Source organism: Diplotaxodon limnothrissa, linkage group LG19 (genome assembly GCF_057381915.1).
Source record: "Diplotaxodon limnothrissa isolate DT_005_m linkage group LG19, D_limnothrissa_male_GT1.1, whole genome shotgun sequence".
NCBI classification, from domain to species: domain Eukaryota; kingdom Metazoa; phylum Chordata; class Actinopteri; order Cichliformes; family Cichlidae; genus Diplotaxodon; species Diplotaxodon limnothrissa.
Window position 1 is genome coordinate 13,779,662 of NC_140614.1, and position 104,887 is coordinate 13,884,548.

The 104,887-nt window shown below is 41.5% G+C and overlaps 2 protein-coding genes across 2 annotated transcripts; one reads left to right on the forward strand and one right to left on the reverse strand.

Annotated features, from left to right (window-relative positions):
- The first annotated feature begins 257 nt into the window (after window positions 1-257).
- LOC146611893 (uncharacterized) lies at window positions 258-5,996 on the forward strand. The gene is made up of 6 exons (XM_085343715.1): window positions 258-276; window positions 643-1,787; window positions 3,224-3,315; window positions 3,444-3,544; window positions 5,457-5,556; window positions 5,864-5,996. Exons 1-6 carry the CDS (start codon window positions 258-260, stop codon window positions 5,994-5,996), a joined length of 1,590 nt encoding a protein of 529 aa, XP_085199841.1.
- Window positions 5,997-14,546: 8,550 nt separating this feature from the next.
- Window positions 14,547-62,115, reverse strand: fndc5a (fibronectin type III domain containing 5a). Its single transcript, XM_085342651.1, has 6 exons — window positions 61,995-62,115; window positions 38,438-38,553; window positions 35,294-35,492; window positions 15,358-15,447; window positions 15,058-15,191; window positions 14,547-14,606 (listed from the first exon to the last, which is right to left on the reverse strand). The coding sequence occupies exons 1-6, from the start codon at window positions 62,050-62,052 to the stop codon at window positions 14,547-14,549; spliced, it is 657 nt and encodes a 218-aa protein (XP_085198777.1). The 5' UTR covers window positions 62,053-62,115.
- Between the last annotated feature and the right edge of the window lie 42,772 nt (window positions 62,116-104,887).

Genomic DNA, 104,887 nt, shown 5'->3' on the forward strand with positions numbered 1-104,887 from the left:
AGGTGGTCGTCAGAGCAGGTAACTCTGCAGGTTTGATCTGCAGCTTTTTACGCCAGAACTCGGGGGGCACAAGCCTGGTGCCTTGTCCTGGGATCAGACCAGGTATCCTGTTAGGTGAATGTGTAAACCATTACACTATGGAGCCACTGGTAAAAACTTTGCATAATAACCTTTAAGAAAAGTTTGAAGATGACACTGTGCTTTGTGTTTGGCTTTGACAGCAACAATAGGTAGCCAAAAGGACAAAGCAGGTGGAGATGGCTCATAAAGTCCTGGGTGAGTAAGTGCAAAATTGATTTTAAAACTCACAGCTTATGGGTTGTGTGGACTGCATGATCTCATAACAACACAACAAGACAAGTGACCTTTGTGTTATTTAAGTTTTACTGTGGGATACGACAGTGTATTGGTTAGTTTGAGCAACTAGGAGGACATTCATGGAGGTTGTGATTAATATTTGTGTTGGTGTTGTGCTGGCTAAATGTTTAAAGTTGGAAAACTTTTGTTATATTGGAGGTTTTTGTTTTCTAAACAAAAATGGGGGAACAAATAAATGGCATAAGGTTTGAGTGGTCAGCCCAGAAATCGCGTGTGCTGGGAAGAAAATAACTGATAATGTTGAATTTTCTTCACCCTCAACAGGTATGGATAAAAAAGCAAGAAATAACGTGATGGTCTGCTGTCTGAAACCACCCATATGCGAAAGTTTGAAACCTCTTTCCATGTATTCAAGGATGACCTGTAACAGAAAGGCTGATCTGCAGCAATCGAGAAGGTTTTCTACATTTAATCATTTAGAAATTGAGGTCCGTAATAACTGGATAAATAAAAGGAAACCGTACTATTCCAGTCCTGATGAAGGGTATGTTAGTCCGTTAAAAAAGCCCCTTAGTCCACAGGCTTTGTCCCCTGATCTCGAGTGTTTTACGGACTATTACAGCCCTTTTGTGAGACAGCAATCAACATTGTCTTATCCTGAACCTTTACCTAAAAAGCAAAATGTTGGGAGTGCAGTAAAACAGCCTGTGAACTCTTGGCTACACTCGGAGCACATCAAGCAGTGTGGATCCTCCACAGATCCAGGAGGTGAAGAGGAGATCGTACAAAAACATATTACATCTGAGAATATCCTTTTAAAATTTTCCCCTGTGTTTGACTATGATGTAAATACAATATGTTACCTCAATCCCATTAATACCTGCACTGCAGCAGGTAATTTGGATCCTGCAGAAAGCTGCACAGCTCCACATTGCAACACGTTTCCAGAGAAACAATTTCCTGCTGTTCCTGCTGTTCAACACTTAGAAGAGATGGAAAGAAGAGTTGGACGAGAGAGTTTGGGAGTCAGTGATGATAGAGGCTATGTATCTCTCTCCTCCATAAATGACCATAAAGGAGATGGGTTATTGAACTCTAAACAGCTCACTGGTAACTCAAATCCCCATCTCAGGGTGGTTGAGAATGGCTGTCATCCTCAAAGATCACCCAAGCCACAATATAATAAACAAACTGTGACCTCTGGAGGCTTTACTGTTGCAGTGGACGACTTGAGTCCTGCTGTCAGTGGGCCTTTCATGGAGCTGATGACCTCCGTTGTGGAGAGTTTAGAAGGTGAGACTGAGGGGGTGTGGGATATCGGTCCTCCCACGCTTGAATCCTCTCCGTATGGCAAAGTCAGGCCAAACACTGCTAGTGACAGACGTCTGGCATCAGAGTCATCTGGACACAGTACAGAAGACACCAATCTGGAGGACGCCTGGGAAAATACCTTACCTCTTCAAGTACAGGTACACTTTGCTCCTGTTCTTTACAGCAGTGCTCTGTATATGTTTTCTTTTTTTTTTCTTTTTTTTTTTTTGCAAGAACACACAAGAACATCCAAATAAATCAGACAAAGTTTTGTCCTGACCCAGATAGCAATGAATGTTTGGCCTAATTTTGGCTCCTATCTCAGCCACGGGTCCACCTCACATTGCCCAGTGCCATAACTGAGCCGTAAGAGCCAAAATAGTGCAGAGAATTGGCCCCAATTGTCCCAAATCTCTCTATCAGGAAGCAAATTACTTCAGTGAGTTCGTGATGCTTTTGAACTCCATTCTAATGCAGCATGCTTTACTAGGGACGTGTGCAGTGGTGCATCTCAGACAATTTGGAAGATGTGTGTTAATTGAAATCTTAACAAACAATCAAGTTGGTATCGTAGCCTAAACAGACTTAACCCCATGTAACCTCTTTGTCTGAAAAGCCAGTATTGAATTATAAAATATTGATGCGTCTTCTGGATATGAAAGATGAAGCTTACACAGAAGTGCCTTAAACCTGCCGTCAAGGGGGCGATAGCTGCGACTGTGAAAAAAAGACTGTAAATCAGTCCTCAGCTGTGAACTCTGTTAACACTTTGCTGATCGTTTTATGTCATGTTGAGTAAAACATTAAGTACATTTTATACATTTTGATCATTTTGAGAGGCATAAAAGGCGGGTTATCGAGGGTATGCTCATCAACTGTGGTTTCACTGAGAATCCACCCTTCACTCATCACAACGTGATTCATAATATAAAGTTACCCAAGATGAAAATAATGGTGACGTCATAGCACCTAGGCCCATTTTTGCGGTTTAAAAACAAGGGAAAACGTATATTTTAAGACAAAAGTAACGTCTGTCATTTGTAACACTTGGAAATCATGACCCTCGCTAATCCAGGGGTATGTTAGCTGAACTGAGCAGATTGTGGTGCACTTGGAGGAATATCTCTGCATAAATCCATGTGTTTGCCATGATTGAGCTCTTTACACAGCATATTGTTACCAATCAGTTTGATCACAGTCGTGTTCGAGGGCATTTCTGGAGAGGTAAATGTTGAGCTATAGTGGATCGACACAGATATTTTCTAAGCTGATTGACATTGGCGAGCTCTCCTTTGTCTCACTGAGGGTCTCTCCCTGGTTTGGTGTCAGGGTTTGTTACCCACCTTCCTCTGGTTGTGAGGATAACATTGCAAGGCAGAATACTCCCTTAGGTCAGCATGATTCCTGTGGCCCGTGTAGCCCATCAGCTCTACCTGAATTTTTATTAACTAAAATATATTTGTTTGTGTTTTGTGTCATATTAAGAGTTCAAAGAAAATGCTCTAAAAGTTTTTCTCAAATTAATGATATTTGTAAAGCTAAAAAAACTGTGATAACCCAGCAATCATACACAAATATTCTGTGCTTCCTCAAGGTGAAATCAAAAGTTGTTGTTCCATGCCAGCAAACCACAAAACCAGAGGAAGAGTCGCGTGCTCGGACTGCCAAGTGCTCCGGGACTCAAAGGTACTGTTACCTCTAGGGGGAGCAGTGGGACCACACTAGCCTCGCTCTGGTTTTTAGAGGCGCTCGGCCTGTTCTCTAGAAGCCTCATATTTACAGATTTGTGGGGCCATGTGCTTGTATCTTTTCAGGCCTGTGATCTTCAGCAGGAGGTCAGACTGGGAGAAGAAAAAGAGACTCTATGTCCATTCAGTAATGAGACACATGCAAGAGAAACAAGGAGCACATAATGGTAAGAACCTGTTGTTCTTTTCTCCCATATTTCTTTTCTTCTTCTCCTATTTTAAATATTTATTTTGATGTTTTACCTCAGAGGAAACTGACAGTTAATGTTTTTTACTATGATATTTATGGAAACATGCGTGAAATGGTGGCAGACATCATGGCAATGCCTCCCTGAAATGATTTTTCAGTAGTCCTCTGAGCCTGATTGTAGCTGATGCTTTACGTGTGCTGTGCTGTGAGTATGTGCTCATGAATTCAAGGATAAGGTACAAATTGAAAACATTGTTTCGCTTTCTGACAAAGTAACCTTTAACCTGGATCGGACTTGGCCTGGGCCCCGAATTACGAATCTCCGTCTACATACTCGACATGAATGTCACATCTTTGGTGTTTCACAGATCATGACTTATTCTACAAAAAAACGATCCCTGCGAGTGCCACCTACTCCAGAAATGTTATCAGATGGTTGTTAAAAATCTACGAAGGCTTCAAAAGTAAAAAGTAAAAGGCAACATTCTTGTAAAAAGCACCGGAGATGAATGCTGCAGTACATCGTTAATATGGTGATGTGATGCACAGAGCAGGAAATGATCTTTTTTTTTTTTTTTAATTCTAGTTAATTATTTTATTATTGAGTGCGCTCTCAGTGCTGTTGTTTTCCTCAGCTGATGGCTGTACATTAGAACTGAAACTTTAAGCTGGATCCATTTAAACATTAAATGCTACTCTCATGAAATCGTTTCAGTTTGCCACATAGCGAAGTGAAAGGAATTTGATTGATAGGCCAAGAATATGTGTGCAGGGTTCTGGTAATTGCAGGATGTTGCACTGATGGCTAGTAATGAAAATGCAACAAAGACGTATGTCAGGCAAGCTGATTGGTCAGCCCTTACGAGCCAGAGATGAAGTTTCTACCATTACTGAGTCACATGTGAAGAAAACTAGCTGAAGTAAGGATTATGTTTTCACAGTAAAGGACGCATTTAACATTTACCTCGAGTTTGCGACTAAAATGTAGACGTATGTTGGCTGTAAAAAGTGATTCTGAGATTCAGCCTGAGCAGCTTCACTTTTAGCCGACATGAAAGTTGATGACGCAGCAGCAGCGAGGATGGCGCTGTAGTTGTTTATGGCGGAGCCTCTCTGACTCCACACACAGCGCGCCGAAGAGAAAGAAAACATTTTTCTACAGTTGACAGCAGCCACGGTTGTTTCTGTAATCTATCCAAACCTTTGCAGGTAAAATGCCAGTAAGAGTGCTTTATCAGATCACACGATAAACAAACTTAAAGGTGAAGGAAAGTGATTCTGTTCGCCTCCACACAGAAATAAAAAAACTGTCTTGACCTTTAAGCTTGGTGGCGTTTTTTTTTTTTTTTTTTTTTTGTGTGTGTAAACTTTGCTGCAGGTCGATTGTCAGCTACTGCATGCAGGGGTCTGTCTTAAATCCAACCAGCATGTAGTGTTACCGGTATGATTTATTTCAAAGCTTTAGTTAGAATAAATAAATCTGTGAAATTATTACTAAGTACTGGGCCACCTACACGTTACACCTACAGGAGCTGCTCGGCCATGGAAACCGATGCCATGGAGCTCGCGGTGCACAGTTTTAGTGCTGATGTTAATGGCAATGGAGTTTTAGAGCTCCACGGCTACTGAGTCCAGAGAGCTTTGGTGACTTTTAATTGATTAAATAAGCAGTTAGTGGTACAGAAAGTAATAACTAAGTAATACAGTTACTTTTACTGTAAGTAATGACAGTAAAAGTAATTATTTTATAGATGTAAGTTAACGTGTAAACGTCTCTCACTTGGAAGCTTGTGTTGTGGGGTTTTATTTCCCCCCTCTGTGTCATGACTCTTCCCTTCAGTCACGTATGACCTTCAGTTTTGATGTTCTAACATCTGTGCCTCCTTCAGGTGTCATGTCTGAGCTGCTGAGTGTGCTGAACCGTGTTGCTGGTGAGAAAGCGGGCAAGGATGGGAAACGGTGGCAGCATCCCTCCGACTTCACCCGCCGGTACGCCACCTTTTTTGATTTTTTTTTTTTTTTTTGTGGATTCAGAATAAACGAGTCTGAGTTTTATTTGTCTTTTTGTAAAAAATCAAGTTTAGTTTTAGTTGTCTGGCTTTGTTCAGTCGTCTCAGACTATCTTAGTGAAGTTCATCAAATGCTTCCTGACTGTTTTGTCAGATTTGTCAAAGATTAAATGAAAATATCCTCTAAATTTAGTTTTACCAGCACATAATGTCATGTTTTATATCTAGTTTTAGTTTAGCTTTATTTAAAGTTGTAATAATCTCCATCTGAATCTGCTTAATTTCAGAAATTACCAGAGTCGCTTTGGTACAAAGCCAGAGATGACGCTCCGAGAATGGCAACGCAAGAACTATGGCTCACACGAACGCTTTTCAAAAGTTCCTAAACTGTTTGAAAGATACCACTGTCCTCGACTCTAAAATGTCTGAGCAAGAAACACTGTGTGAAAAAACCCTTTACTGTTATGGTGTAATACGGCCCTTTTCAGACATGCATAACCTCGCTGCTGGCAACATTCAGACGTCATGGAGAGAGGCACAGCACGCACAAGCGCTGTAGTGAAGTGTAGCCACGCTTTAAATATTTAGCTCTCTCCACTGATGTCGATAAGAAGGTGCAGAGTGCTGCTGAGAGAGCTGTACTCCGCCCCTCACACACAAAGAGACCCCTCCTCTCGATAAAAATGTTTTAATAACTGAAAAGAAAATATGTACGTGTTATTGGTAATTACTGTATTCATACAAGTGCAGGGCCTCTGGTACAGTGCAGCTGTGTGGATCGGGCAGTGGGGTTACTGAGGAGGAAGGTGTGTGTCTGGAAGGGGCTCGTTTTTCCTTGTGTCAAATATTTGCACTTTTTCTGTTTCTTGGGTGAATTTGTATTTGGTTGCCTGGTTTGTCTGTTTTGTTGTTGCACTTTTGCTTTTTCTTTCTTTCTTTAGATTCTACGTTTGTCTTTTATTTAAAAATTGGTGCATGTTTCAATGTGGTGTGTGCCGATCCAGTACTTGCATCCTTCCAAGTGACATCGGGCCCATCTGTCCTGCTAAATTCTTCACTATCCTACGAGCTGTCACATAATATCCTGCTTGATACGCTAACAAGTTCTTTTTTTCTAGATTGTTGGTTATTTTTAATTAAGTGTTGATTTGTTTTGACGTCTGAAAAGCGTGGCTAATGGCAATTCCACAGTCATCTACAATTTTGAAAACGATGTTCAAGCCTCATCGTCACAGTGAGAAATGCTGATGGCTAACAGATACTCCCAGCCAAGGTATCTATCTGACTGAGAAAGTTGGATCAGTACATCACAGGTTATCAGGGATTTGTCATATTTTGATATGGGGAAGAAGCAGGAAAACTTTTCAGGCACGTGAAATGTCTTTTTAAATGGTTGAAAACTCTGTAATGTGTTGAAACATGTGCTCGCTATCATCAGGATTTGCAAGCAGCTGTTTGCGGCACACTTACTGACGCACTTTTGAGTTTGATATGGAGGCAGGCTGTTATGTCATACCTGCCAGGTCAGTTCACCCACATACCAGCTGTTTCATCTTCGTCCAACATTACCGGTGGTGTAAATGTGTCTGATTGTGTCCTGAATTATAATACTCTCTCTGGGAATAAAACAGTTCTCAGTGCATTTTCTTTTTTCATAATCGTGCCTGTTTATTAGGATTGTGGCCTAAACAAATGTCCTTTGTGCTTTCTTTTAAAGGCATCAGCTGAAAGTGATGTTTGGGGTTTCTCAGTGTTTGGGTTTTTTTTCCTGCACTGTGACACAAGCTCAGGATATCCAGCATATCTCTTCCATGTCTGACTTCACTTACTTAAACATCAGCAATCAGGGTGAGCTTTTCAGCTCAACCTGGGGTTTGTTAATCCAACTCCAAGCATATTCACCTAAAAGTGCGTTAGCAGGAAGACTGGAAAAGTACGTCTGAATTGATAAAGTTGTAATTTTATTAAGTTTGAAGCTGTGGAGAAAAGCCTGCAGTGTGTAAGGTAACGGACCTCGCAGTATCGCAGCATGTCGGAGTCGGGTTTCATTAAATTAGTGTTTAGATGTGCGTAAGACAGTTTTAATTTTCAATCCTTCAGCTGGAGCACCGGCTGTTCAACAGTGTGAGAGTAAGAAAATAATGTAAAAATAGAATTCAAACGTAAGCTTGGTCTACTGTGCAAATTTGATATAAAGGCAAAAAGGACAAAAATGTCTCATTGACTGTTTAGGATCAGATGCACTATTGTGCAAAAGTCTTGAGCCACCCCTCATTTAAAAACAAAACAAAATTTGTGTATTTCTATTTTTATATTTGCTATGAAAATGGGAAAGAGGTACAGCAATGTATTGACAGATGAGCAAACATAGAAATGCAGCATGCAAAGCAGGTCTGTACAACTCTAACAAGCTTGAAAGTCACTATTTGGTATCACCACCTTTTTATTCAACACAGTCTGAACTCTTCTCGGCAGCTTTCTTATAATTTCATTGAGTAGTCTTCAGGAATGGTTCTCCAGGCTTCTCTGAGGACATTCAGAGCTCTCCTTTGGATGTTGGCTGTGTTTCGAGGATCCCACACTGCTTCAGTGATGTTGAGGTCCAGGCTCTGGGCAGGCCAGTTGTTGACTGGTAGTGTTTCATTGTGTATTTTTCTGTCCAGGTCTGCTTTTACTGGACTGGAAGTGTTTGGGATCGTTATCATGTTGGAAACATGAAGCTTTGCCAATCAAATGCTTTCCAGATGGTATTGTGGTGGGAACAAATGACAAGTTTCTGCAACAGACTGCTACTACCAAGGTGCCTAAAGATACAATTAAAAATAGTCTCTTACGTTACCCTTCTTTTTTCCCCCTTGAGTGAGTCATAGTTTAGTTTTAAGCAGCTTAACAAACAAACAAATAATCATTTGAAAATGCTCAGGTACAGGGTCTGGACTGAAAATGGTTGAAAAAGCAGCCAGTGTCCAAAGAAACACTTTGAAAGACCTGCAGAAAGCTGGAGAACTATTCCTCAAAGCCACCTTAAAAAAAAACTCTTAGGAAGTCTGACTGCTTGGAATCAAAACAAAGAAGTGATGGTGGCTCAAGACTTTTGTGCAGTACTGTATTAATTCATATAGAGCAGCGTTTACCTCTCCTGAGGTTTGAGGGATCTTCCTGATGGTGGAGATTTCATACCTTTTCTTTTGAACTGCTAATCAAATTACCTCTTTGGCCACACACTACAACTTGGGGTTAAACAGGAAGGTGTTTAAATTATAGATATTCGTTTAAATTGTTGTTGTTTTTATTGTAAAGCAGCAGCGACCTCTTTGTACTCTTTGCTGCTCGGTGGATTCAATGCACTGTGCTCTCATTAAACCTTGCATGAAAAGTGTAAGTGCCACCGGCTCTTAGCAGAGAACCCACTCCCTAGAGTCAGAGAGTCATCATAATAATGCTCAGCTCCCAGTACAGTTGTCTTCCCGTGTTAATGTTTGGTGAATAATGCTGCATTTTGTCAGTTTTATTCTGACAGCCCAGGTGAACACAGGCGGCCCAGAAGCACGGAGCAGGGGTCTTTTCCACGAATAATGCATGCGGTTAAAGTAATCCCGTCTGTGCAGATAGTAGGGCAGCCTGTCCCCGCCCGGCCAGCCAGAAGGTATGTAGTTGTGTGTCAGCATAGGCCTCGTGAAACTGCAGACTGCAGGGCACTTGGCGCGCTGATCCACACCTTCCAGCTGTGTTTTATTTTGTGTTATACTTTCCCTCCCCTCCTCTTTCCTTCGGAGGCAGTAACACAGCTTTGTGTTTACCTGACGTGCCTCACAGTTTTCCTGCAGCTGTGTTGGGAATTGTCAAAACAGACTACAAATAACGAGTCAGCTATAAAATCCCACCGCCTCGTTTCGCCTGCTCAGCCAAACAGTCGAGCCGGCGGTCGCTCTCGTATTGATACATGCGAAAGCAAATGCAGTCTAATGTTGGACTCGAGTAGGCTTCGAGTGATTTGTCGTTTCGCTGCTAAAGCCTCATTGATTTCTGAGCCATTACGAATTCATGCACGTTTTCTTAGCTGCTGACTGGACGGCAAATGCATTCGCCCAAAACCACGTTGACGGCTGCATTTTTCAGCAGGACACATCTCTTTGTCAAACTTTGATTCCTCCACAGTGTTACACCCCGGCCTAGGCAACCGGCGTGCAACGTATGAAAATAAAAATAAGAAAAAAAAAAACACACGAGAAAAAAACTACAGCTCTCCACCAAAATCCCAAAACTAAAGTATCGACAAATCTATTTACAACCATGACCAACTGACACACAGGGCTTAAATACATAGAAGGAGCAATCAGGGAATGGACCACAGGAGGGAAACACAGCTGGGGCAAATTAGACCTGACGAGACAAGGAAACGTAATCTGAACACACTAAGATAACAACAGACCTTCAAAGTAAAACAGGAAACACATGACAGTCACGCAAAAACAAAACACTGACAACACCGAAACGTAACACACAGCAACCGTGAAACTAAACTGTATTTTTATTTAAACGTAGGAGAAGCCTGTCAGTTGTAGTCTGCTGAATTTAAGCTTTTTTCTTGCTGAAATATATATTATTTTTCTTTTCTTAAAGCTTAGAACTCACCAGTCGCATCTGTTCTCTGGTGCATTACCAGCTGTCCTCATGGTTTTTAACAAGGAGCAAACACACACCTCTATTTTGAAAATATTAGATATTTTATTTAAGCATACACAAGTAAGCATACACCATATTCTTCATAATTGAAGTTGTGTAACCTTGTGCATAATAGTTAAACCATGCTAGCCCTCTTTAAGCAATGACTGCTGTACACTCCATACAATGAATATAAACATGATAGCACTAGTAAAGCAGTTAATTTTTACTAAACCATGCTTCTTCGTCATCCTCATTCCTAAATTTCAAGAATCCCATAATGAAACGGTCAAACTTCATGTATTTCCAGGCATGTTTCTACTCTAAAACAAAACACATGATGTGTTGTTAAAATCCAGCGATTGTTGCGAAACGGTCCGTCACTGCAACAGAGCATCGTCTCCCCCCCCTCCCTCTCTTTTTTTCTCAGGCATTGATTTAGCACAAACGGTAGCAGGCGAAAAGGTTTCGGGCCTTTTTTAATGAGTGGTTTGACGCCACAGGGCTCACGTGGAATGTTGAGTTCGTGCTGTCGTCACCGGTTGTCGAGTGCGATTAAGGAAAGATTTTTCATCTGGCCACCGTTTGCTTAACCTGTTCCAGTCAGAGTGGTAGCAGCTGGGTGTTGCCTTCAGCCAACTTAAATCCCAGTAATCAGTTTTTCAGTAGCAGCAGCGATGGGCTAAGCGAACTGTACTGTCCACTGTCTGTAATGAGTGGACTCTAATTAGATACCCAGATGCCTTCCACTTAATTAGACATGTTATGCCACTGTGTAGCTGTTAAACATGGTCAAACACTTGTGTGTAAAACCAGATAAATAATTTTCATGTATTAAGTTGGAGAGCTCACCTAGTGCTCAGCTGCTGAAGCTGCAACCCTTAAGGGAAAGGGTTGGCACTTTCAGACATCCACTTGATGGCTTTCTCAGCCATTAGTTAGATGAAGAGACTGACTGCGCTTCCGCGTTTGTACTGTTGCTCGAGCCAGCAACCCATTCTCATTCCCAGGGGGCAAATACTGCTGTTTTGTTAAAACTGCTGGTTTCTCACAGATGCACACAGTTGTTCTTTGGGACTTATGAGGTTAGTGAGACGGAAATTAATTGTAATCATGAAATTTGGACACTAGCATAGGACCTCTTGGTTTTGCATTCACTTTGGGACAGCTGCGGATCAAACATTAGACAGGAAAGTGAAGTGGAGTGACCCAGTGCGAACTCTAACCCAAGAAGCTCCAGCTTTCATTACACAGCTGAAGAGCGACTGAAGAGTTAAACAGAAAGCTCCCAACGGGAACAGCAGACGACCCAAACTTCCAACTTCCTAATGTTCACTTTGCGGGTCTTTAAAACTGGACTGTTGTGTTGTGGTGGCTGTGGCTGGTGCATTAAGGTAACAGCACCATAGGGCATCTTGTAGCATCTGACAAAACAGGATTATTTTCTACCCCAGGATAGCAACGTGCTGGCATTCGATGCCTTACTTTGAGAATGTGTTGGCTGTAATTTAACCAGCTGCTAAGAGAAGTGTCGATCTTCTCGTGTAACTGCAAATTCCCAAAATGTCAAACTATTTATTGGTAAAGTTTGACAACCTGCCACGATAGCCCTACATTTAAATCTTTAATAAGGAATACAGTATTTACAGTGTCAACACGCGTACCATCATCACAACTTTTAAAATGAACTTCATACGTTGCTAGCTGACTCGATACCAAAGAGGAGCAAAGGACTTTCACTGTTTCGGGGAATGCAGGGGATAAATATGTTGTTGGATGTTCAAAGAAATCATTGGAGACGATTCTCGTCATTATCCTTCACTGTGTGGACGGATGCCTATTGATCGGAGAGTGTGCCACCGGGGAAAATGTTCCGGGGGGATAAAACGGATTCAGCCTTCAGCTGAGTGAAGTGTTTTAAGTAAAGTGGTGATCACTTCACAGAAAATTTCCCAAAGTTTGTCCTGGCTAGACAGAAGTGTTAGTCAGGAGAGACCTTTACATTAGACAGACTCACATTTTAAACCTTCATGTGACAGTTGCGATGAAGAGGAAGAAATTGTGAAAGGAGACCGGGGAAATGGTGTGCAGCAAATAGCAGGGCTCGCTGCTCGTGAGTGATAGAAACCTGCCATTGCATTAGTTATCAGTCTACTCATTCTGTTCATTGCTTTTTCTCTTAACTGCCTCCCTTTTCCACTGCATTCAAGGCTGAGGAGCCGGGACCTGTTGCGTTCGCAGTAAAAGACGAGTCGGTGCATCACAGAATGAGAAGCTGCCCGTCGATACGGATTCCCAGCAGCTTGAATGGCCCTCGAACACCACGCCTGGGTGATTATGTGAAATATCCAGGGCTGTGTCCCTCATCGAAAACACTCTTCTTTTTAATGCACATAAACAGCATAATGACATAATAGAAGCACATAACGGTAGAGGAGTGCCATGAAAAACGCATTCAATAACAGGACTTTAACAGCCGTGTCTAAACAAAAAAAATTCACTAGCAGTAGCGGTACCCTCTTACAATACGAGACTATATATCTTCCATTTAGTCTTGTCATATTTCATTAAAAGCTCTTCAGACTGATGCTACCAAACAAGAGTGGAATTTTAAATGTATTTACACATTAAAGGCCAGCCACCTCTTCCAGCTTTTCAGACAACACATCGACCTGTAATGTTTCCCTTTTTCTTTGCACACACATTTAAATACTGGGTGGAAGATAAATATCACGGTGTGAGATACAGGGGCTTCCATCTTATTAGATAAATCATATGGTGTGATTTATTTTTAAGGCAGTACTACTGAGTTTGAATCAGCCCTCGAATGCGTCATTTTGCTCCCAGATGTGCCATATACCATTGTTTCAGCACAGATGTTGACTTTAAACTGGTGAAAAAGTCTGAATAGAAGCCCTTCTGTCTGGTGACAAAGAAATCGTAGGGTTGCAAGTTGGGCCCCATTTAACAAAAAAAAAGATTTTTTTTTTTTAGTTTATTTTTTTTAGTTTATTTTTAAAATCCCATGCTAACCACTGGAAACCAAAGTTTTTACAACAGCGCTTAAGGACGTTTGGGGCTCGGAGTTAATTCCCTCCAAACTGGACGTGCAGTTCATTTGTCTGCCTGAACATTACAACATGCTGAGAGGTCGGGATTTTATTCAAAGAGGCTGCGGCGTTTGAGTCCTCGATTCTACACTTCCTCTGAGGGCTGTTATTGCTGATATAAGAGATCTCCTGTGTGTCTCTGAAGAGGAAAGACCACTTCTTCCGAGAGTCCAGCCCCTTTTAGAGTTCGTTAATTAGATGAATGCACTCCATTATGGCAGTTCTGCTCCTCTCCAGAATGCTTTGAGATTCATCCCCCTCAGAGAGAAAGACACGAGGGAATACTAAAGGGCTCATTCTGGACATGGAATGTAACATTTCAGAATAAAAGCATGAGGGACAAGAAGTAGGATGAAACCTGGCTTCTCATGAACTCTATTGTGAATATTTGTTCAGATCAGAGGTTCCTTTTAAGTGTTTTTATCTTGTTGATCGAGTCCTGGTGATTCAGCTTTGGTAGCAGCCCTCTCAAAAGCTGCTCTGACGTTGTCACAACACATTTTAGAAACATCTCATAAATTAGCCAGGTGGTAGAGTCTGGATTCCCTGAGGGGGCGGAAAAAAAAACAAGTGAATCCACAAGATTGCAAAGAGCTTCTGCCCGAGAGAGGATCAATGAAACAAAAATACCAGAACAACAAAACTGTACTGGTGGCACCTTGTAAAAATTTAAACAACTACACCCTAACAGCCCATTTAAGAGTACAGAATGCAACATGTAATGATGAAGTTATGCGTGGATATAAAAGATTAAAGCAGAGGAGACGATTTCAACCCAGAAAAGGGAAATGCCCAGGTTTTGCGGTCACTGATAACACACCGCAAGACGCTGAGAAGAAGGTGACAGAGAGAATGAAAAGGTCTCTGGCTCTGTTTATCAGCTTTGGTCCCTGGGGCCTGTTTATCTGCAGTCTCTCCAACACCAGAGCCATTCGGCTCTAATCGCTGCCGCCCCACAGTGCAGTAGTCACTGAGCACGGAGCAGCCGCTGCTTTTCACACCGGCGCAGGCGGAGGGAGCATGCTCGACACCCAGAGTCCTGCGGCCTCGCTCTGGCGCCAGGCCCAAAGGAGAGAAGGCGCTGCCGAGGGGCCCAGAGTCCCAGCGTCATCCTGACAAGCAGATGGGCTTAAAAGGGGCCTGCTTGTTTGTGAGAACACAAAGTCTTTTAGGTAAAGAGAAGACGTCCTGGCAGTCACACCTCAATGATGTTGACAGATGGCATCCTATTGTTGTTGTTGTTGTTCTTGGGGAACTGTGGGAGGAGAGAAGAAGACGACAGGTATGAGACGACCGCAGGACTCAGGAGTTGCACAATAAAATTCAATGAGTATGAGGATGCCTCTGCTGCTACTTGGATGCTTTATTGATGTTTGCAGGAGAGTGAAAGGAATAAAGATTAGTTCTGGACTTGTGCTGTCAGCACACGATACATGGTTATGAAATGGGCTCTGTGCATTGATCAATTAGAACTTATTGGAAGCCATGACTCGAGGGCTGCTGCGAGCTGATGCTGCGTAGTCATGCACGTAATGGCGCCATGTTGGAGCAATGTTCAGCTTTAGCCTGACGCTCAGATGACACCATGGGAGCGTATGAAGTGTCAGTGGAAAAAAGTCTAGAAGTGGCCGGGACCATTCACCTGCCCGGCGCCGCTGAGGGGGAGACACCCGGGGAGAGGAGGAGGGGAGGGGGGTGGGTTATACCTTACTGCGCAACAGCCCCCCCGTCGGATGCTCGGGAGTGCTGCACTCTGAGGAGTTTTTGGCTTTGTCCTTGTTGTTGTTCGGCTCGTTGTCTTTGATTATGTCATACTGGCGACAGAAGAGGGCGATCACACCTGGGGGAGAGATGGTTCGCATTCATGATCGGACAAATCTGGGTATTGTTATCGTCTAAACATTAAAAGCTGGATTTTGTGTTGTATTTACAGAAAATTGGGAAAATCGAGTGTAATCCACACAAAGGCCGTCTGATCCTGGTTTACTGAACAGGTTTGTCCTCACCTGCCCACATGATGAGTACCACCACGATGATGATGAGCTCCCCAGCCCGCAGCTGGGTCGTCTGTCCCACTTCCTCCATTGTTACTTCGTCTAAAAAAGATTTTAGAGGAAACAGGAAATTAGCCTATATTAAAAAACTAACATTATAGAGAATATATATTACAGTGGTATCTCATTTATCCGCAATAGATAAAATCTGCGAAGTAGCCAACTTTATTTTTTATTATATTATAGATGTTTTAAGGCTTTAAAACCCCTCACTACACACTTTTTACACTTTTCTCAGACAGGCATGAACATTTTCACACTGTTCTCTCTTGTTTAAACACTCAAAGTTCAAACCTTTGTAGAAAATAAGTCCAGTATTATAGAATGAAACCAAAGACACCTGCAGGTGTTTTTTTGACATTTCTGTGTTTGTTGGGGAGTAAACGTACAAACATACAGTACAGCACTTCAGAGTCACACTGCTAGCGATCGAAGATTTATGTAAATTTGAAAAGCTGAATGAATTCTGTACAGGAGTGAACTACGTTATAGCGAGGGACCATGCCCTTCATGCATAGTGGTCACAACATAGGACAGCTATTGCAAAGTATTTCTGTCAGTGTTGATGGTATACTTGCACATAAACCACAACATTAGACACACTGATGTGTCACTCCATACCCTGGTGATGTCTACCTAAGTGCACATGTAATTTAAAAAAAAAAACACAAATGAGAAAAAAAAGTTCAAGAATCTTTTATTCATGATGAATAAAGATACTAATATATAAAGATACTAGTATCTATAATAAAGATACTAATATCTAAGATACTAGTTAGTTAGCTATAATAAAGTAATATCTTACTAGTATCTTAGATATTGGTAGATATTGGTAAGATATTGGTATCTTTATCTCTATCCTCTATTGGTAAGTTTATCCTCTGTGTAAAACAGGCCATTTTAGTTCCTTTTCCCATCTCTTTTAGCCAACTTTCTAAAGCCAAGATCAGAGGAAAACTGTCTGAAACAGTGTTTGGTGAGAGCAGGGTCAAGTCTGACCTCAATTGTACATATTCATTATATGTAGCTGCAACTGCAGCAGCTATCCGAAAGCAGCTGGATAGCGTAGCGGTAAAGCTACATGTCTTTGGAACAGGAGTCACAAGTTCGATTCTTGCTTGGGTGCGTCTGTATCCAGTAAGCAGTGAGGATTCCATTCCTATGCAATCGTCCACAACACACATGCTACGGCAAGGGGGAGCCGGGATGCTAAGACAGGGGGTATAGCGTCCTCCCTGAGGTCGGCAACGTCAGGAAGAAGCAACATGAGTGTTTTAGCTAAGAATGTGAGGTTTAGTTGAGAGAGAGAGAGAGATCAAGAATACTGAGAGCACAATGAGAGTTCTAAGAGTACTGAACTGGTGGTGTGGAGCAGGGAAATTATTTTACTGCTATTGTTAAATAATCATCATTACCATTGCATTAATAATATAATCTGGAGTTTATATTGCATTCAGGGGTTGAACAGTGTGTCTTTCAGAAAGGCTAAAAGTCACAGGCTGACAGGAAACAGGCTTGCAGAGAGTTTGCAGAAGCAGGAAGTTATTTTGAGCAGCAGGCTAAGACGAGGCTTTAACAATGTAACAGATAGCTTTAAGATGGCCTTAAGATGTTATGCATACAGTTATTATGTTGACCTTGTATTTCAGGTGCAGTTATGACTATTTTATACACAATGCATATCTGTGCTTATTAAAGAGTTGGAGCTCGGTCAATTAATTGGGGGTTGGAAGCTTTGTTCGGCGCGATGTCCGGACAATCTATTGTGCAAGTGACTTGGAGCCATAGAAGGAATTGCAATACATGCTTACAAAACACTTATATATCAGGTCATTTCATATTAAGGTTTAAGTAGAGGTTCTTGGTTAAAACATTTATTTAGTAGAAGACATACATATAGTCTCAGTGAGCCTCTGGTCTGGTAAAAGGTCAGAAGTGCAACAGGTGAATTGAGAAAGAGCATTTGAGGACGAGACACAGACAGTTAGTAGGTGAAGAGGTGACACAAAGAGCATGTGGGGTCAACACACACACACACGAGTTAGATTTATTTAGAGGAGAGATTAGTCATGTCTCGGCAAGAAAGAGGAACAATTCACTTTAAGACAAGAACGGAAAGTACCAGCCATGAAAATAGAAGATGATCTTCTGGGTTAAAAGTCATTGTGGTGTTGATCTGATCTATGTATAAAATGTATCTGTGACGCATGAAGGGGCGTCAGTAAATCAAACCCTGATGTTATAAAATAATTGTTTGTGCTTTAGTAAGTCGAAGATCAATTGCTGTCGGCGTACAGAGTTGTCTTCCCACACGTGTGTATTCATTAAAAATCATTGTTTGACCAAGAGCTTCTGGACCATGGGTGGTTTGTACTCTCCTTCCTCTTTGGTCCTTCTTTTAAGTTCAGTTAAAAGCTAAATGAATTTTAGGCCTTATGCCTGGAATCAATACTGTCATGTGTGTTTCTGTGTAATATCTGTCTGTGTAAGCCTACATTATAACCACTACTTCTAGAAATCAAAAGAAATCAAACCTGTTCTCCTCCTTCAACCCTCACTAATTTTCCCCTAAGGATATCTTTTTGTCAACGTGTCCCACAATTTCCCTCTAAGATTTGTGCACAGCTTTGAAAAACCGGCATTGTATCTTCTAAACAGGATTCAGTTCTTTAATCCTTTAACCTTAACATAAAAATAACAGTTTCAGTTTTACCATATCCAAATGATCAAAAACCCCAAAAGTCCTAAAATGATCCTAAATTATTAAACAATTAAATTAATACACCCTAAACCCCCCTTTATTTTGACACATGAAATGTGTCAAAATACTATACAAAACTAAAAATGCTCAGTTTTCCCCACTCATGTTCCAATCTATATCATAAAAATAAACTTAAAACAGAACAATTATCAGTCATGTGTTTCTACAATTAATGGTAACTGAGTTATATCAGAAAATGCCTCCCCCGTAACATTTGGCCTTCTCCCAACAATATACTATAATCCCATAATCTAACCCCAGTCAACAAAACAAAACAGAAATTTTCTCTGGTAAAAACAAATTGTTTGTCCACATGTATTCATCCACACCTTCATCCAGTCACACATTCATTCACATGCAGTCACACCATATATTGCTAATAATGGAGCAAGTGATCAGATTCTCCACCCTCAGCAAAATGAGCTCAGTCATTTTTTATTTTCCATAGGAAAATATTTCTTTATGCTTTTGGACTGGATTGACTCGCATAAAATCCTTTTTACAGGGACTTACAGGTAGCTTTCTCCTCAGCCAATTGTAATCTGGAAAGCCCCCTTATATTTGCTCTTCCCGAGAATTTTCAGCGCCGTTATTCACTGTTGCAGGCCTGCTTAAAACAGAAATGAAAAAATAGAGCTGATTGTTAGCTCACAAAACACAAAACAAAATCACCTGACAGGTTTTCTTTAAGTGCACTGTTACAAAATAATGGGCCCAATTTTAGACATGTCCATGTTTCCTAAAACTCCCTCTATTAAAAACAAAAACAACAACAACCCGAACCTAACCGACAGAATCAACCCATCACCACAACAACCTCAACAACCTTAAACACACAAAAGTTTTGCCACCACATAATTTCACCTCCTCAATACACCGAAAGTCTCATTAAAACCACACAATTTGCACACAAAAATCACCCCCTTATGCTCTGTAACATACTTACATTCAGCATAAGACCCCCTTACAACAACATATCACTAAACTATAAATTTCCTACCCAAATCTGCACTTCTCTTGTCTGCCATGCTTCCTCTTCTGAAAGTCACTTCCTCAGTCACACACACACACACACAGGAAGTTCCTTCGTCACCACTCACTCCAACTAATTTGCATACTGAGTCATCTCTCAATGAGTTGCTGTAACAACAGAAACATATGATTAAACATTACCAACTCATTAAATCATTTTATTTCTTTCTACAGTGATCACTACTTGATCACTCAGTACGAGAGAGCACTCCTAAGTCACTCTTTTAAAACTACTTTAATCACTTTTATTTTCATAACTCCCTTTGTCATATAGCTTCTTTGAGTTATTCCTCAGCTTCAAACTCAAGTGTATTTCATTAACCATTCACACCATTCTACCACTCATACAAGTAGCAAACTGATCTTCATTGCGTATCTTTGTGTTCTAAGCCAGGTTTAATCAGTATCTATACAAATAATCATCATGAGCTTGTCTTGTCTTTATAAGGTTAATGCATTTTCTGTTTGTGTGTGTGAATTTGCATATGTTGCTTTTGCAGTGTGTCAGACTCCTTCATAATTTTGCCTTTAAACAGTCAATTTACTCCTTCCCAAATTTACTAACCCAAATTCTGATTTCCTACCTTAAATAGCAGCATTCCTTGTCCTCAGCCAGAAGGTAGGGCTCCACTTGCCACTTACCCCCTCCGCCTTAGCCCAGCGGCTTTACCCTTAAGGTCCCGTCTTCTTCCCTTCATCTCACCCGTGAGTCTGAGCTCACCGGGACTGAGTGAGGCCGAGTAATCGTGACTGTGCCTGCCTTAGGTTGTCCCAGGGTTTCGAGGTGGGATCTTACCCGTCATGGGCTATCCAGCCTTCCATACTCGCCTGATACGGGGACCAAGTGGGCACGGGTGCTATGAGGGGAGGGGAGACACTGGCTTCTGGAAATTAAAGGAGTTTAAGCTGCTTCCTTCATTGCCTCTTATATTAAACTATCTCACTTCTGATTCTTTCCTAGAATAATTTCACATATGGCACTTTGTGTATGTGTGTTTTCTATTCATTAATGTAATTGTCAGTTATTTTCTCTCTTCATTTTACCTTCTTTTGTTTGTTTGTGACGTTCTACTTTAGTTCTACTAAACCTTGATGTAAAAACAATACTCCCTTATTTCACGCACACACTTCTCTCTTAGACTTCCTTTTATGGGCATGTAACTTCCTGTCACACACACAGCACGCAGCTTATCAGAAGCAAATGAAATAAAAAGGCTATACCAAAAACAGGTTATAACATAGGAAATGTGAGGTTTTAAAATGAAGTTAGTGTTAACACACAGGAGTTGTTTCAAGGCAGCATTTAGCTATGATGAAATGTATACAGGAGTAATTGCTTATATGCTTAAACTTAATTGATTAAAGTGGTTGTTTTTCTTTTGGAGCTTTTAGTAGAATAGGCTGGTTCTAATGATTTTTTGTTAAAAAGGTGGACAGTTTGTGTACAGGAGGTCGATGATCAGATAGGAAAATAGAGCGAGCAACCGGACGTGAAAGCAGGGCTTAAAGAGTTTTAAAGGGATGAGGAACGTTGAAGAATATATATAAATATAAGTCAATAAGTTAAGAAGATAATTAGGATCATGCTTTTGATTAAAGAGTCCCAGATAGGATAAGTTAGGGAGATGCAGGAAAAGGTGTTTTGTTTCCTTTGCAGAAGATCGATCTCGGCGACCACAGGAGGGGCGAGGATCCTGGAGATCTCGAGGCCTGCTGAACCACCAGAGAGGGACTGAGAAAACCAAAGCTTACACATGGAGTGTTCTCGAATGGGAGCTGGTGTTTATTACTGGACCAAGTAGATGACAGGAGGTTGTCTGATTTGCTGAGCGAGGACACAATGTATTGCGACCTCTGGTGTTCCAGAGGTCGAGAGAGGGAGTGTGGAGCAGGGAAATTATTTTACTGCTATTGTTAAATAATCATCATTACCATTGCATTAATAATATAATCTGGAGTTTATATTGCATTCAGGGGTTGAACAGTGTGTCTTTCAGAAAGGCTAAAAGTCACAGGCTGACAGGAAACAGGCTTGCAGAGAGTTTGCAGAAGCAGGAAGTTATTTTGAGCAGCAGGCTAAGACGAGGCTTTAACAATGTAACAGATAGCTTTAAGATGGCCTTAAGATGTTATGCATACAGTTATTATGTTGACCTTGTATTTCAGGTGCAGTTATGACTATTTTATACACAATGCATATCTGTGCTTATTAAAGAGTTGGAGCTCGGTCAATTAATTGGGGGTTGGAAGCTTTGTTCGGCGCGATGTCCGGACAATCTATTGTGCAAGTGACTTGGAGCCATAGAAGGAATTGCAATACATGCTTACAAAACACTCATATATCAGGTCATTTCATATTAAGGTTTAAGTAGAGGTTCTTGGTTAAAACATTTATTTAGTAGAAGACATACATATAGTCTCAGTGAGCCTCTGGTCTGGTAAAAGGTCAGAAGTGCAACAGGTGAATTGAGAAAGAGCATTTGAGGACGAGACACAGACAGTTAGTAGGTGAAGAGGTGACACAAAGAGCATGTGGGGTCAACACACACACACACACATGAGTTAGATTTATTTAGAGGAGAGATTAGTCATGTCTCGGCAAGAAAGAGGAACAATTCACTTTAAGACAAGAACGGAAAGTACCAGCCATGAAAATAGAAGATGATCTTCTGGGTTAAAAGTCATTGTGGTGTTGATCTGATCTATGTATAAAATGTATCTGTGACGCATGAAGGGGCGTCAGTAAATCAAACCCTGATGTTATAAAATAATTGTTTGTGCTTTAGTAAGTCGAAGATCAATTGCTGTCGGCGTACAGAGTTGTCTTCCCACACGTGTGTGTTCATTAAAAATCATTGTTTGACCAAGAGCTTCTGGACCAAGGGTGGTTTGTACTCTCCTTCCTCAATTTTGAACCTTAACATTGGCCATAATTCTCAAAGGCTACGTGGTGTTAGGAGAACTATTACTCAAGATGCTCAACAGCAGGCTAAGATAATCAAATTACCTGTGTAACTGGATTACTTTTTTGAGACACGACAGAGTAAAAAATAGGTTCTTGATTCTAAATAAATACTTTTTTTTCTACTTCCATGTGTTAACATCCTACACAGGTAATTTGATTATCTTAGCCTGCTGTTGCTTTTGAGTAATGTCTCCTAACACCACATAGCCTTTGAAGGATGCCACCAGTTCAGTACTCTTGGACTCTCATTGTGCTCTCAATATTCTTGATCTCTCTCTCAACAAACCAACATTCTAAGCTGAAAAGACTCATGTTGCTTCTTCCTGACGTTGCCAACCTCGGGGAGGACGATATCCCCCCTGTCTTGGCGTCCTGACTCCTCCTTGCCGTAGCACATGTGTTGTACCTCATCACCATGAGAGATAAGCACTGGACTTGAAGAGGACTTGAACTTGTGACTCCCACCCCAAAGGCTTAGAGTCTTACCACTACACTATCCAGCTGATATCAACATGAACATCAATATATATATATCACATCTTGTATTAATGTTGCCATGTAACCTTTTTCACACCTTGGCTCAGGGTCCATGTCCCTTTTCTCCACCAGTAGCTCTTAGAACTGAAAAAGATTCTCAAATTAAATTTTTATATATTATAAATTTATATATTTATATATTTGTATTTTTTTATAATACTTACTTTATATGTGTATAAGTAAGTATTATCATTCTTCATCATTCATTTGTATCTTTATTCATCATGAATGAATAAACTAGTAAGATACTTAGATATAAAGATACTAATATCTAAGATACTAAGATACTTTATTCTTTAAATAAAGATACTAAATAGTATCTTTATTTTACTAAATACTATTTAGTATCTTTACTAAATAAAGATAAAATAAATAAATATATATACAGTGGGGCAAAAAAGTATTTAGTCAGCCACTGATTGTGCAAGTTCCCCCACTTAAAATGATGACAGAGGTCAGTAATTTGCACCAGAGGTACACTTCAACTGTGAGAGACAGAATGTGAAAAAAAAATCCATGAATTCACATGGTAGGATTTGTAAAGAATTTATTCGTAAATTAGGGTGGAAAATAAGTATTTGGTCACCTCAAACATGGAAAATCTCTGGCTCTCACAGACCTGTAACGTCTTCTGTAAGAAGCTTTTCTGTCCCCCACTCGTTACCTGTATGAATGGCACCTGTTTGAACTCATCATCTGTATAAAAGACACCTGTCCACAGCCTCAAACAGTCAGACTCCAAACTCCGCCATGGCCAAGACCAAAGAGCTTTCGAAGGACACCAGGAAAAGTATTGTAGACCTGCACCAGACTGGGAAGAGTGAATCTACAATAGGCATGCAGCTTGGTGTGAAAAAATCAACTGTGGGAGCAATCATCAGAAAATGGAAGACATACAAGACCACTGATAATCTCCCTCGATCTGGGGCTCCACGCAAGATCTCATCCCGTGGGGTCAAAATGATCATGAGAACGGTGAGCAAAGATCCCAGAACCACACGGGGGGACCTGGTGAATGACCTGCAGAGAGCTGGGACCAAAGTAACAAAGGTCACCGTCAGTAACACACTACAACGGCAGGGAATCAAATCCCGCAGTGCCAGACGTGTTCCTCTGCTGAAGCCAGTGCATGTCCAGGCCCGTCTGAAGTTTGCCAGAGAGCACATGGATGATACAGCAGAGGATTGGGAGAATGTCATGTGGTCAGATGAAAGCAAAGTAGAACTTTTTGGTATAAGCTCAACTCGTCGTGTTTGGAGGAAGAAGAATACTGAGTTGCATCCCAAGAACACCATACCTACTGTGAAGCATGGGGGTGGAAACATCATGCTATGGGGCTGTTTTTCTGCCAAGGGGACAGGACGACTGATCCGTGTTAAGGACAGAATGAATGGGGCCATGTATCGTGAGATTTTGAGCCAAAACCTCCTTCCATCAGTGAGAACTTTGAAGATTAAACGAGGCTGGGTCTTCCAACATGACAATGATCCAAAACACACCGCCCGGGCAACAAAGGAGTGGCTCCGTAAGAAGCATTTGAAAGTCCTGGAGTGGCCTAGCCAGTCTCCAGACCTCAACCCCATAGAAAATCTGTGGCGGGAGTTGAAAGTCCGTGTTGCTCGGCGACAGCCCCAAAACATCACTGCTCTCGAGAAGATCTGCATGGAGGAATGGGCCAAAATACCAGCTACTGTGTGTGCAAACCTGGTAAAGACCTATAGTAAACGTTTGACCTCTGTTATTGCCAACAAAGGTTATGTTACAAAGTATTGAGTTGTATTTTTGTTATTGACCAAATACTTATTTTCCACCCTGATTTACGAATAAATTCTTTACAAATCCTACCATGTGGATTCATGGATTTATTTTTCACATTCTGTCTCTCACAGTTGAAGTGTACCTCTGGTGCAAATTACTGACCTCTGTCATCATTTTAGGTGGGGGAACTTGCACAATCGGTGGCTGACTAAATACTTTTTTGCCCCACTGTACACTAAAATTATTCTATTTAGTATCTAAATAAAGATACTAGTACTCTTAGATATAATATCTAAGAGTACTAGTATCTACTAATATCTACTAGTATCTTTATATCTAAGACTAGTATCTTATTAGTATTCATGATGAATAAAGATACAAATGAATACTTATACTTACTTATACACATATAAAGTAAGTATTATAAAAATATACAGCTGGTCTCTCTCCTAGCTTGGGAGTCAGCACAGCCTCCCCCTGACCTGGCGTCCTGGCTCCCCCTTGCCGTAGCATGTGTGTTGTGGAAGATTGCACAGGAATGGAATGTAACCCTCACTGCTCACTGGATACAGACTCACCCAAGCAGGAATCAAACTTGTGACTCCTGCGCCAAAGGTGTGTAGTCTTACCGCTACGCTATCCAGCTGCTTCCGGATAGCTGCTGCAGTTGCAGCTACATATAATGAATATGTACAATTGAGGTCAGACTTGACCCTGCTCTCACCAAACACTGTTTCAGACAGTTTTCCTCTGATCTTGGCTTTAGAAAGTTGGCTAAAAGAGATGGGAAAAGGAACTAAAATGGCCTGTTTTACAGAGGATAAACTAAGAGGCTCAACATAGTCCCACTGGACTGTGAAACATTAAAGGCTACTCTAATCCAAGAATAGAAATATGGAGCTGGAAATGAACACAATAGGTCTTCTTTAATTACACCAGCCTTAATGAAATTCCATCTTTGAAGTCATGACCATCAACAGAAAAGTCTGCCTGTGGGTGCCTGCAGACATCCACTGAGCAAAACAACAGCACAAACAACTCTTCCTCAATGCTGAGTGCTGGGGAAGTCACAGGCTTGATATAAAGTTCACTGCAGCGTGGAGAGCACTCTTATTAGATGCAGTGTGTGACATTTGGAGGGCCCGGTGTGGCAGGAACCCCACGCTCCAGTAGCTTTTAGCATCAAGCATTTCTGCTGATCGATCGGCCTCTGTTGCCTTGTATTAAATAATCAAAGTCCAGCAGCCCTGGGCACCTGACACTGTTGCAAGCTGGCCTCACTGGGGCTCACTGCATTGCTCTAAAACACCTCTGATGCTTTCTGACCAAGATCCAGACACCAGGCGGGTTTTATCTGTTACAGCCATCAATAAGTTCCACTTAGTTTTAATATTTTAGCCTTGTTGGCCTTTTAAAAGTCGTCTCCCGTGGAAAGAGCATTTTGGAAACTAATGAATAGCATTCATTTAAAAGGAGACTGATTTATTTTTTATTTTATTGAGGTCTAAATGTCCATCCTCATGTCTCTAACCCAGAAATCGGTCTCATTACGCTGTGATGAAGGATCTCTCGGTTTTTTAAATGCATCTGGAGGACAGATGAGAGGGGAGTCTGTAGGAGGAGATGTAATTGAGGACACACAGGTGCATCCTTTGCAGAAGTGTTTTTACCTTCAGTGCATAAAAGAGGTGCAGTGCACAGCTGGGACAGATCAATCATGGTTTTAAAAAAATGAAAACTTTTTCTGTCTTAGTTATTTAAGATGATCAGACTTTCTCCTTTTCACTGTCTCTGTGTGATTAAAAACATTATATCCTGTCACATCTTGGCATGCCGTGAATTTAATTAAAAGCGGCATGAAGTATAAACACTCTTCCACCTGAGCTCATAAAATCCAGCTGTAACAAAACTATTTATGATGCAGACACGTCAAACATTTTATTCACATCACTAAAGTAACAGCTCTGAGGCCAGCACGTCTCATTCTGATCAGTGCCTGTTGCATCGACTGTTCTCCACTCACATCTCTGTCAGGTGAGAGGGACTAACGAGTAGAAGAACCAAGGATGGGTGCTTTATGTCTACTGAGGCTTGTTGACATAGGCAGAAAGCAGGACGACCACGCTATAGGACAGCGAGCTCCGTGGTAAAAAAAAATCAGTGGTTACCTGGCAATAGTACTGAATTTGTCCAGCAACTGATTATAGAAGTTGTTTGGGCTAATTATTTTTAATTGCAAGATAGTTGCCAGTTTTCGTTCTCGTGGGAGGCAACTTGCCTCCAAACAGTTGCAGTCTGACTCAGACTGAGTGCAGTCTCGGAAAGATTATCAAAGTTTTCCAAATAATTGTTGCCAAATTTTGAAATGCAGAGAGATTGTCATAAGATTACACTTGGGACTCGACTCAGCTTCTTACCAGTTGATTGCATTGTTGTTATGTTCCCATATCAAAGCAAAGTTGCCAAGACGCTGTGTAATTTTGCAGTTAAATTGCCATCATGCAACAACTGCATCATTATTTGTGGAGCAATTCCTTAATTTCTGTTCCACATCTTCGAGGTTCTGGCTGGACTCTGAAGCTAAAAAGTTTATGTGAGTTTGTGTTTATGCTGATCAAAACATGTTTGCAAATTTCCCTGACTTATACTTGATTGTTATGTTAGCACAAGCAGATTACATGTAAGTGCCAACTCGACCCTATTTAAAGACTAATAGCAGAATGACTTGTTTTATTGCCATTGTAACACACTGTGATGGCTGCAGTTACAGCCACACTGTGGTAATATCCACCTAATATTACCAACAACAACAAGGACACTGCATTCACATTTTCTTTCTTTAGATATAAGATTTAATTTAAAGGATAATAAATAACTGGTTCTGGTTTAGAATTAATTTGCATAACACTGTTCTAAAATAATTGTGCACATTTTAGTTTACACTGTTATTTATGATTGAATCTCTTTGTTTTCTGAGTTACCTTAGTTGCAGCTGCTCCAGTCTCTTCATTGAGGAGCCAAGAGGTGGAAAAGGGGCGGAGCAAGCCTAGATGGAAAACTGCAAATTGGCTCATTCCATAACTTGAGATCATGGGGGGGAATTGGAGTTCGTTATGTTAGTCTCAGTTAGGTTTTGTGTGTTTTACCCCTGTTTTGTGTTTTTGTGGGCTGATCAGCTCACAAATATTTAAGTTTCCCCTTTGCCTCCTTAGGTAAGTAAGTTTGAGTTATCAGTATTGTTTGTTGTTAACTTTGAGTAGAGTTCTGTTATTTTGACCTCTTTTATGGGCCAAGAGTTTGATTTTTTATTTTTTATTTTTGTATGATTTAACCAACTATGTTTTGGGATTAAATAAAAAAAAACTTTTTTTTGGACTTGAACCTGTGCCTGAGTTTCCTTCGCTGCTCGGTCCATCCCACACACCAAAGTTAAGTCCCAGTGGTTGCAAACCTGGCTCCCGTCTTCAAAGCAACCAAAGACTGCAGATTCATTAAACACGCTTGCTATAATTTTGTTTGTGCCAGCGTCTCCAACAACTCTTTTGCCTTGTGTGACTGCAGCTTAAGCTACATTTTTAACATGTGGCTTTAATAAATAATAAAATGTGGTTAGCCTAAAGGATGTAATTACTTCCTCCACCATCCAGTCTTATTTTGTCAAACAATGATTAATTATTTGTTGATATGTCCGGACTGCTGCTGCTCTTTTTTGGCACAACTTAGGAAACATGCAGCCTTTGATTATCAATTCACATTATGTAACTAAATAACATCTCACACTCAATCTTCCCTCTAATTTCTCACGTGTCTGAGCAAACTCCCTGAGCGTCCCTTGGACCACTGTGAGCAACAGCAGACGTGTGCAGTATGGTCACGCCAGCATCGAATCCATCCAAGTCACATGGTTTATTAAAATAATCAAATTACAGCATTTACATTTATGTTAGACTACTTTTAATTAACTGCTTTAGCCCACTTACAATGAAAAGAAAAAAAAAATCTTGTTCATGATCTGTGTAGCATGTTAACACTATTGGAAGTAAAAATAACTTGAACTCCAATTTTGAAAACACAACTTTCTTTTCTTTTTTTAATAAAGCTCTGACTTGTATTATGAGTCTGTGGTCTGGGAGAGAGTCTGTAACTCTCTGTCTGCAAAATACAGTATATAATGACCAATGCTGGGCAATTGATTAGAGATGGCACGATACCACTTTTTTATGTCCGATACCGATATCATAAATTTGGATATCTGCCGATACCGATATGAATCCGATATAGTGTTTTTTAATCAACAAAACTGTTTTTTAAATATCTTGCTGCATTTTGTATAAGTTCATACTCAAGTTTAAAACAACAACTACACTAAAGCTATTCTGTTATACCTGTATGCAAAAAAAAATATTTCATAGTTCAGCAATACTGATCAATCTAATAAACTTAAACCTACACCATCCTCCCTATTCTGGTATTTTAAAGAGTACTTAGCATAAATATTAAGCAACCTAACTAATAGGGTTCCAACTCCCAGCAACAACAAAAATAAATAAATAAAAAATAGGGAACCACCCCTCACGCTCCACCTCATGATGCTTAATCGACGTAATCAACCTTAATTTGATGCAGTGTGAAAAAAAATGCACAGAAATCAATTATTTTTCAAGAAATATTAAATAGATTCAACATCTTTCTTCAACAAAATTGCAGACTGCACAGATGGTACCTTCCCAAAGGAAAAACTACTATAGCTTACTAGGGTGTATATATTAGACTTAATAGTTACTATATACAATAATTGACTTCTATTCATTTTACATCAAATTAAAACTTTGGGTGTCAGATAATTATTTATTAAAAGCTAGACATTTTAAATGAGAATAAGAAAGAAAAGTATGTCTTTGTGCCCCCTTTTCCCAGTTAATGCCCTATCGGCCCCCCTGGCTAAACTTTGCTAGATCCGCCCCTGCACAGTTACCAGCGTCAGCTACATAGAAAAAGATCCTGGAGTAGAAAGTAATAATAAATAAATTCTAACAACAGCTGATCAAGCTTAAACGTGCTGCTGTTGTTCAGCCGCTGGTTTCCTCTTTCTGGTGCAAAGTGGGCCAAAAGCAAACTAGAGACACGGACTTGCGACAGAAAAGCCGATCAGCTGATCGTTAAGCAGTTTCATGATTGAAGTAGCAGCAAGAGGAGGCAGTCGCTCCATATATCGCTTGTTAAGCTTAACGCAGGAATGCTTTACAAACATTCAGAGATGGACTTACACACTTGCTTTACTTCTCTCGGGGATAACTTTGTCGGAGATGAAATGCCGGGTTGCTAGCGAAGCTCCACATGCTATCCAGACCACAGGTCCCGCATGCCACAGCCGCTCTATCACGTGATGCATACTGCTCCGACGTGCTAACGTTCTGAGGTGAGTTACGGCGTGTTGCAAGTTTTGTGAGGTGCTTTCGTGATATTTAATGGATCGGATTACATTTTTTATTTTTCCCCGATATCCGATCCAGTAATTTAGGTCAGTATCGGACCGATACCGATACGTAATATCGGATCGGTCCATCTCTACAATTGATTATATAGTTACTTCTTCAAAAAAGTAATTGAGTTTTGCAAACAACAAAGTTTTTTGCAGCTGTTTACCTACAAATGCAGCCAAGGCGTTTTTTTAAACAAACATTTCAAACTATTCACAGAACAATCAGCTGTTTTGCATCAAATCTGATGCCACACAAATGATTTGTGCCACTCCAAAAAATAATTTCTGTCCACTATGAGATAAAGGAGAACAGCCTGATACCCGCAGGCCTGACAACAGATGTATCACCGCTGTAACACCTGTAACATTCAGCAGTCGCCTCATTGTTCTGACACACACAACAAAACTACACTACACACTAACTACACAAGATTTGTGCTAAACGTCTCAAATCTCTCACATCTCAAAACACCGCCATCACTCCTAAAACTTCCCCCCCTTCCTAAACAACTAAATGCCGTGTTGCCATATCATTTTTCGACCAATAGGGAAGCGTGGGTTTTTGTTTTTTTTTGTCTTTGCTCACAGGCTTTTGAGCATTTTGCTTATAAAACGCTGTTTTTTCTTCTCACAGTAAATATAAACAATGATAGTATTCAGGAAAAAAATTGCATATATTTTTATCATAACTCTGGTTTTACGTGTCCTCTCAACACAATTTAAAAACTGGTATAAAGTCCACAGTTTTTCCCTCAATTGTTCCGTCTGTCCTGCTCACATCTCCAATGGTTGTACACATTGTCATTGACGTGGCTTCACTCCACAGCAGCCACGCCGTTTTGCTAGCTAAAACACCGGTGTCGGCACATAAGGACGCTGTCATAGCCTGTCAACCACGTTGATTAGCTGCGTATATACGAATGTGAATCGCATCATTGGCTGGACTATGGGATAAGGTGGCATCGTTCTAATCCCATATGGGAGCAGTCAGTCACTTACTGACTAACACTGCAAAACAGAATAGTTTACCTATTTACTTTCATTTCAATTCAGGTTAGATTTTTTTTGTGTGCAATGCAGATTTTCTGTGCGCAGAGACCGTGCCAGCAGTGCGCAATTGCGCACGCCTGCAGCTTAGAGGGAACATTGTTCACACCTGCTGATGAAAGATAAGTTGTTCCTTAAAGGCTGTGTTCATGAGCAGCTTTTTTATATTTACTTTCACCTCCTGCTCACCTGTTTGCCTTTCTTCACTCTTCACTTCCAAACAGGGAAAACAAACAAAACAGAAAATGGGAAAAGTGGTCTTTTAAAAATTAATTTAATTAAAAGAATTGCTTGTCTCATTTTGTCTCTGATTGATGTCATTTTGATGAAGAACGAGTCAGATTTCTCAGCTTTGGCTTAAAAGAAAAAAATCATTTCCCCCCCTTTCTGGTTTCCAGGTCCAGGGTTGTGCTGATTACACGATACTCTCAGTTTCTCTGTCAGGTTCCCGCTGTGCAGTATCCAAACACGAGATGGAGATAAAGAAAATGTTTCACTCAAGATGGATCCTCATAAAAGAACAAGCCAGACTTTTAGGACAGATGAGAGAGAAGTTTCTACCTTTATTAGATCTGAGGAGACGATGAACCTTTTCACCAGAACTTTTTATTCTCCATGTTTGCGAGTCTGTAAATTTCCTTGAGAGGTTACACAGGTACATCTGTGCCCCCCCCACACACACATTCTCATTTTGATGTCTTAGTGAGGACATCTAATTGACATAATGCTTACCCTAGGCCCATACCCTAACCCTCAAAAATGCCTTCAAACTCGTGGGGACAGGCTCTTTTGTCCTCACAAGTGACTGCTGGTCCCCACAAGTATAGTAACATTTTAATTTTTGGTCCTCACAAAGATATGTAAACAAGCCTACACACACGCACACACACACAGTGTGTTTCTGACAGCAGAATTAAATTTTCAGGATTTCTCTCTCCTGTATTGCCGTGGCTGCTTCTGTCAGCCACTCTCTGTTTCCCCTCCTCTCTTCCTGCTGTTTTGTGCACAGGTTGTTCAGTTCCCCCCCTCTCCCTTCATCTCTCTCTTACTTCCTTTGATCTCCCGAAGCTTAAACCCATTGTGAAAGAGGAAACGAGAAGAAATGCGGAATAATCCAGCATTTCAGGCTCATCCTTTGCTCTTTCCACTGAGATCAACGTGATACTGCAGAACAGAAGGGCTGAGCAGCTGAGCGAGGATGGTGAAAGCCTCTCTCTGTTTCTCGGGACATTCGCCTGTCATACAGAGACAAAGGACTAAGAGAAGCACTGAGACGCTCTCCCTCCACACTCTGTACCCTGTGCACTTATCTGCAGTGAAAGACAAACTCCTTCTCTCTCTCCATGGCACATTTTGTCCGTCAGTCATTCTCAATAAGCGAACAGCTCTCGTCCCACTGTCTGGACTCACAGCTTAGCCATTTTTTCTGAAGGGAAATTGGCAGGATTATGAGCGAAAAATGATGTAGTGGTAAATGACGACCATTTGTCTTGTTAGAGAAAGACAAAGTGTTTAATCATAAAAGCCAAACATATCTGGGTGGATTTAAGAAGATCTCTCTAAACTAAAATTACCCTTCATACTAGATACTAGATCCCAAATCCTATCCACGCGATTTTCTAATAAATTACAAAATGTTGACTGAAGAACACCTTCTCATCTGCCATCAAAGCTTTTATTGTTTCAACACAGCTACGCTAATTAAACAGACATCCTTGAGCAAGCAGCGCAAATGAGACAGAGACGGATGTGTGTCGTCGCGCTAAACCGTGAAGCTGTTGTTGAGTAGAAGTGAAGGATGATGAATCACAGACGTGCTCTCTGTGGATATTTGCTTTGTGATAGTTTCAAATGTGTGAAGCAACATTTTTCAGCAAATTAGGGGCTCTGTGTGTGTGTTTGTGCAAAACCTGCAGATTTTTGGATGAGGCAGACTTCCTGCACCCGACTCATTTAAGAAAGCGGGGGGTCGCCCTCTGAAACACAGACATGACCCGTGCTTCTTGACCTTTTGGGAAATAATTTGCTCTCTTACTGAAAGTCACACGAGAACACTACTAATATTCTCTTGTCTGTACGGCGAATACAAAGATTCATCTATCTGTGTTCTGTGTAAAAATCTAACCACATCCACCTATTTCCAAAGCTTACTAATTACATCACGCCTGATTAGTCTGAGCAACAACAAAAGTTAATGTGAAGGAAATACCAGGAGAAAGTTAACTCGGCTTAAAGACAGGAGCTCTTTCTCTATCCTGAGGTTAAGTTGGGTCACTTTTTGTCCTCATTTAAAATTAAAATGCTTTTTGCAAGCTTTTCAGCTGCATGTAGGAAAACAATTGTAAAGCAAGTCCACTTGTTATCACCCGTTTTCAAGTTAGATGTCACTGATTCATCCAGATCAGGAGGTTGGACTGACCTCCTGTTGCCTTTGGAACTGCCTTAATTCTTCATGGCACAGATTCAAAAGGTGGGGAAAACGTTCCTCACAGACAGCCTCAAATACTTGTTGGAGATTTGTCAGCTGCACCATGATGCAAATCTCACATTCTAGCACATCACAAAGGTCTGCTGTTGGACTGAGATCTGGTGACTGTGGAGGCCATATGTAACTTACCAGTTTGCTGGCTGGATACACTGTGATTGGAATTAACATGGTCAGCAACAACACTCTGATAGGGTGTGGTGTTTTAGACAATGCTCGGTTGGTACTCAGAGGGCCAAAGTGTGCCAGAAGCCTAAACTGTTGCTACAAGGCAAGATGAATCCATGCTTTCATGTTGTTTATGCTAACCTTTGATCCGGAAATGACATATCAAACCAGGCAACATTCCCAGTTTTCTGTTGTCCACAGAACTGCTGTTCTCTAGATATTTTACCTTGGGATGTTTCTCTGTAAACCCTAGAGATGGTTGTCTGGGAAAATCCCAGCACAGCAGCAGTTTCTGAAACACTCAGACCCGCCTGTCGGACACCAACCACCACGTTACGTTAAGGGTCGCCCAAATCAAGTTTCTTCCCTATTCTAAATAATTTAGATCATTAAGCTTGTATAAACAAATCAAAATGACCTAAATTATATATACTGGATTGATACTGGTGATTCAAGTTCTTTAATAGCTTTTGTGGTTTATGGATTAAAAGCAGCTGTGTCAACAAAAGCTATGGACTGACAGAATTTGACGAGCTTTATTTTTAGTTATAATTTAATACATTTTGTTTTTATTTTGTTTTATTTTGCGAGTTGGTTATTAGACGCTGCTCCAGCCGGTCAGAGAATCCCCCGCCGCCCCGCCCTCTCCAGCAGGCGCACCTCACAAACGGAGGGCGCCCTTACTCCCAGCAAATGGGCGATAGAAAACCGATCAGTGCCTGTGCCATTCCCAATATGCGCTGGCTGATGTCGGGGCAGCATGAGTACGAGCAATTAATTTTTTTTTGCCGATGTCCGTGATGCCGCCCTCACCACGATGCCGCCCCGGGCGACACGGGCGGTCGCCCGTATCAAAAACCGCTACTGTGTCCTGAAACCTCAAAGAAACGAGCACGTGCACGGACAGAAAGAGAACAGGCTGCTATGAAAGCGCACACGTTTATCTGTGCTGTTATTGATTTCTGTAAATTCTTCTCAGCTACACAAATAACACACAGACAACACATCCCGTGCTAATTAGGCCTCGGCGGTGGCGAGAGCATCGCCTCACCGCTCTGCAATGATTGTTTTTGTGTTCTACATGCCTCTGCCAGCCCGCTCAACACCAGAACAGAAGTTCAGACTCTTTCTGGCTCAACATTTTGCGAAGTATCGGAGTGAAGCTGCAGCTCACATGAGACATGAGTGTAAATGAGAGGAAGAATAGTTGGAGAAGCGCCTCAGCCAAAAGCGCATCGATTCCCCACCCCTCACAGCTCCCACTGCTTCCTCCCTGCGTCTGATAAATGCCTTTCCTCATTTTGGTTTACAGTGCAGTTGTGCAGAGCGTGTGCTGGGTGAGGCCACGAAGGCAAGTCGATACACAGTGAAGTATGCATCCCTCTCAGCTCTTCTACTCCCGAGTTGTGGTTAGAGGGGGCAAGCTTCAAGCACTTTCTTGTGAAATTTCATTTCATGGTTTGTGTTTCTATTGATTTTTATTGGTCTTTGGACAAAATCAGTCACAATGCTGCCAAAAGGCCAAGTCCCCGCTGCAGTCATGTCTGGAAAACCGACAGATTCAGGGTTTTTTTTCTTTTAAGTGTGGACGTGTTGGGTGAAGGAGTGTATTTGTGTGGATGCGTATGCATGCGTGGCGCTGTCACGCTTCACCTTCACTCTTAGAGGCCTGAGTCTCGGCCTCCTTCGGCGTCCGGAAGCGCAGCGGTTCGCTCAGTGGGCTCGTCCCAGACATGGAGATGGACTGGACATGCACAATGTAGTCTGTCTCTTCCTCCAAGTCCCATAATGCACAGGATCGCGTGGTGGTGTTGACTTCCTGGATGAATCGCAGCATGCGCACGTCTTTCTTCTGTTGGAGGGTGACAGAGAGACACATGCAACCGGCGTTCACACTCACACTTTATTTCACTAAAATTAAACTTAATGACCGTGGCTCTGGGTTTGCCTGTTCATTTTTTATTTCCGTGTACAGTTTTATAATTCCTGGTCACCTCCTTTGACCTCCCGACTTTGTTACTTTTCCATCCTCTGTATCAGTCTTTCCTGTCTTGTTGGTAATTATAATTACAAAAAACTTACTCTTAAAGCACTTTTCTCAAAATTACAAAGTTTTTCACACAAATTAAACATATGCACATCAATCCCCCCCCCTCCCGAGAATACTTAAAAAAAAACAAAACAATCAAGACGTGGCTACTCTGATCTCAGTGGTCCCGCCGCTCGGGAGCTCTTTGATTACTAGCCAAGATGCTGGAATAACCATTCACCAATTTAATGGCACATAAGTAGTAAATAAATCTTTAATGTACTCTGGAGCAAGGCCATTTAGTGCTTTAAAAGTGATTAGTAAGATTTTAAAATCAATTTGGCATTTAACAGGCAGCCAGTGTAAATTTGCCAGAACTGGAGTGATGTGTTCATGGTGCCAGTTAAAATTCACGCAGCAGAGTTCTGGATCAGCTTGAGCCGGTGATGTGAGCTCTGACTGATGCTGTTATAAAAGGTATTATCTCCTTTTATCACAATCAGGATCAGTATCAGACAACTTTATTAATCCCAAAGGAAATGCTTTAGTTATGATGACTGGTATGACTCCGGAGCGGATCGTCTACTAATCTCGAGGTTGGTGGTGCAATCCCCGGCTACTGTAGTCTGCTTCTGAGCATCTGTAAATCCAAATGCATCCATGAGAGTACGTGTGAAAGCTAGGCACAAAATAACACACTTGAACGAGGCTTGTTGTAAGAAAGCGCATTCGGTGCTCAAATAAAAGCCAAGTAAAGTATCTGTCCATTTATCCTCAATCAAGGCGGGTGAAATAAATGCAACTCAGCAGCTGACAAGAATGATCTAATTCTGGAAATTGTTCTTGTTGCGCTAAACCAGGGGGGCTGAAACAGAGATCGGTTTCAAAAACAGCTCCCAGGTTGGTAGCAGACTGAATGAAAAAAGCTTATTTTGGGCCAAGGTGGTAAATTTTAAGATTTATCTTTGGTGAGTTTAGTTTTCACCGTTAAGTGGGTAAGTAGATTACCAACGCTGCTGGTGTTGTTGGATAGTAGAGTGTTGGCAAAACAGTCGCTGAGAGGAAGTGTGCTTATAAAACAAGAGGGCCAAGGAGAGAGCCTTGAGGGACACCACAATTCAAATTTGACAGGGGATCATTCATTACCTGTGGACACAGACAAAATAAATTTAAATACATTTCTAAGTTGTTAAATTGTGTTTTTTCTCAGATCTGTCTTCAGCCTGAAGTGATATCCTTACTCATTATGTTTGACCTCCGGATTTAAACATCTGTGTTTTGGACATTTATTGTTAAACGCTGATTTAAGATGGGATGCAAACTGTTTTGGTTTCTGGTTAAGAGATGCCTGGAACAGTTTTAAAATCACAGTCACAACAACCACAGCTAGCACAGTTAGCATTGGAAAAACCACACAAAACTGTGTGGAGGGAGACGTTGGAGAACCATAAGGACTTTTGGGAGCACTTGAGTTGTGCTTGACTTCTGAATTGAAGTTTTAATTGTCAGGTGCATTTCATGTTAGTGTTATAGAAAATAAAGAGTGAATATGCTTTTACCTTTCTTGCCAAGACTTGGAGGATGAGTTTGCTATATGATAGAGGATGAAGTTGTACAGTACTGATTAAAACCACCGCCACCCTTTTTGAATGCTTCAAACTTGTCATACTTTAAAATAACACCGCATCTGATATTGTATACATCTCTGTGACTGCAGCAGCTTTGACAAAACGGCGGGATTTGATGACCAGTGAATGAGAACAGCCTGAACAATAACAACTGCAAAGCAGCTGAATGTCCTCTGCTATTGTTTCTTATTATTAACTTTTATTTATAGCTTTAAACCACACATTTCCCAGCTTCCAGTGCTGCCATCAAACATGTCACTCCAGTCTCCTGTGGACGGGTGCATATGTGTGTTTGTACAACCACGAGATGGCAACTTGTCCCACGTAAATGCGTGGTTGTGCGAGAGATGTGTGTCTAAGCTTGCATGTTGACTTTTCTCCTGTCACACAGCTGTCATAGTCTGTCAGCGAGGGGACAGGCTGTCCGACAGGATGCTGTATCCTCTGATGATTCCCATAATGCATTCTGACTTGGAGTGAGGGAGCAACACAGGAAAGGAGGTGGCAGACAATAACCTGTGACAAGCCACAACTTAATTGAATTAGTTTGGGAGTTTCTTCAAGAAATCTTTTACATGCATTAATGAATGTACCTACATTATAGTACATTTACATGTACACTCAGGGGACACTTTATTAGGTACACCACCAGGAGCCTGAACCATTGATACGAATCAGGATGGAGCCATACTTTTATGTTGTTTTACTCCAAATTCAGGCCCTTTCACCCAAATGTCACAGCAGAAAAGGAGACTCATCAGACCAGGCAACATTTTTGAAATCTTCTATTGTCCAATTTTGGTGATGTGGTGTAAAATGTAGCCTCAGTATCCTGAACTTGGCTGACAGGAGTGGCAGACGGTGTAGTCTTCTGCTGCTGTACTCCATCTGCTGCTCAGTTTGAACTTTAGATTTTTGCATTAATGAGGAGTTGAACAGGCGTATCTAGTAAAGTTGTATCTTTAGCTGTAAAATTGTAATATGAGTTGCAATAAATAAAAGGTTTGGATGATTTTATTCCCTCCAAAACTTGCCTGAATCTGCTAAATGCTTTTCCATATGTATTTTTTACTGCTTATAAGCACAGTAATTAGCATTAATGGTTACAGTGGTATAGAGGGGACAGAGAGTGTTACCGACCTGCTGTGTGATGGCAAAGCCAATGACTGGGTCTCCCTCGGGGATGTCCCATGACACCACAGCAGAGTTTGCTTTTACCTCTCTGATGGTCACATTGACGGGAGGCGACAAGCTATCTGCAGAGATAAAGATAAAGACAGAGAGAGAAGAAAAGGTTATTGTATGTTTTAAAGTACGAAGGAGCAGCTCTGTGAAATGACTAGAATGGCAGAAGTTTATTCAGTGGCGTGAATAAATGGCTCAGTTGAATCCATTATTAGGCCTGAGCACTAAAAGTGCGAATGCCCTATTGTAATCGCTCCCGTTCTTCTTGTTATTATCCAGACAAATGAATTGGCTTTTTGAGGGCTTTAACATGTTTGAAAACTCATGAAGCTTTGCACATGCGTCAAGCCTGGTGAAAATTTACTGGTCTCACTGGTTTGAGACCTGGGCACAGCAAAATGGCTCAGTAGCGCCCCGTACAAAGTGGGGAAAAATGAGCCCCTGCTTGGGCTTTTACGTAAATGTATGAAATTTTGTACATATGTGTAACATCCCAAGATATACCAAACAGTCTATTGGACCCATGTGCCAACTCACCACCACCATTTTGAATTGAACGTAACATTTTGGCATAGATTTTGCCATTTCCAGGCGTTGTACTGTTGCAAACTCCTCCTAGAGATTTTATCGGATCAGCTCCATATTTCGTCAGTCTAGACTACAGATCTGAGCCATATTAAATAGTGGAACTTTAGAGTTTTCACCTAAGGGCGTTTCTGTGGCGCCACAGCGAATTTCAATCATTCGCTTTGAAATTATAATTGGCTCTTATTCCCACATACATTGACCGATCTGTACCAAACTTCTCACACGTGATAAAGCTACACCCCCCGAACACATTTCAACTGCAATATTTGACAGTGGTTACAGCGCCACCTACTGAGAACAGGAAATGTCATGTTTTACACTTTGGGCTACAGTTTCAAGACGCTTGATGCCAGCAACCTCAAATTTGTTCAGGGAAGCCTGAAGGAGTTGGTCTTAGGTCACATTCAAAACAGTGAGTTTTCATAAGAGGGCGTGACCTCGGCAGCTTGGTGAATTTTGATGTTTTGCCATGAAACATGAAACTTGAATACCTCAAAGAAATCTAGTCCAAACTCTCCCAAACTTCACAGACATTCTTCTGACATAAGTGACCTCACCTGCAAAAATCTCCATTACATACACTTTAATGCCAGATGAATTCTACTTAATTAAATTTTCTAACATCAGTAAACCTCACCTGCTAAGACCTTAATCCTCTGACAAGCAGGTCAAAGTTCATTAATGAAAGAGAGAAACTGTGTTTGCTCTGGAGTTCGTTCCGAGTTTGGCTGGTAACACCTCACCTGTGACAGTCCAGGAGGTCGGATGAATGCACCACCTCAGCTGGCTCATTTTCATGTGGAGGAGTAGAGGCTCTTAGCACCTCCTATCTGCCAAAAGATCCTCAACGTCTAAGTCAGCAGTCATAAAGGCTTAAAGGTTTGCAACCATTTGGCTAACTCCAATTGGTGGGCGAGTTGGGTGGCAACTGTTGGCCAACTGGTTGCTGGAGGTTGTTGGCAAGTTGCTTGCATGAAATTGGTCACAATTCTAAGTACATGCTAGTGACCAAAGCAGTTAACATGGAGTTTTTGTATACTGCAGCAGACTCTTTGTGACCAATTACATCTAGCAACACCCGGCAACCTCTAGCAACTACTCGCATACTGACTGGAATTTTTCCACTCACAAACCAGCTGGTCTGCAGGACTGAGGTCTTAAGCTGCATCCACACTGGGAACGACGTTGTGACCAAGACGATACAACGTGAATTACATTCTGCAACAAATTGGGCGTGACCAATGAGAGAAGTGAATACTGATGATGTGACCTGAGGAGATTAGCAATATATGAGAAGGTTAGCTAGGCAGCTGGAACCTCGACTACAAACGCCGTCAGCTTCAAAGCAATGCGCAACAAGCGACTTGTTTTCAGCCCTCATTTCTGCCGCTTGGACTCTCAGTTTCATTCTTTACGGTCACATTCAGTTACCAAAGTTACCGAAGGTGATGGTCATAGTGAGGGTGGGAACGTAGATCTACCTGTAAACTTTTTCACACTGTATTTCTTTAAACAAGCACTTCAAAATTACAGTCAGGTGTTGCTACCAACATGGCTGCTGAGTGGGAAGACTGGGGTCTGGAGGGATTGGTTTATGGCGTCATCTTTTACTTCTGTGTGCTTGTTGGACCCATCAGCAAACTGTGACTGCAGCTAATGTGTCTGTGTGTGTGTGTGTGTGTGTGTGTGTGTGTGTGTGTGTGTGTGTGTATTAGTCTTGTTTTCATCTAAGTGTCATATTTCATGCTCTAAACACACTTCTAGTTTAATTGGGGTCACGGGCTACAAGATTTGAGAATAATAATTTGTCTCGTTATATAATTAAGTGTGAGCTGTACGTGTGTGTGTGCGTGTGTGTGTGCATCCACCGCCTGCTGCTGAATGAGACTGTAATTACTGTACGAGTTCTGAACAAGCACATACCCAGTGGTGGCTGTATTACATGAACGTTTGTGCAGATCAGAAGATCAAGGCGAGAGATTAAATAACATCATCATTCGATTTGTCCTGAAATGGATTTTTCTTCACTTTCTTGTTTTATGATCACGTCTCCTTCTTCTTTCCCCTCAAACAGAGACGCCACACATTCGTACCGTCATAGTTCAACTGTGCCCTAAAGTCACGATCAGTATGCACCACAGATCCATAACTGACTGGAATTCATGTCAGTACAATCAGTTATGACTCTGTGATTTATAATTACACCTGCATCTAGTGCCTGACTGTTATTCTAGTTTGTTGGCTTTATGAACTGGTTTGAACTGCTGAATCTAATATTCCTTGAGATCTTTAGTTGATCTAAAAACAGGCCTTATACAACCAAGTTTTACCATTTACTCTTTATTTTGGTCCACATCAGGACCATAACCTGTCCATAACTGCTTGCGAATTTAATCGCCCAATCACATGGCAGCAAGTGATTTAAGTGACTTTGAACATGCTGTGGTGATACCAGACGGTCTGGTCCGAGTGTTTCAGTAACTGCTGGGATTCCCACAGGCAGAAGAGCTACTTCCTGAAGCACCACAGTACTGTCATCTGAGTACAGGAAACTGAGGCTCATCAAAATTGGACAGTAGAAGATTGGAAAAATGTTCAGTCTCGACTTCTGTGGTGACATTCAGATGGTAGGGTCAATATTCGGCATACACAACATGGTATCATGCATCCCTCCTGCCTTGTATCAACAGTTCAGGCTGCTGCTTGTGGCATACTTTGAGCCTCCGAACAACCGAACATTGTTAAAACATGCCACCATGTCAATCCCTTTATGACCACAGGATACCATCTTCTTATGCATAGCTGGACTGGCCATCGGGCATACCGGGCATTTGCCCGGTGGGCCGCTGGCGATTTTTTGTTTCTATGGGCCGATGGATTTTTTTATTTATTTTTTTAGGAAGGGTATATATAATGAAAGGTGTTGGATTGGCCAATTGGTCATGATCGACTCTGGGCTGGACCAATTACAGCCGAGGAGGCCGGATGAACCCCCCCCCCCTTGTTTAGCAATCACGTGATTTTCGCGCATTGCATGCCGGGAACTCGTGGCAAAACAATCCAAGTACCGCATCAAATGCAAGCATTTGCAGCACCGCAAAACGTTCATTCTCCGGTTCCAATACCTTCTTGTTTTTTCTTTGCCGCACAAAAAAGGAATGTACAAAACAAAAGGAGAACAATGCCGGTCCGTACAAAGACAGACTTGACGAAAAGACAAAGAAAAGATACGAGGAAAAAATCAAAGCAGTGAAAGGGTCAGACCCTTACGAGCACACAGAGAGACAAAGGACGTTAGCATGCTGCCCAACTTTCACCACGCTCAGATTTATAATTACACGGTTCTTGGAGTGAGTGCATACACTCATGAAGTTTAGTAACTTCAGGTCACTGCAACAAGCCCAGGTACAGTTTACTGACGGATGAGTACAGGACCTTGAAATGCACCGTGTAGAACGAAAGACCATCGTACGAACAAAGGTAAGTTTACCAGTCTCACAAATCGTCTTCATAAATACACATTCGTTAACCGTTTATTAATATAACCTTTGAGCTCAACGGTAATTAATTAGTAGTGGAAATAATTTCTGGTACCCGTTACAGAAATGTAGCAGTGACAATAATACTGTATGCTGTAATCGTACTGGACAATTGGTGATACACAAAAAAATCTGTTTTACCCTGTGAATAAAAGTATATATTTTTGTCAATGTACCATAATAACAGAAGCGAAACGCAATATTGTGTCAGGACAATTCACTATTTATGCACAATAAACACAATAAACAAAGGAGCATAGCGCGACAATTTCTGTTCAGCGCCAGACTTGCTTGTAACCTATATCACCAGTTATGTTAAGAAAAATGACGTATTAACTACAACAAAACTCTGACCTTTGTGGGAATGCTTGGAGCAGACTAACCTGTGAGCTGGAGTGTTCTGGGACGTTATATTTGGTATATCCAGACCATCCGTCGGCTCTTACTTCGGAAACATGGCTTAAAAAATTTCTCTTCAACGACGTAATCCGAAAAAAACCGATCTCTTTACCCGTCGGCTTGTATAACTGATTTCAATTGAAAGCCTGCGTGCGCTAGTACCTCTTGCCACAAGTTCCCAGAATCCTTTGCGGTTTTACCCTTGAATGACGTCACATTTTCAATCTTTATCCTGGTGGGCTGGTCTCTAGTCAAAATGCCCGGGCCGATTTTTTGTCCCAGTCCAGCCTTGTTCTTATGGCGGCTTCCAGCGGGATGACGATGTTGAAGAATCCAGCAAATCGGTTACTTGAGCATGGCCTCCATAGTCACCAGATCGCAGTCCAGTAGAGCACATATGGGATGTGGTGGAACAGCAGATGTCATCATGGATGTGCATCCCTCTAATCTGCAGCAACGGTGTGATGCCATCACATCAACACGGACCAAAATCTCTGAGGAATGTTTCCAGCACCTTGAATCTCTGCCAGGAAGAACTTAAACAGAGGTCTAACTCGGTAAAAGCAAGGAGCTTGTACATTTTCCAGTGAGTGTAGATTAAATCACAAATTCTCCAACTAAATGATGCATCATATCTGGTCCAGCTATCTGAAATGGATAAAGTGGAAACTATTAGAAATGTCAGAAACTGAAAACAAGGGCATTTTCGACCGTGCGTCCCATTAGGGAGTATTTTTAAATTTGTGACATGTTTGGGATGTTTACATTCTTGTTTATGCAAATAAGAGAATAAGCTGCTGAATATTAAGGTGAACAACCTAATGCAGTGTGTCACTGTCCCTCTCTGTTCTCCGTTTTTGGTGTTTATTGATATTTGTAACAAGGACCAGTGAATAAGGATGAGGAGAAGTGGTCCCTGTCAGTGAGGCTAATGGGACATAAATCTAATTCAGGTAATAACACAGTCAGCGTGTTATTGAATAGGTTAACGCTCGCTTGCCCTTCGACGGGAAAACCTCACAGGATGATGAGCTGCTGCGGCACTTGTTTACACCCTGACACGCTGCACGTTTAGAAAGAGCGAAGCGGAGCCAAAGCAGGCCTCTAGGTTACTTGCTTCCACTCAGCCTGCAGCCGATGTTTTGATAAATAGCCCGACTAACAGCAGATGACAGGAAGGAGACCCACTGCATCTCTTCATCCGAGTGGGGGGCCTGGATGTTTGAAGTGGATTTGCTTTTGTTTACTGTCTGCTGTTTGCCTAAGGGACAGGCGCCACGGGCTGAGAGGGCTGATGGAACAGAAGAAATCACAAATCAAAGTCATTATCTTTCCGCGTATTCTCCTCCTGCTTGTGAATGAATGTTTAGCTCCTAATGGAGAGAAAAACACCGCTTTTATTCAGTGATGTGCACCATCGCTTTGTTTGCACATGCTCAAAAATATCTAGAATCATATATAAAAAGATAGAACTCGATATTATCCGATTTTATAACGACAATAACCGAGTGGGTTAATTTATGTTACACAGAAACACTTTGAAGGCTCAGTTTGCATTCCTGCACTGCTTCCTTTGTTCTGATGTCGATTAGTTTTGGTTACTTTCATTCAGTTTTTTTTTTTTTGCAAAATGGCACCAAGTCACAAACCGACTCATCTGCAGGTTTCATCTTCGCTTTCGGCTTCAGTAAATATCAGCATCAAAGGCTTCTGCAGCAGTAAATCTGTACTGTACGTCTGTTACTCACGGCTCACTGCAAAATCACAGTTTAGTGATTAAAGTGGAAAAATACAATAAAATCAACGGTTATTAAAACATACATATACTTGAGATGGATGATAAAACATATTACAGTGGCACAGGTGGTACACTTGAAGGATAAACATGTACAAAAAATTTTTTTATGATCACAAACTGTTTTCATGTCTCATTGCTGGTTTAATAAATAAAGAGCCTGATCAATATTTCTGATATGTTATTTAGTGATTTAAATTTGACATCTAATGTATCAACTGAAAGGTTTTTTCTCCAAACATTTGTTATGTGTAGAAACTGTTTTACTCATCTACGCTCTACCACAGCGGTCCCCAACCCCTGGGCCTCGGACCGTGAGTCGTTTGGTACCGGGCCGCGAGAGTTGAGGCTCAGGTATGAAATGTATGGTTTTCAGGGTTTTTATCGGTTTTCAGCGTTATTTTGTTATCGTTTTTATCGCTAACTCTGTTTTCCTGGGTCTTTTCACGTGTGTTATGAATAAATCTTCTTTTTTTCGGTACCGGTACTAGTTTTATTTTGTTGTATTTATCCGCGACACCTTAAAGGCCGGTCCGTGAAAATATTGCTGGGCATAAACCGGTCCGTGGCGCAAAAAAGGTTGGGGACCGCTGCTCTACCTGACTGCTCGGACCAGCTCATCATTTGGGACCTTTGCAGAGTGCCCTCTAGTGGACAAACTATGCAACCCACTCGTCACACGGTTGGAGGGTGTTTCTCCCGTCTCTTCTTAAATTTGTGACTCCCTAAATAAGATGCATTAGTGTTTAAGCAGAAACGCCCCCCACAAAAACAAAAAACAGGTATTACACTGGGTGAATGAATGACCCCAGCAAAACAAAGCCTGTTTTTTTGCTTTTCTTTCACTAATACTGGGATCCCTGGAAGAGCTGGGAATGATGTCACACAGCCCTGCCATCAGAGGCAAAAGGAACTCATTTATCTCTTGTTAATCAATACAGGTGAGGCTGGTTCATCAAGGCAAATGTCTTTAAAAGATCCCTTGAAATGCCTGCAAGGTCACGTGTGCATGCGATAAAACGGGGTTACATGACGCCTCAGGATCAGAACAAGGACATCAGTGAATCACTCTTGGGTGAGGAAAGTATTAAACATGACAGAAACACAGCAGCTGCTCATCACATATGTGCTTAGGACCCCCATCGTCACACTTTAACGTGGGATTTTTCAAAGAGCAGGGTGGAAATTTTCTCTGTTGCTATCGTCGCTGATGGGAAGTTATAAAAATGGAGGAAAAACGTACGTTCTAACATGTGGTTAATAGTGCTGTTTTTTAAAAAAAAAAAAAGGGTCTGTTTGAAGTCATGTTTTTTCTTACACCTAACCAAAGATCAATCGAAAAGACACAAAAGTTGAAAATGGCCGTACACAGGATGCAAACTGTGTTCTGGGTGAAAGTTAATGATTTATATACAGCCACGTCTCAGTTCCTGTTTTCTCAGGGGAAGCCAGTCCTGACAAGTCGTCAGCTGACAGAGACTACTAAAAAGGAAAAACTATAACTGAAAAGAAAGAAAGGAGTGAAATAAACATCATGTAGAGAGAATAGAATTTAATATTGCAGATGTGATAAGAGCATCAGGCTGGTGTGGCTCTGCGTCTCCTCTCAGTGATCACGGACTAAAGTCTGATCTGTAAAGCTATAACTGTACCTGGTGTCTCATGTCTTTTAAACCATATAATTTCGCACAGAGCTTATTAGTTTTTAATAAAACCTCTAAACTTTGGATCTTGGTGAAGCAACTTTCTCCTTGCTCCTTAAAATGAAGCCGTCTGCTGCAAAGCCCTTTGAAATCAGGAATGTCTTTCCTGCTGGATGAGCTTAAATAATGAAACGCACATTTTCATTGATGTCCTTGACTTACTTACTTTGTTTCTTTCTCTTCTATTGGATACACTGATGACTCACTGTTGCTTTGCATTTTTGAATTATTGTGTTTCAAGTCTGGGAAAAAAAGACTGTCTTCTTTGTTCGTGAGTCCCAAAGATTAAAGGGTAAAAACATGTCCTTGTAGTTCTGCTACATGAAGTTCAACTCTCTCTTCGAGTGTCCTCACATCCCACAACTTCTGGTCACTTTGTGCCCGTCTTTGGCTCCACTTTCACATATGACTGCATTACACTTTGGGGACAAAGAGAGGGGATGCTGGCCGTGATTTCAGGTCTTAAATATCCACATGACATTAGAGTCCACTCTAATGAAACACCAGACAGATGTCTTCATAAACTCTCTGCAGCTCACAGTCTGCATCTCCCCAAGAGATGGGGGTGACTTTGAGCAATGACAGATGTGTGTGTGTGTGTGTCATTGTTAGCCTGATGATGATCAGAGTGACAGCTAGTTGTCTACTCCACACTGTGCAGTGTAAAGGGTGACAGCTCCTTAATGCCCCCCTTCATTAGAAAACTCACCAGGACAGAATGTGTGTGCATGTGTGAGCGCACAGTCAAGAGAGGAGGCTAATTTGCTGTTTCACAACACAGACTTGTGTAAACACGCACACACACACACACACAGTCTCCATGCATAAAGTCCATCATTGCTTAATGAACACTCTCGTCTCTCTGTTGACCTTAGAAAGAAAATCCTCCCTCCTCCTGCTCCTGGTAGAGATTATGTAATGTTGCATACTTTAGTTTGCTTCAAAGAAAAAATGCTTTTAATTGAATCTCATCTTTTGCTGATGATGCTGCTGAAGTTTGCGCTGAACAGTTAGTTGAGCTGTTTTGTACTTTGCATTAGGGAGCTGACGGGTTAATGACCGGCTAATATCTCTGAATCGTTTAAAATCTGCTGACTTTAGGATTACAACACATCACAACACAGGCCTATCGTTAGTTTTATACAGCACATCTGTACCATGAGCTGTGAGACCTGCCTGTACTCTACACATGCTTTGAAAATGAAGTCTATGAGTAAAACCCGTCTTTCTGCACTACACCATCAGTGTGATACCTGGGCCGACAGCAGGGGCTTTTTTCGAGTGGGAGATCATAAAGCTGGGTGGTGCTCCAGCTCCCATCCACCCCTGTGGTGTGATATTATTGATTTGTACCACCTTATTACAGCTCTGCAATCCTCAGAAATGCCTCTCTCGGAGTTAGGCCTCTGGGCTGGTTCTGCTCCCTGGGATGCTAATGAGTTAGTCTGCATGCTTTTGAACTAACATGAAAACTGCCTGTTAGCTACATCATATTTCACTGTTATCTCGCACTTAAGAGGCAAGTACAGGCCTCAGGTGCTGCTTACTTCCTGTTCTCCTCTTTGAATCACTTTGTGCTTCGCTGCGCTGCTACTAATTCATATTTAGCAAGTTAAAACACTTAGTTCATTTCCAGCTAATAGTATGTAAACAGTCACTTTGTATGGAAGGTGCAACAAGCAGTAGGAACACTTTGGTGAGGAGAATAATACAGTTTTAAATTAGCACATGTTTATTATCCAGGGGCAAAGCTGACAGCAGTACCGGAGGAGCCGCAGTGGCTTGCTGCATGCTCCTCCATGCTAACGTGTTATTAGGCCTCCGAGCTGCGTGCGCGTCAGGCGTGCTGTGCTCGCAGAGGTCAGCTGGCAGCGATGCCCTCATTCATACTTAATGTGCCATGATAGAGCCATCAGGATTTTGTGCTGATCTTGAATTTGCCCTTGCATGTGTCAGAGGAGACCTTGGCATGTGGCCTTGTCCTTGCAGATGCACACATCTATAGAAGGATAACAGAGCGACTGAGTGTGGAGGGACCTGAACACAAAGTGTTTCTGTGTCTCCTTTAGAAGCTGAAGAAGCTGATAAATAATTTAAAAGTGCTTTATTCTAACGCATGTTTTACACTCTCTCGTTTCATAATTGATTGCCATAATTCCTTTTCCATAACTGACAGCTGCTTCCCAGCTGATCCACCTCTCATCCACAAGTCTGCTTTAAATCTTACGTAAGCCACAAACAGGAGCTCACCCTATGGATTTCCTCTTTTCTGCTGCTTCTTTGTCCCATCGTTTGTTTCAAACAGCTGCCACCGCTGATGGATCTGTATCCACCACCTCCGTGTCAGAGGAAATCCACCACAAACATTTCCTCTATTTCTTCTTTTATTCACTTTTGCTTTCAACACCTATTTTTCTGACAGTAACGGACACTTGGCGCTAAGCCTCCCCCTAACACACACACACCCCCGCATCGGCAATGTGTTTTTGTCTCTTTCTTTTTATCTTTTGTCTGCCTCTCCAACGCTCCTCTCCATATTTCTGTATAGCTACTACATTGGGACTTTTTGGCAGCTCCTCCATAGTCTGCTGTGTACAGCTCTCTGCTACTTACTAACACTTCAGTGGGAATCTGGGTGCAGAGAGGAGATGGTGGGTGAAAAGGGGAGACGGTAACCTTGCTGTGACTCATTCATGCACTGTTCTATTATTGATTAGCCTCACGCTGCTCACACGCTGCCTGCTGATCCGCTGGTTTACTGTGTAGGCAGATGAGCTGCTTATAAATGAAGAGCAGCTTTCAGTGTGAAATATAATCCTCGTATAGTTTTTCCTTCATGGGAAAACGTCCCCGTTTGTAAGATGTAACCCACCGCTTTGTGTGGCTCAAACTGAGCATGTTAGCCGTTACCATCTTGGCTGTTAAGAGCCAAAATTAGGTTATGGAGACAATGCAGGGTGACTTAATACCTGCTAATTAGTGCCAAGACCCCATCACACAGGCCTAGACACCAATTGGTCACCATCTGGTAAACACCTGTTCCTTGGGAATGTGCTCTAGGAGGTTTGCTGGCGTGAAACTGGTTGTAAAGAGGCATAAAGCACTACAAAGAAAAACAACTCGTGATTGCTTTGGTTATTGGTGATTGCTGCAGTCACAGCTTTCACCTCTAGCAACCACTCGCCAATCTGCATTTGCGACCAGGCTTGCTAATCTAAAAAAACTGAAGCAAAGCCATCTTGAATGGCATATTAATATAATTAAAGAGCTTTAAAAATGCTCCAAAACACAACCGTGATGTCTAGTTTTGAACAGCAGTGACAATCTATAGTTTCAGTATTCAGTGCTCCTAAAAATGCACAGATTAGAGCTTTACAAGTTAACTACAGAGACTTAAACCTTTTCAGATCAGGTCATAAACCTGCTGTAAATATGCTTTTTATATGAGAGTCTACGGGGATAGCTTCATGTGATCATTTGAGGGGCTGCTGTGTTTTGGCACTGCTTCATTTTAACCTGAGGGTTTCTGCCTGTTCTGAGCACCGCGATGAGCCTCGTTGTGAGGCTGAGAGCTGTTTTTGCTCTCACCATCTTTCCTTTTTAAAACCAGATGTAACAGGAACAATACACATTACAGGCTACCAACCTGTCAAAGCGTATTCTCCTCTGTTGTCCCACTGGATACTGATGGGTACCACAATTTAGCAAATGAACATCATGTTTTATTTAATAAGACTTTAAACTCTTTTAAAGTCTTATTAAATAAGCTCATAAACTTGTTATTGTTTCCTGAGATCATAGCCGAAGTGGAGTTGAGGGTCGTTTTCCTCTTCCCTGGCAGACTAATTTTTTTTTGCTGGCCGTTAAGACACTTCAGCACTGGCTTCAGACCATGTCCGTCTTTTATATACAGTCAATAAGCGAGGCCGTGTGGGTTTTCTGCACGTGTGCCTCTCCGTTCTCCGTGGTGCAGTCTGCATTTGTACACAGCGGCTCTGTCAAATTATCACACCTAAGGGTCCTTCTGTCCCTTTGCAGAGAAATGAGTTATTTACTCCAAGGAAATGAATTTTCCAACCGAGCGGACCACAAGAACAGGGAGGTGGGGAGGGTGGGCTGTAAAACTGCATCTCTCTCCTTCCTTTAAGTGCGCAAACACGCACATTTCTCTAATTAAATGTCAAAAGGCAGCGTATGAAAATCAATGCAGCATTGTGTTCAGAGAGAAAGCCAGGCAGCTGATTCAAAAAGGCAAAGGAGTGCCGTGAGGCTGATTATTTGACAAGCCCACTGTTAATGAAATCTACTCTCAAATCAGGAGCAAGCCACCCCTCCGGCAGTGAAACAACCGTGCGGTGGGACGGGGCTGACGCTGGGCTCACAGCTTGATGCGACGTTATGAATATGATATTAGCGCTTCATAACATACTTTCCGCTTTTCTCTGTATTTCACTTCACAGTTACTGTAGCTCCCCCTCTCTCCCTGTGGATTTTCTTCCAGCCTTTTAAGCAACTGGGAAAGTAATGGCTACAGTATGTGCCTGCGAGGATTCATATCACAGACAGGTGCAGGGGGCGGGGGGGCGTGGAGACAACGTGAACAATATGCACCTCCGTGTTCCTCTCCCTTTGCCACTGGCGCTCTCCATGTTCCTCTTTGAGTTTCTCTCTCTCGAGCGCCATCTCCCTCTTGCATCCACTCCTTTTCTTTCCTTCCATCCATCACTCTCCGTGTGTGCGTGCTTCTCTCTCTCTCGCAAATATTCCCGTAAGAGTAGCACATGCCCTGAGGCGCCTTATGGAGGATCGAGGCCCCCCTCTGCCTGAACCAGACTCGTTGCTCAAGTTTGAGAAATTTACAGCATCTTAAACTTTGTGGCCACTCTGGCAAAAGAACAAAAATATCCCCTGACTTATTTATGTCAGACACACTGGGGGCAAAACTTTCGGGACAGCAGACAAACGAGCAAAAGTGTGTGGGTAACGGCAGGGCAGGTACCTTCCCGTGGGTTCCACCTGTGCCTCAGATTATTCAAATGTAAAAAATACACCATCTGGCCCATCACACATAAAAACAATCTCCCCACAAAACACAGCAGCAAATAAAAATAGTATTTTTATGCTCTGCTGAGGAGAGCTGGGTGAGAATTAGAAATCAAGTGGCCCACGCGCAGTTTTGTGCTTAAATCATCATTTAAACAGAACCAGGCGGATCGATTTCTGCTGCTCGAGTCCCGCTGTGGTTCTGAATTGGAAATTTGGAACCACAGTACTAAGCGACTGATTACAGACCGTAATGTGCTGTCAGGGATGTAGGCATAAATTATGCATCGCAATCACTGAAGGGATGCATGTCTGTCTTCATTCGGAACAAGGAAATAACTATTTTAAAAATCAACACAATGTGATGACGAAGTTTTAGATTTTGATATGGTTTCAAAATATTAACAAGATAAATGGTTGAACTGTGTAACACAGTGCGCATAGTGTACATGCTAAAAAGGGAATAAGGAATATAAACTTATTTAAACCTATTGATAAAGATATTTAATCATATTCTATTTTATTAACCAAGCACCATTCTACTTATTTAAGATATTTCTTACAGGGAGTGCAGAATTATTAGGCAAATGAGTATTTTGTCCACATCGTCCTCTTCATGCATGTTGTCTTACTCCAAGCTGTATAGGCTCGAAAGCCTACTACCAATTAAGCATATTAGGTGATGTGCATCTCTGTAATGAGAAGGGGTGTGGTCTAATGACATCAACACCCTATATCAGGTGTGCATAATTATTAGGCAACATCCTTTCCTTTGGCAAAATGGGTCAAAAGAAGGACTTGACAGGCCCAGAAAAGTCAAAAATAGTGAGATATCTTGCAGAGGGATGCAGCAGTCTCAAAATTGCAAAGCTTCTGAAGCGTGATCATCAAACAATCAAGCGTTTCATTCAAAATAGTCAACAGGGTCGCAAGAAGCGTGTGGAAAAACCAAGGTGCAAAATAACTGCCCATGAACTGAGAAAAGTCAAGCGTGCAGCTGCCAAGATGCCACTTGCCACCAGTTTGGCCATATTTCAGAGCTGCAACATCACTGGAGTGCCCAAAAGCACAAGGTGTGCAATACTCAGAGACATGGCCAAGGTAAGAAAGGCTGAAAGACGACCACCACTGAACAAAACACACAAGCTGAAACGTCAAGACTGGGCCAAGAAATATCTCAAGACTGGTTTTTCTAAGGTTTTATGGACTGATGAAATGAGAGTGAGTCTTGATGGGCCAGATGGATGGGCCCGTGGCTGGATTGGTAAAGGGCAGAGAGCTCAGACGCCAGCAAGGTGGAGGTGGAGTACTGGTTTGGGCTGGTATCATCAAAGATGAGCTTGTGGGGCCTTTTCGGGTTGAGGATGGAGTCAAGCTCAACTCCCAGTCCTACTGCCAGTTTCTGGAAGACACCTTCTTCAAGCAGTGGTACAGGAAGAAGTCTGCATCCTTCAAGAAAAACATGATTTTCATGCAGGACAATGCTCCATCACACGCGTCCAAGTACTCCACAGCGTGGCTGGCAAGAAAGGGTATAAAAGAAGAAAAACTAATGACATGGCCTCCTTGTTCACCTGATCTGAACCCCATTGAGAACCTGTGGTCCATCATCAAATGTGAGATTTACAAGGAGGGAAAACAGTACACCTCTCTGAACAGTGTCTGGGAGGCTGTGGTTGCTGCTGCACGCAATGTTGATGGTGAACAGATCAAAACACTGACAGAATCCATGGATGGCAGGCTTTTGAGTGTCCTTGCAAAGAAAGGTGGCTATATTGGTCGCTGATTTGTTTTTGTTTTGTTTTGAATGTCAGAAATGTATATTTGTGAATGTGGAGATGTTATACTGGTTTCACTGGTAAAAATAAATAATTGAAATGGGTATATATTTGTTTTTTGTTAAGTTGCCTAATAATTATGCACAGTAATAGTCACCTGCACACACAGATATCCCCCTAAAATAGCTAAAACTAAAAACTACTTCCAAAAACATTCAGCTTTGATATTAATGAGTTTTTTGGGTTCATTGAGAACATGGTTGTTGTTCAATAATAAAATTATTCCTCAAAAATACAACTTGCCTAATAATTCTGCACTCCCTGTACATACTTGTGCATGTTGTAATTTTTAATAGCTCTAAGAAATATTTCCATATTTTGGACAGACAAAGCACATCTTATATTAAATATCTAGGTTGTTGTAATAGAGGTTGTAGGAAAGAACATAGTTCTTAGATTAAAACCATGATTTCTGAAACTGACATTTCTCCTCACTTTTTTCTATTCATTTATTCATTCAGTCACTACAGTGGCTGCAGCAGCAGCATTACAGACCAGAACAATATAAATGTTTGATTTTGGGTGAACTGGCCCTTTAAGTCTTCTGTATTTTCTTCTGCTTTTGAGTCTTAACTTAACTTACAGGGGGTAAAAAACCTACAGCGACCAGCCGGAGAAAGAGCAGAATGGGGTAAGAGATTAAGAAAGCGCAAAGATGACATGGAAGTTTTTACTCTGTTTAGCTTCATGGATACACGTCTGATGAATCTCTTCGTTGCTCACCGAGTGAACATGTTAGTAACACAGCTTTACATTCATGCCACCAACTCCCTCCAGATGGCAGGTTCAGCCCTCCTCCTCCACCTGCGCACATTCAGACGTGATGCTGGGCAGATGACTGACTGCGTCAGAGAGCTATCACTGCCGCGTCAGTTTTTTGGCACGGCTGCTTTGTTCTCCCACGGGCCCAGGGTCCATATGATTGCGCCAATCTGTCCTCTGATGCCCGTTTCATTTCAGTTTTACACTTCAGACCCAGCAGCAGCCACAGCCGGAGGCACTGTCCACCCTATTCTCATGAACAAGAGCTTTCTTCAAAGCCTTCAGATTTGGCACAAGAATGACTTGGGAGACCCGCTCTGATTTTAGTGGGTCAAGGTTTCACATGTGCAGATCTCAATTATCACAGAAACAAACTAAGAAACACTGCAACAACATTTTATGCTCACTATTCAACGCCGTGTTTCAGGAGCAGAAGGATTGTCACCATATTTCTGAATTTGCTCCCGGCCTAAAGTACTAAATGTCCTCGGGAGTCTTCACAATATGTACAAGTCCAGACAGACATGAGTGGACTTGAAAGGCAAGCAAACACAAGCTGGTAATTCAATAAATTAGATCAAAGCGACGGTGCTGAACAAATACAAATGTGCTCTGAGAGAAACCTCCAAGTAAAATGACATTTGTTTTCCAGCTCCTGCCCTTTGGTCTCACTCCAAATGCTGCCACCTCTAAAAGCTTCAGTGTGTATGCTGTTAACTACAAGGCCATCACTCTATTCATCTGCATCTTGCAAAGCTGCAGGCGAGCTCTCAAAGACGAACTCAAACAGGCTTTTTTGAAGGGAAGAAGAGGGTTAAGGAGGTTACACCATGCTGCAGAAAAGAGCAGCAGCATTGTGGAGTCGATACAAACGCTCTGCCGTGCTGCCACTCTGAAACTGGTTTCTCATCACGCGTCCTCTCATTTGCCTTGTCAGATGACAACATGTGACGGGGCGCAGGAAGGATTAAGAAGGATTATCAGGGGACTATTGACAGTTACAAAATGTAACACAACAGGGGAGGATGGACCTTAATAAATAAATAAATATTGTATTATCTATTATCTCACTTCTGTGCTGGAGAGATACACCAGTTCTGTCAAACCAGGCTTATAAATTAGTTCCGTTTTCATCTTTTATATTCTGTTTCACACAAACTCACACTCTAGAAACAAAAGAATGGAAAGTCACCTCAACTATTTGCCAATAAGAAATTATATGAAGTGCTAATATTGCAGCATACATCACACATAAAGATGGTTTCCATGGAAATTGTAAAAAAAATAAAAATAAAGAAGATAATATAAAAAAAAGGGATGTGTATAATTCAAACTAAAGCATGACTTCAGCAGCTGCTGATTTCAGCATGGCTATATCCATCTTTCAGAGGCACTGACGTCTCATTACTCAAGCTTTTAAAGTTGTATTGGTGCAAACTAATATCTGAAAACCTAAGACATGTTTGGGAAAATCAGTCGCCCAAGTATTCCTCTTTAGTCGTGTTTGCACGACAGGAAATATATCTGGTTACATGATGCGATCGCTGAACCCCTGAACTTCTGTCAAGTTGGGTTCATGTTCAGTCAGACTGAGCTGGCATTTCTCACGGGTAATGTTGAGAAAAAACTCATTTATTCCAAAGAGGCTGTGATCACTGGGTTTCCCCATTGAAATACAATGTGGATTTAATTTAGCTGCCACTTTGTGAGATGCAGGGTGTGCCTCCTCCCTACACATGCAGGTTTATGGTGAACAGGGGTGGCTTGGCACTGTGTATTCACGCCACTGTTACATGCACTTGCAGCATAATAAGAGATATCCCTGTCAAGCCCCCAAATCTGATGCAAGATGTTTGTAAGAAGAAAGTGCAGCGACTGTATGGAAAAAACAAAACAAAACAAGAACGCAGCTTTAAGAGAAAATGTTCCAACTGTAAACAAGGCTGCAAACAGCGAATAATTGCCAACAGCTAATCATGCTTGTAAAATGGACTAACGAACAAACAGATAATCACAGACAAAATCCACATCCCCTGTGAATCTCACACACAAACACACACCTGCCATCCTTCCCGAAGCCCCGTAATGAGCCTATTCAGAAGGAACAGTGATGATTCAACCCTCCAATCAGGTTCCTGCTGCCCCAGATACTATGGGACACAGATTTGAGTAAAATTGGGGCACAGGGGTTGAATCCACAGGACTGAAGCTACAGAAAACAGCTTCTGATTTTAATTTCTACAAACGTGTTGTTGAACGCGAGAGCCTGACACCACCTCTCTGTTCACGTACAATCACTCACCTAATTTCATGCATGTGACAAAAAGTGCCGTCTTGAAACAATAACATCGGAGCGCTGCAGGTTGTTTTTTCTTTTTTAAATGAATAATGCAGCCCGGTGTCTGCTGAGCAGCCCTTAAAGCATAAACAAGCATTTGTAATTTGAGAAACTGCTACGTGTGATAAATGGCACAGAGAGGCTCTTCCAAAGTCACATCTGTTTTGATTTTGCAGTATTTATGCATTTTTGTGATGGATCGGAAGTCTCATAAATATTCAGAGCGTGAGTTTGACAGTGTGAGAGAGCGCGGGAGATGGGTGGCTTTTACAAACTTTGGCCTCTCTGTGGATGCTAAATGGCTTAGCACCTGACACATAATCTACTGTACTAACAGAGAATGCATCACCTGGCAGGTGGGTGCCATAATTTTCTTGGATCTTTTTGGTTTACAGCTCAAAAAATAATAATAAATCAAAATCTTGTTATCTCTTGAAAGATTTCCCTTTTTCATTATTATAAACATCCCTCAAAGACAGAAAAGCGCCTGCAGCTTTTCCATCTCTGTTCACTTTCTTGATTGATTCATTGACTTTTCTTTTTGTTCCTCAAACACAGAACCGTTAGGGAGTGAGCAAAATTGCCTGCAAGGATTTATGGCCTCATTTAGATGAATGTGTTAAGAGAGTCAATTTACATTTTAAATGGAAACATTACCTTTCCTTTCACAGGACCAACCGACTGTTTATGAGTCCCTGTAAACACAGACAACCTTAAAGACGTCACCACGGTGTCAGTTTTACTCCTGCCGACCCACCTCTCTGCTTCGGCACTGGTTTGGCCTGCTTTTCCTGCTGCAGGCGTCTAACTATGTCTAAACTAAGTGGGAGACAAAAGCTTGACTCATGCTGGAGAGGGAATCCAAAAGTGTCACCAAGCATTTTGACTCACTGAGGTTTATAATAGTAAGCCAAACAAATATGAAAAAGTAAAAATAGAGTGTGATGATGTCATAATTTTGAATGATCCTGATCTGTTGGATTTTTATTTATTTATTTTTAGATACATTTAGGAGATGAAAGGATTTAAAGGACGCGGAAAGATTCAACAGTGGTCCTCTGGCCTGAGTCCAGGGACCAGAGGCATAAACCGCTGCAGTAAAACAGTGAGTCACAATCATAAAGCTGTAGGTCCTCTTTAATAATCACAATCCATTAACTGTATATAAAAGATGGAAAGAGCCGCCATTGTGAAGATTTGAGCCAAACATTTTCAACAACAGCATCATCTGAGGTGAATCTTCATGAGCCAGCGAGCATGGCCTGATTTATTCTCCTCTTGTAATTACAATAATTTACAAATTTAACTTAATGTTCTTTTTAATAAGACTTTATTTATTTGTTGGGCTTAATCATTACTTTTAATATACAAGTGTTGAGAGAGATCACAGAGTGAGGGAGCTGAGGGTTGACCTCGAATCGACTGACAGTCGTTATGTTGCCCCCTGCTGGCCATAAAAAGAATGTAAGTTTTACACGCTGTCTCGCACATGTGCACAAGCTGGATTTGTACCTCTGTCTTCATTCATGAAAGGATGCAAAAATCCTCATTTTTTTAGCATTTGCATAGAAAATCGGCTTTTGTGCCTCACATTTTGAGACACAGAAATGAAAAGAACTATTTTTGTTGTCAGAGAAGTGTTGAAAAGGAAAAAGGATTTTAAATGAACTCAATTTTATAAGATCAGGGGAGAGGGCGCTGACAGATGTTAAAAACTAGCAGAAATCTACGGGAGGTGGCAAAAACTCAAGTTCCTCCAGTGGCCACTTGAGGCCGGCTGCAAAACGGAGTCAGTCTCCCTGTGTTAAACTACCCAACATCAAAGTGTTCAAATCTTTATTTACAGCCTGAAATTAAACTCAGTGTTGGGCTCAATGGATAGTTTCCCCCTTCATGGTAACTTTGAGCTGGTTGAATTTGTTTACGTCCATCTGCATGCTGGAGACAGGGGCATGGCCACATTGATAGACAGGTGTCCCTGACAGGTGACGGGGAGCTAGAGCCAATCACTGTCTGCTCTCAACTGCGGTGCTGCGTTTGAAATCATTTTAATGGATTATCTGACTAATATCATGGCTTGCTGTGTGGAGCGGCCCATTCAGGTAATTTGTACTTTTGGTGAGTCAAAGTCTGCTCTTTTATTAGTAGCTTCAAAATGTGGCGTCTAAAACCGGTGGGCGATGTTGATCTTGCATAAACCATTAGATTAAATCCAAAGAGGAAGAACCTGCATACGGCCAATCACACCCTGCCTCAGCTGGCCATTTTTAACCACCGCTGAAACGGGACAGTTTATGTATTTTTCATCTCTTTGTCACTCACTATAAAAACTGTGCGTGAAAGATCTGAGGCACGGGTGTCAAACATAAGACCCGTGGGCCAGAATCGGCTCGGCAAAGACTCCAGTCCAGCCCACTGGACCGCTTTGGAAAATTATGAGGAAGGCATGAATTTTGGTCTTATTTGCTTGTATTTCAGTTTTACAGCTTTCCCTGGTGATAAAGAAGTCCTCATACTACACCACAGTAATCAAGTAAGAGATAAACAATTACGTTTTTCTCTAATTTGACACATTTATTTGTTTCATGTTTAAATCATGCTGACACATTTCTCTTATTTTTGACAGCAGCATTTCTTTCTCATGTAGAAAAATTGAAAACACTGTTAAAATGATTTTATTCTTATTTTAAGGCGACTCAGTTAGAAGTGTAGTTAAACTTTGTTACACTGACAGAGATCACAGTGAGCTGTGTGTGGCCCGCCAACATGGCATTTAACATAAATGAGCTTGACATCTCTAGTTTCAGGTATGTGGCAGTTAATGAGAGGAACAAGGCGATGTGTCTCTAGAGCACGTCAAGAACATCCAGCAGAATCTTACTGGCTGAATTCTGAAGGTGATTTCAGCTCTGTTAGCTCGGTGGTGGATGCCTCATCCCAGCGTCAGCTATCCTCCACCTCACTGCATGCCCGGTTGGATAAATGGTGCGTTTAAAATTGCTGATGAAAATCTCAGATCTGCTCTGAACTGCTGTGATGAAGCACCCACAACAGGTGTAAGCATAAACAGACACTTGATAACATTTGGAATTGCATAATTGTCTCTCTTTGAATGAGGTATTTATAGGGTTAATAAAGGCTTTTTAACAGAGTAAGGTTCTGCTGAAGTCCTTCCATCCATTTTCTTTACTGCTCATCCATTGTGAAGTTGTGACAGAGGGACTGGAGCCTATTTCACATGTCACAGGATGAGAGACTACAGAGCCTCAGTCTATTCGAGGACTAACACAGAGAGAAACACACCTATGATCAAATGTCTGTCCAGCACATGTTCGACTAATAATTGTATCCAACAGTCATAGCTGTTTCACAAGAGAAACAACAAACAGGGATGGAGCGATTCTGGCTGATATTTAGATTTTATTTTCCTTTCATCCACTATTTCTGCCAAAGAAACAATAAAAGTCTACATTAAAATAATAATAATATTAATAATAATCACTGAACCGTTTGAAGGGTTTAGGCTCTTTGTCGCATCATCGTTCAGCATCTAGCACAAAACTGATGCAACCCAACAGATCAACACTGGCTGCTGACATCAGTCCAGACTGACTGATATCAGCCAATGCAGACGTTCATCCAATATAAATGCAAAGAAACAAACTCATAAAGCAAAGCAGTTAAAGCTGCAATCAGCATCATTTCTGCACACTGATGGGAAAAAAAGTTCCTTATTGCACCTTTAAAGGTGCTGCTGCTTCCATCTTAAGTGCTGCTGTTATTCTCCATCCTTCTACACCAGTTTTAAACCAATGGTGGCATTTTCTACTTTAATGCAACTATAGAAAAATTCACTTTTTGTTTTTCAAGCATAATATTGTTTACAAGGTATCCATTTATTTATTCATGCATTTTGAAACAGGCATTAAGATAGTGGTTTTATAATAATAATAATAATAATAATAATAATAATGGATTGCATTTATATAGCGCTTTTCGGGGCCCTCAAAGTGCTTTACAATTCCACTATTCATTCACTCTCACATTCACACACTGGTGGAGGCAGCTACAGTTGTAGCCACAGCCACCCTGGGGCAGACTGACAGAAGCGAGGCTGCCATATCGCGCCATCGGCCCCTCTGGCCAACACCAGTAGGCGGTAGGTGAAGTGTCTTGCCCAAGGACACAACAACCGAGACTGTCCGAGCCGGGGCTCGAATCGGCAACCTTCCGGTTACAAGACGAACTGCCAACTCTTGAGCCACGATCTTTGATCCCTGCTTGTCTCACACAGCTTTAACCATCATGCATTCCCCCCTGTGGTCAGTTTAAGCAAGCAAACTAACCTGACATACTTGTCTTTGGACTGCAGGAGGAAACCCACTTGTAAAAGCCCACCAGGCACACGGACACCAAAGACTTGGGAGGGTTTGCAAGCATGAAATGGTTTGTTTTAGTTGCCAAGAAATAAAGAAGAAACTCTACAAATGTGCACATTGTTGACAATACAGAGGTCTAAGAGGCACATTTGTGTAGTCTGTGCCTGCAGGGACCTAAACTGACTTTTACTGTACATCTATTTCTGGAAGTTTAGGAGACAAAAACACACACGACTGAGGGTGTGTGTGTGTGTGTGTGTGTGTGCGCGCGCAGAGACAGGAGCAGGATAGTGATGTATCGTGAGTGGAAAGGCTATGGAGTGGGAGTGTGCTGAGTGAACTAAAGGTGCACTTTGATGGCAGGAGTGTAGTGTGGCACTTCATCACAGAGAGCGGTCAAGTGTGTGTAGTTTGAGATCTAAAAAGCCTGTTTTAGAGATGTGCACACACACAGGGTGAGCTGGATACTTCCACAGCCCTGGCAGTCCAATCATGTATTTATAGTGGCCAGTGGCTGTCGACTACAGCCAGACTTAGAGGGAAGTGTCTGTAATGAGCAGTGGAGTCAACAAACGTCCCTACATATGTCTAATTTTCACACTGGGATAGTTTGCCTGTGTGTGGACATGCAGCAGTTTATAGTACTGACCTGAAATGAGATTCAAAGGTCAGCTTGGATCACATCAATCACACACACACACACACACCCACGTACACACAGACACCGAGACACACACACACACACACACACACACACACACACACACACACACAGTAGCATAGTTTAGCCCCACTGTGTCTGGTGATGTGGATCCCTCACCACCACTAACTGTAGCATGTTTAATTAGACGACCGCACAGAAATGCATGTATTGTCTTACAAACACAGCGTTTCCCCACAAACACACCAGACTACGCAGCGTCTCACAATAGCAACACCACCACCAACAACACTGAATTAAATCTGAAGCCCAGCACCAGCAGCATTTCTCTCACACAGATGCCGATAGAGGAATTATTCCATGGTTCGTTTAGTTGGAAGAAAATAGAGATAAAAGCCACTCTGGAAGGTGCTGCTGCGCTCAAATTCGCGGAACATCTTTGTAATTGCACACAATCGTAAACTTACCCGCTGTGACCAGAGATACGCCGAGACAGCTCAGGACGAGCAGGAAAATTCTCTCCATGTTTCTAACGCCAAGAGGACGCGCGGTCCCATGCACTCTGGCCAGGGGAGCCGTGTTAACCGCCGCGTTGTGCTGCTTGGCATTCACGTCAGTTCGTGCGTGTCATCTCGACTGGAAAGGCGACAAAGGCGCTCTGTCCGCGGGCTTTTCAGCACCTCGGACAGCGCTTCGGCAACACCTCCGCTCACTCGGCACCCTCCAACCTCAGACCAGCAACCTGCAAACAGCAGGTGAGCTTCATCATCGATGCGTCGTCGATCCTCCAACTGTGCTCCCAAATCCTCTCAGATCTGCTTCTGCTGCTGCTGCTGGTGGTGGTGCTCAGCACCGCTCAGCTGCTGCAGACACAGTGAAACGTGCTGGCTTTGTATATGAGCGCCTGGACTGTTCCTGCCCGCCACACTGACTCCAGCGAGAGAGAGCGAGGCTGCAAACCCCCCCAAGGACCCCCCCGGCTGCGACAATAACAGCGAAAAAGTCAAGAAATGTCCAAAAACTACAGTTCAGCTTTGATGTTTTTCTGTAACACTCACTCACCGCTTCTCCTCCTTATGACATTAAAAATAATAAACACCCGCCTTCTTCCACCCCTAGTAACCCACCCTCCACGCCTCAGAGCCCAGCAGCAACACCACGCTTTAAAGACCGACTTCTCCCAGGCCTCCGAGAGCGAGCACAGCTGATCGACTTGTCACCAAAAGCCTCTCCTCTCTCTCATCCACAGCTTCAGTTGCCCACTCCTGTACTGTGAATTACTGCTGCCCACTCATCGATTAAATATGCATCCACTGGCCCACGCAAACAGTTGCAAAGACAAAGTCTCAGCGGAGCCGCTTTGAATCCTTTCCCCACCACTTCAAAAACAAACACGTGCCTCTCGACTTTACCACTGAGTTGACATCCTCACCACCATTACCTCCGCCACCGCCTCCACTCCCTCCCGTATTCGGCTCACGTTGTTTCAAAGCGAGCAGAGAAGTGGAAAAAAGTCTGCATAATTACCTCAGATGTTTTCCCCTGCAGCGCGATGTGGACTTGAAGCTTTCCGGGATGTTAGTTTGCGTGCGTGGAGGGGAGGGGAGTGTCAGTCCCGAGTCAGGAGACCGGCACTGTCCCCTAGCTGTGTCCACAAGAAATGTTTTCTTTACCCCGCTGTGCACCTCGATTCATAGCCCGCTTCCTCTGACGTGCTTCACAGCAACACTGCTGCTGGTGGTGGTGGAGGTGGAGGGGTTATTGTGCTGCTTTTTATGCATGCTTCACTCCTGTAGGCTACTGCTCTCCCCCTCCATCTAATATGTGAGTGAGGGAGAGGAAGAGAGTTTGTAAGGAGACAGGGGAAATATAGGCTCCATCCTCACCAGCATAATGTATCTGCACAGCATGTGGTGGAAGAGGTATTCACATTTCTCAAATACACCGAAAACACTCCAGAGCAAGTAGAAGTACTGCGTTAAACGTGCTACTAAAACTGCTCTTTAATATATGAAAGCTCACAAGTATCAATCAAATCATTCCTCCTGTTTGGCTGTCAGCAGCGACTCTGCTTTTGGTTTTGGTTAACTCTCATCACCTTCAAGCTTTCAGATTTGACCATGCACATCAAGAAATTATCCTCAGGTCAAGACAAAAAAAACAGAAAAGAAAGACAGCCTTACGACAGATGCATCCGTCATGTTTGGAACTGAAGAAAACAATGACACTCTGCTAACAGCATAAGTATTAGAAGTGGTATTAATTGTGCCATGTACAGCTTGGTAGTGGGTCCATGCAGAGCACCACCCCTGACACCCTGATGTTTTTCCTTTTCAGTCTGAATGTGTTGCATTTGCATTGCTTTCATGCAAAAGTGGCGTTTTAAGGAAAAAAAAAAGGTATAAATCTACTTTAACTGCAGACAGATGCAGCTAACAGCTTGTGAACACAGCATGTTCTCATTTAGCGGTTTAGAAGTCAGATTTTTTTCCCCTCAGAAGCTGGTGGAGACTTTCCCTCAGTATTGTTGCTGGTGACAATATTCAGAGTAAAAATATTAATTATGCAGAACTATAGATGGTGTAAAAGACCGATGTAGCTTCTGGGCCTAAAAGTGAAGCCGGCGTTTTAAAGCCGCATTCTTTTTAAAGGACACCTGTGACAGCAAAAAGACTTCTGGTCCTCTAAAAATCTTAGTGAAAATGACCCTCAGCCCTGACCTCTGTAAACACTTTCCTAATGAGTTTATGGTCTTAGTCACTTATTTCTGACCACCTCCTCCTCAGCACCTCCTTCAGCTCTTCTGGGGAGACACTGTGACATCCCTAAACCGCGTCTGACCTGGGACCTCCTCCAACTGGATGAGCCTGAAGCACTTCTGTGGGTCATAATGAATGTTCCCATCTTCTGGCAAAGGTACATCACTGGGAACTAATTGTTTCATGGCTCTCACAATATCACATTTCCATTTATTATCAGGGCTAAAAATAGTAACCTACCCATTATGCATGCATAGAAAAATAATCTTGAACTTTTTCTCTTTGCTTGCGAATTAATTACACTTTATTTTTTCATATATTATGGTTGCCATCAATATCTGGATGCTCCCATACCAATCATTCTGCTAAAGTAAGCAGTAATGAAAGCTGTCATTTCTCCTCTAATGCAGAGATATAAGGTGGCAGCAAACAGAAATGGGCTTCAGCTTTTCACAACCTCCGGAACCAGTTTTGGACATGCTCCAGTCCTCCCATTTGGAGGTCAGAAAATTAACCACTCTGCACTGACAGCTTCTGATCGATCAAAATTAACAGAGCAACATTTTGCTCTAACAGTTTTTCATCAGACTCACTCAGATTAAGACACTGTTGTGGCAAATATGTCACATGACCTGAAATGGTTTATTTGGCAAGCAGCAGCAGAGGGGAAACAAAGCAGGTCAGGTGGTTTTGTGCTTGTTCTTCTCATTTCTAGAAGATAAAATATCACCAAAGTTACATGTGTTCAGTTGTTTTAATTGTGAAAAAGTTGGTAAGATTCAAAAAGGCCACTGGCTGTAAGTTTGGGGTTTACAGAGACATGCTCAGGCCACTGAATTGGGGTCAAACTGAAGCGTGAAAGGATCCCTCAGGGCACAGACATGTCCTGACTGAAAGAGGACTCGGAGAAAGGAAGACACACTATGACCCAGAAGCACAAATTGGATGACAGGTGAATTTTTCCACCTGGACACAGTACTATTTATAAAGTATTATAGCCCAGCAAACATAGCTAAAGCAACAACGTTACCTCCTGCTTTACGAAGGCAAAAACTGAACCACTTATGGATGGATGTACATGTCCATCAAGTCTAACAAGGTCATCCAGGTGATGCCAAAGACAGACTTTTATTTTGAAACAATTTTTCAAACAAACAAAGGTTCAGCTGACTGCTACTTGGTGCTGAAATGTTTTCTGGGATGTTTCTGTGTTAAAGTGATTTCTAACCCAATTTAAGTTGTTTTTTTGCGTGTAGTTGTTTGTTCTTTGTGTTTACTCACCCCATGTCCTTTTTCAGGTCCAGCCCACCGTCTGATTACCTGCTCTGTCCTAATCTGCTCCACCTGTGTCCAATTGCTGGGTGGAGCCTCTCTCTGTTGAGAATCTTGGTTTTTGCCACTACTTGCAAAATTGGCCTGAACTCTGCTTTACCTGAAGTTTGAGTAAAGTTTGCCGGCTTTCACTTGAGGCCTGTCCTGTGAAACAGGATTTTATCTTATCCAGGTAACTCCAGGTTTAATCCCGGGTTTTCAGTACTACAGAGGTGGATCACTTCTTGCTGGGGTAGATGACCGCAAATGTTCCAGGGCCCTGTTTCAGGAAGCCGGTTTAGTGGAAAAACTGAGTAAGTATACCCTGAGTTAACGAAAACTCTGGGTTTTCGGTTTCACAAAGCGAGTTCAGCTGCAGCCTGAGTGAGTCACTATGACGACACACTCCGTGAAGCTAACCTGCCCCCTAGCAGGTTTACTACAACTAACCCTGACTGTCTCCGCCCCTTTGTCGGAAACCTGACAGTAGGAAGTGTCGGACATGGCGTGCCACTTCCTTGAAGAGCCAGTAGATCGTGAAGCCCAAATTCTCCGCAGAGCTCTCCGCCGGGAGAGAGTGATTAGAGCGCGTTTGGACATTTTATCATTTCCTGATGATTTTCTGTGCGAACGTTACCGTTTCTCAGCACAATCTATAATTTATTTGGATAACATCCTCAGGCCATATATTACGCATGTGACACATCGCGGACATCCTCTCAGTTCATTGCATATTATTTGTATTGCACTTCGGTTTCTTGCAAACGGGAGCTTTCTGTATAATATTGGTGACGCTGAGCACGTTTCCAAGGCTACCGTCTGTCGGGCAGTCAGGAATGTTACAGTTGCACTGAAACGTCTCCTGTACTCGTCTGTGGTGTTCCCCGGTCACAGACCCACAAGATTCATCAAAGAGGGATTCCACAAAATTGCAGGTATCAGGATGACCAAAACTTAATGTATGATGTGGTGATACTTGGACTACTACTTAAATTGCACATTTATTTTCAGGGTTCCCAGGCGTGATTGGCTGTACAGATGGCACTCACATTCCAATCATTGCTCCTTCAGTAAATGAAGGAGACTATGTGAACAGGAAGTCTTTCCACAGCATTAATGTACAGGTACATAGTTCCCTGTAGCATGTCAAACTAACAAATTATTTCATTATAGTAATGGATGCTAATTTGTGTTCTCTGCACTGTGAAGATCATATGTGATGCTGCCAACATTATCACAAATGTGGAAGCCAAGTGGCCAGGCTCTGTCCATGACTCACAAATATTCCGTGAATGTACACTGAGCACAAAATTTGGACATGGTGAGTTGAAAATACTTTAAAATATATAAAGACCAATTGCTTCAGGGACATTTGAACTGAAGTGTATCCTTCTGTCTTAGGAGAGTTCACTGGCTACTTGCTTGGTGATAGGGGGTATCCATGTTTACCCTATTTGCTTACCCCTTACCCTGACCCTGAACCGGGCCCACAGCAGCTATATAATCTGGCTAATTGCAGGACAAGAGCCAGAATTGAAATGACTATCGGAATGCTTAAGGCCCGGTTCCAGTGCCTGCAAAGACTCAGGGTCACCCCAGAAAGGGCATGTGACATTATTGTGGCATGTGTGATTCTTCACAACATTGCCACAATTAGAGGAGAACACTGTCCTTCTGAACCAAACATCAGCAGTGATCCAAACCATGAACATCCTGGCCCTCCCACGGACATACAAGATGGAAGCGCAGTCAGAGACACCATATGTCACAATCATTTCCTTTGACCCATCACCTCAACATGTTGAAAGAAGAATAAACAGATTTTTTGTTCAACTGGCTTTATTGGTCGCCTGTATTTCCTGTACACAAAGTATTAAAAGATGTAAACCTCATAAAGTGTCTCTGTTGCTTCCTCCTCTGTAACAGCTGTCAATGTTTCTTCATTATTTTCCTGTAGTAAAGAAATAGACAACATTGCTGTTCTACTGTAAACTCATATAATCTGTGGAGTATTACTCACAACTGCATGTTGGTCTGGCTCAACAGGAGGCTGCACCAGATGCAGTACACCACCACCATCAACTGATAGAATATGAGGTTTATACAGGTCACTTATAACTTACAAGGGACCAAATGGCAATTAACAAACATACCAATCACCTTACACTTCATTGTCATTATGCTCTCAAAGACAACCAAGACTGAGGGAAGGCAAAATCAGTAGGAAAATAACTTCACTACAAAATAATTCATTATGGTAAAGAGTTTATCAAATGAATGAGTAGCACTGCAAAGGTGACTGTGAAGAAAGGATGTATGCACATCATGTATTATTTTGAATTTACCTCTTATGTAGGCACTTGTGTCTTGCGGGGTTATTGACTCAGAGGATGTCCCCGCAGAGATGCCTTCAGCCACAGGGCGCCCACTGTTTTGGCTGAGGGCCAACTGCTCAGCCTCTGTGAGTGGTGGTGGTGGAGGACCCCCACCTGTTTTTCGGGCCTCCGCTTTTTTTCTGTTGGCTATAACGGGCCACATTTGAGCATACAGAGTAAGCAAATATGTACTTGTAATGTGCTCAGATAATTTCAATAAGTGCTTACAGAAAGAAAATTAATGTAGCCTCTAACTGCAATTGATTTACATGGGACAAACAGACCAAGCACTATGGCTCATAATACAATTACACCTTACCTGTTTGGACTATATTTTTATATTTCATTTTTACTTGCTGCCAGGCACGTTTGGGGCCTGTTGGGTTGCACCTGCGCTCACATCACATCACAAAATAAAATGTATAAAATAACAAATAAAATAACATATGATAAAATAACGTGTTAAATGGGTGGAAATCCCTAGATCAATGTTTATATTAACACTCACGCATTGACTCTGTCGGCTATGTTTTGCCATGCATGCTCCCTTTCTTTTGCAGCTGTGGCTGTGTTACTTTTTTCCGCGGAATTTGCATGTTATCGGCATATGCTGCCATCAGAATTTCGGCCTCAAGCGCTGTGAAATACATTGACCGCGCCTTCTTTCCCTCCGTCTCCATGGTGACTCGCTTAATCTGTGCTCCGCTTATCAGGGCTTTATGTATCCTCGTCCGCGCGCTTCACTTGGGGTTAAAGCAACTCCGCGTTGACTGAACTAATTGTTATCAGCCTTTCTGAAACGGAATATTCCGAGTTGGACAGTTCGGGGTTACTCAACCGTGAGTGTCGTTTTTCACTCTGAGTTTTCCAAACCGGCTTCCTGAAACAGGGCCCAGGTTGGAGGTCAACAGGTTTAAAACCACCACCTGTTGATGGATCAGCCAGTCATTGTTGGAAGCATGTGAAGTCTTTGTTTTTTTCCCAAATGAGCCACAACTCTATTCCCTGAGTTTTCCCCCTCACATTGGCTGCAAACCTTTTTTTTTTCCAAAACAGTTTTATTGTTCAGTAAGCATTAATATATCCCTTAACATCATCTTTGATGCATGTTTTTCTACATGATCACTGTTGCTTTTTCTCCCTGAAAACCCCAATTAATTGCACAATATAATTTAAAGCAATAAATTGCAAAATAAATACAATAAAATGAAAAAAAAGTCAACTGTAGCAAAAATGATCCAGAAGGCGTCAGAAGGTTCAATAAGAACTAAATTTTCAAATAATGTAAATTTTCTGCTAATTATTTGGTGGTTCAGACTTTAAGGGTTAAGACTGTAAAACAGGTCACCTGTTTATACCATAATGATAGGACACCTCAGTAGTAGCACAGGGGCCCGTTCTTTGTACGTCGCTCACTACATCCAAGATCAAACCATCGCGCTAACCGTGAGCTCGCTAATCCGGTTCTCCGAACACACCTGCTGTTGACGATTAGTACAGCTGGACGCAGTAATGTGACATCACTGGGTGTCCTAAAAGGGGCTACGCATCGATAGTAGAAACATTGATCGGCAACCCTTTGATTGGTCGGCGAAAATGTCGACGGAGCGCGCTCGGCTCGGTATTTTTCGGCAGCAGAGCAAGAACTCTTGAGTGAGGGATTTCAGGAGTTTCAGAGTTTAATCAGAACGCAAGGGAACACTGCAAAGGCTGCAAAAGCAAGGAGCGAGGGCTGGCAGGAAGTTGTTGACAAATTAAACTAGTAAGTAATTTAATAATAACAATAATAATGGAGTGGATTTATATAGCGCTTTTCAAGGCACCCAAAGCGCTTTACAATGCCACTATTCAGTCACTCTCACATTCACACACTGGTGGAGGCAGCTACGGTTGTAGCCACAGCTGCCCTGGGGCAGACTGACAGAAGCCAGGCTGCCATATCGCGCCATCGGCCCCTCTGGCCAACACCAGTAGGCGGTAGGGTAGATTTATTATATTACACTATATTATCCAATATTATATTACATTATATTATAATATGTTATATTATATCCCCTTTCACATTAGAGCCACAACAGGACCCACTAGAACATGGGAACAGGTAAAAGTGAAATATAAGAATATTCTACACAATGGTAATATTTATCACTTATATTGCTTTTAGTCTCTTGGAAAGAGACCCTGGAATAATCTGTTTGTTTATAACAGCAACCAAGAAAAGGGCAGAGCAAAAAAAGACAGATGGTGGTCCTGCACCCCCTCGTCAACAAGTTGGTTAAGTGAATAATACCCTCACGGGAAAATCGATATCTCTCAATGAGCACACTGTCGCGCTGAGCTAAAGGATCCTGTCTGTCCCGCAATATACGCTGAGTTCTGAGGACTCTCCTTATCAATCTTGCACCTTCCGCAATGGGTGGCTCGCGTATACGGACAGGACATGGCTGCGACAGGCTTCCCAAATCCACCTTCGCTTTTATAGCCGTGGTCTCTCATCTTGATTACACGAAGTAATTTACAATTGCTACTCTGAAATATGAATTACATCTGTAATAATCACATACATGTGATAGAATGTTAATAGTACATTTCCCTTTTTTAGGAAATGACCTGTATGTATCTGTGTGAAATCAATAAATGGATCAGGTGCTGCATTGTCTTTAGTTACATTGATGTTATTTATTTATGGTGAAACAGTGGTGGAATATCGCTGTTGCTTTCGTATAAATGAAGCGGACATACCTGCGTGGCCGCGATCTAATCCTGTTTACATAAAGTAAACCTGTTGCTATGACAGCAAGTCCCGGATGAGCTTCGGGGAACCGAACGATCCAAGATCACGCGAAATCGTCAACAATCAAATCCAGCTAACCTACTTAGCGAGGTACGAAGAACGGGCCCCAGGCCTCAGGTGTCCAGAGTCATGTCTTTGATGCACTTCGTTGTGTAATAATACTGGATGGTTATATAAGCCTGCAAGCATGTGAAATGCACACAAACATGACTTTCTGGCTGATGACAGAAAATGTGCTGCTTAATGGAGCACACATAACGCACACACAGCTAAGGCAAACTGACTTAATGAATCTGAAGGCCAGGCAGCACGTTGACTGTACTGTCAACAGTTTCCACAACCCCGGGAACTCCCAGGGATCTCTGAAAGTCTTGGCCCAACAAACCATTAATAGTCTTTATATTCAGCACTCAGCAAACACACAAAGGACTCAGCCCAGGCGGGTAATTTGCTCCTGGAAATTGGCCTCGCTGATACCTTACAGTCTTCGACATTAAACGCAGATCAAGCAGAAAATCAGCAATAAATCTGACGTCTTTATGGACATTGTAGTTCATCTTTGCTACCGTGAGCTTCAGCCCAGTGGAGGGAGACGTTGTTTATCTTGGTGTCAGCAAGTTATTTTAATCCATTACTTCTATAATTGTCCATTCATTAAGTTTTGAGTTAATATTAAATGTGCAATCCTGAGTATTCTGCACACCAGGAGCATTAGTCAACGGATGTTTGAGACAATTCATACATTTGAAATTGCTGAGGCATGAAACTCAGTGATTATCACTGGAAGTCATGAAGTAAGAACTCCATCTGACCCGGCATTACGGCCGTGGAGGATTATTAAAAAAAGGCAAAACAGTTGCTAAAATCCACACCCTGATTTAGCATTTCTTTTCTTAAACACAGAATAAAACAGCAACTGCAGGACACCGCGCCATGAATATTTTACACGCACCAATATTTTCTGACACGACACTGGAGCTTACCGTGACTTTCCTGTCTTTCAATATGATTTTGGATTATGAGCTCTGGCAGGTCGCTCAGAGGTGCAGACCAGGACCAGGAGGGGATTTTTTAGAGATTGGTGTGGGGTGGGAGCAGGGAAAGAGGGGGCAGGAAGTGAGGGACTGCAGTCTTTGTTCCTGTTTCAGCCTGATAGGATTGGGACTTTAGCCCAAGGAGAGGAGATACAAACACTGAGCTGTGACAGCAGGGGAAGGTACGATTTAACTCCAAGAGGGAAATAATTCCAACATGGAATAGGCTTAAAAAAAAGCTTCTACCTTTCCTGACCCCTCTTTTGTCTTAGTTTGAAAAGTGGTGATTGGCACGCGCTGTCTGGGGAGACGAATGCATCGGTTCTGCTGCCACGTGGAGCGGCTGCAGCTGTAGCTGATTGACTTCCTGCTCATAATCCCATTACGCTGCTGTAGATTCACAGTTCATCAGTAGCTTTGTGTGAAGACATGCTCCCGTCTGAAAACGAGGTAAATCTGAACTGACAGCGGCTGACTGTCAACTCAAAGCTTCTTATGGTAGAACGCAGCCGATGAAGCTTTTAAAGTGACCGAAAATTTAACTAAATTAATTTCAACGGTCGAGGAAAGAAAAGCCACATCTGACGGGCAAAGAAATAAAGTGTCTCCTGAAGCAAATTACTTGTTTGTTGGCTTAGTGAGTCTATTAACTGAAAGCCAATTTATCAGTCAACATGCTTTGTTGAGCTGTGGGAATGCACGTTGGCTTCGGATTTACAGAAAAGTAGAAGCAGTGCAGTCTGTCTTCTGTTTCCGGTTGTGTCATTAAGTCCTGTGGCTGAATTTATTATATGCGCGTATAATGACCTGTGGCATTCCCACTGTGTGCACGCTATTCATTTTAGCATCTGTTTTAACTGATCTGCAATTGTGTAGCTCATCATAGCATATTCTAGTGAAACAGGTCTGTCCAGCTGTGGTTTGTGCCACATGTGTGCATGAGGCTATAATAAAGGATAATTCCAAGAATGGAAAATTCAAACAAACCGTATTTATCCTTTAACACATTGAGATGAGCCCCAGCACCCCTTCATCTGATTTTTAAACTGCTGTTATAATTGGTAATCACTGCTTTAGGAACCACAGTGTTAATCAGTTTTACAGATGGTTCAGTGAGGACCACAGAGTCAAAAGAAGATTGTAGTACAAATGACTGTGTTTAGCAGACAAGGCCCCCAGAGCTCAAAGGGGAAATGGGTTGCAAAGCAGCATGCAGTCGTGCAGAAATGACTGGGAGTAGCTTCAAACTCAACTAATTATTAATAAATTGGAAAAAAGTATCAGAGGAGCGATACCAGAGGACAGGGTACAGTTGAGTCTGTTTAGTCACTCAGTGCTGGGTAGTCATGAGAGGGGAGAACATCATACTAAAGATGATAGAAAAAACAACAACAACCATGTGCCGATGCATTCAGAAGTGTGTGTAAAGGTGTTTTACAGACTGAACTGTCTTTAGATCTTTTAGATGTCAAATTTGGGCATTTGAGGTCTTTTACATTTGAATTAAGACTACTGACTACTGACTACCCCTCGGTGGGTTAACGAACTGGGGAATAGAAACCCAAACTGGTACAGGGAGGAAATGCAAAGTGCACAGAGAAAAGCCCCAGCTGAGCAGCAGGTCTGAAACCAGAAGATGCTTTCTGCGAGGCTGACAGTGAAAATACCAAATCAAAGAAAAGCATTGGCTCATGCATCACCTTTTTTTTTGCAATATTCTATAGTTGAAAGAAGACTCCCTATCGCATAGATTTCATACAGAAAGTGTAAATGCACTTGCTGTGTGATTCGCTCCTCTGGGAGATGCCGGCTGAACAAGGTGAAAGCCTGAAAATGACTGATAGGAGGCAGACCTCAGTCATCTCTTAAGGAGAGCAGAGAGCATATCCAGCTCTCTGTGGAGCTGATAAAAGAAGTCGAGTAAGGGATCCAATTACAACCTCCCTTCCTGTCTGTCTCCTTCCTGTCTCTACCTCTACTTTCTGTGTGTTTGACTGAGGAATTACAGGCTCGTTAAAGACATTCAGTCTCTCCACATGACCACAACGATGTCTTATCTCCCTGGCTTTTGCTGCAGCTCAGCTCTCTCCTTTATTCCCTTTCGTCATGTTTAATGGTTTTCTGCACTGCTTCTGCTTTTCCCCTCCAGTCAATCTACATTTTTTGTTTTGTAATCTTTTTTAAACGGCTGTCTGATACCATCTCCCGGCCTTTAAGCGTTTGCCTATACGAGACAGTGAGATTTAGAGCAGGTCTGTGGGTCAGGGATGTTCATGGTGGCGATCATGTGCTCCCCTCAAATAACGACTGCAATGAATCAACCGGCGAACGAGGGAGCCATTGCATTCAGCACTGCGGTCAGCACTTCTGCCTTTAACTAACCCTGTGAGTGGACGTTAAAAGTGTAGTGGAAGCTGTTTGTGTTGAAATGAGTGTCACAGATGCCTGCTCTTAGTTTAGCCCGGGCTGAGTGATTTGATTTGGTGGGATAGTTACAGTGCAGAGAGAGCATTTCTTTCCTTGGTGGAAAAGTCAATTTAATTGGCCACGTTTTGCATCACGGAGCACAACTGCCGAGCTGTTATTTTTTATTTTTTATTTTTTATGAGAAGCTGTTACAGGCCTCATTGGAATAAAGCTTTCCGACTCCAGTGCTGTACCTATTCATCAAGACTGCAATCTTTAATGAGGACGAGTTAATGTTTACTTTGTGAAGTCAAGGAAATGACTTGCCTGTTGTGCATTAGAATGAAAAACAAGAATAGTAAGCCATTTCTCTTTGTGCGGTGGTGTGTGCTCAACTTTGTATTGATTTTAACTGCACCATAAGTCCAGATGAGTTAAAGTACTGTCTTTAACACAGTCAGGTGGCTTGAGTCCCCCTTTTTTAATGCACATTTTGATTTTTATAACTCTTAGAAGTAAAACTTTGTCGTGTACACAAATTAAAGTTATAGATGCTGGCCTTAATGATCAGTTGAGCAGAGAAAATTAGGGCAGCTTAGATAATTCTCTGTGGGAAGCTGGTTCCTACCTCAGTGAACAAAACCTTTAATTTTCTGGGCTTCTTGGTCAGCCAGACCATGTTCTGCTTACACCCAGCACTCCTGCTTGTGGTCCAACATTCAAACACAAATTGGCATTTGCAAATTCAATCACCCCAAAAGTCTTCATCAAAGCTGCATCAAAATCCACCACTTCTAAAAGCTCAGAGAGAGAGAGCAGATCATCTGAGATGAAACGGGCGAGATTGATTGAGAGAAATCCACTAAGCTGCTTCTGCATCTGGTTTGTGCCACTCTGACTCTTGATGTGCAATGTCATTGAAGTTCCACCGCTCCAAGAAAGCACTCAGGAAAACGACTGTGGCTGCAGAATAACAGGGGGGGGGAAAAGGCTGACATCATCTTCCTCCGTTTAATGAATATTAATAAAGCAGGAGGAGTGATGAAGGTAGTGGTTGTTAGACAGTGCAGACATGTCACGAAGAATTGGGCGGACATGGCTGTCTTTTATCAAAAGATGTGTGCGTGTGTGAGCGAGACTGTGAGTGTATACAAAAAAGAGGAAGACGTGATGAAAGTGTCTCGGTGGTTTGTGACAGGAGGGAGGTCACCGCGTCCTCCACGGCACTGATGCTGTCACATCTCCTGACGTCACAGACTCTCGCCTGACATGCTCACGCACACCCACCAGCACGAAGACACAAAGAAAGTCGTTTTACTGTATTTTATTAAAAATCTTTAATTTACTCCTTCTTTCTGAGAAAAAGAAAAGATTGTGCACAAGTAGGGAGATGTGAAGGTACTGGCTTTACATCTGCTGTCTGGCTGTGGCCTTTCTGTGTGTCTGCATGTGCAGCCTTGTACTTGTGAGGGTTCTCTTCAAGTCTTCCTCCCAGAGTCCAAAGACATGTTTGTTAGCTTAACTGGAATTCTAAATGAGATAAAATCAGCAGGCTAAACTGGCGCACAGATAAACCAACAGCTCTAAAAGGAAACTGTTGAAGCTTGTAAGCACTTCATACACAGAAACAATTAATTAAAAGAGCAATTTATCAGTGCAGTCTATGCTAAGATAGGAAACCATGTGGTGTGCGTTCAAATTATGTTAGTGTGGTAGAAGCTTAAATTGTGTGTTAATTGAATTAAATTCGGCCAAACACATAGAAAAGTTAAAATCAGTGCTATCCTCCTTAAATAGATGATGGTAATGGTGGTTTTTAAAAAAAATTAATTATGAGGACAAATTAGCAAGCAGCACAGTCGTAGTTGCTCCTACACTAGTACTAAAACTGTGGGATAAAGAGTCACAGCAGGTTGGGTGTGGAGGGAAAATATGAAATGAAGCAGACTGGATGACTGCTTTTTGTAGAAGAAACTGAAATTAAAACAGAATTATTGTTATTATTATTCTTTTACAGCTCATGAATAATGAAAAAAATGTGTGGTGGGGTTGCTTTGTGTCTTCACTGATGTTGTCAGTTTATTTACTTGTTTCATTGCTGTGACTCCAACTCTGGGACCAGTAACATTAGTTCTGCTTTGTTTGACTTGATTTGCTGCAGCCAGGCCTGTTGGGGTTGCACAGAGTTTACCAGTGCAATGTTGCAGTACTCATCAGCGATTCCCAACAAGGGGTAAAGGCACCTCAGGCGGTACCTTTGGAACAGACAGGGGATACATGGAAAGATTAGCTCAACTAATTTAAAAAACAAACAAACAAACAAACAAACAAACAAAAAAACTCAAAGAAAGAAAATAAATTTCACAACTGTGTGGAGAACACATTAGAGTAGTTAGCAGCTGACTAAAGCCACTGGATAAGTATTAGAAAAGGGACAACACATGCACTCAAAAAACAGATTCAGGTCCTCCTTTCAAAGAACACATGCAAATTATGTTAGTTGTTCACAAATGCAATTAAAAAATACCAAATTAATTTGATTTTCTTTGTGTAAACCTAAAATTATTCAAAACCAGCAGAGGCTGATTCTGAACACAAAATGAATGAGTTTGTTGGGGCACTGGGGGTAGGAGGAGTACATTTTTGCACTTAAGTATTTGTAAAGTCAAAGAAATAAATTCAAGCCCCTCTTTAAGCTTAAACATTATTTTTAATCTCATTCAACGCAAATGTAGCACTCCAGCGTTACTGCAATTATTATTCGTGTGGTGAACCTAAATTATTTTCTCTCAAAGCAGTCTTTGTCACAAGAACACAAAGTTATTGAGTTACACAACGGTCCGCCTTCTTTGAAAATTTTGCGCTCTTTCAGGATCACCTAAATGAATGCAGCTGCTCTTCGCCTCTCTGTACTTTTTGGATAAAACTACACCTTCAGGTAAGGTAACATATTATTTTTTCATATATCCAATTGTGTATTTCTTTATCAGCTAAATCTATGGCAATGCTATTTATCATAGAAGCTTGTAACAGTTGTTTTTTGAACTTTTGGTGGTGCTACCATTCTCTTCTCTGCTTGAATACTATTTTTTTTTGACAATATAGCCAGGTCTTTTCAAAAGTGCCTTGTTTTAGAGGAGAAATTGTGTAGCTGCCAACTTTTAAGTCGGAGCGTGTGCTAGCTTATTAGCAGCTAGCCATTGTGCTCAATGAAAGATGATGTCCTATAGCTAACTTCTTTCTTACTGTTTTCTTTTTATAATCTAAAAATATGGTATTCTGTGTTTATTATTATATGCCATTTTCTAGTAGAAAGTATCGTTTTGAGATGTCTTTAAAAGCACTACATAGTTTACTGAGGGTGCTACCAAAAGCGAACCATGTGGCCGGAAGAGTAACTGCAGGCAGCACAATGCGCACTCCCATGACGTTCAAACCTATTTATTATTATAAAAGATTTCGGCTACGTCCACACTTACACAGGTATTTTTGAAAACGGAGATTTTCCGTTTTCGTTTTAAAAAATAATCCCGTCCACAGGTAAACGCAAAAATGAAGGAAAACGCTGCTAGGAACATGCCAAAGCAACAGGTGGCGATATATTCCTAAACTCAGCTAAAAACAGTTTAGGTCTTGACAAACTTCACTGATGGTTCAAATGTTTAGCAACTTTCAGTGTGTTGATTCAGCAGTCTGTATTTAAACTTCTAGTTTACTATATTTATGTATGTTTTATTTCCAGGTGAATGCAGAGTTCCTGCAGATCACTACAAAACCCCTGCAGGCGAAGTTCTTGGCTCAGCTGGACAATTTAACAGACAAGCTGATGCAAATTTTTCAGGGGAGCAAAGGAGCAAAGGGCCAAAAGATCAAGGATATCATGGCGATCAGTAGTTTGGTCGGTACTAATGATAAACCCATCAATTAAATGCAATCAATCAATTACATTTTTTTCACCCTTTTTTTTCCACCCTTGCATTAGTATGATGACATCGACATAAAGAGGGAGCATACTCTTAAAAGCCTGGTGATCTACTTTAATGAAGATCCAGACCTACTGTTCAAGGAGTATCTGGTACGCTTATCACACTTTCTTTTCTAGATTCAATTTGAGTTAGGTTCATCGCACACAAAATCCTCATATATTCAAAAGAGACAATATAATTGTGAAATATGTATTATTCTTAATAGTCATTGTTGAAACTTGCACTGGAGAGCACTTTTTAAGGGGACGGTTTCAGCAAAAATTCAATTGTTCATTCTTTTGGTGCTGCCATGTAGGTATCTACTGCCTCTATAAACACAGTAAATGTGGACAAAACATTCATCCATTTTCTGTCAGTGTTTCAATTCAGTTTATTTATATAGCGGTATATCACAACAACAGTCATCTCAAGGCACTTCAGAAAGTAAACACTCCAATGGAGTTCAGTTTATTATGCCAATTAGTAAAAAGTCTTCATTATAAGGAACACAGCAGATTGCATCAAGACACTAACTAGTGTCACTGCCATTACAGCAATCTCCTGGTTTCCGGAATAATGTGCCTAAAACAAGCTGTTTCAAAAGGTTCCCAATTGTGATGGAATAAGGGAAATTGACCCAGCCCACACACACACACACACACACACACACACACACACTGATAGACACTGGAGGAGCTGCTGCTCTATATCAAGCCCCTCCCAAAGGGAGGTACATAATACCTGAACCCAAACTATTGATAGGAAACAGATTGACGGGTTTTATTTATGTTTGGAGTGTTTATAGAGGCGGTAGAGACCTATGTTTCAGCACAAAATGATACAAAAGCTGAGTTTTGCATAATATGTCCCCTTCCAAGTGACAGAGCCCTTAAACCTGAAACAACCTGTTTTTCAGACCTCCTCCACTGAGGATGAACGGTTGAGGTCCACTGCAGCAACTGTCATGGGTATTTACACCATCAGAAGAGAAGGGATTCAGGAGCCAGAGGATGTTGGAGTTGTCACTGAAGGTACTACAGTTATGAACAACCTCGGTAGTGTCATCATGGCATTCATCGTCCTCTTTGGACTGATTTATGCACTTGATCTGAGCTATCCAAATGACCACAAGTACACGTTTGAGTTCTGTCAGAAGATTTTGATGAATCTGGATGGACAAAGGCTCAGTACAAAGATGCAGCAAATGAAAATGAAGATGTTTGCTTAGGCAAACAAGACCCAGCACAAAAGTTGATTTTGGCCTTTTTATATCTTTTGTTCAAACTGTGACCTTTTTTTCTTTCTTTTTTTTGGCCAAATGGAAGTTGTCTATTTTTGTCTGCTGTTCTGTTGTGAGTGATGTGACCTTTAATCTGTACTACTATAGATGGATGAAAGGACTGGGGATTTAGCTCAGAAAAAGTTTCATGGTTGTAACCACCATTTTCTTTTTGATTGCTTTTGGGATTTGCAAAGGTAATAGAAAAATGTTGACAAGTTTTGTGTCTTCCAGTGTTTTAAAGTTGGTCTTCCCGTTCTTATAAGCTTGTAAATGCTTACATGTAATTGGTTTTGGAGAAGTATAGTTGAAAGATTTTTTTTTATTAAAATACCTCCCCCCTTGGTAACAGAAAATGTTGGTAACAGAAAAATGTGTATATGTGTATATATATATATATATATATGTATATATATATGTATATATATATATATATATATATATATATATATACAGTGGGGCAAAAAAGTATTTAGTCAGCCACCGATTGTGCAAGTTCCCCCACTTAAAATGATGACAGAGGTCAGTAATTTGCACCAGAGGTACACTTCAACTGTGAGAGACAGAATGTGAAAAAAAAATCCATGAATTCACATGGTAGGATTTGTAAAGAATTTATTCGTAAATTAGGGTGGAAAATAAGTATTTGGTCACCTCAAACAAGGAAAATCTCTGGCTCTCACAGACCTGTAACGTCTTCTGTAAGAAGCTTTTCTGTCCCCCACTCGTTACCTGTATGAATGGCACCTGTTTGAACTCATCATCTGTATAAAAGACACCTGTCCACAGCCTCAAACAGTCAGACTCCAAACTCCGCCATGGCCAAGACCAAAGAGCTTTCAAAGGACACCAGGAAAAGTATTGTAGACCTGCACCAGACTGGGAAGAGTGAATCTACAATAGGCAAGCAGCTTGGTGTGAAAAAATCAACTGTGGGAGCAATCATCAGAAAATGGAAGACATACAAGACCACTGATAATCTCCCTCGATCTGGGGCTCCACGCAAGATCTCATCCCGTGGGGTCAAAATGATCATGAGAACGGTGAGCAAAGATCCCAGAACCACACGGGGGGACCTGGTGAATGACCTGCAGAGAGCTGGGACCAAAGTAACAAAGGTCACCATCAGTAACACACTACAACGGCAGGGAATCAAATCCCGCAGTGCCAGACGTGTTCCGCTGCTGAAGCCAGTGCATGTCCAGGCCCGTCTGAAGTTTGCCAGAGAGCACATGGATGATACAGCAGAGGATTGGGAGGATGTCATGTGGTCAGATGAAACCAAAGTAGAACTTTTTGGTATAAACTCAACTCGTCGTGTTTGGAGGAAGAAGAATACTGAGTTGCATCCCAAGAACACCATACCTACTGTGAAGCATGGGGGTGGAAACATCATGCTATGGGGCTGTTTTTCTGCCAAGGGGACAGGACGACTGATCCGTGTTAAGGACAGAATGAATGGGGCCATGTATCGTGAGATTTTGAGCCAAAACCTCCTTCCATCAGTGAGAACTTTGAAGATGAAACGAGGCTGGGTCTTCCAACATGACAATGATCCAAAACACACCGCCCGGGCAACAAAGGAGTGGCTCCGTAAGAAGCATTTGAAAGTCCTGGAGTGGCCTAGCCAGTCTCCAGACCTCAACCCCATAGAAAATCTGTGGCGGGAGTTGAAAGTCCGTGTTGCTCGGCGACAGCCCCAAAACATCACTGCTCTCGAGAAGATCTGCATGGAGGAATGGGCCAAAATACCAGCTACTGTGTGTGCAAACCTGGTAAAGACCTATAGTAAACGTTTGACCTCTGTTATTGCCAACAAAGGTTATGTTACAAAGTATTGAGTTGTATTTTTGTTATTGACCAAATACTTATTTTCCACCCTGATTTACGAATAAATTCTTTACAAATCCTACCATGTGGATTCATGGATTTTTTTTTTCACATTCTGTCTCTCACAGTTGAAGTGTACCTCTGGTGCAAATTACTGACCTCTGTCATCATTTTAGGTGGGGGAACTTGCACAATCGGTGGCTGACTAAATACTTTTTTGCCCCACTGTGTGTATATATACATATATATATATATATATACACATATATATATATATATATATATATATATATATATATATATATATATATATATATATATATATATGTATGTATGTATGTATGTATATATATATATATATATATATATATATATATATATATATATATATATATATATATATATATATATATATATATATACATATATATGTATGTGTGTATATATATGTATGTGTGTATATATATATATATATATATATATATATATATATGTATATATATATATATGTATGTATATATATGTGTATATATGTATATATATGTGTATATATGTATATGTATATATGTATATATATATATACATATATGTGTGTGTGTATTTATGTATTGTTCAAGGTTCAAGGTTCTTTATTTGTCACATGCATAGTTATACAAGTATAACATACAGTGAAATGTAGCCTATATAAATATATACAATGATTCTGAAGTGAAATCTGATTTTACAGATTCCAGTTTGTTTTCAGTATTGCCTAGTATTACAGAGGTGTGTGCTATTCAGATTTGACATTCATTACAAATGTACGTCAGCACTTTTTTGTGAGCACTTTGATTTTTGTTAAGGTTGATTTGACCATGTGACATGTATGTTTATTTACAAAATATTCTGTTTCTGCTTTTAATTCAAGTGAATAAACCTGAGTTGTAAAAACAAATTCATTTTGTCATTATTTTAATAATTAAATTAGTTTTCTGGTAATGAAAATTATGATTTAGTTGAACTCAAAATAATGATTTCAATGCAATGAAAATCTAGCTCAAGTGAATGACATTGTATTGAGTTGGACCAACCAAAACCTTTCACATCATATTAATGTACTTTTTTTCATTTTAGCAGTATTTACGAAATTGTGTTCTACTGACTCAATTTAATTGAATTGTCATGATGTATGTAGATTAGGTTGGACCAAAATAGATGTATTACGTGGAAAACCTGCCATCAGTCCAATTGAGTTCATCCAATGACTTATTTTTTTGAGTGTGTTAGGTGTCAGGACTTGACTGGTAATCTGACATACTGGGCATTTGCCTGGTGAGTTGACGCCTCCTCTATATCTTTTGAGTTATTCGAGCTACTAAGTGCTGTCCTGGGCCTTTCATTGATATCTCATGTGTCTGGGTAGCTCCAAAGACACAGGAAATCACAAAAAGGGAAGGTTTTTTTCTTCCTCAGTTCTTAGGACTATATATAATACATGTATATTTTTTCTTTGTTGAAATAATTATACAGGGTGTAAGCTGCGCACGACCCTACAAGCACAGAGAGCAGCCCATTCGTTCATTTTCAACACTAACACCGGATTGCCCAGTCGCTCTTAATGCAACCTGCTCCTCACCCACTTGCCCTGTGGACTCGTGCACCTTGAGAGCAGAGATTAGTGTGAAGAAGTTGTTGATAAAAAGGAGCAAACAAAAGCAATAACGTGAAGCTGAGAAACTAAGAGAGAAAATGAAAGGGAAACTAGAAATAGCTCCACAGTAGCCATGGTGAAGAGCTGGAGGAAGGTGCAATTAACATAGATGGTGGGAGACGATGAGGGAGAGATTCAAGGATTCACATAAAATGAATGGCTGCTTTGACCATGAGCCACTGCTAATAGCTATAGTGTAGATTTTAATTGTTGCACGCTGCACTGCAGTGCAACAATGATGTCCTAACCCAACAACAACTCGACAAACCTGCTTAAAAAGATGAAAACACCAGAGAGAGGATATTTAAAATATTGTACTTTCAAAATAAAAGTCAAAAACCTTATCAAAATCGGACACCATTACATTACATAAACAAAAGATGACAGAAAAGGGATGTTTGTAGTTGAAATGGTTATCTATAAATATGGCTAACAGCTGAATTTTATCTGTGGAACAGATAAAGAATCGATGAGTTTGGCTGACAAACAGCACTTTTCACAGATAAAAACTACAAAGTGCTTCCCAATTAAACCAGAAAGAACATTGTAAAACAATAACATTAAATCATAAAACAACAAATTCATTCAAAGATTGACTGTTTAAAGAAGTCTTCAGTTGCTTTTTAAAAGAGTCAGTGGAGTCTGCGCAGCATAAAGACAGTGGGAGAGGATTTAAAGCTAAATCTCTAAAGTTGAACCTAAAATTGACTGGAAATCAGTGAAGAGGGGCCCAAACTGGAATGACGTGATTTTCTGTTGGTGCCAGTTAAAAATCTTGGTGTGTACGGTCTGATGGTGACCCAAAGTGAAAAAGACAATTACAATTATCCAAACAGTAAGCAATGAATAAGCATCATCTCAGGCTCAGCCTTTGACCTCAGTACTCTGAAATGTTTCTTCGATGATAAAAACAACAACAGTTGATGCTCAAGTGACATTGAACTGTCAAATATTATGCCCAAATTTCTGAGCCTTGATTGAACAGAAGAGCCTAAGAATCTGAGATCTTATGGTTGGAAACAATAATAAAAGTTTCTGTTTTATCAGTATTTAACTGGAGGAAGTTGCTTTAGTTGCCTTTTTTTCTTGGAGGCAATTTGAAGACATTGAAGACAATTTATAACTAAGAGGCTTTGAAAGAACATAATAGCAGAATTTCATCAGCATAGCGATGATAAGAAATATTATTGTAGTGTTTAATAATTTGGCCTACAGGGAGTATGTAAAGCAAAAAAAAGGAGAATCGGATCAAAGACAGATCCCTGAGGTACCCCACAAGGCAGAGCCACTCTTTCAGACAATACTTGATTGATACGAACTAAACAAGAGTCCAAACTTCAAAAACATAACCAATGAAAACTAAACAGAGATAAAAATGTTTATTAGACAGAGGATGAGCTCATGGGCTGCATTGAGGCTAAGTAAAAGATAAATAAGGATGATTTATTAACTGTTATTCATGCAAAGCTGCTCTACTCAAGTCCAAGAATGAAAATATGGGGTTGGAAATGAACATAATAGGATCCCTGTTATAAAATCCCTGAACAAAAGACAAAGCTGAAGTGGTTGAGTCCATCTGAAACGGGCTTTGGGCTCAGCAATAGCTTTAGATTTTTAAAAATGTAGATAAATAGCTAATTCTTTAAACTACAAACATAAGAGCTGAGTTATAATGAAATAATATTTTCCTTTAAAGCTCCCTCCAGCCCTACATGTGTGTGAACACCCACACCTTCACATGTGCACATATTACAAGGCGAGGATTAGCAGAGCAGTGCCGAGGGGCTCACATGGGAGAAGAGAAACACACTCCCCGCGCTCAGTCGCTCTGAGCTTGTGGGGGCGGACTCACTGGTTTGAGGAGCACAATTACTGACACACCACAGCACTCATTTGCCTCCTGAAACAGCACATTGGCTGCTATATTATGTAGTGCCTCTTTCCAAATCATGCTTGGTCTTCCTGCTGAGCTGCTCTGCTGGCTGGGAACTTAAAGCAACGCCCTTTGTGTGTGTGTGTGTGTGTCCTGCTCTCTGTGCCCTATTGCTGTAAGACACCATGAGGATGCTGCTGCAGCTGTGTTCTGCCGGTCGCCCTTTTCACTCTGACGGCCTTTTCACTTCACCTCATCCTCTTTCCCATGGTGGACATTAATACACTCATTGGTGGCATTATTTGACCTCCACACACACACACACACACACACACACACACACACACACACACACACACACACACACACACACACACACACACACACACGAATGTCTAACGCTGACATTACCTGGCTTCTGTTCTCCACACAAACTTTCATGCACAACATAGATTTAACATCACTCATCAGACTTGCAGTGCGCAATTTAAGTGGCGTTTTTACATGATGACATTTCAGAGATTCGAAACCCTGAAAGCTAACATCCTCACAGATGAAAAAAAAAAAAACCCACTCCACAAAGAAAAGCATCTGGAAAAGCAGCCGTTAAATATCCATTTGCCGTTCCTCTCTGTGTTTCAGCTGTGCCCGCTCTGTAAATTGAGCGCATCTACGCAGTGCTGGAAAGCCACAAAACCTACCGTACTATGGCAGCAGCATCCCCATCATCCTTTTCATCTGTCACTCAGTACCTCTCTCAATTAAATGGACCACTAAATACCGATGTTCATCTCCAGGGAGAGATTTTCTTTAAGGAAAGAGGCTGTGCACTTGGAGGTCTGAGCCACATGCCAAATGCACGTATATGTGCTGGCTGGATTGTTTGTTTTTGTCACATCGGAACAGCAAATCGGACTTACAAGCCTTTGCGGCGCTGATCTCTTCTCAGCTGTCTAAGCAGAGAAAAGGCCAATCTTGTGTAAGCACTGAGCAGTTTAGGCGGACATGGCGAAAACTCAGATTTGTGACAATGGCTTCAACAGTAGGACTTTAAAGCTGCGTGAAATCAACCGAACAGCTGAGCTGAGGCACGCTGAAGCTGAAATGAAAATCATGTCCGATGACACATCTTGGATGGCTTCCTCACAGCGACTGAGCATAATTTGTCTCTTAATATTAGCACCTCTGTCTTTTATTCTCCCTTCCTCACACTGCTCATCTATTTTAGTCATTCTTTCCAGCTTCCTTCTCCAGCATGCATGTGTTTGTCTTTGTGCTTTTGTGTTCAGAGAGAGGGAGAAGCATTTGGATACTGAAGGAAGCCATCCCACTGGGGAGCTGCAGCGGGCAAAGCACCGGTGCTCTCTTCAAAGTGTGAGTTGAACGCTGGCCTCTAATCGAAAGGCTCTCTGCCTCCGAACACCCCCTCAGCCCATCCTCTGATGTAACAGGTCACTTTCACACACCTACTCTCTTTTACAGCCTGTTGTTCATCCTTCATTGAACTGGAATTGGTCACAGCTGCACAGTAGTAGTAGTAGTACTATGAGCTATTCGTGTACAAATCAGAATTGAAGACGAAAATATATAAGAAAAATGTACCTTGTTTATCCAACTGAACTCAAATTGGGAAGATATCTTTGATTATATAGCTTTGATTCGTACCAGGTGTAGCAGCAGACTTAGGTGCCACGGAGTCCTTAATTAAGATATATGAGAGTAAAATGTTTCTTAATGTACTTTTCTTACAGTAAATATTGTAAACTGCATTGAACACATATCTGCTTTAGAAAGAAGCTGTGAGTTTACGGCCCTGTTTTAGAGATAAAAAGTGTCTCTTCACAGCAGTGGGGCACCTTGTACACAAATGAGCCTCACCAGTGTAGCCTCGCCTTGTTGGGACCCAGATCAAGGTGACAGGATCTCCATCCACCCATCGTGGAGGAGTAGTGGCTCTACTCTGAATCCCTCCTGAATGACTGAGCTCCTCACCCCATCTCTGAGGGCGAGTCCAGGCACCCTTCAGTTATTACTCAGAGCTCGAGTCTATAGGTGAGGGTAGTCACGTAGATCGATCTATAAATCGACAGCTTCGCTTTCACGTTCAGCTCTCTTCACAATAACAGACCTGTACAACAATCCACCTCGCTCCAGTAAACTGAAACTTAAACTCTTGGTGCAGCAACTTGTTCCCAACTTGAAGTTGGAACTCCACCTTTTTCCAGCTCAGAATCATGGCTTCAGACTTGGAGGCAGAGCTAGAGATCTGGTTACATCCTATGAGTCAGTAAAGTAAAGCAAATATGGAAGTGCCTTAAGCCTGCATCTTATGGCCAGAAGGGGCGAATGCTGTGCTTCTTAAAAGGTGTCAGATTATATGGAAATAATATATGAAACTAATATCTCACTCAGTAACATTTTTATTGAGTTTATGGTCTCAAACACACTTTTTATATCTTATTTAGTACATCCATGATGTTTATTTTGTAAAACATTGTCCCATTTGAAGTGAAACATAAGACAAATCGGGCTATGCTTTAGGATGTCACTATCTTGTGTGTGTAGTTTGTCATTCAGATCCATCACTGTCATGTGCAGGATCAAATTAATCTCTTTCAAATTAACCAATTTTAAAAACTTCTTTAACTTTTAACTTTTTTCTGTCCCATGAATGTGATGAACGGAAACTTGACTTTACTCTTAATATCAGCAGACTTCCCATATATAAAAACAGAGCTATCTTATTGTTGTTTCTCCCCAGATAAAGAATATAATGAATGTGACGCTAATATTGGTGGAACTCATAAGCTGAACCAGTTTGAAATGTTTGCAGTGTAGCTGTTCAGGGATTTAAAATTTAACGACAGATCTAAATCTCACTGTGACTGAGAAGTGAGAGAAATTAGCAAGGTGAATTTCAGTCTGAGCCACAGCACACTCTCATGGTTACTAAGCATATAGATTATCACGGATTATCTCTGAATAAAGACCAGTAAGATCTCGCTGATTCCAGGATTTTGAGGATGTTCAGTCTTTCTTTTTCTGCAAATGTAAAATGAGTATCTGCCTAAAACGTCTGTCACAAACTTCTTTAGTCGACAAGAACATGCTGCCATCTATCATAATGACTAATATAATGTCCTACTTTTAATATTAATTAACAGGAAACACTTTCAGGACTACTCACTCATAGGCAATCAGAAAATCATTAGTCATGGTGTCAAATCTTTCATTCTGCCAGTATCAGAGTTTACCAGCCAATCTTAATTTTCCTAAAATCACTGTTGTTCTTCGTACCTTTGCCATCGGAAAATTGTTTAAAATCAGTTTCGGGTGTGTCACGTAATGTAATGTGTTAGCTTTGCAGTTTGAGTAATTCTCTGTTACTTTCTTAGACAATGAAATCCTTACTGTGAGCAACTAAAGGAACAGGGAATATTTTTATGCTTCCTTCTCCAGCCCTACAACTGGATCAGTCAGGTCACCTACGCCCCAGTCCTGCAGCACAAGAAACTGGTCAGCGACCCACTGGTACGCCATAGTCACTGGAGGAAAACTGCGTAATCCCTGACTGGTTGGTGAGTGGTTGCTGGAGGTTGCTGTCAGTCCCAAAATAGGGTGCTACATCAAAAACCTTTGTGATTATTTTAGTCACTAGCAGATTTGAGTGGTCGGCTGCAGTTTGCAGGGAACACTAACTAACCAGGTGCGACTTTCCATGTAGCGATCAGTTGTTGAATGCTTGCAGACAAGTAAGTGTTTATCCATGCAAATGTGTTTGTTCATGCAAACTATCGGAGATAATTTCATTCCACCAGTGACCAAAACTATGACGAGGAGGTTTCTGGTGCAGTGTCATTTGGTTTTTTTTGCACCCACTTTCGCCTAGCAACAGCAACCTCCTACAATCACTCACCAAATGCATTGGAATTGACATTTTTCCCCAGTAACTGGTGGTTTCAGTTTCAGTTTCTTGATCATTAATACACAAAATGTCATGACCTTTGACCAACAACCACTGATCAATGATCAGTGGTCATGAGTACCATTCACACAGAGTTGGGGAATGGCTGCAATCACAGCATTGTAAGATGGTGAAAGATGTAGCCTTAGGCCCCCTCCTCAGAGACGGTCTTTCCCATTTCACATAAACGGCCTCCTTGACTCCGCCCTTAAACCAGCGATCGTCTGTGTCCAGGAACTGACCTCACAGCCCATTATTCATTCAATGTGTTAGTTTGAGTCATTGTGCAAATGTACCGTTTATAAAGTTGGGGAAACCTGCAGTCAGCTGAGACTGAAGAAGTCACTAGGATGAGTGACGAAATGTTTCTCCCTCTGAAAACGCTACGTCCAGATGAACAAAATCAACCTGGATAGTATTAGCTGATAAATTAACAATCAACCAAATTTGGTAACTTTCATCCTTCCATTCTCTTCCACTTTGTCTTCTATTTAACCAATGAACAGATTAGGAGCATCGCAGGGTACTGTATCTTGCTCAATGATATTTTGGCATGCAGACTGGAGCAGCCAGGCATTGAACCACGACCCTTCAGTTTAATAGACGCCCTCCTTGTCTTGTATACCGTCTGTGGCAGGAGAATATTACAGGGCTACCGATTTGAAACCAACGCAGCCAACTATTAGTAAAGCTGGCACTGAGCAAAAGTACAAAGCTTTTTGATGGTTATGTGGTGGAGGGGTTACTGTTAATATAATCTTGGTATGAAACGAGTTAAAGTCAAAACCCTCAGCGTGTCTGGATATATAACCAGCAGGCTAAATGCAGAAGTACAGAAGTACTCTTAACGCATTACATCTCTCTGCAGGTAACACTTCAGTGTAACAGATTACTTTTTAATGGCAGTAATCTTGGACTACATTTTCAGATTGCATAATAAACACTCGTTTGTAAAAACCAAAAAAACCCCCAAAAACTAAGCCATGCAATTATGCCATCCCGGTTCACTGTGAGGCCAAACTATCCTCTCTTTGTATCTCTCTTTCCCTTTGTCCATCCCTTTCTATCCTTTTCTTTTTCTCCCATTGTCTTTGTGCCCCCCAGGTTATTCCTATTAGACATTATTCAGCACGAGGCTGACAAAAACCTGTCTGCTCTGTGCTGATAGAGCCACAGAGCTCTGCTCCAGCCTCTCCTCTCTGACGTTATGCCATGCACACACATGCACACTTGCAAAATAAATTCTCTTTATATTTGGAGCAGCATGATGTGTGTGTGTGTGTGTGTGTGTGTGTGTGTGTGTGTGTGTGTGTGTGTGTAGAAGAATAAAAACAGAAATAATGGAAGCGAAATAATTTTCTTTGCTCGGCCGGAGAACAAAGGATTGAAAGTTGACAACGGTACAAACACAGATTTTGATTCTCCAAAAGGAGGAGAGAGCCGTGCATTCAGCGGCAGACGAGGGACCGCAGACAGTGATAGATGCACACAGACGGTGGCTGACAGTGAAAAATGAGAGGATGGCAATTGTTCTCGAGGTGACACATACTGATGATGAGAGCTAGCATCGAACAAAAAGGAGGACTGAGCGGAATGTGTAAGATGAGCCGGAGATGTCAGGTGAGTGGAAGTGAGTTCTGCGTATGACGAACACACAACGACTCGAACAACGCTGAAAGGACTAATAAGAGAGATACGAAAGCTAAAAAGAGAGAGCGCTGAAAGGCTTCCATTAATTTCTGACTCGAATGTGAGAGATGTTCCTCCTTTTCTACAGATAAATAGAAAAATCTTCAAGAAAATGTCCAGGATGAGCAGATCACGTCACTGGGTGCATTTACTGAGAGGAAGAGAGTTTCGCTTTTACTGTTAGTGTTTCCTTTTAAATTAAAATAGATCACTTTTATGTGCCTCATTATGAAACCATGAATTCTGCGCACATGTTGGAAAGTGCATCTGCATACTAGTGAATCTCAAAAAAGAAATTTGAATATCAAATGCTTTTTTCCCTGAGAAAGTTCACCTCTGAATCTAAAAGGTAAACTTTCATATATTCTATATTCATTACATGTAAAGTGAAATATTTCAAGCCCCTTTGGTTTTCATTTAACTGACTGTGGTGCGTAGCTCATGAAAATCAGATTTACACATCAACTTCCGAAAAGCTGTTAGTGATTCCACGGTGTCCTTCGTCTTGTCTGGATTTTGAGACGTTCTCATCTTCGTCCTGAAACATCTTTCTCTCTGTAGGGTTCAGGTCAAGCACATTAAAATGACCATTTGTTAGCAGTTTTGGTGCCACTGGAAAAAGAAATCAGCATCTGAATAAAGCTGGTGAACAGATGGAAGCATGAGGTGCTCTAAAATCTCCTGGTAGGTTGCTGTGTGGACTTGATATAGCGGGCCACCCTCCACCAACACCAGCAGGTGACATTGTGCCCCAAATCATGGCTCTGTTGTGTTTCCACTCATTCTCTAGAGTTTAACACATGCAGTCCAGTTCTTCTTCTACTTATTCCACGTAATATACTTTCGATGGTTCAGGAATTGCTTGATGGTGGTTGCCTCCGGACCTTTTCCTACCACACTTTTCCTTTTTTAGTTAACTTTCCATTAATGTGCTTTTGCACAGCACTCCACAAGCATCCAGCTTTTTCTTCTGCGGCCTACTTTCTTGTGCAGAGTGAAGATGAAGGTGTCATCTGGCAAAAGTCTGCATTTTTCTCCATGACTGTGGTTGCAGGTACTGAATGAGACCAAGAGATAAACAGTACTTATACTCAAACTTGAATTGAAATATTTTAATAAACTGGAACACAGAAATTCACTTTCTTACGTTTGGAATGAGTACGTGCATGTGCAAGCGAATGCATTTGTGTGTATATATAAATAAACACGTGCAGATATGATCTTAATGTGTTTCTTTTTGCTTTCAGCTCGTTTACCCTTTTGCTCTCCACAGACAAGCAACACATGGAGCCCAAGTTGAGATGAGAGGAAGAAGAAAAAAGTAATATCTGCAGACATTTTAACTTTTAAATGGTGTCACGGAGCACAGTTCACCCTAAAATTTATTTCACTTATTGAACTTTATCTTTGGCAGCCAGCCTTTAATCTAAATACAGCACCAATATATTTAAACCCTGTTGATAAGAGCCATAAACATCTCCACCCACCTTCTCCATTATGTGGAGACATTTCCTTCAGAAATATGCAAATAAATAGAAAAAGTGCTGAGTTTGATCACATTCCTCAGAGCAAATATGAGGTACATCTTATTTAATGTATCCAGGCTCAATAAAGTGCTCATTAGCAGGTGATGGATAACAAAGGCTGTTCCTCACCACATTAGTCCATTATGAGCCATAAACAACGTACAGCACAGATATGACACCTATCAGGCAGGCGATCAATCTTTCATTCATTCCAAACCACTGAGGAGGACTAAAAGGCACGTCGGTGAAATACTGTGCCGGGCTGTCAGCTTGTCAACGTCACTGGTAAAAATTTACTGTGGTGCACTCTGACTACTGTGTGAATGATGAGGAACCCAATTGCAAAGTGGAACTTGGCAGCCAAATGAGGTTAGCCCCGTGTTACCTCCTTTTTTTGGCTCTGGAAGCTGAAAGAGAGCAATGTTGGCGACTGTAAAGACCACTCCTGTAATTGAACCAAGTGCAGGACACATTCGAAAGGAGTTCTTGAGCACTGCTGATCATGAACAAGGAATGATCGCCTTTGTGACATCAGAGCGTTGTCTTGTCAGTGTCGACGCCCCGCTCATCTTTGTTGTCTTTAAAGCACCGGAAAGCCAAACTTCAATAGATCGGTGGCATCGTGTGGCTGAGTGCCTCGCTGAGTTTAACGAGCATATCTGTCAAAACAAAGCACTTCTTTTGATGTGTGGTTACATTGTTTTCTCACAACCTCATCAAAGCCACTGTTATGTAGAGGTTTGATTGTCTTATTTGATCTGAAGCAGGGCTGTCAAACATGTTGCCCAGGGCACAGAGCAAACCCACCAGGGCGTCCAGTTTGGTCCACGGGAAGTGAAGTCATCAGTTTCAAAATTCGCTGCCTTTCCAGGTCAAATATATTTTTAGATCTAAACACAGTGTTTGAATCATAAAAACACAGAATACTGTTGTTCACTCGTAAAAGCTCCACATGTGATCGGTTAGTGTTTTTAAATCATGCCACTGTGATGACAGAAGACTCACCAACACATTACAAAATGCAACAGCAAACAAAACGCTGCTCTTGATTTAGACAAATCAGCCACGTCCTCTAACAAAGTGGAGCTTTGGATTCGTTTGAGTCCTTCCTGCCTATCACCGTTCCGCCATCTGCTTCCATCGCCCTAATGAAGCATGTCCTTCCCCTGAAAGCCTCAGCCTCTCTGGCGGCAGCTGGTTCAGGCCAAGCCTCGGCTCAGCCCAGATCAGTCATTTCATCAACACCCAGCACCTAATGAACTAGACGATGGAGGGCAGCGAGGGAAGAGGGAAATGAGAGAAAACTACAAGCGCATAGGCTCTTTGTACTAATAACGAAGTCTGTCCCTGATGAAAGTGGCTCTTTTGTTCCATATTGGGCACACTCAGAGGACGGGACTTAGCGGTCAAGGCGATCTGACCACTTTAACATTCAGCTCTGTGATAAATGGTCAAGTGGTAAATTATTTCTCCCTTTTGGGAGGTCTTTCTTCTCATATGCCAGAACTGTATTAAGCTCTCATTTTAACTGATTGGTTCCTTTGTGCTCGGAGGCCCATGTGGTGCACTTGCAATCTCTCATTTCATGTATGCAGTATATATATATAATATACATTTTTTTTGCAGACAGCTCTTTCTCCTCTGCATCACCTGAGAAAGTCACTTTTATTTAGCACAAGAGAAGTGATAGAAGTAACGGTCAATTTAAAACATAGATTCAGATAAATATGGATTCCTAAAACGAGCAGACACTTAACTAACGAGTTACTCTGAAACTGTGGTCAGACAGGATGTATCTCCCTTTAAATATGAGGGAAAAAAATCACTGAGACGTGGCCTTGAAGAATATTACTTACAGCATAGTTTCAATGTTATAATCGACTACATTAATCATTTATATAACCCCATCAAACACACACCCTGCTCCACCTCATGCCAGACTGTGGGTCTAAATATAGTCCCTCCTGTTCTTCCTTTCTCCTGCCCCCCCACACACACACACACACTGTCCACATGCAGTAATGTTCTCAGACTTGTAAGACTTTCCCTGCAGCCATGTGTTGCGTCTCTGATTGAGCTCCCAGTAGATAATTCACTTTTGTATGGACACATGCCAGAGGGAAGCCAGTCAGGTTAGAGCAGGATAACTAGCTGTCTCCCTCCGTGAGTGTGCGTCTCTGATCATCTAAAGGCTGCAGAACTTTATGAGGCTCCATTTTTAAACAAACTTGATTTATATGGTTATTTTCGTAAAGTAAGCCCCAGCGACAATGGTGGTGCATTTCCATTTAGAGGAGTTTTACTGGGTTGGAGAAATGATAAAGCAAATGATTTATGAGCGGGGGCGACATGCCAGGCTAAATCTAATCCCGCACGGTATCTGATGTAAAGAGATACAGACTTTGTCTGCTGAATATTAACACTTTACCATGACAGTGTGATGCATTACAGATCAGAATCTACACCAGCTCGGTGAATGTCTCATCATTTTACCAGCTGTATTTTTATGTAACCGTTCTTCTCTTTAAATACCTTCTTCCAGAGTGTTATTCTGTTGTGAGAGGAGGTTCAAATGTAGTCTATACCCCAAACTGCTTTTTTAGAAGTGCGCCCCTTCATCTAGCATCTGCCAGGGTCTTCTGGCTACTCTGCTCTCATTAGCAGGCAGACTGGTGCAGGGCTTTCTCCATCTGGTAGTCCCAAGCAGCACACACTGTACCAGATTCAGAACAACACAAAGCTCACACTGAATACCACTACTGTGCAGAACGTGCAACTTGATATGCAGTCAGTGTATCCACGCCAATTGGAAATAAGCCACACCTGGATATATGGATATGCAGCTCACACGGCCTCTGACCAGCAAACATGCACAGTGGGTGGGTATCACCCCAGTAGAGTGCTTTACTCTCAGACTGCTGGATTACTTCTGGTGGTTCCTCGGATATTTTGCAAGAAGAACGGGAGGCAGAGCCTTCAGCTTCCAGGACCCTCTTCGATGGAACCAGCTCCCGGTTTTATAGATAGGGCCGGACCAGGTGACCCCGAATCCTTACACACAGACACACACTTTTAAACAATGCTTTTATCTAAGCCTAAGCACTTTATCTATTATACACTCAGACTTCATCCACTTGATCACTGTTTTGGCTGATTTCCCCTTATTTACATGCATACAACAGCAAGAGCCTTGTTCAGGTTGTTGGACATTACAAAGCAAATCTTTAAATATCTCACTACTGCTAGAAATACTAAAAAGCCTAGACCATATTTGGGAAATGTAGTTCTCCAGGTGACAGCATGATTTTGGTGCACACCCTTTAATAAGCCTTAATTTTGTTTTGTATTCTAAAAATCACTTTTTAGAAAATAAAATTTTGCTTATTTCAAAACTTCAACTTTTTTTTAGGGTGTGCCTTTCAAAAAATGTGAAACCTTGGCAGTAGGATGGTAACGCTTGAACAACAACCACACTCTTATTTTTTAATGCAAGACTCTTTACTCAAAAGCAGCTGCATTTGGGTGTCTGTGTCGACACATTAGTGCAAATGCAACGTGAGCAACTTCCATTTGTTTTGCAGTTCCGTTCAAGCTTCTGTTTCCCCAGAGAAGAGAGTTTTAGTTTGATCATAATATGGCACCACACAACCTTTAAAGCGTGCATTTTCAGCACAATTGCTCCCAGTGAGAGGTGAGCCACCCACCCCCAAAGTGCTAATGACAAAAAGTTGCTTCCTAAAGTGTTTTTCACTTGCAAATGAACCATTTTAGAGCTTGGGAAATATGATGCACTGTAGCCAGGAATGCTGAAGAGAAGGAGACCTGCAGATCAGCGAGCGCGTCACTGCAACCTGCCTCAAATGAAAAGTCTATGAAAAGGACAAACCGGATAACCTTCCAAACAATTATTTGGATCTGTCAATCCTATCCTTCTCCTCCATTAACTGAGGTATTTCCAGAAGAATCGACTCATCCATGTGAATGCCACATTTTTTCTAAAATACAAAATTCAGTTGAATCAATCCACATCACTAAAAACATTTGCCCAACATCATGTAGGGTGTCTGGCACTGGGAGGTTGGCAGGGGTCCTTTTAGTCCTGCGATTTGTCTTGTGGATCCAGCCTGTACAGACGCTTGAAGACATTCGTGCTAACATTGCTTAAATGTGAAATGAATTCCAGCACCAAAGATTTTTTAGCAGAACATTGCACTGTAATGAGATAATGTTAATTACTTCACCTATCAGTCGTTTTAATGTTTTATTGCTAATAAGTGTGTATCAGCTTAGTTGCCCTGAAGCCACAAGGAGTGTCAGATCTCAAAGCACTTTGTGGAAATAAGAGGCATGGTGCAGTTTCACCGAAAGCAAAAGCAGGGCGAGAAGCACAGGGCAGCCCATGTGACGATGTGGAAGATTCTCCGTGCATTTCGCGGCACAATGGCCGGATTAGCGAGTTCCCATTCACCGGAGGGATCACATGGAGGAGGCAGCACGAACTGTATCATTTGGTGATGCAGATGAGACTTTCTCACATTCTTAAAGTGATTTATGGGAAGAAAAAGGCTGGAATATGTAGTGAGAGCGTCAGAGGAGAAGGCATGTCAGGGGCAGGACATGTGTGAGGACAGCAGACAGCGGTGAGGTGTGCTGTAGGGGTTACAGATGAGTATTTTGTGGATTTTTTCCTCCCTTTGGTGAAAAATTGCTCAAAATTCTTTTTTTTTGACAGTAAAGATTGCCTACTGCTGTACTAATGGAAAAGATCTTTGATATCACTAACACCATTACAAATCATCCTGAGAGGAAGATAACATTTGAGCCGGGTGAGACATTTCACTACATTTCACCACATCTTTTGGAAGGAGAAGAAAAGTGATGATATTTCATTGGATAGTTGGGATACTAAAATACTGACTGAAAGTCTGAGCCAGAGTGGTGACTGCTAAAGTAAAGGAGAAGAAATGAGCAGTAGTTTAGTTCTAGGCTCGGCTGGAGCGGCCATGCTGACATATTGGGTATTTTCCAAATGAGCTAATGTGCCTTTTGGGGCAATCACATCTGTGACGGTAGCTGGCAGCAGTGAGGATGATGAGGAGAAGGACAGAGAGGGTGTGCAGGGAGAGTAGGATTGGGTGTAGGGAGAAGATAACAAGGGGCTTTGCTGCCAGACTCAACAATTGTTATGAGAGATGATGATGATGATTAGCATTTGGTTATACTCTGAAGTCGGGGAACTCAGTAATATCCCCTTAGAAAGAGGCTCTGGTGGTGAACAAACGAGCTGGCGTTTGCAAAATTTATGAACACCGTTGCAGCTTTCCCTGTTGAGCTAAAAATATCTTTTAATATGGCTCTGATTTGTTGTCTTATTGGAAGAACGTCATTATTTTGTTAACCACCATTCATCACCATTAACAGAGAGTCATCAGGCTGCGTTTGCCGTTTCGTTCAGCTCTTTTGGGGCCTGAACAAAAAGCTGGTGACTCAGTTTTTCTGTGCCTATTGATGGACAATACACAGAAATTAAATTTACATTTATCTATCTAATGAGCAGCTATTTGTGTTTTATGCTTTTGAAGGAATTTTGTACATTTACTCCCTGACTCTGTCTCTCTCTTCCTCATTTCACAGCTTTGGTGTTTTTAGTTGATGGTCTACATATTTATAGAAGTGAGATGATGGAAGGTGTGTAGTTGATTGTAGTGCTTTAAAGGATGCCAGGCTTTAAACATAAGATAAAAATGATATAGGTGAAAATTCAGCGTGAGTATGGATAAAACTACAGCAAGAAGAAGGCTTCAGATTCCTCCTGAAAGCTGCCTCCAGTGGCATTTGCTCAAGAGAGCTGTCCACCTGAGGTGCAACCCATTTCCCCGCTCGTGCTCTTTGACACATGAGGACAGGCAAGGTAAAAGAAGAGAAGCTTTGTTAATCCCGTGGTACCAGCCCACCTGTTTCCCAAGCTCAAGAGTGACATGTGCCATTTCTTCCCTGACATTTGTCACTGATAGACGAGCCTCCTCCTCATCCAGTCAAAAGGCCACTGGGCCAGATGGAGTCCTGATGGGTGGTTTCTTATTGATGGTTTCCACACGTCAGGCTCATGGATCGATGCCGAGGAAAAAGTACGGCTTCACAAATCAAATGGCACCCACAGGGCTGGCTATTATGTACATTATCTGAATAAATATCAGCTGCCATGAGTGAATGAATGAGCAAATTCTAATTTTGCGCTTTGCACATACTCACAGGTTTAACCATTACTGACTTTCTGGCCCCAGCTGAAATGCCCGCTGCATTTAACTGGCAGAGGCTAATGACGCATTAGCAATTAGAGAAGAGCAGGTCCGATGATGTCATCAGGCCTACGGCATGCCCAGCTTTATTTCATTGCAGTCCAGAGTTAGGATGGGTGTCATTTAGGTTTTATCCGATACCAGTACCAAACCGGTACTTTTGAAACGGTGCCGGTGCTTAAATGGTGCTCGAACCGGTGCTTAAAGAATGAAGAACACACACTTTGTCCAAAAACCTCTTATGTTTAGCTGTTTTTTGTAAAAAGATAACAATGTTAGCCTTTTCTGCAGCTATAGGGGATATATGGTATCACTCTTGGCTGGAAGCAGTGCTTAAATAATGGAAAACACCAATTTTGTCCAAAAACCTCTCATGTTTAGCTTTTCCCACTTTTTCTTTGGTCATTTTAGCCTTTTTGGCCAGGGTGAAGAGAGTATCTGCCATCAAACAAGAAGACAGCCGCATGTAACTACAATGGTGTTTGCTAGTTCACCTTACGTGCATTAATGTAATAACGTGGTTATGTAACAGAGTTAGAAAATAGCTTAATGAATTTCCTCAAAATTGATGTGCTTTGTGAATAGTTGGAGCCACCTGGTGGACAAACACAGTAACTGCAACTGTTAAGGTTCCAAATTGCTGCACAGCGCATGCCTCAGCAAAGGAAAAAAACTCCCAGCTGGTGGTAGGTGCTAGTGAGTGATACTGTTGTCAATTTTGTATGTGTATTAAGGAAAACATTCTTATAGTGGTAATTGTCAACATGTATTTTGATTGTAAGCAGTATTAGCATGTATCCTGAAAGTTACAGGCATTTTGATGCATGGGTAGTAACTTTATTCACGAGTAGCATTTTTAGTTAGCATGCTAAGCTAATACTCGTTAGCTAGTCGGGTGCTTTTTGACTTGCACTCAGCTCTAATGCTTCTCTATGAGATTGTAATTGTTCTAATTATTTTTAACAGAACTGAATGTTGCAGTTGCTTTGCACACTGTTAATGAAGACTGTGTGCTGTTTTCTTTGTACCAGTTGCCAGAATAAAGAGGGAGCCCAGAGTAAGGGCAAGTCCAGCGTTGCAGTGCCGTCCTTTCTACATGGGCATATCACACCACTTGCACAATAGACTCACAGAACAGCAACAGCTAGCCTACTCAACGTAAATTACACACGAACAACATTAACCCTTTAAGACCTACCATAAAACCAAGTCCTCCAGAGCTTATATTATATTTTTACATGGTGTGGAGCCATTTTTGGGAGCATTTCAAGTTGCTATACATCAATACAACAATTATAGCCCAGATTTTAATAATATGTATTCATTAAGTGCATAGTAATTACATAAATTGCAAAAAAGTGCAATAAACTACAAAAAAATTGAAAATCGTTTTTGCTTTTTTAACATATATTTCTAGTTAGAGAAATTTAAGAGGCTTATCCCTCAAAACTGTAAATACAAAAAAGTTGCACAAAATAGTTTCCTACCACAGGAAATTTATTTTGAGTGTTGTTACGACCCGGCTCAAAAGCCGCAACATAAAAAAAGGAGATGAATAACAGAGTGTGGGTGAGAAGAGGTTTCATCCTAAAATGGAAAACCAGGTTGGCTAAAATGGCTGGTGCCACCAAGGCAAAGACTAGTGCACTGCCGGGAAGCTTGCCTCAGGTATGCTTCTATCCACACCTGACTAGGTGTGGCCAATTAGCACCAGCTGAAAACACTGAGACTATTAGAAGCTGCAGAGGGACGTAACACCTCCTCCCTTAAAAGGGTTCCTCTAGGACCCCTAAACAAGTTAAAAGTCCCTCTGAAGCCTTGATCCCTCAAAAGTAAGTTGGCATCTTTAAGCATGGATGCCCCTACATGAGGATCTGAAGTTGCCACACTGAACAGACAAAAAGTAACATGTGACCAACACAAAGGAGCACAACAGTCAAGCCCAAAATGATTACCTGACCTGCTACAACACAAAACCAAAAGTAGCAACAAATAATCACAAGTGATCTGTTGTCTCCACCACACAAACAGTCACATACAAGTGGCCCTATACCACAACAAGTTACTCTAATCCAAAAAGTTCAGTAAATCAAGCACACTAGTGACCAACCACAAAATAGAGAGTTATGGCCACACAATGATCACATCAAGGGTGGCTCAGCACCCCACAGTGTTATTGCCATCACCTGGCCAACAACACTCACAAGTGATCCAACAAAATAGCCATATTCCCCACAACACTAAAGGTCACATCACAAAACGCTCACCTCACAAGGATCTCATTAGCATCTATCAACACTGACATATGCACACACATGGTGTACACACAATGCCAACTTAAAAACAGCCTACCTGCCTCAGCTACAGACCATAATCATGAATAGTCTCAAACCTCCTACCAAGTTTGGTGCCACTGATTTACTATGTGCAACTCCCAGCCTAAAACACTAAAAACAACAAAACCCTTACTTTTCCTACCCTAGTCTTCAGTGGTGTACCAGGCTCGAGGCAACTTTAAACGCGAACTCGAGAGCAGGCAGCAGACCAGAGATATAGTCTCCTACCAAACTCTGAAGCGCACCCCCACCCAGGATAGCCACCAAACACAATAAACTAAAACAATAAAGCAAAACAACAAACAAGTGCTTCGATGGAAGGGCAGCACAGCCACCCAGCTGAAACACACTAACTAAAGGGAGTTTGCACAATTACAGTGACCACCATCACTCACCCACTTAAAAGCAAAACAAACTGACATTCAGTCTCCACTAAAATGTCCAAATATCCCGGACGAGCCCCCACTTATGTTACGACCCGGCTCAAAAGCCGCAACATAAAAAAAGGAGATGAATAACAGAGTGTGGGTGAGAAGAGGTTTCATCCTAAAATGGAAAACCAGGTTGGCTAAAATGGCTGGTGCCACCAAGGCAAAGACTAGTGCACTGCCGGGAAGCTTGCCTCAGGTATGCTTCTATCCACACCTGACTAGGTGTGGCCAATTAGCACCAGCTGAAAACACTGAGACTATTAGAAGCTGCAGAGGGACGTAACAGTGTCTTCATAGTTTTATTTTTGAAATACACCAATTTTTATACACTGCAGGAAAAACGAAAATAAATATTATACTGCAAATTTGCAAAAAAGCAGCATGTGCATCAAAATAAACTATTTCCAGCAGTGCAATATGAGTCCTAAGCATCCCAGAAACGATACAGAAAGTCATAAAGTCAAACATAACTTTTAAAAAGACCAGTATAGGCCCTGATGGTAAAAAAAGACTACATTTCCGTGAAAATGACGTCACTTCCGGTTTCGGGCAGGTAATGGCGGACATGCAAAAGTTCGCGCTGACGTCTATTCCAACGTAGGAAGTGTTATGAACAGCTGATCGGATCGGCAAAGCGTGTTTCTGGAATATTATGTTTTTGTTCCTGCAAGCGCTTTTTATGCAGTTTTTGCAAAGCTTTATGTGGAAGGAAACCGTGACCTAGGACAAGCTGATGGCATAAGATGTAAGTACAACTCCTCCGGTTTCACATGCAAAAAAAATTATTGTGCTAGCTTACGTGGTTGCAGAGCTACCGGGATTTAAAAATAGTTACGTAAAACAGAGTGTGCCCGCTCCGACCGGCTCTAAAGGGTTAAGCTACTCACGCAGTCATCATTTCTGCTACCTTGGCAGGGCTAGGGGCCAGGACTCTAATCTTCGGGTTCTTGGGGGATGTTGCAAACTCCGGGTCTGATAACAGGCACCACACCCGCAGTAGATGTGCTCGGTGTGAGGTCTTGCAGCAAGCTATCAAATACGGTGAATTTCTCAGCTTTAAAAAAAAATGCTATGCATCGCCAGGTGTTTCATCAGATTCGAGGTGTTACCTCCTTTGCACAGTATCACAGTATCACCTTAAAGCACTTGTTGCAGGCTGCTGAGTTTGCATCTTTTACTGTGAAGTACAGCCAGACTTTTGACCGCTTCGCCTTGGGCATTTTTAATCTGTAGCTCTGCTCTAAAAGAACGTACGTACCTGGGCCCGCCTACTATCTTTGGAAAGGTAAAATGATTGGCTAGAATTCAAAGTGTATGACATCTCAGGGGAAATAAAGCAACGAAATGTGCGCTGCTTTTCGGTCTGGTTACTACCGTTATGGCACCGGATACCGGTACCCATCCCTAGTCCAGAGTAAAGCTGTGGTGTGGTGACACAATGCCAATATGCCACTGCCTGAAGGAAAAAAATGCTGCTGATGGAAGTCATAAACAAAGGTGCTACTGTGAGAAATAATTCAACTGCATTTGTTCAGTGACAATCGATGAGCAACCAAACAAGTGGTGGTACTTTATAATCCCATTATTCTGAATCAAGGTGCACCTTATTTCACTTCTGTTGTAAAGAGATAATGACTTCTCCTCTACTTCAGAAAGTCTGAATAAGTCTGAAACTGACATTAATTACGGTGAACAATGGCACTGTAATAAACTTGTCCGTGGGGCTATTGTATTGTCTCTGCCACTGTTAATTTTTTGAATGCAAAACAATGATATAGTTTTTTACTCATTTTAAAGAACAAGTTCAGCATTTGGGCATATTATAGGAAAGGCAGGCAACTGCTTTGGGCCCCAGGCCAGTGTGAGACCCCCCCAGGGGCTGACAAATCTGAAACTACAGCAGCGGTAATGAGCGAAGTTTGCAGTGACAGAGAGACCCGACTTCCTGTCTGACTTCACTCACGCCTCCTCGTGCTGTTCATGCCTCTGTTTAAACAAACCAAATGACAACAACGAAGGCAAGTCAGCGAACATGAAGAAGAGTAATCCTTCTGGGAGTGAAAAAGGAAAGAAGAAAAAAGAGGAAGAGGAGAGAAACAAAGCAAGTAATTTAATTTTTTCCACTGGCCTATATGTTTATAGCTTTCCCCTTTTTACATTGTTCTGTTTTAGCAGATATATTTACACTTTGAAAACAACAGTAATGAAAACTTTTGAATTAAAAATAAAAAGTTGGCATTTTGCATCATTTCTGTTGTGTCAGATTAAGATTAAGATTGAAGTGGGTGTCACATTTTTAACGAGGTGTTATAATTTCCAATTTCTTTTACAACATGTAAACGTGTTCAAAAAAACGTTGGGGTTTTGATGTTGTTTATTTATGGGTTGAGTTCTCGGTATAACGTGGTACTAGTCGTCTTATACATATACATGTGCAACATGAAGAATTAAGTTGCTTTTCTATGATTTCTATTATTTTGACATTTAGTTTGTGTGTTTAATCAAGTTATGATTTTAAGAGCCGTCTCCCAAAGTAACTACAATACACACTAAGCTATCCACTCAACCTCCTCCTTTAGTACTCAATACCACCTGATCTCTACTTTCATATATAATGGAGTCACCAGGCTTTTGCACTTTAGCCTCCATAATATACTGCAGGCTACGTTATTTTGGGAACTGAGTGGAAATAGTAATGCTGTCATTCTCTGTACACATTTAGATGATGGGTTGATGTGAGATTTCAGTTGAAACAGGAAGAAAAAAGCCTCTTTACTCACCAGTAGAGCTGGGCGATATAAGATTTTTTCATATCATGATATGTTTTCTTCATTTCAGGCGATAACGATATCTATCACGATATAAGCCAAATAACTATATTTGTAAGATTTAAATGTGCCGTTGCTCACAAGTAAAATGTGAAATAATCAGCAGCTTGTTTTTATTTAAATATTTATTTCCCATAATAAGTTCAACAGGGTAGATGTACTAAAGAAACATGAGACTTTTTCAGATAAAGGCAAATATTGCAAACTACACAAAAGGCAGCCGCTAAAGCGTTTAAGTTTCAAAATAGAACAAACGAAACAGACTAAATTGTCAATTCCACTTAGAAACAAAGTATTAATTCTAAAAATAAATCTTAGTTTGTTTTACAGAAGAACAGACAAAACTGACTAACTTTTGTCAATATCAAATAAACTGAGAACTAAAAGGAAATTCTCAATCTCTCCTTGTTGTATAGCTGAGCTTTTCAAACAGTTTTAACAGTTACTTTAGTCTGACAAAAGCCGAATGACGAATTAGCGCTTCCAGTCAGAGACTGAGGCTACGTCCACACGTACACGGGTATTTTTGAAAACGGAGATTTTCCGTTTTCATTTTAAAAAATAATCCCGTCCACACATAAAGGCAGAAATGAAGGAAAACGCTGCTATGAACATGCCAAAGCAGCAGATGGAGCTAGATTCCTAACCGTGCAGAAATGTTGGCCAATCAGAAGTGTAGAAGCCTCGGTGGGAAAAAGTAAACAAAGCTGGGGCATAGAAGCAGAACCGAGTCGTATGTGTGGAGGGACAGTAACTGTGTGTATATGTAAGCATTTAAACACTGCAGAGAGTAGAATTAACAGTAACAGTATTGTAGAAATTCATTTCACCGAAACAATAACGTGGCGCACAGTGTGACGTCAAAAAATGCGCACACCTTTGACGCTGCGTTTTCTCCGTTTTTCTAGTCCACATGTAAATGCAAATACGGAGTTTTCAAAAATATCCACTCTGGCCGGAGTTTTTAAAAA

What these genes read in the sequence shown, in the direction of transcription:
- fndc5a (XM_085342651.1), bottom strand. Translation starts at nt 62,052, where the DNA reads ATGGAGAGAATTTTCCTGCTCGTCCTGAGCTGTCTCGGCGTATCTCTG. An exon ending in CGTATCTCTGGTCACAGCGG is followed by an intron (nt 38,554 to 61,994) that starts GTAAGTTTACGA and finishes TTATCTCTGCAG; the next exon opens with ATAGCTTGTCGCCTCCCGTC. An exon ending in GCTTTGCCATCACACAGCAG is followed by an intron (nt 35,493 to 38,437) that starts GTCGGTAACACT and finishes ACCCTCCAACAG; the next exon opens with AAGAAAGACGTGCGCATGCT.
- LOC146611893 (XM_085343715.1), top strand. An exon ending in GAAACAAGGAGCACATAATG is followed by an intron (nt 3,545 to 5,456) that starts GTAAGAACCTGT and finishes TGCCTCCTTCAG; the next exon opens with GTGTCATGTCTGAGCTGCTG. An exon ending in CCCTCCGACTTCACCCGCCG is followed by an intron (nt 5,557 to 5,863) that starts GTACGCCACCTT and finishes GCTTAATTTCAG; the next exon opens with AAATTACCAGAGTCGCTTTG.